The sequence below is a fragment of the Zeus faber genome (genome assembly GCF_960531495.2).
Source record: "Zeus faber genome assembly, chromosome: 22".
NCBI lineage: Eukaryota > Metazoa > Chordata > Actinopteri > Zeiformes > Zeidae > Zeus > Zeus faber.
Window position 1 is genome coordinate 3,765,944 of NC_137209.1, and position 144,179 is coordinate 3,910,122.

Genomic DNA, 144,179 nt, shown 5'->3' on the forward strand with positions numbered 1-144,179 from the left:
TTTGTGCATTAAAGCTTCGGTACAGAACACAGCGGAACTTCCTGGGTCCAAGAAAGCATATGTGGTGACAATTTTACTGCCCTTCTTGGATTTCACATGTACTGGTACAATAGGGAATTTACAATCGTCACCAGCCCCAGTAAGGCCACTTGATACTAGCGTACTGTCCACTGATATCCCTGGTTCTCTCACAGATTGGTCAGAGTCTTTGTCCTTCTCTCTCGGAGTGATGTGAAGTACGGTAGGATGTCTTAGACCACATGTTCCACAGGCAATGTCAGTTTACGGCAATGTTTGCTTAAATGACCAATACATAAACAGCCGAAACATACCCCCTTTTCTCTCAAGAAGCCAATCTTCTCTTTATGAGGTCTTTTACCCAACTGGGGGCACGAATCCAATACATGTCGTTCTCCACAGCAAAGACATTCTTTCCTTACTGAAACATGTTCCTTCTCTTTAGTTTCAAACTGAGTTGTGGACTTCACAGGGCTCACAGTAGTGACAAAGCTAGTTCCTTTCATTCCCGTTTGTGGTGGTGGTGTATATTTGCTCCCACTTTTAGTTATGATTGGTGGTGGAGCATCCTGTATGTTTCCAAAGATTGGGTCGGTCAAGATCTTCACTTGTTTCCCAATAAAACTTGTGATATCCATAAATGTAGCTCTGCACTTTTGTTTTTCCTGTAACTCGCATGCTGCGTTCCTCCACTTGTCGCCGTATTTGTATGGCAGTTTCCTTATGATGGTCAGCATGTTTTCAGCCATGTTCAGCTCATGCAAATACTCCACCTCTTCCATGGCGTTAGAGCAGCCCTTAAGGAAAAGGCTGTACTCTTGAAGAGCTTTCACATCTTCATTCTTAATAGGCGGCCATGACAGGGCCTTGTCCATGTATGCTGATGCAATTTTTTGCTCATTTCCAAATTGCTCTCTCACTAGAGCTTTTGCTTTTGCATACCCTCTTGCAGGGTCCAGTTGCTGGCAGCTCCTTACCAGTTCCATAGGAAGACCTTTTGTGTGCTGCTCCAGGTAATATAAACGATCACTGAAATTCTTGGTATTGTTTTCCACTCCGTTTTCGAAAGCCTTCATAAAAGCATGGTATTTTAATGGATCTCCATCAAAGATGGGTACCTCCCTTTAAGGCAATGATGACATGCATTGTTGCTGTATCAATAGGGTTGTGATTTCATTTTGTTGCCGCATAATGCCCAGCATGTCATTTTGGTAGTCATTTGCATATTCAGAATCAACATTTGCATGGTAAGTATTGGCAGTTGACACACATTGCATTGGTGCATATTCATGAGAGCTTTGCTGAAGTGCGCGTGACTTAGGATCCGAGCGCATAGCTGTCAGAGGCTGTGATTTTGAATGAATGAGCCGAGAGTCTTTAGGCTTTGTTCCTGTGTTTGCATGATTTTGTGACATTTTTGGTGTGAATGGATTTGCATTGGCACTGAGGGTTTGTGGTTTTCCTTGTGCCTTTTCCACATAAGAAGTCATTCCATCCCCATGATTTGCTTTAGAAGATTTTCCACTAATGACACTTTGCGTTTTCAACACATTTAATTTGGCCATTTGTACTGCAATCCCCTCATCCAGTTGCTGTTGCTCTTTCCTTTTTCGCAACATTTCCTCCTCGGCTTCCAGCGCATGTTTGTCCTTCAACAGTTTCTGTTTGATCTGTAATGCTGCCAAGTCAGCTTGAGCCTTTAAACATGCAGATGAAACTTTTGAGACAGATGAAACTTTAGAGGCAGTAGATTTTCTCCCGACATTTGACACTGTCATTTGGGTGCACATCATCATCATCATGCATTATGATTACTGATGCCGCTGATGCGGGCCTGGCCTGTTCATTCACACTTTCAGGTTCCAACTGTGCACTCGTTTTTCCTTTCCAATTTAGGCTATTTGTGCCATTAAACAACACATCCACATTCCACAGAGAAAGGACACTTATTCAGAAATCATCATCATTTTCGGTGTTCACACATCAGCGCAGCAGCGCAGTTAAAGAGACCAGCGGAGTTAAAGAGACCAGCGGAGTTAAAGAGACCAGCGGAGTTAAAGAGACCAGCGGAGATTCCTTTGTTATAGCTGCAGCAGAGTATCTTAGCCAACTTTAACTCTCTGAGCGTCAACTCAACCCTTGATCAGGTATTCACTTCGTCCCCAATGGACTATATATGCAGTGTTCCTTCCATTAAACAGCTTACAATTGTACCTGACTTTCAAGGATGACTTTGACCGTGGGCTCAGGAAAGTTTGTGGTCAGCTGTTCCTCTGTCTGTATCGCCGCCCGGCTTTCGTTCATTCCTGTCCGCTTGATCCGTGTTTGATTTCTTCTGCTGATGTTGCCTTGATGCCGTCGATAATACTGTACATTTTCGTTGACAATTGTATGCGACTCCAAAACGAACTGAATAAGCCGCTGAGAGGCGATGATAAGGGGCCTATTGTCCGACGCGCTTCTAAACAAACAAATGTCGATGCGCTGAATCCAACGAATGCGTTTAAGGGTGTTTATTAAATCAACATAAGGAAACTTAAATAAACGGTGCCTTTAACTCGTAATACAGCGATCAAAACAAATAAACGAAATCAAACTAAAGCGGTCAAGGAAAGTGTGGGTTCCCCAAACACCCCCTCTCACTCTGATTCTCAGCAGGAGATCAGCTGGTGCCTTTTAAAGTGACGCCCATATGCCTGTCAATCATTCATCCCACACCCGTGATAGTAAACTCATTCATTGACCAAATAAAACCCAAAACATAATCATAATAACTCATAATAAATTCATATACAATAAACCTGATAATAATAAATCAATTAATAGCAAACCAATTCATGGCTCCTACACATTCTCTTTTATTATGTTTCATTATGTTTTTATACAATATTTGTTATTTACAAATATATTTTTCTTATTTAAAAACACGGGGTTTGGGGCTGGAACGGATTAATGGACTTTCAATTAATTTCCATGGGGAAAATTGATTTGCTGTACGAGCAGATTGAATTACGAGCTCTGTCACGGAACGAATTAAACTCGTAAGTCAAGGTACCACCGTGTAGCTTTTTGCTGTCATACGTTTCACCGCCACAACAACCCCGTCGCGTAGTGAAGAGCGTGGGCCCGTGTTCTCCCCTTCGGCCCCGCTGGTGTCTTCGCAGAACACCAACGCGTTCCGGGGAGTGAGACGCCTGATCCCGGGTAGCTCGGCCGAGTTTGTCCCCGTCGGTTTCGCCGATCTCCAGCAAAACGTGAGTCGTATCCCGACGCACTTTGACCAATTCAGCCGCAGCGTCAGAAGAACCGGGCGGGAAGTATTGACACGTATCACGGAAGGTTTTAAATTATTTATCTATTTATTTATTTAGAGAGCTATTCTTAAAGATGTGCAAACACAGGTCATTCCAAAATGTCGTTGTTACTAAACAATTATATGAAAGAAAGTGATGAATCAATGTTTCGACACTATTGATACAAAAAAAACCCTTCAAGAACTATTGGAAAATTTGGATGGAATTGAATTTACAGGGTAAACATTTTGAAGTGGACTTGTGCTTTATGTGAAATGCAACACTTATAATGTAGCAATCATGCCTTTCTCCAGGATAAGTCCTCAATATGTGTTCTCCAGGTAAATGTACCTTTTGGGGTTATTTTATTAATATTTTAAAAAAATTGGTGTACATGTTTATTATTACATTTTCTGTCAGATATTTCACATCCATCTAGCTGTAATTAGGGTGAGGTTGGAATTTGGCCAAGATGAGAGGGAGTTTATTTGGTAAGTTATTACATTTCAAAAGAAAATGAAGGCCACTGGCGAAAACAAATTTTATTTATCTCCTTTGCGGTTTGCTCGGGCAAACAGGTTTTGTTTAAACAAAGAGCTAAATGTGTAAACAAAACCTGTTTGCCCGGTTTTGTTTACATGTTTCACTCTTAATAATTACCTCATTACCTCATTACAAAACATGTAAACAATACCGGGTAAACAAAACGAGAGGCCTTTCTGCCGGAGAAGAAGTGTACTGGTACCCATCTTCAAGAATAAGGGAGATGTACAGAGCTGTAGTAACTACAGGGGAATAAAGTTGACCAGCCACAGCATGAAGCTATGGGAAAGGGTAGTGGAGGCTAGGTTAAGAGGAGAGGTGGGGATCAGCGAGCAGTATGGTTTCATGCCAGGAAAGAGTACTACAGTTGCAATGTTTGCTATAAGAATACTGATGGAAAAATAGAGGGAAGGCCAGAGGGAGTTGCACTGCGTCTTTGTAGATTTATAGAACGCATATGATTGGGTGCTGAGAGAGGAAGTGTGGTATTGCATGAGGAAGTCAGGGTGGCAGAGAAGTACGTTAGAGTGGTACAGGATATGTATGAGGGCAGTCAGACAGTAGTAAGGTGCGCAGTAGGCGTGATGAAGGCATTCAAAGTGGAGGTGGGATTGCATCAAGGATCAGCTCTGAACCCTTTTCTGTTTGCAATGGTGATGGACAGGTTAACAGATGAAATCAGGCAGGAGTCTCTGTGGACTATGATGTTCGCGGATGACATTATGATCTGTAGTGAAAGTAGGGAGCAGGTTGAGGAGAGCTTGCAGAAGTGGAGGCATGCATTAGAGAGAAGAGGAATGAATGAGAGTACATGTAGGGTGGAGTGGGTGGAGAAGAGTGTCCAGAGTGATCTGTGACAGAAGGTTCCAGCAAGAGTGAAAGGGAAGGTCTAAATGACGGTAGTGAGACCAGCTATGTTGTACGGTTTAGAGGCGGTGGGACTGACAGTAAGACAGGTGGCTGGACTGGAGGTGGCAGACTTGAGGATGTTGAGATTTTCATTGGGAGTGACAAGGATGGACAGGATTAAGAATGAGTACATTAGAGGGACAGCACAGGTTGTACAGTTTGGTGGAAAAGTGAGAGAGGCCAGATTGAGATGGTTTGGACACATACAGTATGTAGGGCAGATGAGAGTTACATTGAGAGAAGGATGCTGAGGATGGAGCTGACAGGTAAGAGGAAAAGAGGAAGGGCAAAGAGAAGGTTTATGGATGTGGTGAGGAAGGACATGCAGGCGGTTGGTGTAAGGGAGGAAGATGCACAGAACAGAAGGTATTGGAGGCAGATGATCCGCTGTGGCGTCCCCTAATGGGAGCAGCCGAAAGAGAAAGAAGATCCATGTATCATTCGACAATTTCATATCCGATTTAGAATCCAAAATCAGACGTTATTGATTTTTTTCCGCATGGAAGACCATGAAATGTTTGTGAGACGAGTGTAGAGATGCTCCGTGGAGAGCACAGTGGTGAACCTCCATGCTCCCCACCCGGCCTTGAGCCGCTCCCCACTGCTGAAGGACCAGTGCGCGCACCGGGTGGTGTACAGTTGCACATGCTGCCGGTGCTCCATGCTGGTTCTCCCGTAGTTTTGGGTCGTTAATGAACGATCTGTTTCTTTTGAACGGCTCAAAACACTTTTGTTTCAAGTTTTACAGTTTAATGTCACTGTTTGTTTCTACTGTGTTGTTCCCAATCACACTGGCATCATGACACGCCCCTTTTCCAACGGTTAGGTATGTCTCTCAAAACTGTGTGTAATATATAAATCCACATATGCCAGTTCGTTCACAACTTCAAATTGGATTCTTAAATACCAATTTGAAAGCTGTAAATATTAGGAAGATATTCACAAATGTTTTTCACTTATTTATAAATTAATTGAATGTGTTCGTGGACCTTTTATTTTTATTTGGAGAATTTGTTTGTGTATTTACAGATCCGTTTTATAGTGTAATGTGAGTTTTTTTGTGTAATGTGTGGTGGTCTACCATATGGCAAGAATGCTGGTTTATTAATTGTACTTTAATTAAGATGATACAAAGAGCTGTTTTTTTTGTCTTGCAGAATAAGTGCCTTGGAATCCAATAAGCCATCATGAGCATTCCTAGCCACACCCCAGTGAACCCAGATGAAACTAAAAAGAAAGACGACCTTGTGCCTGACCTTCCCAGCGGGCCCCTCGACACTTACAGACAAAAAGCATCTTTTAATTGGAAGGATATGGTCTTATTCCTCGAGGGAGAGGACCAGCTGCTGTTCAAGGTAGCCATAATACTAACTTTCAAATAACCTGTTTACCCGCGCTTATTTTAGTGTGTGTGTGAGATCTAATAATAGAATACAGAATACAAATAATTAATAATAAAAGAATGGCGTTAAGTGTAGTGAAGTAGGTACGGTAGTGGACAAACTTGCGTGTCTTGGTGTTCCCACATGGCTGCAGCAACGTGTATTCACAGCCCTGGAGAATGATCCACTTTTTGCCCGTCAACCTGGAGAAGACCTACTCCTGGAGCAAACCAGAGAACTCACTTTCCTGAGGTAACTGCAGAAGCAAACAGCCCTCAAGTGTTTATATTTAACAAATCTTATTCACAAATATTATTTTAACAACTTGTGATCTTTTCATTTGCATAAAATATTTTTTTATAATTTTTAACTTTTATATGAATTATTCACAGGGTCAAACAGCTATTCCGTTACAACTTTGTAAGTCGCGATGAAGCCATGATGAACCCGTGGAAGACTGTTGCCCTCATGAATTGTCTGGGAATGTATGACTGGTCTTTGACCAACAAGTCCTTCCTCAGCCTTGGGGTAAGAGTTTCTGGAACAGGATGCACAGGATGTGTCTGTGTCTTGGTTTGAGAATCACTCAGAGGAACAGCGCTGAAAGTTTGACTAGGACTTAAAATATTCCTACCTCAGCATAGGAATATTCACAGGTCTGAGCTGCAAAATTGAAATATTGATGGCATCTTGTATTTTTTATTTGTTTATTTTGCTTTTATTTTTTTAGAACATATGCATGCTGCGCCGATGGGGCAGTGATCTTAAAAACGTGACACCTACAGTTCAACGCAGCAATGCAAAAATATGTGTTATGTAATAATATGCTTGTTGTAATGGGCATGAACCATCACTGATGCAAAATTACATCTTCCATGTCTACCCCAAAATGTAAAGTTACAAGAACTTTTGTTTCTGCAGAATTGGAACTTGATCTTGGTAGGTGGGGTAATCACTTCCCATGCAAGATGGTCACAAAAATCATTCCATCGCTATTCTAATGTGACTTTTAATAAGTTGATAATTGTCAAGCTTTCCCAACACATCTCTGCTGACTCGGAATGTATGTGCTCGTCTGTGACCTAACGCCATCTGTGGGAAACTTCTCACCGCTGAGGATAATTCTGTGCTCTTTTTTTGTCACATGCCAATTTTGATCAAAATATATTTTCCAAGTCACTTCCTAGTCTGTGAACAAGTTTGCATTTCATGCCTTTTGTTTTTTGTTTAGATGTTTAGTCAAATGGTCGCCGTGTCAGGGTCAGAGAGACAGAGCAAGTTGTTGCAGGACGTTGAGGATATGAAGGTAAGTCTTCATCACAACATCCCACTGCTACCTGGTGTGTCTGACTAATCCCTCAGTGTGAGGTAGAGTGGGACTCATTTATTTTTACTTTGCTTGCTTAATTACATTACATTTAGCAGACGCTTTTATCCAAAGCGACTCACAATTATTCAAACACCGACAGACGCAGCCATCAGGAGCTAAGTGTCTTGCTCAAGGACACTACAGCATGCTAGCAGGAGGAGCCTGGGATCGAACCAGCAACCTTTAGATTACTAGACAACCAGCTCTACCTTCCTTAATGTATTAATATTTTGATTTTATTGGATACTCTGTTTTTTTTTTCGTAGACAGCACGTCCATCATTGTACTTGAAACCTCGAGCACAGTTACCATGACAACCTATGTCCTATTTCGACATTTTGCCAAAATCAACCAAGTGAACAAACTTCCCTTACAATTGCCCCACAAGTTTTTGTTTTTTTCTTAAGATATTCGGAAGCTTTGCATTGACGGAGCTGAGCCATGGCAGCAACACCAGGGCCATGAGGACAACTGCCACCTATGACCCCAGCACCCAGGTGAGTTGAACGAATAGGACCCACATGGGGGCTGGTGCGCACTGTCCCATACAAGTAAAAACACAATTCCTAGCATGTGTGTGAAAATGTTCTGCCTTTGCGTGCAGAAAAGGTAGTTATGAAAAGCCTGTGCTGAAGTAAAGACGCGTGTGTACCAGCCAGATTTGTTCTTTCCCATGTGTGTAAGTTGATAAATCCCAATAAATCTAAATGTGACAGCCGTGTGTCTTCAGTTAATTACTATCAAAGTAAGAACAAATTCAAATGACAATATGTAGATGAATCCTGATTTTCTTTTCTCAAACGTGCGTGACACTGGGGCACTTGTTCGTGAATGAGGCCCATTCTAATTGCATCTTTGAGCTCAAATGTTTCATTGTCAGTATAACATACCTCAGCCCTGGAGAATAAGCCTGAAAATGTTGGTTCCCATCATTTATAACTATTGTTCTTAAAGCCGCAGTGTTAGGAATTTAGAGGCATCTAGCGGTGAGGTTGCAAATCTCAACCAACTGAATACCCCTCCCCATGGAGGTGCAACAGAGATCGTGGCTGAAAAAATTCTCGAAAAACGCGACAGGCCCTCTCTAGAGCCAGTGTTTGGTTTGTCCGTTTTGGGTTACCGTAGAAGAAACATGACGGCCTCCATGAAGCTTACTTACGCCCTGTGCAGTCATTCTAAGGTCAGGTAGTAGAGGGGGCCGTGTAGTAATCGGAAGATTGACGGTTGGATCCCCGGCTCCTGATGTGTCCTTGAGCCAAACACTTAACCCCTTAACTGCTCTCCGGGCGCCATATTCAATTCGTTGAATCGAATCTAATTATACACTAATTAAAACATTGTTATGAATATAATATTATTTTCTGCCAATTCTGTTCTGTAAATTCTGCAGACTGCACTTTTTTTTTTTCTCGGTAGTAGAAGAAGGATCTTTATTCGTCATATGACACACCGCACATATAACACATGATAACACATGCATTTACACACACTTTTTTTTTGGGTGGTGGCCAGTGAAATGTGGCCTGTGCATTTCTCCCATCCTGGCTTGTCCTTCCTCCGGGGGGGTTCCTTCAGTTCACAGTTGAAAGCATGAAACAAATGCAACATTTTGTTCAATAAAAAAACCCTAACCGTAAAAACAGACTGGGAATACAAGTTGTCTTCCATCAGCGAGCAGATGATGTCATTGAAACACCACAGTTTGATAAAAACATCTGGACTCTTCATCAGTTTGTGAAAAGTTAAATCAATTGAGACTGTCGCTCTGACTAATGCAACAAACACTTTTTTAAAAATACCTTATTTTCCTCTCAGTTTGTTTCTTCTTGTGATGTAAATTGCCTTTGCTTCTCTTAGTAAAAAGTTTAACAGTCGCCATTTCTCTGCGTTGGTTTTGTAATATTTTACCCCAAGAATAAAAGCATTTTTTGACCACTCGTCTTTAAAGAGATTAGAAGTGAGATTAACAGTGAAAAATTGACTCTGGCAGCTTACAAAAGGGACATTCATTTTTGACCATGTGATTAAAAACAGAAACAAAACTATTTACTGCTATTCACTGCGACAAACGCTCACATACGCCGCTTGCTCACGCCACGCGAGAGAGCGAGAGAGCGAGAGAGAGAGAGAGCGAAGGAGAGAGAGAGAGAGAGAGAGAGAGGGGGGGGGGAGAGAGGGAGAGAGAGATTTTTAAAGCATCTTTATTTTAACATTTTCTCTAGTTCACAGTTACAGACAATACAACAAACACACTTGGTTCACTAACAGAGCCCTACACGTTAAAAACAGACTGGAAGCACAGGTCGTCCTCCACCAGGGAACAGATGGCGTCATTAAAACACCACAGCTTGATGAAGACGTCCAGACTCTTCATCAGGCTGTGAAAGTTAAAATCAATCAAGACTCTTGCCCTGACCAACGCTACAAACACTCTTCCTAAACCACTTTCCTTTCCCCCCAGTTTGTTCCTCCTCGTGAGGTAGATGGCCATCTTCGCTTCCCCTACTAGAAAATGAAGCAGTCGCCATTTCTCTGCGTTGGCCCTGTAGTATCTCACCCCAAAAATAAAAACGTTTCTGGACCACTCCTCCTTAAAGAGCTTAAAACTTTCCTTTAAAAGACTAAAAAGCTCTAAAAGTCTGTCTCACTCTGCAAAACAGTGAAACACGGACTCTGGCAGTTTGCAGAATGGACATTCATTTGCTACCGTGAGATTAAAAACAGAAACAAAGCTATTGACCGCTATGGCTCCATGTAGGACTCTCCATTGGAGGTCCCCCGTCCTTTTCTTGGAGGGAGCTTTGTAAAAACTCCTCCAACATGGCTCCTCCTGTCCCCCCATCTGGAGCTGTCCTCTCCAGACAGTGTCCTGCCGCCCCTCCAGTCCCTTCCTATTTAAAACAACCACACACTCTTTGTAAAAAGCCTTCCCGCTGGCTGCGTGCAGGTCCAGTCCTGTACAAAGTGCCTTGTGCAGCGGCTTCCTCCGGGTTCGGCTCCTCCGCGCCTTCGCCGTGCTCCTTCAGCAGGGCCAGCTCCTCCTCCGTGAGCCTCTCCCTCCACCTCTTGAGCACCAGGTGTACGATCCTGGTGGACCTCACCCCCAGCCGCTCCGCCATGGCCTCGCCGTCCTGCAGGTCGCTCCCCGCCGCCGCCACCACCTGCCTCAGGGTCAGGACCCCCGCCTCCCTCAGGATACTCCTCAGTCCTGGAGTGGCCCCGTCCTGCACATCCAGCCTGGCTCCTCTGATCACCGGCTCCTCCAGGAGCCAGTGGAGGGAATCTGCGGCCTCCCTTTTCCTGTTCTTAAAAAACCCCCAAGCTTTAAAAAGCTCCTGATAAAACCGGGGTAAGCTCGACGTGTTTAGAAGACTCGTGTCCATTAAAAACAACGAGCGGTCAAGTCCCATCCTCCCAGTCCTCTTTAAGACCAAGCCCGCCACGTCCTTCCAAACGTTAAAGTACCCCGTTAAAAACTTCTGCACAAACTGTAACCTAAAAGTTGCCACCCTGCTTCTGATGTCCACCACACTGTGCCCCCCTTTCTCTTTAGGCAGAAAGACCTTTTCCTTCCTGACCCAGTGGAAATTCCGCCCCCAAAAGAAATCCATCAGCTCGGCCTGTATCTTCCTTAATAGCAGGTCTGGTGGTTGGACGCAGGCCACTCTGTGCCACAGCTGTGAGGCCACCAGGTTGTAAATGATGAGCGTCCTGCCCCTGTAGGACAGCTGTGGCAGTGCCCACCTCCATTTTCTTAGCTTGCCCTGTATCTTTCCTAAAAGTCCTTCCCAATTCTTCCCCACCATACTTTCACTCCCTAAAAACACTCCCAAATACTTAAAACCATCCCTTCGCCACCGTAAGCCTCCTGGCAGTTTTAAAAGTCCCCCCCTCCATCCGCCCACAGCCAGCGCTTCGCTTTTGCCCCAGTTGACTTTCGCTGCTGATAGCAGCCCAAAGTCCCTGACGATCCCCTCCAGTTTGCTGATTTCATCCTGTTTCTTTATTAAAACAATGACGTTGTCCGCGTAGGCTGATAAAATGTGACTTCTCTCAAGACCGTTTAAAAACACACCCTCGATGTTCGTCCTTAATTGACACAGCAATGGTTCTATGGCCAGAGAGCACAACATCCCTGAGCGGGAGCAGCCCTGTGTCACCCCTCTACGCACTTTAAAAGGGCCACTCAGCCCTCCATTAATCTTCAGTACACTCTCGATGTCCTGGTACAAAACCTGGATCATGGCTATCAGACCAGGGCTGAGGCCGAAATCCTCCAGAGTTTTCCAGAGGTAAGGGTGCTCAACCCGGTCAAACGCCTTTTCCTGGTCTAGCGAAATGAGTCCAGTTTCAATGCCCAAAGAACTAGAGACGTCCAAAATATCCCGAATTAAGGACACATTGTCCAGAATAGACCTACCAGGCACACAGTACGTTTGGTCCTGATGGACTACCAGGTCCATCACCTCCCTCAGCCTGTTGGCCAGCGCCCTCGACAGGATTTTGTAGTCCGTGCACAGAAGGGACACAGGACGCCAGTTCTTTATCTCCTGCAGGTCTCCTTTCTTGGGTAGGAGAGTGATGAATGCCCTCCTGCAGCTGACTGGCAATAACTTATTTTTAAAAACTTCATTAAAAACCATTAAAAGGTCCTCCCGCAACTCCTCCCAGAACTCCTTGTAAAACTCCGCAGGAATCCCGTCGATGCCGGGGGCCTTACCCCCCTTCATGCTCTGCAGGGCCGTGGAAAGATCCTGCAGGGTCAGAGGTTCCCCCAGCACCGCACTGACGTCTTCTGGGACCCTGGGCAGATTCCCACAAAAGGAGTAAAACAGTTCTTTTTGCTCCTCGTACTCACTTCTGTACAGTTCTGTGTAAAAGTCCACGGCTCTCGTCCGGATCTCCTCCGGCCTCCTGAGCTCCTGTCCTGTGTCTGATCTCAGGGCGTGGATGAACCTGCTCTGCCCGTTCCTCTTCTCCAGGCTAAAAAAGAAGCTAGATGGTGCGTCCATCAGTGCTGCGCTCTGGAAGCGAGAGCGGACCAGCGCCCCCTGCGCCTTGGTGCCTAGTAGGTCTGCGAGAGCAGCTCTTTTAGACTTGAGATCCTTAATATGATCTCGATTTCCAGTGGGTTCCACTACACCCTGTAACTCCACAATGTCAGTCTCCAGATCCCTCATAGATCTGGTGATGTCCCGTGTGACATTGAGAGTGTACTGTCGACAGAGCTGCTCTATCTCCCTCTTCCCATAGTCCCACCACAGTCTTAAGGAAATAAAGTCCTGCTTTCTGTTTCTAAAACCTTCCCAAAAAAACCTAAAAGCATCCTTGAAGTTGGAGTCACATAGTAGGGTGGTGTTAAAATGCCAATATGCGCTTTTCGGCTTTACATTAGCGATAAAAACACGGCAAACAACCGGGGAGTGATCGGTAAAACCAACAGGCACCATTCTACATTCCTTAAAAATGTTAAAATGGTGCTTAAAACAGTAAAACCGGTCTTGTCTGGCCAACGATAAAAAGGTGCCTCTGCAGTGCACCCAGGTGTACTCTCTTTCATCCCCGTTGGTTCTCCTCCACACGTCCGTTAGCTCGTTCTGATTTGAGAGCAGCCTCATCGCGTTCTGCGATGCTCTGTGAGGCTCACAGTGGTTCCTGTCTAAAAGGTCGTTCTCGGTGCAGTTAAAGTCTCCTCCTAAAAACAAAAACTCCCCTGAACGAACTTTGCCTAAAACCCCATTTAAAACTTGCAAAAAAGTGACTCTGTGTGGTCCTGTGGTGGGAGCGTACACATTTACAAAGACAAGCTTATAATGCTCAAATGCTGCCCTCACCACCATCAGTCTGCCCTCCACCACCTCCTCCACCTCAAAGGATGCTGGGGCAAAGCTCTTAGAAAAGAGAAGAGCCACCCCCCCGCTGGTGGTGCTCTTGTGGCTTAGCACCACCAACCCCCCCCACTCCCTCTTCCAGTCAGCCTCATTGCCAGAGTCACTGTGGGTCTCCTGCACCAACAGCACATTCAGCCTCTTCTGCTCCATCAGCTCATACAGCAGAGACCTCTTAGCTGCGTCTCTAGCCCCGTTCGCATTCAGCGTGCTGATGTTAAAATCACTCATTGTAACGGAAAAGGGATTCAGCCCGAACAGCGGCACCCGCCTCCACCTCCTCTCCATCCTCTCTGTTGTTCAGCTCCTTCCTGATCTTTTGCACTATTTTCTTGAGCCTGTACACCTCCTGGTCCGTGAACCCTCCTCTCCCCTTACCCCTCATCTGTTGCTGGGCTGCGTTTGCCAGCAACTCCTTATCTGAGAAGAAGTCCTCCACTTTTATCCCTTTCACGTTCTTCGTTCTGTGCAAAAACGCTTTTATTTTGCCCACACTGTAGCTCTTTTTGCCCTTTTTCTTCTTGACGCCTAGAAAAACTTGCCCCTCACTGTCTGCAGCAGAGTCCTCCTCCATCCAGGACTCTGATTCCGAGCCTCCCTGCTCCACCCCCTGACTTGCCTTCCCCTGGCTTGCTGTCCCTCTTTTCGCCTGAGAGTCTCCCCCCATTTTGTTTGACTTCCTTTTGAGGCGAGGGACTCTCAACCGATCGTCCTCATCCCCCATCTCAAAGTCACTTCCTTCCAGTGCCTCCTCCTCCCTAGCTACGTCACCTGCACTCCTTTGACTTTGTTCTGTAGCTTCCTTTCCTTCACCAGTCCCCTCCTGTCCCCCCCGCACCCACCTGCCTGTCTTCGGACCCTCCTCCTTCCCCTCCTGTCCTCCCACCCTTACCTGCCTGCTTTCCAGACCCTCGCCTGCCTCCCCTGGTGTTTCCACGCTCACCTGGCTGCACTGTCTACCTCCACCCGTTCCCTCCTGCGGCTCCACATTCCCTTGTCCCCCCCCCCCCCTTTTTTCCCCTGACCCTCACCTGCCCCCTCCTGTGCCCCCACCTCCACCTGTCTTTCCCCTGCCTCCTTCTGGCCCTCACCTGCCTCTCCCTGTGCCCCCACCTTCACCTGCTTTTCCCCTCTTTCCTTCTGGCCCTCCCCCGCCTCCTCCTGTGCCCCCTTCTTCGCCTGTTTTCCCCCCTCTTGACCCCCCCCTGCCCCCTCCTGTGCCCCCACCTTCGCCTGCTTTTCCCCTTCCTGACCCTCACCTGCCCCCTCCTGTGCTCCCTCCTTGTCCTGTCCACCCTTCTGCACCTCACTTGTCTCGCCGTCTGCCTTCTTCCCTGGGCATGCCCTGACCTGGTGTCCCTCCCCACTGCACCCAAAGCACTTGGTGGTGTCAGTATTGACAAACACCACGGAGTCAAACTCGTCTGCCCTGATTTTAAAAGCTACGTTCAGCTCCGCAGCCCTGTTGTTTAACACCATCAGGACGTGCCTCCTGTGCGACACCACATGCTTAAGCAGCGGCGACTTGCACCCCGACGGGACTTTTTTAACTGGCAACGCCACCTTCCCGTGCCTCGCCAGTTCCCTAGTGAGGGTCTCGTTCTTAATAAACGGCGGAACATTCGCCAGGTTCACCCTCCTCGCCGGTGTGGAGAGAGGCAGGACGGGAACAAACATTTGGTTCACCGTGACGCCGCTCGCCACCACCGCGTTCACCTTGTCCACACTATCCAGGAAGATGACCACCGCGCTGTTCATCCGCGCTGCGGACACAACGCTGCTGTAGCCGACAGCCTTCCCCATTGCCAGGCTGCAGTCCTCCACCGAGACCGAGGAAGACACGGGCAACTTAATGCCGTGCTTCCTCGTTAGCTTGGTGAGGTCCGACATGGTTGCGGACCTGCACCACCACCACCACCACTCCCCACCCGCTGTGCGCACACCCTACAACCAATAGAAAACAAAAAACTAACACCGTCACCAACAAATAATTATAAACATACAATTGATAGAAAAGTTAGAGAGAAATCACTCTCTACCAAACGCTCGCACGCTCCGCTCGCTCACGCCTCCAATCACTCAGAGAGAGAGAGAGAGAGAGAGAGAGAGAGAGAGAATTGGGGGGTCTGACCCTGCTAATGAAGACTTGGAAGCGGTAAAGATTGGGAGGTTGAAAATATTTATCCTGTCATTACATGTAATCGTAAATATTACAATATATTTCCATATTTATGCCTGAAAGAATCTTGTAGTACGATTTCAGACACCCATATAGTGTACCATACCATTACGCTGAGCATGCGTATTGACTGAATGATTGCACAGGTGAGATGGAGAAAGGACGCAGCGCGCACGCCGCACTATTGTACACAGTGTACAATACCGACTGGTCAGAGAGCTGGTCGTAAGTCCGAACAGTCGTTAAACAGGTAGGTCGTTAAGTGAAGAGTACCTGTGCTCACTTAAAAATGCGCAAGAATACATAAGTAACACCATAGTTTTGTGATAGAACTTTCACCTCAGTGATTTTGTTTCGCCAATAGTCCTTAATTTGAAATATTGGATCCGGCACCTCAGCACAAGCCGCAAGCTCCGCCCTGCCCGGCCTTAAATGCACCCCCCCCCACCATGTGAATTATGGGAATACCTGTTTCTCCAAACAAAACAAATAGTGTGTTTTTATTTGAAATTATTATTTTTTATTTCCTAATTAAAAGAAACAAAAAAAAAGCTGTGTGTCCCCTGCCATCTTCTAATTACCTTACTCCTCACCTGCAGATGGTACCAGAACCACACCCACTACCATTAACTGCCTTTAGGGAAGTTCCATTACTCATTTTTAATTCAAATTGCATAAGTGAACTCATTTGGTTGTGAGAGCCACCGTTTAACACACAAGAAGAAGAAGAGAACTCTGAATATGGTTTCTCCCAAGAATCCTTAAAGGCAGGTTCTTCAAGAACCCTCAATGGCTATTCTTCCGAGAACCCTTAAAGGCAGGTTCTTCAAGAACCCTCAGAAGGGATTTCCTCAAGAACCCTTAAAGACAGGATCTTTGTAGAGCTCGTAAAGGAACTTGACCTGGAAACTGTTTCCTCTATCGCCCTTGATGCAGTTTTCTTCCATGACCTCCAGTGTATGAGGGTTTCCCCCTTGAACCTGCTTTGGTTTAAGGGGTAAAGCTATTTTCAGAGCCCTAGAGCCAGGGGTTTTCTTGGAAGCCTTTTGGTTTTTCAAAGGTTGCTCCAACAACATTTATGAACTCTTCTGTGGTTGAACAATTCTTCCGCAAGCCCTCAGAAGGGTTCCATCTGGAAATATTCTACATTAAAGGGATTTGTCCTCAAAGCCACAATAAGGGTCACTTGTGAAGATGCACGTTGAGATTCTTGCCGCTGCGACGCCGCGCACCCAGCGCGCACGCCGCATTATTGTACGCAGCGCACAATACAGACTGGTCGGAGAGCTGGTCGTAAGTCGGTTTAACGGTTGTTAAACAGGTAGGTCGGTACAGGGTACAAGGTACAGGATTACCTGTAATATAATAGGCAGATTAAAGATTCATCTAGTTGTGGTTTTCTTTCAAGCCACTGGCACACCACATTGCATATCCACATTTTGTAACCCAACCCTCTCTCTATAAGGGTCAAGACAAGACAGGAACAGGAACTCTTTTTCAAAAACACAGAAATTAATGAAGGTTACTGGTCAAAAATCCCACCATTTATCAAAGAAATTGATAAAGACCTCTTAGTGCAAGTTACGCTAAGTGTTTTCAGTTGTTTGTAAGATCCATGGTTGAAGGCAGCAACTATGCTCAATTGGCTTCCAAAAAATAACAAAAGAACCTTATATCTTATATTATCTCATATCCCAAAAACAGTTTGTGGGTGCAAAGGGTTCTAGATGAAACCTTTTTCCTTTTTATGTAAAACAACTCTTGAAGGATTTTTTTCGTGGGGGGGGGGCACAGTTCAGGCAACGGACGCCAGCAAACACCAAAGAGAACAAATAGATTCAGTGTTTTGCAGTCTTGGACCAAATATCAAATGGTTGTTGGCATGGTGTAAAATCACATTTTGTATAATTTTCTATTGAATATAGTGACAATGGTGTCTGCAGACACATCGCAGTATTTCTGGCCTAGAATTATCAGGTCATACATAACGTACTTTGGTGCATACCAGATACCCTACATGTAAGAGTGTCTTTGCACAAAAAGTTAGGATCCACCGCAAGCATCACATTAACGTTGACTTGCCCACTGTCATAAAAGGTGATTTAAAAACTCCCCTGATGGATTCTCCTGACAATGACTTACCTGTAACTTTTAACCGAGCTCCCTTTCAAACTCTGGAACGAATGACGGGAGAACTATACCACCTGAGAAACTTAAATTAGTAAACAAGTAAGCTGTACTCTGAAAAATTTAAAACTTAACCTAGAAATGCCGGCAAAACACAACCTGAGACAATGACTGTTTCTACCTAGCAAATGGTCAAAGCCGTCTCCCAAAAAAGCGGGAGCTTTTTTCTTCTTCTTTTTTAAAGGGGATATTTTATGAAAAACTCACCTTTATTAGTGCTTGTGCACATACATTTGGACCTCTAATGGGTCTACTAAAACACAAACTGTGAAATAAGACAACCCAATCAGTTTTTTGTAGGCTCCCTATTTCAGAAAACGTGCCGTTCAGATTTGCCTCACCTTCCTACGTCAAGTGGTGGCTTATTAGAATTAGAACTGCCCCCCATTTGAGTAACTCCAATCTCGGCTTGAGAAATACCTAGTGCCAGACCGCTAGAATTATGCTGAAGCTAAGAGCTAAGAATGGGAACAGCTGTTGTTGGTTGCACAGACCAGCACAAATCTTCTAAAATAAATCAATAGGAACTGTCTGTGACAAAACTGCAGATGAGGGAAATTGTAAGTATTTTAAAGATAATTCTGCTGTGTGTCTTTTGCTGTTTTTGAGGAATACCTGTCAACCCTCCTGTTTTTCCTGGAATTCGCCCATATTTTACCCCTCTCTCCCACTGTCCTCCCGTTTAAACATTTTCTTGTAAATCTCCCGTATTTTAAACCTTTCTGGAAATAAAAAGAATAATAAAAAAAAAAAAAAGGTTTGCCGGTAACGTTGACAGTAGGCAGCACTACGTGATCCGCTGCGTGTTTCTCCAAACAAAACCAATAAGAGCAGTATGTTTATTGTATATGTATTTTTTATTTTCCTCCGTATCCTAATTGAATAAAACAAAAACAAAAAAAAGCCCTGTGCGTAATGGGGTGATATAGAGAGCGCCCCCCTAGTTCTGGAGTGGGGCATGGGCAGCAGCAGCTCATTTGCAATTAAAGTGATACACAGGAAACAGCAGGAACAGAGGGGGTATAGAGGCATGTTATAATGTCTAGAATACATTATCTGAGTGGTATTTTCAGCAAAAAACTTCAGAGACATGTTTTGGGGACCTCAGAGACCTATATGTGTCAGTTTCTCCTACCACACGCCACCCGAGTGGCATTTTCAGGGCCCTCTGGCACAGAGACACAAAACACGATGGGTTGAAGACACCAGTTTATTGTAGAGAGGAGGCTCGGTGGAATTAGCCGGGAGCAGATCGAACATGTCATGACAGGGCTCCCATCCTGAGTGTGTGTGAGGATGGCAGTGTTACGTGTTACTCGTTATTTGGTCTAACAAGCAACAGGTATGCAGCCATCTGAGCCAATCACCTACATCCAGGTCAGGTGTGGCTGCTCAGCCAGACCACCCCCAACACCACACTATATTAACTGGTTGAAAAGGAGTATAATACGGGACCTCAGTGTTTCCCCTAGCGCTGCGCAGCAGATGGACTGCAATAATGTTTGCATTAAAACTTTTGTTCCCTTGGTATATTCAAGACTTAGAACAAAGTGATAACAAGGAGAGGATGGCTGAATAAGCCACATTTATTGCATTAAAATAAGCTGTGTAACCAATGACCTTTGCAAACATTAGCACATCATGAACACAGTGTGCATTCATTGCTGCATCTTCATCTTCCTTGGCTTGGAGAAAATGCCACCATGGCATCAGGATGTGGAAATTTTGCCATAGGAGGCCCATTTATTGAAGTCGTTGTTCACACTGCTCACAGGAACGGTGAGTGCAGTAATTTAAAGGTGCAGTGCGTAGAATTTAGTGGCATCTAGCTGTGAGGTTGCAGATCAAGACCAACTATGGTGGCACATACACACACTCACACACAGGTGGACTCATCACAGGCGCAAACACACAACCAGCACCTGCTTTGAACACACCCCCAGAACACCCTCCTGATTACATACCTTTCCTCTTCCTCATTTACTGCCATAGACACCACAGGAAGAGGCCACATGCTGAATTGCTGTTCCTATTTTCCTGGACTGAATTAACTCTTTGTCGATACAATGTTTTGTCGTCTGATGTTTCTATGTTTACAGTTTTCCATGTAGTTGTTTGGTTTTATGTTTATTTGTCCCACCCGTGGCGATTCTCCCCTCTTGGAGTAGTAGCGATTAGTTGTTTATAGATGGTGGTAAGATGGTTCTTCAAAGAAGGGGATTGGTGTCAAAAAAGCTGTACTCCTGTCATCCCATAGGTCGTCCACAGGACAGAGCATTTGCAGCAGTTGTTGATGATTTAAGAATTAATAAAGAGTTGCATTGCAGGTTGAGAAGTTGAACTCTACTTTCAGACTAACTCTGGTTTAGATGCAATGGCATACAAATACTCTGTGCATGCCCAGCATGCTGACAGCACAGGTTAAAAAAAACAACAATCCACTTTGTCAAATTGCAATATCGTCCACCCAATAGGAGTTTGTGATCAACTCCCCCGACTTTGAGGCCGCCAAGTTCTGGGTGGGCAACATGGGAAAGACCGCCACACACACCATCGCGTTCGCCCAGCTGTACACTCCGGACGGGGTGTGCCACGGCCTCCACTCGTTCATTGTCCAGGTGCTTGTATTTTCTGTTAACTAACTGTTGACGGCAGCAATGCAATTCCTTCTACTGATTGTCTTGCCCAAAAAACTGCTGCTCTTTAAAGTGAACGACTTGGACAGTGGCAAAACAACAAATGACTAATTATCCAACTGTTGGCTGAACAGTAAAGCAAGATGTATGTTTTCTACAATTTACATTCAGCTCAGAGATCCCAAAACCTTGCTCTCCCTGCCTGGCGTCATGGTGGGTGATATGGGCAAGAAGCTGGGACAGAACGGGCTGGATAATGGGTAAGTGCTTAAGGAATTTTTTGATAAGGAACAATTTGTGTGTTGTTTTTTTTTGGCGAGAGACAGAGAAATTATGAGAAAAATGATGGTTGTAAAAATGCTATTGGAATTCTTTCTTCATTTCACTGCAGTGTGTGCTAGACATTTACTTACAAAGAACAAATCTAAATCAAACAAACTATCTGAACTCGCCTGTCTTATTTCATTATAGATTATTATCAATATTGTTTACCATAGATACATAGACAGGAAGGCTCTGAAGATAGAACAGAGCCAGGACAGTCCCCGGGGGGGTGTCAGTGCTGCGCACCACCAAGTCTGATAAGACACCCCTGACAAATTTGATGTGTGGTGTGTGTGTATTGGTCAGATAGTCTGTAATCCAGGAAACAATGAGGGAGCCCACCTACATCTTATAGCTTCCTTGTTAAATGTCTTCAGCTCCTTCTGCATCCGCGTTAGTTTGACCTGGTTGGTTCTGAGTGCTGTTTGTGCTCTCTCGTTGACAGGTTTGCAATGTTTACCAATGTAAGGATCCCTAGGGAAAACTTGCTAAATCAAACAGGTGATGTCACGCCGGAGGGAGTCTACGTAACGCCTATCAAGGTTTGTCGACACGTTCGATGCTGTTTCAACTCTAGCAGATTTGTAAACTCAATTTGGGCATGTCTCCATCTTAACGGAGCTTTTTTCTTTTCTTTTTTTTATTTTTATTTTTTCCAGATTACCGTATTTTCCGGACTATAGAGCGCACCTGTATATAAGCCGCATCCGCTCTATTTAAAAAAAAAGAGATATATAAGCCGCAGATATCTATGTTGAAAAATTAGATATTTACTGCATGTACAGAAAGATTTTGAACTGTAAATGTACATGTATGTACCTGAACAGATTCTTTCCGAACAGTGCCTTTTAACACGGCAGCAACTTTGCTGATTATTTATTTACCTTAATTTCTCCTGTGTTTGAAACCACAAGTCACTTTAATCATCTTCGCTGAAACCCATGAAGTCGTCTTCTTCAGTGTCGGAGTTGAACAGCCTCAGAAGCGCTTCGTCACATCTGTCTCCATCAGTCTCGCTAGCAGTCCAGCCTTTTGGAACCCGTTGGTGATGGTGGATTTTTTCACAGCACTCCACGCTGTTAGGGTCCACTGACAGACATCAGAAAAAGATACTTTTCGCATGCGGCCAGTTTTTGTGAATGACTTCTCACCACTTGTCATCCAAGCCTCCCACTCAACCCGGAATGCAGCTTTAAATGCCCGATTCACACTGATGTCGATGGCCTTCAACTTAAAACTTGCATCATACGAACTTCTTCGTGTGGGTTCCATGATGAAGGGGCGAGGATTTGAAAATAATTACCAGTTGGTAATTTATCGTCCGCGTTCTATCTGCTAAAGAAAAAGTAGCGTATCTTATTTTTGATTCTAATTCCGGTTAGAGCGCCCCTAGCGGTGGAAGAAAAATCCACAGAATAGCCGCACCTTTGTATAAGCCGCATGGTTCAAGACCTAGGAAAAAAGTAGCGGCTTATAGTCCGGAAAATACGGTAGGTAACTAGGTGTTATGTTAGCTGTCGGGTCAGTCCATTTACAGTGCAAAACAAAAAGATGTCCTGTCCATTTAGAATGGTTCAGATTTATCAACATACACAGGTGTTTAGGAACAAATGTAGCCGGTGCTCACGCATCATAAATGCAGTGCTGACTTTGCATATCCAGCTCTTTTGCGCACAAAGTCAGAACATTTCTATGCACAAATTCATGAATGAGGCCTAATGTAGTCCGTAAGTCTTTATATGTTATGCATTTGATCATGTTCCTCAGGGTTTTATTGAGTCTTTTGTAGGGCTGGGTATAAGTACTCAATACCTTTACGGTATCGACCGAAATAACCCAATACCAACTAGTATCGAAACTTCTCCAGTCAAACAATACCTGCATTGTCCTTACCTTTTGTCCCCAGATCTAGAAAAAAATGGCTATTTGTATAGTTTTGCTCGCAGCCAATCACGGCAAGCTTTTTTCGATTTTATGTAACGTGTCTGACGGGCTCACGGCAGCAGCAGCTACAACAGTCTTTTAAAGGATAACAGGGCTGCCCCCTGAAAGTCAACGATTTGAATCATCATTCAGAAACCCGTTAGTCGACTGTGATTCTTCAAGTTGATCAGTCGTTTTTTTGTTTTGATCCGGTCATTCAGTGTGCATTACAGTAACAGGATAAAACAGAAGCTTAAAAAATGCATAGGGATAACATTTCAATGAGGAATTTAAAAAAGGGGAGTCATAAATATATTTTTAACTATGTGAACATGGCTCTCCATGGCCCTCATCACTGTGCCCTGTTCCTCCACATAAATCAACTAAAACCTTAATGATACTGGCATTGATACTTGTATCATCATTTTTAAACAATACCCATCTTTAATATTTGTACATCTGCGAATCAGCTGACATCCATTAAAAAAAAACCATTAAAAAACAAAAGACAACTGAAATTTGTACCAGTTGTTGGGCAGCACATGTACTCTCAGTGGTGGTAAGATGAAGAAAATCCATGTAATTTTTTCTTTAAGTTATAAAGTTGAAGGTTTATTAGATTTCCCACATGGAACTTATAAAGTTGGTGGTCTAGTAATCTAAAGGTTGCTGGTTCGATCCCAGGCTCCTGCTAGCATGCTGTAGTGTCCTTGAGCAAGACACTTAACCCCTAATTGCTCCTGATGGCTGCATCGTTGGTGTTTGAATAATTGCAAGTCACTTTGGATAAAAGCATCTGCTAAATGTAAATAACATATTGATGGTTTTTTATGTGGGGTGACTAGATTTAATCATAACAGGTTACTAATTAAACCACAACACACGTGTAGTGTCATTTTTAAGAAGAAAAATAATAACATTTAAGAATATAAAGACCTGCTTCCGTAGAGACTGGAAGTGTTTCAGTTAAAAAATGGTGAGTTGGATCAGACTCGCCATATTTCCGAATGTTTTTTTTTTTTTGTTTGTTTGTTTTTTGGCTTCCGAAAACAAATAACATTTGTTCGACCAGAAATGATACTAGCTCAAGAGTGGGGAAAAATGTCCAACATGATGCCAATATGGAACAATGCCGGGAGATTTATGGCTTTCGGTGCAAGTGGGAAAGGGGCTTATGGTGAAGATTACAGGGTATGAAAAATCTGACTAAATTACCTAAAATAAAAATGGATTGAGGTAATAGGGGGGCATGGGTGGATACTAAAAATCTTAAAGATGGTCTAGAAAAATGCATCTTAATGTGGCTTAATGTAGTTTCATTCATATATCAATTAAAAAATGTCTCTTATACCCGTCTACTTTGGTTCATATCTAAATCATATGACCTGAAGTTTCTGGTACAACTTTGAAATGTTGTTTTTTTTTCTTCTGTCCAATAGTAGCTCATTAAGCGACATTAAGCTGCCTATTTTGACATATGCAGCCTAATAAAATCAAAATTTGATAATAAAATAATTTATTGTCATTTTCTTGACAATAAGTGGTAATAAGATCATTTTGATCAGTTTTAAAGGTGTTTTTTTTCTACCTCATTAAGCTTTTTTAGAATGTCCCCAAATCGCCAAAATGATTGCTTGAACTTTAATTTTCGTGAAAGTTGGGGGTTGTTGGTTGGCTTGTTGAAATTACCAACACAATGTGTTTACACCTTCAAGCCACATGAGGGAGCAAACATTTTGTTTGTCTTGGAAATGGTCGGTTCACCTATTCAAGCTACAACATCAGTGCTAAATGCAGAAATGGCTATGAAAAATGTGGGTTGTGTGGCCTGGTGCTGCTGTGAGAGTTATTACTTTAATGTTACAATATCAGTTTTGACAGTTTATTTGCCCCGTTTTCCAGGAGGCTGAAGAGAGAGAGGCTTGTCAGCAAATGACTCTTTGCCACAGTCAGAGATGGAAAATTCCACATTTCTCCCAGAGATGTAAATAACCAAGAAAGCAGTGTTCTTGGCGAGGGGGGGATTCCAGTAACATCGTAGTATCTATGTACCACTTAAGAACAAAATGATTCACCATTTTTACAAAGGAAAGCAAAACACATTTATCAAAGTTTGTGTTTCTTTCTTTCTTTCTTTCTTTCTTTCTTTCTTTCTTTCTTTCTTTCTTTCTTTTAATCTATCAATTGTTCCTCTCCATCCTCTTTTCTTTAGGATCCCAGAAAGCGGTTCGGGGAGTCCCTTGGCGCCCTATCTGGAGGCAGGCTAAGCATCTCCAGGATGTCCTGCATCAACCTGCAGCTGGCCCTTACTCTGGCTTTGCGGTTCTCTGCTGTGAGGCGTCAGTTCGGACCCAAGAACGGAGAGGAGGTCCCTCTCCTGGAGTACCAGCTGCAGGTACCACATGAAGATCGGAAGTTTTCTTGCGGGCAGGGCAGGCTAGACTGGGCTGGTACAGTGGTGGTGTATCATTTTCCAACCTTTTTTAGAATTTAATATATGGGCTTGAAGAAACGTCGGCCCATTGCTCCTTGCAAAGTTGCTTCATCTCAGTGACGTTAGTGATGAGCTCCTCAGTTCCTCAGTTCCCAGTTCTGTTGGATAAGGGTTTGGACTTTGGCTGGCTATTTCTGAAACACTGAATTTCTTCTCCTTTAACCGTTCTTTGGTAGACCGACTTGTGTGTTTAAGGTCGCGTTGCTGCTTGAACCACATCTGTCCAGAGAAAATTCTTCCAATAACCTTCTGGTTCAGCCAAGTGATCTTTAGCAAACTTAAGACAGGCAGCAATGTTCTTTTGGAGAGCAGTGGCTACCTCCTTGCCCTTGTTCCATGTTTGCTTGATGGTGGACCCATGAACAGTGACATTAGCCCATGCAAGAAAGGCCTGCAGATCTCAAGACTTTAGCCTGGGGTTCTTTGTGACCTGGAATCTTCTACGCCTTGCTTTTTGTGATTTTTTGTTTGACCACCACTCCAAGGGAGGGCAACAATTGTGTTGTATTTTCTCAACTTCTACACTATCTGCCTGACAGCGGACTGGTGGAGCCCAAACTCTTTAGAAATTATTCTATAACCTTTTCCAGCCTGTTGAGCAACGATGACTCTTTTTCTAAGGTCCTCAGGTCCTCCTTTGAGGCATGGTGTGCTCTGGTATACATTTAATATTTCTATTAATAATAAATGACCACACTTTTGTAGGAAAGACTCATCTTTACTTTTTTTAAGTAAGGTAGTGCCAGCCAAGCTTACACCTTATTGTCATCCCATTGTTTGCAACACATGACTCTAATTATCACTTACGTGAATGAGTAATACAACAGGTTCACATACTTTGTACGACATTTAATGTCAGTTCATAATTAGGGATTCAAGCTCCTGGGGCTTCTTGTAAAATTCCCAGAAATGTTTGTTTCCCAGAAATGTTTGGTTCTTCAGAAATACTTGCGCAATTACCTGTGAGATGGTAAATGATAGTGACATGAAATTTGGCACATGGACAGATATTCTCTTCCAAATGGTTCACAAACTAAAATGATCCAGATCGGTCAAATGGTGGCGCTTTAATTAAAAGTCAAGTCAAGTCAAGTCACACTTTATTTATAAAGTAAATTTCATACCAGGGCAACACAATGTGCTTTATAGAGAAATACCATCAAAGAAAATATAAAGTATAAAATGTCTGTGCAATCATAAGAACAGTCAGTGCAGAATAAACAAATCTTACAGCGTACAGAGCACACACACACACACACACACACGCACAGAATTCTGTCATAGACTATAGTGCACAGCAAAGTTTTTAACCTGGTTTTAAAAGTGGTCAGTGTGGGGGCCTCTTTCAGGTCCTCAGGTAGGATGTTCTTTCTACTGGGGGCATAGATACAGAAGGCAGCCTCCCCTGCTCTAGAGTTAGTACGAGGGATGGTAAAAAGACCACTGCCTGTGGACCTGAGAGTTCTTGCTGGTTTGTGTGTAATGAGCATTTATTTTATATACTGAGATGCAAGGCCATTTATCGCTCTATATCCAAGTAGCAGAATCTTAAAATCAATCCTAGTTTTAACAGGGAGCCAATGTAGAGATCTAAGAAAAGGTGTGATGTGTTCAAACTTTTTTGTCCCAGTGAGAATGCGTGCAGTCGCATTTTGGATTAACTGTAGCCGAGGCACAGCTGATTTTGGGAGGCGGGTGAATAGGCCATTACAGTAGTCTAATCTACTTGTTATGAATGCGTAGATTAATTGGAGTCTGCTTTTGACAGGAAGCCTCTAAATTTTGAAATGTTTTTTAGATGGTAGAAGGCTGATTTTGTCATCTGATTGATATGACTCTTAAACCCAGATTTGGCTTAATTCTTGCTCACCAGAGACAGAGATCTGAGATGAGCTGCAACTTTCTGCCTCTGAGCTTTTGCACCAAAGATGAGTATTTCTGTTTTATCTTTGTCCAGTTGTAAAAAGTTCTGTGACATCCATACATTAATATCATAAATACACTGAGTGAGGTAGTGTATGGGGAGAATGTCATCAGGGGATATGTACAGTTGTGAATCATCTGCATAATTATAGTAATTTAGTTTGTGTTTCTTTATAATACGTGCAAGTGGGAGCATTTAGAGATTAAACAAGAATCGAACCATGGGATACTCCACATAATAATATCCACTTTATTCGAGACAAAATCTTTAATGGACACAAATAACTGCATGTCCTGTAGGTAGGTTCTGAACCAGTTTTGAACCGGACCAGATAGGCCAACCCATTTTTTAATCTCTCCAATAAAATATGATGGTCAACAGTGTCAAAGGCAGCTCTGAGATCCGGGAGCAGAACAACAGATAGTTTTTTAGAATCAGTGTTTATATGCAGATCATTCACAACTTTAATTAGTGCTGTTTCTGTGTTCTATGGTGAGGTCGAAAACCAGATTGATAGGTATTTAAAAGGCTGTTTGAGGTTAGATAGCTGTTAAGATGAAGGTAAACTGTTTTTTCAAGTATTTTGCTGAGTAATGGCAGGTTGGAAATGGGCCTTTAGTTGGCAATAACTGTTGCATCGAGATTGCTGTTCTTCAGGAGTGGTTAATGACAGCTGTTTTAAGTGCTGCAGGAAATATACCTGATTTAGAAGAGCCGTTTCAAATTTCTAATGCCTCATGTGCTAGGCAGTTAAAAAGAGTTTTAAAAAATGTTGTAGGGAGAGGGTCCAGGCAGCAGGTGGAGGACCTGAGCTGACCAACAATATCGTCAAGTCCTTTTATGTCTAAAGGGGCAAAGTGAGACATGGCAGCAGTCATATTACTGGAGAACTGGAGGGTAGGTTCATTTCTGGATGTTGAGGCACTAATATTCTGTCTGATAGCTATAATTTTTTACTGAAGAATGTAGCGAATTCCTCACATTTTTCAGTGCAGAGAATCTCTGACCGGGTTGTAGATGGTGGATTAATAAGTTGATCAACAGTGGAAAAGAGCACTTTACCATTGTTGATATTTTCATGAATGTTTTTTGAGAAGAAGGACTGTCTGGCCTGTTTGATTTCTATGTCGTATTGATTGAGTCTATCCTTGTAAATTTCATGGTGAACCTGAAGTTTTGTCTTTCTCCATTTTCGTTCTGCTTGGCGACGCTCTCTCTTAAGCTGCCTAACAACTGCTCCATTTCTCCAGGGAGCTTTTTGTGTTTCTGTGTTTTTAGTTTTAACAGGTGCAATGTTATCAATGATATTTTGTATTTTTGAGTTTAAGTTGTTCGCAGGATCCTCAGTTGATGATGCCATGAACAGCGATAACTCATTTACAATTCTCTTAAAGGTTTCAATGGTTTTATCGTTAATGATGTGTTTTTCTAATTGTCCCCCTCTGTTGTACAGGAAAGCAGACACGTCAAAAAATATGCAATAGTGATCTGAAATAGCAACATCCATGACACAGCGTACAGTGATATCAAGTCCTTTTGATATTTTGATAAGTCCAGAGGATGCCCCTTATTGTGGGTGGGTCCAGAAACATACTGAGTGAGGTCAAATGCCTCCAACAGGCCAATGAAGTTTTGAGCATCTGGGCCTGTTTGATTGTCAACATGAATATTAAAATCACCTGAGATTATTATACATCCATAATCAGTGACAGGGATGGACAGGATTAAGAATGAGTACATTAGAGGGACAGCTCAGGTTGGACAGGTGGAAAAGTGAGAGAGGCCAGATTGAGATGGTTTGGACACATGTGTAGGAGAGATGAGAGTTACATTGGGAGAAGGATGCTGAGGATGGAGCTGACAAGTAAGAGGAAAAGAGGAAGGCCAAAGAGAAGGTTTATGGATGTGGTGAGGGAGGACATGCAGGCGGTTGGTGTAAGGGAGGAAGATGCGCAGAATAGAAGATATGGGAGGCAGATGATCCGCTGTGGCGACCCCCAACGGGAGCAGCCGAAGGTAAAAGAAGAAGATAATTATTGGAGACCTTGGACACTATTTCAGAGAATTCATCAAGAAAGCCACATTTAGATTTTGCTGGCCGATAGACAGTGATGAATAATAAATAACGGAGCACTGCAGTTTATGGATAAAGCCAGGTGTTCAAAAGACGTGAATTCCCCAAGGGGGATTTCCTTGCACCAAAACTATCAGAGAAGACAGCAGCTATTCCACCACCTCTCTTATCAGTTCTAGTGGTTTGGATGAATTTGAAATTAGGAGGTGTTGTCTCAATGAGTGAGACTTTGCCATTTCTGTCCAGCCAGCTCTCAGTCAGTAGAGTGAAATCCAGGTTATGGGTACTTCTCAGAACATTAACTAAAAATGATGTATTTGTTACGATCTGACGTTTAATAAAGCCATTTTTATTGTTCTAGGTGCATGGCTTTGTGGGGGACTGATAGTTGAAGTCCAAACTGGTAATAAATTGTTTAGATTCCTCTATGTTACAGGGAAGTTACGTGATTTGGGTCTATGGTTTATAATAACAGGAATTGTAAAGCAGGTTGACAGTCATGAATGTTCGTAGAGTGGATCGGACCCACAAAACATCAGTAGTGGAGAGGATTTCAACATAAATTCCATGTTCATGGCGAGGAGAAATCAAAATTTAAATCTTTAACAAGGCCAAGACTAGGGCTGTGACAGTATGAAAAAAACATAATATGGTGCTCTTTTTTTTAAGTGGAATTTACCGTCAATTTATGCTATTTAAAAACATGTACAAACAAACATCAACTGTATGGGCATTTACACATAAGATAAGTGTGTTCGCTATAAGCACAAAATTTAACTCCCAACTGTTTACTTCATGCTTCTTTCTTTAAGTCTGTGTATTGTGTGTGTGTATGTATTAAATTGAACGTTTTCTTAAGATATCTCAAGTACTGAAGCCTAGAAATAATTAGGGCTGCCCCAAGTCAAAATCAGTCAACTCTGATTTTTCAAGTCAAATCGTTTTTTTTGTTTTGTTTTGTTTGGTCTGTCAGTGTGCGTTACAATAACAGGATAAAACAGAAAGAAGCTTACAAAAATTTACAGGGATAACATTTCAACGAGAAATTGGAAATTAGGAATTGTAAAATTAGAAATTAGTGTCATAAATATATTTAGATATGTGTGAATCCTCCCTAATATGTTTTATATGGGGGATATGTGTGGTGCACAAAGCTGAAGTTACAAGCAGAGCGACTCAAAAGTTTTGTTGCTCCAGAAGGCCTTGAACATAGGATGGAAGACAGTTAATGAGGATAACTCAACAATGATGATTGTGTTTATTTTTCATATCACACACCATATGCACTCCTGTAACTTTCACCAGCAAAAAAATGAAATTCAAAAAAATATATTATTTTATTTTATTATTTGCGGTGATGACGGTAGTAAGCTCAATCCCATGGTGACATCACGTGATGGCGGTATTTGTAGTAATGCGGTAAACGTCACAGCCCTAGCCATAACTCCTACTCTGCAAGTCCCATTTTCACAAAAACGTGGTCTTTATATCCAGGCAAACGTGCTGTACAAAAAAGTCAATGGGAGCACTTACGTTTTGTTTTTTTTCAACAATTATTTTGTGAAGGCTTTATCAGCTTTTCAATGATTGACACCAAATTTGATACAGGACATAAAGGTACCTAGCTTCACAAAAGTACTATGAAAGATTTACAATCGGATAAGCAATATGACCGCTATTATCCATTAAACTTGACAATGGGTGTGGTGTAACACAAAATCGGCCATAATTCATTAACTGTTTGTCCAATCCTCACAAAACTTAATGGGTAGATTAGGTAGAAGTATTGGAACCTATGTGTCAAAGTACAGGTACTCCTCACTTAACGATGGAATTACGTACCTACAACCAGGTAGTTTAGCGCATTGGTCAATAAGCGACGACCCATGTTATATCATGGTAAGGGGGCGTGGCCATTGCAAATACGCTAGTGTAGTGAATACTGACAGACTGCGGGAATGAGAACAGTGATGACGATGAAATGCATACAGTGTATATAGTGTTTATAGTATATATAGTATTTATAGTGTATATGGTGTATAAAGGGTGATGCGTGATGAGATGCTTGACGCTGATACGCTGCGCACACAGCGGTATTGTACACAGGGTATAATACAGACTGGTCAGAGAGCTGGTTGTAAGTGTGAACGGTCGTTAAACAGGTAGGTTGTTAAGTGAGGAGTACCTGTACTTAGCAATTGAACTTTATGGGGCGCTACAATGCCAGAAACGACTATCTCCTTATGTGATTAGTGGAATTTCACGAAACTTGGTGTATATGCTTTATAGACTATTTTTAGTCGAAATATGCAGTTTGGTTGTTATCGGTAAATACCTGGGCATATTTACATGTGGCCAATCACATGATGGCTTATAACTCAAGTTGGGTTAAGGCAATAATCATGACACTAGGGTAACATGTTTAGACTACTAATTGGAACATTCGCGCCAAGTTTGGGGTGAATCCATCCAATGGTTTCCAAATGGCAAGATTTTCTGTTAGTGTAAAGATAACATGTCTGTGGACACCTTTAATATTTATCCAGTATGTGGCAGTATTGTGGTGATCACTCTGATCTTTTCACCAGTCATCTCAATTCTTGGAACTCCCTCACAGCTTGCACCATGAGATCTTAATTCAAGATTCAAGATTCAAGAGGTATATTCGTCACATACACACATACTTTCATACATATATGTAGTGAAATGTTAGTGCAACGCACCCGGTGATTACACACAATATTTCGAGACTGAACACAGTAACTACCTAAGAAAATTTCTTTCTATTAGACCAACTAACTGATTCCTAAACCGTAATACAGTAAGTTGAATACTTATAGAATAAAATAAAAATATATAGAATAAAATAAAATACAATTGAATAGATAAAGGGAATAGGCTTACGTATATGGGATGGACTTGTGTATATGGGATAGGCAGTTATGTAAATGACCGATATGTGCGTTAAAGTGGCATGTGAATAAAGTGAGGTAGTGTTTGTGGGATAATACAGCACAGTATACAACAGTACAACGCAGCAATACGGTAACACCGAACAACCCATAACAGTGACACAGTATGCGGTACAGTATGCTACATACAGTACAGAAGGTAGTGGAGCCTATGTGTGTGGCTCAGTGAGGACCCCTGGTGAGGTCAGCATTGACAGTTCTTATGGCTTGCAGGAAAAAACTCTGTCTCAGTCTCTCTGTTCTCGCTGTGTGACTGCGGAGGCGCTGACCACAGCAGTTGGAACAGTCGTTGTTGGGGTGATGAGGATCCTTCATGATCCTGCGGTCTCTGCTAATACACCTCCTGGTGTATAATTCCTGCAGGGAGGGGAGGGTAGTTCCAGTGGTACGTTCAGCTGAACCCACCACCCTCTGCAGGTTCCGCCTGTCCTGAGCATTACAGATCCCAAAACAGGCATCAATGTTGCCTGCCAGGATGCTCTCCACTGCTCCAGAATAGAAGGACTTGAAGATCCTCACAGAGACCTGGAATTTCCTCAGCTGTCTGAGGTGGTAAAGACGCTGCCTCGCCTTTCTCACCAGAGTGTCTGTTTGTAAAGTCCATGTTAAATCCTCTGTGATGTGGACTCCCAGGTACTTGAAGCTGCTCACCTTGTCAACAGAAGTCCCATTAATCACCAAGGGCGCGTGCGTCCTCGATTGTAATCCTCGCCTAAAGTCCACAATCAGCTCCTTACCTTTGCTGACGTTCAGGTGGAGGCTGTTGTTCTGGCACCAGAGTGACAGGTCAGCCACCTCCTCACGGTAGGCCTTCTCATCGCTATCGGTGATCAGTCCCACGACAACGGTGTCGGATCTGTTCTGCTGGTAACACAATGGGCTTGAATCCTGTTAATTGTCACTTGGAGCTATATTTTATAATGTTTTTTTGTGTTTTAGCAGTTTATGAAAATCTGATCCCAGGTTATGTCAAATGTATGAAGCAATTCAGATAATTCTAGAGGGTTCACAATCTTTCCAGCACCACTGTAGATGAGTAGTTGCCTTTTGAAACCTGGATTTTGTTTAAAGCAATTTGGAAAGTTTCAAATAATATTTAGATGTGTGTGTGTGTGTGTGTGTGTGTGTGTGTGTGTGTGTGTGTGTGTGTGTGTGTGTGTGTGTGTGTGTGTGTGTGTGTGTGTGTGTGTGTGTGTGTGTGTGTGTGTGTGTGTGTGTGTGTGTGTGTCCTTCACCTCAATACATATTAACTTCAGATCACAATAATTGACTGCAAAGTGTTCAAAGTTTAAAGTGCAATTCTGTCTTTCCGGTGAGCAAGGAAGGGGTATAAGGAGAGGACAACAGAAGCATTCACCTAGGGATGTCTGTAAACAGCAGTGTATCTCAAAAGTTCAAGATACCTTATTTCCTCAAGTCGTGACTCGGGCCTTTATTTACCTCTTCTGCAGAGGGTACAAGGCCTTTATTTAAAGCAGGCTTATATTAAAGGCAGGCTTTTAAAAAAAAAATCGAATTCCCTCTGTTTAACAAGTCTATTGATTCATATTTTTGTATGAATTTCGAATAAATTTTCTGTCTGGGTGGCATGCCATGCAAACACACGTATGTTGAAAAAAGAGAGAGCTTATAGCTACCTTAATGTGGCACTAGCTGACTGGGGAAATTGTTTTCCAGGTTCGCATTGAACACACCACTTCCTGCTTGGAACAGTGGAGAGCGAGCGCACTCTGAGCGGGGCATTTGCCCCATGAAGCGATCTGCGATCTGCTATGCATCAGTAGGGAATGGTGTAAATGAAATACATCTACAATAAAAACACACTGTTTTTATTTGCTTTGTTTGGGAGTAGAGCACCGCACTGGAACAGCACTGCAGCTCCAATCAGTTTTTGTCCCGGTTTTTATTTGAGGCAGGCTTTTATTTGATCATGTAGACCATGCCCCTCGCGGTTATTAGAGGCCCGGTTTTTATTTGACTAATGGATTATATTTGAGGAACTACAGTAAGTAATATGAGTCCATATTCTGCCACTGACTTTGAACAGTAGCCTCTGGACACTGTGGTGAGAAAAAATATTTCTCATTTGCCGTTGACTTCCGTTGCTTTTGCAAATTCATTCTCATATAGTATTCATTCTGCTAGACTTCAGCTGCTTTTGACACTGTCAATCACAGCATACTCCTGTCCATACTCTCAAGTATGGGCATAACGGGCAGTGCACTTTCCTAGTTCGAATCTTACCTTACTGGGTGCTCGTTCAGTGTGACATGGCAAGGCCAGCTGTCTGTGCCTCACAACCTCACCACAGGGGTGCCCCAAGGCTCGGTGCTAGGACCCCTCCTCTTTGCCATATACACCACCTCACTGAGCCCGATCATCCGCTCACATGGCTTTTCATATCACTGCTATGCGGATGATACTCAACTCTATCTGTCCTTCCCGCCCGACGACCCCACTGTCTCGACGCGGATCTCGGATTGTCTCGCTGACATATCCACATGGATGAAGGATTACCATCTTCAACTAAATCTGGCGAAAATGGAACTGCTGGTCTTCCCGGCCAAACAAGGTATTTATCACAACATTGATATTAGAATCGACTCTGTATCTCTTGTTCCTACCAAGGCTGCAAGGAATCTTGGTGTCATTATTGATGACCAACTGACATTCTCGGACCATGTTGCCGCCGTCTCCCGGTCCTGCCGCTTCACACTATTCAACATCCGAAAAGTCAGGCCGTACCTGACCCAATATGCCACTCAACTGCTGGTACAAACCTTGGTGACGTCCCGTCTCGACTACCTCAACGCCCTCTTAACAGGCTTGCCGGCCTGTGCGGTGAAGCCACTACAGATGATACAGAATGCGGCGACGCGACTGGTGTTCAACCAGCCAAAGAGGGCACATGTCAAGTTCAAGTCTCTTATGCTGGCTTACAGAGTGATTGCTGGGAATGCTCCCGCCTACTTACCTCTTGTAAGAGCACATGTTGCCCCCCGGATGCTGAGCTCGTCAAATGAGCGTCGCCTGGCTCTGCCGGCCATACAGCCACGGCAATCCAGGTTATTCTCATTTGTAGTTCCACGTTGGTGGAACGAGCTGCCAAAAATTACCAGAGCAGGGACCTCCCTCTCTGTCTTTAAGAAGCACTTGAAGACCCAGCTCTTCAGTGAGTACCTCTTCTCCTAACCTACAATTACTTAGCACTACTTAGCAGTATTTATTGTTACACTAATGTCTCTGTCGCAATGTAGCTTGAATGTTATTCTCCCTTGTAAGTCACTTTGGATAAAAGTGTCTGCTAAATGACAAAATGTAAATGTAAATATTAAACACACTTCTAAAATATGGAGTAGGTTAAAACATTGCATGCAAGTATCTAAAAAGAGGGGCTTAGTACACTGTAGGCTATGACTGAGGTAAAGTCAGTATCTATCGCTTACCTCCACAATGAACCAGCTTTTACCTAGCTAGCCTAGAACAATACTCTGGTTATCGATAATTTATAGCCTAAACTAGTCATTCTATTGAGTACTTTTTATTTCAAGCAAATTTGTATCTGAGGTATTGCGGCCAGGAACATAAACATTCTATGTTGGGTGAAACATTTCCCTATCCCTTTAAAAAGGAAAGCATAGTTTAATGTTGATCGACGCAGCCTGATAGTCATTCCTTTAGCTATAGACATGGATTAATTCTGTGTGTGTGTGTGTGTGTGTGTGTGTGTGTGTGTGTGTGTGTGTGTGTGTGTGTGTGTGTGTGTGTGTGTGTGTGTGTGTGTGTGTGTGTGTGTGTGTGTGTGTGTGTGTGTGTTACAGCAATGGCGGCTACTCCCCTATCTTGCGGCAGTGTATGCCATAAATAGCTACTTCAAATTCTCCTTCACAAAATTTGGGGAATTCTCGATTGGACAGATGATGAAGAACAAGGACCAGAGCCACGTGAGTAAGCCAAAGGTTGAGAAGACAAAACCAAGATGGCTGTGGGGGCTTCATAGTCCCACTTACACTGTGAACCGTAGAACAACTTGTACTTTTCATAAAAAAAAAATGCCTGTTTCCTCGCCAGCATGATGGTTGAGGTCGTCAAAAGGGAGCAGACTCCATTCGTCCATGGAAATGAATTGGGTTGAAAGTGTTTCCTGTGTCCAGGCGGAGCTGGGGCGTGAGATCCACGCAGTGTCCTGCGCTATAAAGCCTCTGGGATCCTGGACCGCTCAGAAGGGGATTCAAGAGTGCAGAGAGGCATGCGGTGGACACGGATACCTTTCCAGTAAGCCTCACTTTCTCTCTCTCTTACACACACGCACGGACACGCATATATATACAGTATATATATACTTTCATGCACACTTTTCTACAATAACTTTTGAAAGCGCTCCACTCTAGCAAAAAAAAGCAGCCAGACTGCAGCTGCCTTTTAAGACTTACGCTGTGTCCAGAATGGTAAACTACATATAAGATTCTACATACATTCTCTTACATAATACATACTATTGTGTGTGAGTAAAAAAACTCCTTAGACACGCTGCACCGTAACTTTCAGCCATTTGCGGGTTGATGGCGATACTCTATAGAGTTACTGAAGCTATGTAACTCCAGTTCTATGAAGGAGGCATAGCCCTTGAGGGGTATGGTGGTGGTATATATCCAATCCTGCATAGTGGAACTACTGAAATTCATCATGTGCACTTGCATCAGCCAATCAGGATGGAGCAGCATAGCCTATATAAACCACCTTTGTCATCTAAAACCAATTCAGCAAGACTGCCAGCAGCCCAAACAGTTTCATGATGGTCAGTGCTGTCTTTGGCCCAACCGGACAAGTCCGAGGACGGAAATAAAGTCCACGCTCCGTTGTTTGGACAACCGGGCCCTCATCTGCATGGTGTCTAACTGTAGACCCAGATAGACCACCTGCTGACTGGGTGTGGGAGTGCTCTTCTCCCAGTTTATCGGGAACCCCAAGTCTGTGAGGTGTTCGATCACAAGCTTGACCGCGAGCGACTGCTAGTGCCACAGAGGGAGCCAGGATCAGGATGTCGTCCAGATATATCAGAATTCGGACCCCTTGACGACACAGTGGCAAAAGTGCTGCCGCGACACAGCAGGAAAACGCAGGGAGCGAGCTTGTAGCTGAACGGTACCCTGGTGTACTTGTAGGGTATTATATAGAAATGGAGAAACCTTTTGTGTTTCGGCGCCGTCGAGATGTGGAAGAAGGGGTCGTTCACGTCGATGCTTGAAGAGTAATTACCCCCTTGGATCGCCTGCAGCAGCACTTTCACGGTGAGCATGCAAAATGGATGAGTTGTTATGTGGCAATTCAGTGTGCGTAGGAAGTGGAAGTAGTTTGAATAGAACCGCCTGTTCCGAAGCTCCGTGGGCACCACTCTCACGGCTCCCTTGCTGAGTGGAACTGCTATCTCTGCGCTCAGAGCTGCAGCCTTCTCCGGTGACATCATCATTGTCCACACAACGTCGGGGTTGGACGAAATTGCAGCACGTAACCCCCTCGCAGTGTCCTCTGCAGAACACAGAGGAGACGCCATCTGGCATATAGCTTGCTTCAGGGGCAGGTGGCTGGCTGGCCAGCCGGGGCATATTGGCTAAGCACTCCTCCGCTGGTCGAAGCCTGACTGCAGGGAAACAAACCCAAGGTGGCCCCGTCATAAAAGGGATTATTGTGTGCTCCCAGGAACGTGTGCATCTCCGTGGAGTGCGACGCAGTCATAGACATGGCACGCGTAGCCATGCACCCGGACCTTGGTCTCGTCGGTGGACCGGGGGTTCAGGTGCTTGTTGTGTTCTGCCAACTGAGGGGCAGTGTGTCCCGTGAGGGGCGCTGCCCTCATGCAGCTGTGGGAGTCCCACGAGGGCACGTCACACCCACCCGGTGAGGTACTGTGTGCAAGCAGCCTTCAGTTACATTCACCTCCTTGTGCAAGCGAAGTGAAGGATGATAGACAGTGTTTCCCATAGAGGTTTTTTTCAGGCCTGGAGGTACGCACCGAAAAAACCCTAAACAGACGAGGCATGCAGGATGGCATATTGACGCGGTCAGCTTCAGTCAGATGGCGCAGCAGGCGGTCTGCCAAGGGATCACAAGGAGATAATGACTTAATAAGTTTCATTTATTGCACAAAAATAAGGAGGTGGCCCATTTATTGAAATCTTCATGCAGGCCCCCAAGTACTCTTCACGCAGCCTATTCCTGAATTCTGTTTTCACCCACCAAAAGTGAAGATTTGTCTTTATTTAGAAAATTCTTAAATTTAAAGATAATCGTAATTTCAAGTCACTGATAGCAGTGGCACTCGCATGACGTCAAAAGTTGTGGGTATGTGTGTCAACTTGCTGTCAAGCTCAGCTGGTACCGGTTAATAAATCGATATTTGGCGTCATTTTTGCTGTTAATTTTATTTCATTTTTTTCTCGTTGGCCTAGAGGCCCAATATTTATTTATTTCATGAAGGAAAGGCTCCATGCTTCCTCCATGGAGGCGGGTGGGGGTGTGAAGCTACTTGCATGCTTTTAAGGGCATGGATCAGAGGACTCAGAGCTCACCGTGTGTGTGGGAGAGAGTCTAGAGTCACTCGCTTTGTTGTGTGCCCCAGGCGCTGTTGACGAGAGGTGTCAGTTACTCAGTTACTCCCCGGCGTCACGGGCGGACAACACTAGGGCTACCGCACACAATCTGTGCCAGAGCCCCTCGTGTCAGCGCGCTGAGGAAAAGCAGAGAGGGAAGAGACCTGACCATCATTTGAAGAATACTCCTAAACAACTGGATTGGAAACAAATAACTGTTTTTTTAACACACACTCCCTCTCAGTCTGAGAGGAGGAAACAGCCAGAATGGCTTGCATCTGGGTGAGCACCTGGGTGCACCTCCATCACGTGCCGGTGCGACAGAGGCCTGGTCCTCGTTGAACTGCTTGCAGCCAATGCCCGAAGAGAAGTGGGGACGTCCTTCCTCTCGGTGGCGTGGGGTGGTGACGGTGACGCCATCATTTCTACAGTGGCCTAGCACGTCGGCACGAGATCCATGAAGAATTCACTCCGACAGACCAGCTCGACAGCCAAGACGGAACGGAAGACGTCATGCCGGAGGCAGCATGCTCGGCTCCCAGACAGATGAGGCATTTGTCGTGGGCATCGCCCACTACTGTCAGCCCCATGCATAAGCAGGTGGTTCTACTCGGTAGAAGAGAAACCTTCAAGCCGCTGACTAAAAATCTACTCGGTGACGTTATCTTGAACTTGAACTGTAATTAGAAGGAGAGTACTCATGTATCAGTCGCTGCTGAATTGGAAAAGAGGACAAAGGGGGGCACTTCTAGGGTTGATATAGGCTGTGCTGCTCATGGGCTGAAGTGAGTGACCGTGATGAATTTCAATAGTTTGCTATGCGAGGTTGAATGTAAACCAATCGGAGCATAGCCCCAAAGGGGCAGAACTTCCTGACATAGAACCTTTGCCGCTGTGTCCATTTTGGATGTATTTTGTACATTTAGACTCATGAAACCGGTTGCAGTCTTGTTTTTGCCACACACTACTTCAACAATCCAGATGGCGTGGAGACTAACTCGCTGTCATTGCTTACGTGGGTTGATTTTCTGGTTTTATCTCCTTTTTCAGTGAACCGCTTGGGCGACCTCCGAGATGATAATGACCCCAACTGTACGTATGAGGGGGACAACAATGTGCTACTGCAGCAGACCAGCAAATACCTACTGTCTCTTTTTCAGGCCAAGGAGCACGGTGGGTCCCAAATCCCTTTTGTTTTTTTCTGAACTATTTAATGCTTTTCTAGGCTGTCTGGTGCAATATAGCTATTGCAGGAAATTAACCATCTCTGGATGTGTGTGCTGCTGACATGAACCCTAATAGAAGAATAATGATCACTACCTGCAGAGGGCGGCAGTGTTCAACCGTTACCACTATAGCGTTTTGACGAGGGGTTGATAGTGTGGCTCTCATGGAGTGAGAGACAGCACAAGAATATCTTCTAGATAGAACAATATTATCATACCTCTCCTTCGAAGTCCATTCAGTGCCGTATCCACCCACTTCGAAAAGGTGCATGGGGCTAGGGAATAACTGAATGGTATCAGCTGGTACTCGTAGGTTATTCCCATAATGGCAAAGCAAAGAAACCACTTGTGTGCTGGTAGGATGGGTATTTGAAAATATGCATCCTTGAGATCGACTGAAGTAAACCAATCCCCTGGCATGATGTTACGCAGCAGACACTGTTGTCGGCATGCGGAACAGTCTCTTCACAATCAGTTTGTTGAGAGCTCGTAAATCCAGGTCTTTTTGGGAACCTAGAAGTATTGGAAATAAATGCCGGTCTGACTGTTTACTGGCGGACAACTGATATTGCCCCCTTTCTTACTGGTGCTGCAATCTCCACTGATAAGGCAGATGCTGCCATGGTATTTGACAACACCATCTGTCTGATCCATTGAAAAGGATGGAGGGCATTGTGAACAGCAGCGCGTAACCCCGTCTGAGTGTTCTGTCTAGCCATAGCGGTTTGAGCACCTGAGACACCACTCGGGTAGTATAGGGAGAGGGTGGATGCCGCCAGCGTTTCCCATAAAGTCCTCGTAACTCTCCTTAGCCCTCACGGCCGCAGACAGGTAATGTGCTTGTCCTGCCTAAAAGCGTGGGAGAACAGCGTTGATAGTCCATCACACGGTTCCTTATCTCACTCAGACGGAAGGGTGGGAGGGCGTGCTTATCAGCAGAGATTCTGTTTGCGAGACCTGCATAGTTTTCCAACTTCCTGAGTTTCTCATCTGTCTATACCGTCAGGATCTCAAGCGCTAGAAGCCCTCCCCGTGGGAATCAGCATAGAAATGCGCGCGGGGGGCTGTTGATGTCGCAGGAGTGGGTAGCCCCGTTTGGGTCTAGCGGGGCAGCCAACTTGGAGAACTGGCCCAAGTACCTCTATTTATCACATCGCCACTTCCTTTTTCTGTAAAGGAAGAGGCGGTAATGTCACAGGGCAAGCAGTAAGCCGCACAGCAGAATCAGTGACTGCTGTGAAGACCCCCGGTGGCTTGAAGGGGATGCTCTTCCTCACTGCTGATGAGCGAATGAGCCTGTGGAGTTGTCGCGGAGCAGTTAAAGCGGGGCCACACTGACCTCCAACGCCAGGGAGATTACAGAGGCTCTGGGTGAACCCACCTTCTCATACTCATCCATGGTGTACTCCATCTGGGTTATGATGGATGAGCCGGTGGGGGTTTCACCTCGTGGAGGATGAACAGAAGGGCGGAGCAGATCCTGCTCCGGCTCCTCATCCCCTGCTCAGTACAAGGCAAGAGCCTCCTCCTGTGGAACGCTGTCATTGAAGTACAAGTGAGTGAGACGGTGGTCTCGTTGACCCTGCGGCAAGGCTGCGCACGATGTGTAGACCGCCGGATCTCCGGCTCCCTGTTTGGCGTGGAGGGAGCCCAGGCACTCGCAGCAGCGGATGTGCTGGTCTTCTGGTGACATGTATGCTGGACAACTATCCCTCCACCCAAAGGAGCCTGGCCATGAAAAGGGCCGCTCATGGTTGAAAGCTAATCTTCGGGTACTTCTTAGCTTCGTTATTTAGCGAATGGTCACTGAGGAAAATGGGGAGGATAACTGCTGGCACAGGGCCCTTTATATACCTGCTGCTATATTTATAGCAGCAGGTCACAACTGGTAGGCTGTGACCTGCTGGGGGAAAAAAATAAAAATAAAATGGCAGGGCGAGCACATGTGCTGCAGAAGCAAAGAAGGACAAAGCTAGAGGGCAGAGCCTATCTGAAATAGAACAATGCGTTGAGTTTCACAGGTGGCGCACAGCTGATAGTCACTGCGCCCAGTGGTGTTTAACAGACAACACGCAAATACATTCAATGTATTTGGGAAAGAAAACATTTTATGCTTTCATTATTCTTGTAATTAACACTGATCCAGATGTTTTTTGGATGTATCTATGGATGTAATGCATCCACCTCAGTGGGGTCTCCATAAGAAATTGTGCATCTCCGGTTGTAGATGGAGTTCCCATCAGGTCTCCGATGCAATCTGTGAATTTCTTGGACGATTACGACAGGATCATGAAGAACAGACTCACGGCGGTCACCATCGATGAGTTTCAGGACTCGGCTGGTAAGGCGCACTGCAAATATTCCACATACACAACGATGTAGTGGTTTTTTTTTTGTTTTGGCTTATCTGCCTAATAACAACTCAGTGTATACAACCTTTTTGAACCCTCCCCCAGAACTGATTCCCTGATTGTATGTGTATATACTGTATATGTATGTATGTATGTGTGTGTGTGTGTGTGTGTGTGTGTGTGTGTGTGTGTGTGTGTGTGTGTGTGTGTGTGTGTGTGTGTGTGTGTGTGTGTGTGTGTGTGTGTGTGTGTGTGTGTGGTGTGTGTGTGTGTGTACAGTATATATAACTCCATTAACAGTATGTTGCGATGTCACAAGAAGGTCCATAGAGGGATGGCACATTCTCCTCCTGCTAGTTGTGCAACTACAAAACAACATTTATTCGCTATACTGGACTCCAAGAGCAGGGAAAGGGAGAACTGTTTTGAGTTTTTGTTGGAGAAAGAGACACCCACCCTTTAGTTTTATTATTACTAATCTCTACTAAAGGTGAAGTCCTTCAATTTTGAGTTTGCTTCATTTTGATAGTTGGAATACCTGTAAGAGAAATAAACTGACTTTTTTTCCCTCTGAACCTTCATTTTGCCTCCTCTTTGCTGTACCCACTTCAGAAGACATTACTAGCAGTTTTCCATAGAGGGGCAACAGCCAGCCATGTGCCTGTTAGCATCTTTCTATTCTGTCCCAACCAAATTTTCATCTACGTCTTTTTCTCTGTTAGTGCCATTGGCGGCCTTTAAGTGGCTGGTGTGCTTCCTCCTGGATAAGAGCCGGAAGACATTGGCCAAGATGAAGGCTTCTGGAAAGGACGACTTTGAAGTACACAATGAAAGCCAGGTAAATCAAATACAAACGCAGACTCAGAAATGACACAGACTCGTAGATGGGGATGTTTAGATGACTTTTTGACTATTGATCACACTGGAAAAAACATTGTTATCGAAACCATAACAATTTCAGAAGCTAACATGTCTCTCTATGGTTATCAACCTTGTGTATGAAAATGTTATGAATGTGAATGAACATGAATATGTTGTGTGTGCCCTTTTGAAAACTTCTCTCGCATTCTAACTGTTGTTAGTGTAACTGGCTGACGTGTGAGGCCAAATGGCAGTGGCTTAACACCAACAATATGGTTGTATGTGCAGTCTTAAGACAACCGTTGTGCCTCAGCATCTGTAAGCCTAAGTCTGGGTAAAAAAAAAGAATTCTAAGCAGCCAATCTTAGCTAAGTTTTGATCTGCCCCCAAAGTTAAAAACACTGTTCAGCTCACCCTGAAGCAATTCACAGTTACCTGCTTTTGCATTTCAGTTTTGTGGGGATAGGGCATTGTTTTCAGAGATACAGTTCATCCAATGGCATCAAAAGAAGATCCACCTTCACCTTACATCAAGCACCCGATCTAAACCTTCCCTACCCCTCATCTCAGATCCTTCTGGAAGGAAGCCCTTGCAAGTTTGCAGTGGAAAGGTTTCCCGCCCTGTGGGGCTATAGTACCGAAAAGAAACTCCTTTGCGAGTGACAAGCTGGAGCTTACAGAGGAGAATTGTATTTCTCATCTGCATTGTATTTCTGCAGTGGCTAATCAACACGGTGTTCACCTTTTACAGAAACTTTTGTCAAAGAAAATTGGTGTCTGGACAGGGTGTTTTAACTTGTCTTCCCAATGGCTACAGGAAAAGGTTGATTTATCAGTGTTGACTGAGTTTGTGTTCGGTATTAGACAAGGAGTAAATCTTGGATCCCAGCGGCCCTATTCTAAAAGTGTTTTAAGTCCCTGGCAATTGACGGAAAGTCGTGTCACATTTCGATGAGCATGTTATTGTTATGGTTTCGCTGGTTAGGTTGTTTCCAGTAGGAACACATTCCACGTAAAGCATGCTAACAGAGCCCCGCCCCCAGCACCATGATTGGTCGAAACATATAGGAAACGAAAGAAAGTGAAATGCCCCATTTACACGAATTGATTTGTGAGACTACCCTAACCCGAACCCTTAATAATCGTAAAATCTTAAATTGGGACGTATGACTCACTTACCAGGACATTCCTACTGACAGCAAAGTGCACTCACTTTTCTGAGAACTTGATACTATCGCATAGTGCAGTAAAAAGTATTTCCCCACTTCCTGCTTACCTCAAATATACCTTTATTACAAAGGGAACTTGAGTAAACAGATTCCAATTATTATTTCATTTGTTTAATGAGATAGTTACGAAAGTTATCCTAGTTATTAGTTTGAACACAAAAGCTAGTCCACATCTGAATGGCTGAAAAAAAACAAAATCAAAGGAGTTGCCAAGTGTCCTGGCTTCAATCCAATTGAGATTTTGTGACAGTACCTGAAACAAGCAATCTCTCTCTCTCTCTCTCTCTCTCTCTCTCTCAGGTGTATAACTGCCGTTCCTTGTCCATTGCCTACATCGAGCACACTGTCCTCCAACACTTCCATGACTTCACCCACAGTCCAGGGGTACCAGTTGGACTCAGAGCAGTCCTGAAGAAGCTCTGCGCCCTCTATGGACTCTGGACCCTCAGCAACCACATGACAACACTCTATCAGGGTAAGTTCTATCACCTGACATGACATGAGATCACATCACACTACATCAACCTTGCCGAAACCATGCCAACTATCTGCTTCAGTTTCAGTGTTTAAATTTAGTCCAGTGGGGCAAACAACAATAGGTTGGCATGAGGAAGTGCCACAATTTACAGAAACCAAAAAATTGTGTCTTCTATGCCCCCTGTTAGCCCCAGGCCCCTGGCCCTGGGGTGGGAAGGGAGGTGAGGGTTCTGCGGAAGAGTAACCAAGCAGAGATCATGTGGCGAAATGGCTAACAGACAACCAACAACTAAAGGCTGCTTTATAGTTCTGCGTTGAATAGCTGCTGATGGTATGGCGTTGGTGTCTATGCCGGTGCTTGGTTTATGGTTCTGCGTTGGTGATTACGCACGTAGCCCACTGAAATGCGAGAGGGCAGTGTCGAGCCTATTTTAGCACAGACGTAATAAAAACGGAACATGCTGTCACATCCGATGTGTGCAGATATTTCACACCACAAATTATAACTAAATATAATTAGAAATATAGCCGCAAGCAGCAATTCACAGGTTCAAACCTGTTTGCGCCCAACAGAAGGAAGCAGCTCAATCGGCCAAAATTAAAGCGGTGAGCAGCAACTGGCGGGTTTGGAGTTGGGACTAGTGCAGGTTAGACTATGGAGCTAGTTGAAAATAAATGAAGCACACATAACGGTGTTTAACGGTTGTATTGCATATTCAGGGACAGAACAAAAAACAATTCAAATAAATCAAGGGGAAAAAAAACTAACAAAGAAAATATAAGGAATAAGGCTTCTCAAAACAGGAAGGTTGTGGTATTACAAGCTAAGGTATATTGTATGTTCAGCTTCTATCAGTTATAACAATTCTCTTGAAGGTACACTTGTAAAATATCACAGCACCCAATACTCAATCAGTCCATCAATTGATATATTCAAATTCCTCTCAATCAGTGATTTCGGTTAGATACATCCATCAATACCGACATTACCATAATTGCACAATCCCATTCAATTCTTCAGTTCAATACACTTAGTGTTTTACGTGACTATAGTGTAAGTCACTTAAAAGTGATCACAGCGCAGACATTTGTTTCCAGAGTGGCAGTCCCATTAAAGTTGAATTCATTATTTTAAAGTGCAAAAGTTGGTTTTAGTAATTGTCAGTAATGTCAGTAATTGCACAGTCCCATACAAGTACTCACTGTAAAGTGAATATGTGACCCACCGCATACTTTAGGGTCATTTGGCACCTTTTGACTTTTTTGCATCATTTGAAAGAGGAGAGCTTCCAAACAAGGTGTCACTTGTGCAGATCAAGCAAATATTTTTAAAGCTATGACTTGTTAATGACAAGGCAGTGGCAAACCGTGTTTCTGAGATAATCACCTTAAAAGTTTCGCCGAGAGTTGGCTTCATTCACCTAGCTCACAGAATGCAAATGGGGGAGCCAAAGCCACATGGCTACTTAACATATGGGCCAATCACTGCTTTGTTCTTGTGTTTTGAGGGAACGTTGAACGTATTTTTGTTTTGAAAAAAGCTTTTATTTAACAGTAAGAATATTCATGTTTTATAAAAGTGGAATTTAGTGGTTCTTGAAAATATTCAGTTTCATAGTCACATTCAGGTTGAAATCCGCTGTTTAAAATGTTCTCCATGTCCAGAGTAATATCAGATTCCGTCTTGTTGACGGAAGTGACGGTGACGTCAGTGACACGCCCCCTCCACAACGTTGTCTCCGTGTGTGTATAAAACACGTAATATTTAAAGGCTCAACTCTATCAAAACAGTTTCACATTGTGACTTCACATCACATGGAATATGGATGATCTTCACCTTGACGGTCGCTTTAAACGATCGATCTGCGTCGTTCAGCGCTGTTCACTCGGTAAGTGAACTGCGTTTCCCTCTGTAGTCTAACGGGAATATTTAACTCCACGGTTTAACATTTTTCTACTATTTATAAATCAAACTCGGTTTTGAAAATACGTTGAGAATTAAAAAAAAATTATAATGAAACATGAATCTGGAAAAATCACATTTTCCTTCAAGAATGTTTTTTTCAACTTATTTGGGTGCTTCTGGCGATTTTTGAAATGCGCAAGATGGGAAATGCTGTGGTGGGTCACATATTGTGCAGAAGGAAATGAGCCTGGAGGAGCCAGGCTTGAGGCCTGCCTACAGTTAATTGGGTGAGTCTTTTCATCAACAAGGGTTCCTTCCTTTACCTCGCCATCCATTTATTTGCTCCAGCATAAAACCTGACCTGTTTTGGTCAAACAGCCATAGATGTCTTGAGCATTAAAGTTTTCATAAACTTCTCATGTCCTAGTTCCATATGCACACTCAAACTTCCATATGGAAGTTGATATGGAGTGATTTTTAATAGGTGGATAACTATAAACTATAGCAGAGTGACCCATTATTTAACCTGGGTTACACGCACTCAAAGTTCTGACGTTTTTTTGCTAATTTACATAAACTGAAAAAGATATTTGGATTTTGACTATATCAACACCAAATTTGGTATACAGCTATACAGGTATAATGTGAGATACACATTTCTATTAGAAATGAGAAAGCTCGGTCCAAAAACCTGGCCACCCTCCACCAAAAAAGATGTGTACGCCCACATGCACTAATCAATATGGCAGCTCAGATTTTGGTTAATCCTTGACCTCAGAGCGTGTGCACCAAATTTGGTGGTGGGCATTTGTCGTGCCCCCTATGGGTCAGGCTCAAAATGTTTTGCTAAACCTATTCCCAATCACGGACTGAAGATATCTACCAAGATTTCTGATGATTGGGGAAATGGTTAATGAGTTATGGCCAATTGTCTGCTAAGCCCCACCTTTCGCAACGTTTTTTTGGTTGATGATCTTGCACATTTCTAATAGAAATGTGCATCTCAGAGCTGCAATGCTGTATACCAAATTTGGTGTTGATACAGTCAAAATGTAGATGTGACGTTACTGTTTTTCACATGATGTAAATTGGCAAAAAATCCATCATTACGGACTTTAATGGTCCAAGAGGCTTTTTTGGAGAGCACATTGAGCTGTACCCTTGTGTTTCAAATCAATCATAGTCACAGTGTGAGGGGCGTGGCCTTTCCAAAATTGTGCTTTTGATCCTTAATTACCGTGTCACCATCTGGCCAGTTGGTATATTGAGAAAAGAACATGTGAGAAATGTTTCTTGGGAAGTATTTGCACGTCATTTCCAGTTATTTGGCCAAGTTTCATGGTTCTAGCTAATTCCAGATCACAGCAATTTGAGACGCGGCATAAGTGAACAAAGGATAATAAACCGGCAGAAAAACAAGACACCCACAGTGTACTTATGGTGGCTATTTCAGGCAGAACTATAAAGCAGCCCCCAGCCTGTGGTTTGTTTAATGGAGAGTGAAGACAAGTTAATATCAATTAGATATTCAGCTGAACCAAAGTAATCCAAGGAAAGTGGTGTACAACAAATCCTGTTGTCGTTTCAATATTGGAGGGAATGTTGAAAAGTGCAGAGTCGTGAAAGCATCAAAACATTTAGAGAGTGGTGTAGGTAACACGGATTGATATACTAAGAAACACCAGGAAATGGCCTGAGCTTGTGTGGTGGCCTCAGTGGAAGGAAGGGGGCCAAAATAATTTTATAGAATTTTTAGAATTACATTTTAGAATACAACATTTGCTACGATTCTATGACTTGAATGCGGTTTCATTGCCGTGCACAAACGCCAAAGGGCACTCGTGTCGAGTTTTGACAAAATTGTATTATTTATTTGAGAAACACTGTCCCTTTCCAAAAGCACATACTGTACGTTTGTTCTAGGAGGAACAAACTTGTAAGGTTTCCCAAAACTGAATGCTGGGATAACTAAGCACTCAAGTCTATTCATGAATGGCTCCCTCGTATTTTGGGCAGAGCAGCAACAAATCGGGGCGTTCGAGGCATAAATTGGATTTGGGCAAATTTCAGTTCGAAACAGTACTTAGGCCGCGAAAAATCTTGTCAACCATATCCACAAGAAAGCACAGACATGTGATGATATTGATGGTCAGTCACACTGACACTGTTTTAATTGGATAATAGATACATACTTAATGGGACAATCTTTAAACCAGTGACCAATAAAATAATGATATTCATTTTAGTGATAATAATAATTTTGCTTGTTTGAAAAATCACACTTTATCTGTAAATGTACTATTCTCCTTAACTTAACATCTCGCAAGCAAGTCATTTCTATTCTTGACTATTGTGGCGGACAGGTGGATACTTCTATGGAAGAGAGCATGCGGAGTTGGTCCAGACAGCCATTCTCACTCTTTGCTCTCAGGTACGTGTGTGTGTGTGTGTGTGTGCGTGTGAATCAGAACAGCAAATTCATCCTGATTTTCTTTTCTAAATTCATCTGACAGTCTTCTCCTACAACAGTGTATTTTTCAATCCTCTGTCTCTGCAGTTGAAGAATGATGCTGTTGCACTGGTGGATGTTTTTGCACCCCCCGATTTCATCCTTAACTCCTCTATTGGCAAGGCCGATGGTCAGGTAAGGCCCTAAGGAGTGTTTGCGGAAACCAGGAGGACTGGTTTGCGCTCTGGGGTGTGAGTGGGTGTTGCTCTTTGTGCTCTTTGCTTCACTGTGGGTTAGGGGTTCTTCTGCAGCTGTAATGCTTTGTCTTGGGGTGTTCTTGGAGCCTTGGGATGTCTCCGGGGCAGGAGAAAGGCTTTTTTTTTTTCTGTCAGCAGGCTGGACATATAGCACAGGGTATATCTATGACATTGCATCCAAGACAGTCTCAACCCGGAAAGCCAATCTTTATTCATCAAGAGCTGCATACAATAACTCATTTGGATGACCTGTGGGATGACAAGAGCACAGCTGTTCTGTTTCTGTTGTACATTTATGACCGGCACCAATCCCCCTCTTTGGAGAAGAGTCCACCCTTGGGTGCACAGGATTGGTCCCAATTAGTTCTGGTGTATGAGATTCGAATTATAGAATTATATACTTATTTATACTGGTGTCCCAATCCTCTCTACATATATCTGTCTGTACTTCAGACTTCTATCTCCATTCCTTCTTCCACCCCTTGTTTACGGTAGGGATCAGTCTCTAAGTTGGAAGATGACTTGCTCTGTCTGTTCCAGGAAAGCAACACGCTTACACTACTTAACACAACATACACCACAGACACTACAGACACACTCTCACACTCAAACTCTACACCCCCCCCCCAACACATTCATGTGGAATCTAAACAAAGCAAAAGGCTCTGAACAATTGATGTATGGTGTGTACGATGCCAATTGATTTTAATCAGAGCTGTGAACTCATATCACCTGTAGAATGTGGTTTTAATGATCCTGATCCGTACATGGCATTCAGTACCTCGCTCTTGGCTCGAGCAAACACTCTTAACTGATTTAGGCCTATGTTCCCTATTGACACTGTCATACCTGTACTGCTCCACACTGATGCCTTGCCTTTATCTCTCATTCCATCTATTATTACTGTGCAGAAAAAATGTAGGCCTGGGCCTAATGCTGGTTGCAATTTCAGTAAATTATCTAACATCTAAGTAATACCCTTGATCCATACAAAGTTAGACATGAATATCAATATGGCACTTTTAAATGTAATATCACTCACAAATAAGAGTTTTTTTAAATACAGATTTTTCTCTGATTTTATCTCTTAAAAAAAATCACAACTATAATAAACGAAAAGTTCTTTCAATCAGTAAGACGGGACAAAGGGGGGGTGGTAGCTGCTATCTTCTCCAATCAGTTCTGTTTTACTGAGATTGATTTTGGAAAATCTTCATCTTTTTAATATCTTGCCATTGTGCTCAAAGCTGAATCAGATGTGCTTATTTTAACTCTATACAGACCACTTAAGTAATCCTCAGTATTTCTTCCTGAATTTTCTGAGCTTATGTCTATTACTCTTATTAGTTACCAAATAACCCTCACTGGCGATATGAATTTTGATATCAGTAATAATACTGACTCGAAGACTATGGGATTTCTGAATCTCTTAGATAGCCTAGGATTACCACAACACGTTACTGAAGCTACCTATCGACTGGTTAATGTACTTAACCTCGTAGTATCACAAGGGATAAGAATCAGTAATATTTCTGACATTACTTATCATAACTCTGTGTTCTTTGATGCTCTGTTTAATACATCTAGTTACAAAAGAGAATTTACAATTCAAAAACGGTTCTTAGGATGCCACAGCAAAACGATTTTCTGAACCTCCGATTTTCTGAACCTACAAACTCCTTTAATCCCTATAATGTACACTGTTCGATAAATAAAATTGTTGATGGCTTAAACAGTAACTTAAGTAACGCATTGGACAGCATTCCACTATTGCAATATCACCATGGATAAATAGCACTATTCGTGAGTTTAAGAAATTGTGTAGCTGAACAGGCATGGAGAATAACTAAACTAGAGATCCACTGTAACATTTTGAAGGAGCACATTTCTACTTATGGCAATGCTGTCTGTACCGAGAGAAGAACCCACTTTTCAATGATCATTGCAGACAATTGCAGCAATCCTCGGAAACTGTTCTCAACTACTGACCGATTATTAAATCCCACTCCAGCCTTTATTATTCTTAGCCTGGCTTCTGCCTTCAAATGTGAAGAATTTGCACAATTCTTTAATCAACTACACTCAACGTTTTACATGAAAACAGTATGCTAGAGAAGTTAGTCCGGTTTTAAATCTAATCTAAACTATCAAAGTACAGAGACTGCTCTAACTAAAATAGTCAGTTATCTTAGATTCAGTGCTGCTGCAAACAAGGTCTCAGTTCTTATTTACTTTGATTTGAGTACTGCATTTGACACAATTGGCCCCAGCATTCTCATCAATCGTCTAGAACAGGCCTGGCCAACCCGCGGCTCGCGAGCCTCATGCGGCTCTTTGGCTGGTTTCATGCAGCTCTTAAGGGGCTTTCACATGACAAGCGTCAAAAACGCAGAAAAAAAAAAGCGCAGCCATTCATTCGCTATTATGATTATAAAATCGCTACGATGTATCACTCGTTTTCCACCGCGGATCACTTCCTCATTTACTCAAAGCGGACAGCAGCAGGAGTCATGTCCCATTAACGCCTGTTTTATTAGTCCTAATGCCGCGTTTACACCAAAAGCGCCGGGGCGGCGCGCCTCCATACAAAGTCAACGTAAAGACGCATTCCAGGCGACTGGAACGCGTCTAACGAGGCATTAGGACTAATAAAACACCAAATAAGATTCTAAAAGCTTTGGAAGTTTATTTTCAACACTATTGACATGGTTAGTAGTCAACATATAAGATGGATCGGCCAGTGAATTGCGTTGCGTATCCGACATCCCCGATGGAGAACTGTGAAGGCTGGAGGGGTGTGTGTGTGTGTGTGTGTGTGTGTGTGTGTGTGTGTGTGTGTGTCGCGACTCGCGAGCGACACGCGAGCTGCAGCCAGTGTTGCCAGATTGGGCCAATATGACAACACTGATTTCTACGGTCGCAAGCGGACCACGAGATCATTTCAGTAGTAAACAATGTGTCAAGTTCGCTCTCATAATGGCAGGGAGAAAAAGCACAGCAAAACGAAAATATGAAGATGAACACAGGACGTTTTTGACAGAGTGGGAGAGTTTATATTTTTTTGTTGAACGTAATGGCAAGCCATTCTGCCTTATATGTCAGGCGTCATTAGCGCATTTCAAAACTTCAAATCTTCAGCGCCACTTCAGCTCACTCCATGCTAACATCGACCAGGAATTTCCAAAAGGGACTGAACTTCGCAAACACAAGTTGGTCACTTTGAAAAGTCAGGCAGAAAAGCAGATACAGTTTTTCCAAAAATTTACAAAGCACTCAGAGACCGTAACGCTTGCATCATATCAACTGGCTTGGAACATTGCAAAGGCTAAAAAGCCATACAATGAAGGGGACTTCGTTAAAAAATGCCTCAGTGACGCTGTTGAAATCATGTCTCCTGAAGACCACAAACTAAACCGAAGTGTATCAGACATCCAACTGTCCCGCCACACTGTTGAACGCAGAATATCGGACATTCACACGGCGATTGAATCACAGTTGATCTGACCTTCAAGCATGTGAGTATTTTAGTGTCGCATTGGATGAGAGTTTTGACATACAAGACAAGCCTCAGTTGGCAATATTTGTACGGTTTGTGTCAAACGATTGTGTGATCAAAGAAGAACTCCTTGATATAGTGCCATTAAAAGACAGAACCCGTGGCATAGATGTGAAAGAAACAATGATGGCTGCATTTACGAAAGCAAATCTGCCCATACAGAAACTAACTGCAATAGCCACGGGTGGAGCGCCAGCCATGATCGGATCTGTGAATGGGCTTGTGCGGCTGTGCAAAGCTGACCAAACATTTCCAGAGTTTTGGAATTTCCACTGCATCATCCGCAGGGAGCAACTCGTGTCTAAATCATTGAATTTAGACAACGTCATGAAGCCTGTGATGGAAATCGTCAACTACATCCGCACACATGCGCTTAACCACAGGCAATTCAGGAATCTTATCGCTGAGCTGGACCAAGGGCTTCCAGGTGACCTGCCGCTGCACTGCACTGTGAGGTGGCTGTCAAAAGGCAAGGTACTCTCTCGCTTCTTTGAGCTTTTGGATGCCGTGAAACTGTTCATGGAAGAGAAGGACAAGGACTATCCTGAGCTCTCGGAGTGGATTATGGATCTGGCCTTTTTGGTGGACTTGCTGTGTCACTTGGACAGACTGAACCTGACCCTGCAGGGTAAGTTAACCCTGACCTGATGCAAAGTGTGTTTGCGTTTGTCAACAAACTGAAGCTGTTCAAGACGCATATTCAAAAGGGAGATTTAACGCATTTTCCCACTCTGCTAAAAGCCAGCGGGCAAGTCACCAGCGCCGCCCTGAAAAAAAAAAGAGACAGATATGCAACACTGGTTGAAAACCTGCACGAAAGCTTTGTGACCCGGTTCCGTGATCTACAACTGAAAAGGCCACGGATTACGTTCCTCGTCGACCCATTTAATGCGGATACGGACTGTTTGAAAGCCTCGCTCGTCACAGATGAGGCTACGGCTGAGCTGGAGATGATCGATTTTTGTGAGGAGGACCGACTGAAAGCTGCTTTAAGGGAAGGGACCATTGAGTTCTGGAAAAGTGTGCCAATGGAAAAATACCCCAATGTCAAACCGGCTGCGCTTAAGATAGTCAATGTTTGGGTCAACATACGTCTGCGAGTCTGTGTTTTCTACCCTAAAACATGTGAAATCAAAGCATCGATCTGTTCTGACTGACACCCATGTGAAAGAATTGCTTCGAGTGGCAACAACAGAATACAAGATTTGAAGAGGATTGTTCAAGACAAGGAATGCCAGAAGTCCCACTAAGCAACATGCATAGTCAGAGAAAAACGCTGTTGTTAATTATTATATTTTTGTTTGTGGACTTGGTTGAACTGAGAGGTATACCGCGGAAAAGCAGTACTTTCATTTAGGAGTCCTGGCTCAATGGTAGCGGCTTTGAACTCGAGATCCGATAGCGGGTTCGATCCTCCTAACCACACATTTTCAAAAATGTGGCTAGGGCTCCGGAACACCTAGTCCCAGGTATATGTGGATGGCCAAAGCATCGGATCGTGTATGGTAGGCAAGAGCCAAAACTGATTCTTAAAGGTTAGGGTTTAAGGGACACTATTGAATAAATTGACCCAACATGAAAAAAATACATCCTTATCATTAAACTCGAAGTCCATTTCCCCCCTCTATGAATAAATAAACAGCAGTACTTTTTGAACTGAGAGTTTGTGTGTGTGAGACAGTAACTAACTGGCCTGTGGTCTTAGTAATCCATCCATCCATCCATCTTCAACCGATTATCCTTAGTCGGGTCGCTGGGGCTAGGAGTCAATTTCTGTCATTATCATGTTGGTGTGTGACATTTACAATAAATCTGGCTGAGCAGAGGTCTGTGTGTGTGTGTGTGTGTGTGTGTGTGTGTGTGTGTGTGTGTGTGTGTGTGTGTGTGTGTGTGTGTGTGTGTGTGTGTGTGTGTGTGTGTGTGTGTGTGTGTGTGTGTGTGTGTGTGTGTGTGTGTGTTCATGTGTGCCCATGTGTATGATGTGGCTCTTTGCAGTAACACAGTAAAAAAAAGTGGCTCTTAGTCTCTGACTGGTTGGCCACCCCTGGTCTAGAAAACTGGGTTGGTCTCTGAGAATGTGCTCTTTGTATCAAAGAAATATGACATTTATTTTGGTGTTGCACAAGGAAGATGTCTTGGTCCCCTTCTTTTCTCACTATATTGTTATATATATATATATACTGCAAGGTAATATCATCAGAGAACACAATGTTAATTTTCATAGCTATGCTGATGATACACAATTATACATTTCTGTCAAGCCAAATTACATAAATGCCTTATGCTCTGTGATTATCTGTCTGGCCGCAATGAGTGAATGAATGATCAATACGTTTTTTTTTAATAAAATGAAGATCAGACTGAAGATTCAAGATTCAAGATTTTTATTCAAGATTCAAGATTTTTATTTGTCACATACATATAAATACTTTCATACATATATGCAGTGAAATGTAACGCACCCGGTAATAGCACACAATATGTCCTAGGAAAAAAAAAAAAAAAAAAAAATGTATTTCTATGGGCCGACTAACTGACTCCTAAAACGTAATACAGTAAGTTGAATACTTATAGAATAAAATAAAAATATATAGAATAAAATACAATAAAAATAAAAATAAATAAAATTGAATAGATAGAGGGAATAAGCCTATGTATATACAGATATGTGCATTTAAAGTGGCATGTGAATTAAAGTGGCATGTGAATGTGAATAGTGTGAGGTAGTGTTTGGGATAATACAGCACAGTATACAACAGTACGGCGCAGCAATACGGCATCACGAACAACCCTGAACAGTGACACAGTATGCGGTACAGTATGCTACATACAGTACAGTAGGTAGTGGAGCCTAGTGCATGGCTCAGTTAGGACCCCTGGTGAGGTCAGCATTGACAGTTCTAATGGCTTGAGGGAAAAAACTCCGTCTCAGTCTCTCTGTTCTAGCTGTGTGACTGCGGAGGCGCTTGCCTGACCGCAGCAGCTGGAACAGTCGTTGTTGGGGTGATGAGGATCCTTCATGATCCTGCGGTCTCTGCTAATACACCTACTGGTATATAAGTCCTGCAGGGAGGGGAGGGTAGTTCCAGTGGTACGGTGGGCTGAATGCATCCCCCTCTGCCTGTCCTGAGCAGTACAGTTCCCAAACCAGGCAGTGATGTTGCCTGTCAGGATGTTCTCCACTGCTCCAGAGTAGAAGGACTTGAGGATCCTCACCGAGACCCGGAATTTCCTCAGCTGTCTGAGGTGGTAAAGACGCTGCCTCGCCTTTCTCACCAGAGTGTCTGTATGAACAGTCCATGTTAAGTCCTCTGTGATGTGGACTCCCAGATATCTGAAGCTGCTCAGCCTGTCGACAGAAGTCCCATTAATCCACAAGGGCGCGTGCGTCCTGAAATACTCTTAGTTGGTCCCAAAGCCAAAAGAGATGCACTTTCTAATGGTTAAGGAAGTTTTGGTCATCAGAATAAAATGGAAGTAACAAATCTAGGTGTCGTTTCAGACTGATTCAAGTTTGAAATCCTACATACAGTAAACAAGGTGACCAAAACAGCATTTTTCCACCTTTTCCAGAAATATTGCCAATTCAACTGGATGCTGAGAAGCTCATTCATGCATTTATTTCAAGTAGACTGGACTACTGTAATGCTCTTTTTATCACAGCAAATTATTTTTATTGAGTTATCTACAGACATGGTGAAGTCAGTACATCAAATCCAAGACAAGGTAAGGTGTCTGCAACAGAAAAAGCAAAGAAAAAGAACCACCCCAATAAATAAACATATGTAGTAAATGCGATTAACTGTAGCGAATAACAAATTGATAAATGAAAAGTGAATAGTAATAGTTATAATAATAATAATAATAGTTTGAATTAAAGTAGGTGAAATGGAAAATGCATATTGTAGAACAGGCAATAGATAAAGAGGATCCCTCTCTCCCACTCTGGCGAGCTCCAACTCTGAAACACCATCAGCATCAGAAGAGATAGTGAGGTCCCTGATAAAGAATAGTAGGGGACTCAAGGTCTTGTGGAAGGATTTCAGAGATCCTTTCAGTGAGAATTTTAACTTTTCCAGTTGTATGCATTGTAAGACATCCTGTATCCACCTGTCTTGTGTTTGGGGTGGGTGGACATGTTTCCATTTAGGAGGGATGGAACGTCTGGCTAACAAAGTGGTGAAGGCCATGACATGCTGTAATGTAGTGGGCATATTCTGAGTTTGGGGGAGGTCGAACAAAGCAGTCAGGGGGTTAGGGTGTTATTTGTGTTGAAGGCCTGTTCAATAGTTTTAAAATGGAACAAAAGTCAGTCAGCCCCGGGCATGTCCAAAACATATGTATAGTCAGCTGGAGATTGCTGACATCTATTAGAGGCATTCTTTCTATCTGCATATATTTTTGCCAATTTAGCGTTGGTAAAGTGGGCTCTGTGGGGCACCTTGCACTGCAGTAGGCCATGCCTGGCCCACTTAGATGACGAGTGAACAAGACCGAGAATGTCACTCCACTGGCCGTCTGACATATTGATACCTAAGTTACCTACCTAAGTAAGTTGCTCCCCCAGGAGTCCTTGAGAGGTGCAGTAGTGGGGTGGGATTCATGGAGTCGATTTTGCCATAGATAATAGATATCAGCAGCTCAAAATAAAGGGTGAGAAACTAGTAAATGTTCGATTCAGTTGGCGGTTGGGGAAATGGGGGAACTGCTTTTGAACAAATGCCTTATTGGAAAAAATGGAAGAGAGGCTATTGGGCAAGTTAAATTTAACTGACAGGGATGCAAAGGATGAAAAGACCCCATCCTCATATACTGTAGGTCATTAAGGCGGGGTAAGAGCAGGACAGGGAGAATAGGTGATTATTTAAAATTGGCCCATGAATAGAAGCTCTATGTAGACTGTTTCCTGAATTAGAGCCAAGTCTTAATAGTACGATTGAAAACTGGGTTGTTTGATATTTTGTAGGCCACTATGGGAAGCTGAGAGCAAATGATGGAGTATAAAAAAAAATAAGATGATATCTCAGTATGAACCCAGGGCGGGCAGGGGTCAGAAAGTTTGCAGTTGGCCCAATAAAGGAGTTTAATGTTACAGGCCCAAAAGTGGTGTCAGAGATTCGGAAGCGCAAGGCCCTCTTCAGACTTGCGGAGCTGGAGAATTTATCTCTTAAAATGGACAGGCTTGTTATTCCATTCAGCTGCCGATCAAAACTAGTGAAAAAGGATTTTGTGGGAGTCTCTGCCCACAGGTACGGGTTTAGGGAGGGATACTCTTTCAGGCAGTGGGGCACCAACATGGAGAGTGTTTTATTCACAACCATAAACAAAAAAAGCCTTAAATAATTGTATAATAAAATAATCAGAGTCTGGGCTTCCTTGGTCTGGTCTGCAGGCGTGGCAGCGTCCTGCCCCACGCCATCTCTACTGTAAGACAAGACAACACATAAGAAAGCTATCCCAGCTGGGTCCAACCAATCATGGCAGGAAAACACCAGCGCCGTCTGTGGCTTAACCACCACCACCCCCCACAGCCACTACCATCTGCGCCATACCATCTCCGACATATGGAACAAAAAGGGAGAGAAAAGTTAGGTGTACACAGCACTGGCTTCCCACAAAGAGCTGTTTTTACTTTATCAAATGTCTGCTGGTATTTCTCCGTCCACTGGCCGGGATCTGACACACAACAGGATGGTCAGCTTCAAATAGTCGGCTACAAACCTCCTGTAGTGACTGGGCAGCCCCAAGAACTGCGAGCTGCGATAACCAACTCCGACCACCCCAACTGCGAGCTGCGATGAAAAAGGAGGTAAACTCCTTTTCATCTTAGGTCTCAGACTGTTCGCGACTGTGGCAGTTGAATCTGTCCGGGGTCGGACCAGTACTCCACCCATGTGGTACCCCAGATACTGTACCTACTCCGCCCAACCACACACTTCTTAGGGTTGGCAGTGAGCCCTGCCAGCCTCAGGGACTCAAAGCACTGCACCCACATGCTGCATGTGCCGCCCCCAGGTGTCACTGTGAATAATTACGTCACCTAAGTAGACAGCGTGTATGCTGCATGCGGACGCAGGACCTGGTCCATGAGTCTCTGTATGTGGCTGGGGCCCGGAACAACCTGAACCGAAGGGTTACAAATTGGTCCAATCCCCGCAGAGTGGAGAAAGCCTATCTTTACTTGAACTATGGCGAAATGTGAATATGCCATCCGCCCTTTGTTAAATCCAATGTCATAAAAAATGGAGCCATGCCTAGCCTGTCAAGGAGTTTGTCGAGCCAGGGCATTGGATACGCATCAAATTAGAACACCGCATTGACTTTTCGGTAGTCTACACAGAAGTGGACCGACCCATCAGGCTTACCTACCAGCACAATGGGACTACACCAGTCGCTCGTAGACTCCTCTACCACCTATGTCCAGTGTGGCCTTCAATTCTACCTGCACGACTTTGCGTTCATGTTCAGGCAGGCGGTACAGCCGAGGGCCTACTTTCACTTTCACCATGTTGGCGTTGGACTTGAGCGAAGCAATCTTCTGAACATGGTCCTACACTATAACTTGAATGAGTTCTAGCTTTGCTTGGAGTGTCGAGATGGTTGCCCAAAAGTCAGGGGAGAAGGCTTTTTGGTGTTCTTCTAGGAGGCTAGCTATGGTCGCCATGTTGAGTTTGTTGCTTGCTTTCCCGGAGAGATTGGATTTTACGGTTTGTTATTCTTCGCTTTGTTTGGTTGATTGGGCTGCCATATTTCGGTGATATGTTGCTCAAAATAACAACATCATCCACTTGGTGGCAAGTTAAAGTGAAATTACGGGGTTTTGCAAGGTTAGACAAATAAAAGTTCCAGGATCGATACTCAGCGTGTCTACTCCATCCGGAAGTCAAGGCTCTTTTAACTGGTCTTCCAAAACAGTAAGTTGAGAAACTACAGCTAATTCAGAACACTGTCACTTGACTTTAAACGAAAACAAGGAAGAGAGCAAATTACTCCTGTTTTAGCTACATTGCACTGGCTCCCTTTATCTTTTAGAATTGATTCCTTCTTCCTTCTTCTACTTCCTTGAGACCTTCTTCTCTTATGCAGAGCTCTTCATGGTTCAGCTCCCTCTTACGTGTCTTCATGTCTTTTAAACATTCCAAAAACCCCCCAAAATAAAATTGGGGAATCTGCCTTCTTCCACGATGCAGCTAAATTGTGGAACACGGTACCGAAAAAGTATTAGAGAGGTGGGCTCAGTGGACATTTTTAAACAGCAACTGAAAATATACATTTTTAATTTATCTTATAATCATCAACAAGCTTTTTATTATTTTAAATTATTTATATCTTTAAATGTTATTATTTTACTTATATGATCTTCCCTGTTTTATGCCCCTTGGATTGTATTTTTTAGTCTTTTTTATTATTGTGTATTATTGTATTTATATTTTTGGTGTTTGCTGAAACAAAAAACACTTTGTGAGCTGCATTCTCTGCATGAAAACTGCTATACAAATGTTTATTTTTACGATTAAACGCTAGGCCACAACTGTGTGTCATGGATCTCCTTCACTTTTTCAACCTCTCCAGCATGACTAGAGCAGGGGTGGGCAAACTTTTTGACTCAGGGGCCACAATGGGTTTTAAAATTTGACAGACGGGCCGGGCCAGTAGCAGATAGATGGAGAGTGTTTGTGTGAACTAATATAAATTCCATGTCAAATTCATTACATAAAAAGTTTCGCCCTTTAAAGGGTAGCCAAAGCACGCAAGTGTAGAACCAGGGGTGCCAAACATGAATAGTAAGATGTTTTTACGCAAGGTTTTTCAAATTTGTTATTTATTAAATGCTTTTGGGGTTTTTTCCCCGTTGTGACATTGGCAAGTTGACACCAAGGTAGCTTCAGCCTCTCGATGACACCAGACACGCTGTCATACAAATCCTCTCCTCGTGTTTTCCCCTTTAGGGACTCCATGGTCAAAAATTCCACTGTTATCTCAGAATTGTCATTAATCCCTCTGATAAAAATTAAGAGCGGAGCAGTGTCTTTTAGGTCGTTACTTTCATCCAGTGCTAACAAATATAACTTAAATGACTCAGCTTTTTTGTTTAACTCGCTGGCTATGTCTTCCTCAATTAGTTCTACACGGCAAGTCACTGTCCTGCGTGATAAACACATTTTTCCAAAATTGTTTTTGCTCTCTGGACACAAGAGACCTGTTGTCTCTACCATGCATTCTTTCAAAAACTCCCCTTCGGAGAAAGGCTTGCTGCCCTTTGCTAATTTGAATGCCAGCAAATAACTTGCCTTGGTACTTGACTCTTGAATAGTAGTTTGTCGCTGAAAAATCTTTTACTGAGTCTGTAAATTGGCTGCCAACCTCTGAGCAGTAGCCGCCCGTTCTTGCGTTGACTGCTTGCTAGCGTAGTTAGCATGCTTGGTGGAAAAGTGGCGGCTGATATTGTATTTTTTGAAAACCGCAACGGTTTCTTGGCAATAAGACATACAGCCGTTGTTCGGACTTCAGTGAAAAAATATTTAGTTTTCCACTCCTGATTAAACACACTGTCAACTTTTCTTTTGTCCACTCATTTTTACAGAAGGGCTCAAAGCCTTTGCCCTTTGACTTCACCTTTGCCGCAAAGGTGAAGTAGAGCAGACAGACCAGACTCCAACAAAGGACAATTGTGTCTGGAGTGCACCATCTAGTGGGATCAACTGAAACACTGGGCATTGCAGGAAAAAGGCTAAATGAATGTGGTCTTTACTATAATATGATACTAATAATATTAGTACCAAATTATGGTAAAGACCGCATTCATTTTGCCTGTTTGGGGCCTCTTTTCATTTTCTTTTGGCCCCTGGCTGCATTTGCAGGTAAACTTGAGAATCTTGTGCATTACTACTTGTTCATAATCTGCATCACCACCCTCAACGGACTTCATCACGTCATCAACTTCTTCCGTTGTCACAACAACAGGCGTATCGTCGGTCTCCTCTGGTGGTTCTTGAAAATATTCAGTTTCATCATCACAATGAGGTTGAAATCCACTGTTTGTAATGTTGTCCAAGTCCGGGATAACGCCGGTATCACTGTCATTCACTGTCAATTGAAAATTAAGTCCAGTCCTGCTTACACTGACTTAGATCTATTGCACTAGTCAGATAAAGGTCCGCGATATGATTTAGAACCTCCTCCACCCGCTTCTCGTAAACCATAACAACACGGAGACTAAAGTTTTCACAGACAAGTAAAACCGTATCCTCGGCTTGTCCACGGGAGTGACGTCAGCCTGACTTCTTCAGTGGTATGCGTTGGTACAGGTCCCCTACACAACAATGTCTCACTGTGTGTGTAAAAGTAGTACAATTTAAAAGTTTAAACTCTCTCAAAATGGTCACATCACATGGCATTTGGAGGAATGATCTTCACCTGGACGTTAGCTTTAAAGGAAACGATCGATCAGCGTTGTTCAGCGCTATTCAGCGTCTCAGTAAGTGAACCGTGTTTCCCCAGTATATATCAACTTTCTATGAATTTCCCTCTGAGTCAAGGGTGATGCAGATCCATGAATTGAATGGCTTCCCTGTATAAATGCCCAGCAGCTGGTGGGGTAAAGTCTGACAGAGAGACCTTGTATTTTCTCCTCTCACTGAAAGCATATCCCAGCAGTCAGTTTTTCCACCATTACCTGTGGAAAAAAGTGGTACAATGATCATGCTTGGGGTGTGGCCTGACATGCAACCTTGCTGATTATTTTAATCTATAGAGACCAGGTTGCGTTTATCCCGTTGTGGTAGCTGCAGTGTATTCTGTGCAGCATTTTTCAAGGATAGGTTGGCTATTTTTCAACCCAGGCCTGATAAGGAGGTTGGTCCCGATCTATTCAAAGCACAACCTCCCAACTGGCATTATAGTTACTTAAGTGACTTATGTCATTTTTAAGATGTTTAGAATAACCTTATATCACAATTAATTTAAAACTGCTTGCACCGCAAGTGGTGCAAGGTTTTAGCTATAACATAAAAAGACATAAAGTGACTGTCTGACTTATATTAAAAAAGGAGATTTAACCAGTTTTTTTTAAAAGGCTTAAGGATTGCCCTGTTGCACTGTGTTTAAGCACAGCAAAAAGCTGCAGCGGAGTATAAGTATAAGTGAGTTGCCTGGGTTGAAAAACAGCCTATCCTTTAAGGTTTTAATTCTAACGCCTAAACTTATAACAATTAATAGTTTGTAATTTTTTTAATTTTTTTTCTATAAAGTCACCACATGTAGCTCTAAATAAAAGCAAATTCATTCTAACATTTTATTAATCTGTATTTTAAACACTGTTTTTTAATAATTACTTGAACACAAGCCAGACACTTGAAGAATGTCGACATCATGTATGACTAACAACACCCTAGGTGGGTGTGGGCATGTGGGCGCAATATGAGTGTGTTATGAACGGAGCTTTGGGGTAATGAGAAGGACAGCCTGCACCTGGTATATGATGTACAGTATATGTATATAAATATAATTTAAATATATAAAGATATAACTGTTTTAAATGTATTATTGAATGATTGCCCATCCCTAATTTGTGATATGGACCTTAAGTACAGCTCATGTTCTTTGTATATGTACCATGGGGATGGTAGCTCAGGCGGTAGAGCTAGTGATCTAAAGGTTGCTGGTTCCATCCCAGGCTCCTCCTGCTAGCATGCTGTAGTGTCCTTGAGCAAGACACTTAACCCCTAATTGCTCCTGATGGCTGCGCCCGTCGGTGTTTGAACAATTGTAAGTCGCTTTGGATAAAAGCGTCTGCTAAATGACTAAATGTAAATGTGATGTATTTGTTTTTGTTCAGTCAGGAAAAATAAATTCATCCTCCCAGTAAACTCTAATCCAATGAGGCCATTAAAAGTAACTGTTTAAAATATACTGTGGAGAGTCACCCATACTCATATTCTCAGAACCCCCTTCGTCAGCAGCATGATTCTAAACTCACCAGAATCTTCCTAGACCCGAAGGAATTAAGCTGTTACCACATAAACAAGCATGCTGGCGCGTGGGACCTGAGGCTACAGTCTGAGTCACACAGGCAATTATTCTGACTGTTCACTGTCTTTAATTTCAAGTTCTGCTTCTTAAACGTTGTTCATGTTCTGGCATAGCTAAATGCTGCCGCTAGTGACTCCCCTAATGCTGTCGCCGAAGAATGACAATAACAATCAAAGAGACTGGTATCTAATCTTCATCTAGCGTGATCTTTGTGACAGAAACACAAAAAGTGGGCAATGTCAAGAAACCGAGAGTAAACTAAGGTCATGTGTTTGCAATGCAAATCAACTATTTGAATTGCAAACACATGAACTCTATTTAGCTTCACTTTCATACTTTTTGGAAAATTCCGATAAACAGCCGTTTTTGCGTCTTTCCATTTGTTTGATATCAGTACACTGTTTTGATGGTGTAAGTTTTTGTACCCTATGTATTTTTTCTATCTTAAGTCCTGGAGGGTGACACCGTCAATGACAAGCCCCCGATGAAATGATCAGACTGCCAAATCTACACGATCTGACGACTAGCAGCTGATTCTGCCCTGACAAAACATAGGCAGATGATTGCTTACTGTCAAAGCATTCAGTCTATTTAAATGCTTTACTAATCCATGAATACGTATAGCGTAATCCCCGCATCTAATGTCATTGTCGCAGTCGCTTCTGTTCCGTTCAGTTATTTACCCCTAGGTTTAATGAGGAGGTGTACTGGACCCAAGTGCAGAAGAAGATAATCTGAGGCAGAAGTTACACATAAACCTGGTTAAATTAAACAGAAAAAAGAAAAACACAACAAAAACACTGCTGCCAGCGGTCAGCACCTTAACTAAGCTGTCACTGCTTCCAGAACTGAACCATATTAACACCTATAAGTGTTTTGTTTGCTCTCCAGGTAATAAACTTTGATGAAAGCAGTCCGAGCCGAACGAATGTGATAGTTTATACAGAAGAAAATTGTGAGGGCAATCTTCCCTAAACTCAACCCGACTAATCATGTCTTCTCCTCCTTTCCGCCCTGTGTAGCTGTATAGTAACATCTGGGCAACAATTCTCCAAGGCAACAAGGTGTTGGAACGCCCGTCCTGGTGGAAGGAGTTCTGTTGGGACAAACCCGAGGTTGGATCCCTCCAAGCCAAACTCTAAGAATTCTAAAAGCACCTCTCCATGTTGGTCTACGAACACATCATACAGCAGGGAACCAAACTAGAATGTCCCTCTCTGTCAAGGCAACACAATGTTATAATGTTATCAACATAATTATTCAATTCCCCGCTGTTGCTTGTGCAGGGATTACCTGTCACGTGCCAAATGCTGTGACAGTCTTTTCATCTACAAATTTTGTTAACACAAAGTCTGATGCAAATCCACGGTTGTATGTTGAGTTGAATGTATATGAAAATTGTTTCAAAATCAATTCAAGAGGTATATTTAAAGTCAAATCATGTGAATATACTTGGTTATTTAATCACAGTGGGCCTCATTCAAGAATGTGCATAGAAATGTTCTTAGTTTGTGCGCAGACTCATGTGACACATTTGTTCTTACCCAAATGCATATGTTAATGGTTCTCAACCATTCTAAATAGACAGGCGCAGCTTCTACACAACATAAGCCACGGCTCCAAATACAGAACTTGGGGCTGCTCCTCAGAGGTAAAGAAAGAGGAGGAGCCGAGTAGTGCACCATTTAGAGCTGACTGGTGCACGAGGTTTGCGCCGTAATGGAGGCAGTAATGGAGGCAACCGATGCCATCTCCCATTAGATTGCTCTTTGGTAGAAATTTAAAATCAATTTATAAAAAATCAATTGATATAAAAGCCGTTTTTCCTCTCTTTCCCCCTCCTTTTCTTTATAAATTGGAGGCTGTTTGTAGCCATGAAGCTGATGGTGCGATGACTTGGACTGGCTGGCTGTGGTTGACCCGTTGATTGAGTCCAGATTATTACATATTTAATGATTAAATGAAAATATCAATAATTCATAATATGAGAAGGTGCTTTCTCTTGCCAGTGGAAACCGGGTGATGAGCTGCCTAATGTAGCTGGGGGAAAATCTGGGGAAATAAACTGGTGTGGTTTATCAGTAACTTCGTATGAGTGAGGTTCAGATCAACAAGGATCAATCAGGAATATTTTAGACACACAAGCTAACTGGTGCTAGCATTTCCTTTTGGATGCTATAACAACATACCAAATTCCTAACATTCTTAAATTTGACTTCCTGTACAAATCTTCTGTAAGTGTGTGGGTTAACATTTGATCGCTAGCAAAGGGATATATGTATTACATTTTAACTTGATATTATTGATATTGAAATTTCACAATATTTGTCCTGTTTTAAATGTGTCTGCAATTACATGTGATCATGCAATAAATTTTGCATTCTTCTAGTCTTTTTGTGATCCTTATTTCCCCTCATTTTTGTGTTTTAACCCATTCTAGTATCTTAGACATCTAGTTTGTCCTTCTATGGAATTCGGCATGTCATACCGTTTGGCTGATCAACTTTGATGTTGGGGTTGAGTTAGTGTTGCTTTTGCGTGCTGAAAAAGAGGGGCATTTTTACAAATGATTCCGCAAAACACTGTGATCGCAAAATGAAGAAAGATGCCTTGAAATTTCTCATTTCATATTCTGTTGTTCAATATTTCAATTGAAGAAATCCCATGAATAAGTTACTTCTTTCTTTGAGATAGATGAAAACAGGTTTTTCCTAAAAGTCAGCTAACTAATCTTACACACCAGCCAAGTTGATCTCAAAAACATTAGATTGGCTGTTTTAGCTCCTCCAAGATATATAATGACATATGCTGTACATTGGATGTGACACAAATATATTCCACTAGACTTAATATGAAGCACTCCATCTTCATACAGCCTTTACACACACACACAAACAACAGCCTTTGTACATACAGACGATATGAATCAGTCTATTTCATGGGCCAAAAAGGTATTGTTCAATGTACATCTCAAGTTTGAGTAGTTACCATCAATGTCATCCCCTGACAGCACATCTGAGATAGTAAGATAAACCTTGCTAATGAAACTTCAACCTTTCCCCAAATTGGGATCTAGCTAGGTATTTTTTTTACCCAGCAAATCTTGCTTCCTTCAGATCAGCCCCCCGGAACACACATCCTCTCTTTACTAAGACTTTACTATGAGAAACTTACCACTCTGGTCTTATTAAAACAAAACCACTGGAGGTCACAAGGACATGAGTGAGATTTGAGACACAAACTCTCAACAAACCCTTTGGCCTCAACCAGATCTGATAGCTGTGTCTGCAAAACATCCTATCTATATACAGCAGTTATGGTACAACAAAGACAAATGAACAGCCCAGAAAATGTAAGTAATGTCTTGGACTTTGGTCTTGCTTAACACACACATGCACGCACGCACACACACACACATGCACACATGCAAACACATGCCCTCTCGCCATGAAATAAAACCATTTCCACTAGTTCTGCGTCTTTGTGACAACAGCTTTGTGACATTTTGTTGATGAAAACCTGTTTCACCAGTCTCTAAGTTCACTTTTACTAGTTACAGTAGCAGTGTTGGAGAATCTGCTTTGTTTATAACTTGTTGCCATGGTGACACCAAGGGGAAAGGAAAACAGCAGTTAAAGTGGCTGGAGGTGGCCTTTATATCATTTAGATAAAGCCAAAGCCCAAAAATGTTTATATATATTCTCTACAAAAGGATTATATTACCAGGACTCACTTGAATCGTCGTGTTGAAATCAATTTGTGTTGTGCTTGGCTAAGATGGTCGTAACTCCCTTTGAGGGGAACGGGATATCAGCGTATCACCGTGTGAAATGGCTGCATAAACACAACAAACACACACCTACATAGACACGTGTTCGACTGACCTCACTTCTCGGCGACGTTGAGGCTGTGGCAACACCCTAATTAAAATGATGTCTGTGATATATGAGAAATTTCACAAAATACAAATGTTGATGGATGAATGACTTAGCCCCCCACTCCCCACCCCCCATTTAAAATAAAAAATCTCTGTCCACAGGAGAACCGAAAAATTATTTACATCGCCAATGTGTTTCCAAAAGTTGGAGAGACTTTTAATGGCGACACCTGATGGTCATCGGCCATCGCTTGTAGGTTGTAAGAACAGAGAGACTGAGACGGAGTTTCTTCCCTCAAGCCATTAGAACTGTCAACGCTGACCTCACCAGGGGTCCTAACTGAGCCATGCACTAGGCTCCACTACCTACTGTACTGTATGTAGCATACTGTACCGCATATTGTGTCACTGTTCAGGGTTGTTCGTGATGCCGTATTGCTGCGCCGTACTGTTGTATACTGTGCTGTATTATCCCTAACACTACTCCCTTTATTCACATTCACATGCCACTTTAATTCACATGCCACTTTAAATGCACATATCTGTATATACATAGGCTTATTCCTTCTATCTATTCCATTTTATTTCAATTCATTTTTATTGTATTTTATTCTATATATTTTTATCTTATTCTATAAGTATTCCACTTACTGTATTACGTTTTAGGAGTCAGTTAGTCGGTCTATTAGAAAGGAATCTTCTACTTTTTATTTTATTTTCTATTTTTTCCTAGGACATATTGTGTGCTATCACCGGGTGCATTGCATTACATTTCACTGCATATATGTATGGAAGTATGTATATGTATGTGACAAATAAAAAATCTTGAATCTTGAATCTTGAGGTTCCTGACGCAAGCCAAATGTAAAAGTTGAGGTCATGACGTCAGGGTTTTCGAGAAGCTCCGTTTTAACTGTCCACACGAGTACACACACGTTTTGTGTTAGTCCTAGTGGATAATGCAACCTGGTACCCCAAAGCAGTGCAGTATTATGGCCAAAAGTGTGGCGTAGGCTCTGTTTCAGATCATCTCCCGAGTTGGGATTCTGAAGGACATCCTGACCAACCAGGGCACTACCTTTATGTCACGTACTCGGAAACTATGTGTTACTGGGCGTGCGCTCAATTCGGACCAGCGTTTACCATCCCCTGACCGACGGTCTGTTGGAACGCTTTAATAAAACGCTGAAAACATGATTCCAAAGTTTGTTCATGACAATAGCCATAATTGGGACAAGTGGTTGGACCCCCTGTTTGCGGTGCGGGAGGTTACCCAGACCTCCTCTGGATTTCTCCCTTTGAACTTCTCTTTGGCAGGAGACCCCGGGGGGTGCTAGACCTAATTAAAGAAAACTTGGAGGAAGGTCCTAGCACCAGTAGGAAGGAAATACAATATGTTATGGAACTGAGAGCAAAATTACACGTGCTGCTTCGGCGGTTACCACGGGAGGATGTGCTCCAGGCTCAGGAACATCAGTGCCTCTTATACGACCCCCATTGCTACCCGCGCCCTGTGCAAGGGCAAGGCCCGCCCCACCACAGCCGACACCCCACCTGGCCGTGAGATCCGAATGCAGTGCCCATCCACGTAGCAGCGGGGACCTGCGGCAGAGAAGCTGCACGGTGGGAGCAATGGCCGACAGCTGCCCCAAACACCACAACCCACACCAGCAAGCAGCCCCCCCATGGGCCCCGGCACTCTCCGCAGCACTGCCAGGTCGCAGCACACCTTAAGCCACCAGGCCCAAGGCACCAGGACTCCCGCCCAGCCTGCGGAGGTCCCACCCGGCCACCCTCCGGCCAACCACGCCCCCACACCCACCCAACGGCGACCCGCCACCCAGGAAAACCCCAGTGCTCAATGTGTGCTGATGACAATTGCAGTTTAAATTGCGGGATGTGGGGGTGCGAGTCCTTCAGGGAAGTCAAACCCGAATAACTCGCACCCCTCCTGCCCCGCAGACCCTGGTCTAGTGGAGTGTTGTTCGGAGTAGGATTGGTGTGCAAGTGTATGTGTTCTAAGCTAATATGAGTGGGATTAAAATTTCAGAATGTATGAGAAGCAGCTGGGGCAGGAGCGTGGCAGGCAAGATAGCAGCTGCCTGCCGCATCCCCACCCACATAGCTCGCATCCCAACCACCTCATCCTTGTTAATTTTCTGCACTTCTTGATCCACTATCCCCACATCATCCACTCTTCTCTCCCTCTCATTTTCTTCATTCATCAACTCCTCAAAGTACTCCTTCCACCTTCTCAACACACCCTCCTTACTAGTCAGCACATTCCCATCATTATCCTTCATCACCCTAACCTGCTGTACATTGTTGGAGAAAAATATAGTACTCGAGGATCACCAAGTTGTTCAGTTGTTGGAGAAAACCTTTCTTACCTGTTTTAATCAATTACTGAACTTCTGTTGATCAATTAAAGTATTATAATAATTACAACCTGTTTTAATCAATTACTGAACTTCTGTTGATCAATTCAAGTATAACAATTACCTTCGAGGTTCTCCACGTGTTCGTTGATGGGTAGGAGCGTGAATCAGAGGACGTAACACGACTTTACATTTACATTACATTACATTTAGTCATTTAGCAGACGCTTTTATCCAAAGCGACTTACAATTGTTCAAACACCGACGGACGCAGCCATCAGAAGCAATTAGGGGTTAAGTGTCTTGCTCAAGGACACTACAGCATGCTAGCAGGAGGAGCCTGGGATCGAACCAGCAACCTTTAGATCACTAGACCACCAGCTCTACCGCCTGAGCTACCACCCCCCACTTTAGGAGTTGGTCATATTTATTGTCAGGCAGAATCAACAAGTGCAGGCTCAGTTCCAGTTCGTAAAGTCTGAGCATCGTGGGGGCGACACACACACGTAAGTCTCAGCCGCCCCCCGAAGTCTGAGCCCCGATCCTTCTTCCCTGGATCCGAACACCATGAACAACATGTACGCAAGCGGAAAAGTACAGGAACAACATGTGCGCGACTGGTCACAAAAGGACATTTTCAACCAGAGGCGCCATATTATTTCAGTCCCCTAACAGTCTTTTGACCTCATCACACATGAGGTCAATCTAAAACAGTCCACAAAATATGTATGAATAAAGGGGAAGAAGATAAATAAAACATAAAAGTGTCCAACACAGACTGGTCGACCCATCGGATCCTACAGCTGGACCTTTCCCTACTGTTGTTTAGTTTCTAGATGGGTGTGATGTGTTGAAGAATGAAGGAGTGACCGCTGACACTGACTCGAATAAAATAATGATTTTATTACACAAATCAGCATCAAACCAGACTTGCCATGGATGTCCTGGGAGAGACCCGAGCCAGAAGGAATCTCTCCCAAGTGACGCTCTGCACTCGCTTTTAAAGCTGTACAAAGATAACATACCACATCTGGTTCCAATCCATAGGTGCCCGCTCAGCCTGTCCTAAATGTAAACCTTTCCTCCTCTGGTCGAGCTGGAAGAATCAACAAAATTCCTCTCCCATAGGACCTCTCAATAGACCCATTGTTGTTTTCGTTCTTCGTATGACATCGAGGCAATAAATCTAATACTAACATAGTTAATATTATGACCGCACTATATCTCAGCTTTGGGAGCTCAGTAACCTATTCACCTCAAACCTTCCAGACACCTCATATTCCCCCCTTCGAGACTACACAAAGTCTCGACAGAGAGAAGAGTAATTGAACATACGATGTTAATTGGCTTAACAGAAATCACTTAATAACAAACACAATTGGTTATAATATACCCCTCTGACCATGCTTAGTCATAGCAATACAGCAAATTTGTGGAGTGTGAGAGCGAAAAACCCATCTGGCAGCTTCATTTCTTAGAACATCCATCAATCAATCAAGACAGGAAAATTCTCTCACGGTCCCTCTGCCCCAGGCAACCACCTAAGGTGCTCCAAATCAATTAACAGAAAATGACGAAGGGTTTAGACTACTGTATAGGATGTTACATATAATTGCATACATTAAGAGCCTCAGAAATAAATCAAAAATTTGTCCAAAGTCAGGCTGGTCGACCCATCGGACCTTCCAGTGGACCTTTCCCTGCCTAGCACCAATGTCCCTCAAAAACAGCAAAAAAAAGAAAATACCTGAGGTCTCAATGTATTCACTTCATCCTACTACAGACAACTCAAAGAAAACAATAGCAAATCAAAGTAATATGTCTTGCTAAAAATATCTAGCGTAGAGTACAGGATATTTATCAATAATACAGGTTACATTGTAGTAAACAAACTCCAATATTATAAAAACATTCAGGACAAATATGTATGTACTGAACTGTTGCTTTTAAACACCATCAACTTTTAATGATATTTCACTCGACACTCCTGATCATGATGTCTTCATTCAGGGTCCGCCGTCCATTTTCGAGTGTCCATGTTTGAATGTTCAAGTCCATTAGGCTGTTAGGATCTCTGGACACAGCCATCCTCTGACTGGTTCTGAAAGAAAGAATCACCAGCCAGTATCTTGCACAAACATCAAATACAGTATAATAATTTCACTTTTGCATTATACTTTAACATTATTCCAACATATGATTAACTTTTTCCTTTCCCCCCTTTGTCCATGTATTTCCCTTGTTAACAATAGTGTTGAGTAAATGATGGAATCAGATATTCAAAATGGGTATTTCTCTGCTAGTGTTAGCTCCTCCTTTATCACTATTTCCTCCTCATCTTCCCCGACGTCCTTACCACCCAAGAGTGGCATCTGAACACTTTCTCCCGGCATTACAACTCCTACCCATCTCAATATCATGGCCTTAGCAAAGGTCAACACCACCGTACAAAAACAAAACATCACACAGTGATAAAAGAGCAGCTCCCATAACCTGAGCTACTATAGCTCCTAATGGTCCTAATTTGTCTTGCAGCCAAGCATTAGCTGACCACCCAGCTCCTTTTGATGGCCCAAACGCATCCCGTATATGTTTTAACGCATCTATGATGTTAGTCATATTGTCAGAGCCATCAGGAATCAACGTATAACAGTCATCTCCGGTTAGATTTCAAGCCACGCAAAGGCCACCTTGTTTGGCCAAAATATAATCAAGAGCCATGTCGTGTTTCATCAACGTCAATCGATGACTCCTCTGTGCGTTTGACAAATAATCAAAACCTCTTATGGTCTCATTTGCAAACCCTTGTAGAGTATACGTGATATTATCAATATGATCAGCTAAGAATGTAACCCCGTACCATGGAAACAATCCTATAGCCCATTTTTCTCCTAAAGATATCCTCCAATGATAAGACTCCAAATTGTGAAATTGTGCCAACTCTCTTTTCTTCCTACTTTTGGCAGTCTTTGCAGAATCACCCTCATCTGTCTTTTGTCCCTTCTGAAGGACAAAAACATCATAAGGAAGTTTCAACTGTGCCATATAGCAACATCCAGTCCATCCATACGGCAGAAATAAGTATGCTTTATCTCCACATACCCACCAAATATCTTTGAATGTTCCTATAGTCACATTACCCGGTAAAGTTTGATTCTTTATGCTCAATGTTTTACTGTGACGACTATTTGGCGCATGAAAGGTCACTATAAATTTCACCAGTTGTTCTTTCTATACCTTTTCCAAATTCCATCATGTAGATTTCACATTCTGATATCCCCATAAACATACCATCTCCTTCATGAGTGTCATTAGAACAAAAGCAGTCCATACCTTTTGCAGGTGTCACTTCCATCGCTTCAGGTGTTGCTGTTCTAATATCTTCATACTTATCAAGAAGATTTAAATATGGCAATTCTCTCAACCAGGAACACTTACGTTCAGGTCTAAATAGCTTAACCGACAGAGCCATCCATACATCATTGGCTGCTTTTTGTCTGAATAGCAGCCACGATAATGCATTACTTTGACATTCAGACGTCAAAGGTTCCGGTACTGTCTCTAGAATTGATGGCCATGTGCCCGGAGCTGGAACTTTCACTACACACGGACAATTGGAATTAGTAGTTATTCTAACGGAGTGAGTTATCTGTTGGAACCACAGATTTCTCTTAGCCCATGGGTCTGTTATTTGCATCGCCGAGGAATCAAACCCATATGCTTTCCACTGGGTTTCTCGCTTCTTTAAAGCATGAAGATGATCAGTCATGTCTTCTGATGTCCACTCTGGTTCAAGAAAATCATTGACCACTTTTGTCATCGTCATCTGAGCTTTTTCTCCTGAATTACTATCAATCTCCTCAGCAATTGGCTCTCTAATTACAGAGCTCTCCTTGCTATTATTTAACTTAATTTCCAACTTCGCCATAGTCTTCTGGGTTATATTTATCCACTTCTCAGATGATGGGGATGTAGCGATAGTTGTCAGTGTCTTATCTACAGACATTTTAGATACCAAAGAGGTCATCAGTGTTTTATAGGTGGTGGATCTCATCCTCACAACCTCTCTTGTATGATTACCGAGAGTTACAGAAGTAGAAGTTGTCATCATCGTAGTAGTAACATCATTTTCTGCCAATGTTGGGGCTAGAGTGGTAACTGACAATGATACGTTAATACTACTAGTTATTCCCCGAGCTAAGGAAGTAGATGTCCTCGGTCCAACAGTCACCCTTGGTGTGACTAGTTGTTTTTGGGTTTCATTAGCAATCATGCTTACTTCTTTAGTAACCAGACCTTTTACTACCAGCAATATCTTACGAGTTCTGTATCCCGCTTCCCAATAATTTTGTCTTGGGACGTATTTAAACTCTGGATCCAAATATGTGCATGTATATTCTCCTTGATCTTCCCATAGTACATTATGTACTACTAGTGAACAGTCATTTTTAACTTTAACCCCTCTCCTGTCATTCATCAACACAAACTTTCGTTGATTGCGAGGCACACTGCTAACCTCAGGTACTGCTAGCACTATGTCTTCACCGCGTGCATTTTTCCATTTGGGGGAGATATTTCCACCAGTATTCCATTTACTACATTTACATGGAAGGTTAGCTGTATTTCCTAATTTAGTTCTAATCACTGTATTCACTGAAATTGAAGTTGTTGGAATCATCTGAGGCACAGCAGTAGTTAACTGCAATTCCTCTGTAACATTGGTGAATTTCAAACCTAACAAGGCAGACGTCTGCTTTGTCTCTTCAGTTGGTGGGGGAGTTGATACTTCAGTTATTAATTTTCCTATTTCTTCAAAAACTGTGGGCTCTACAATTTTACTTTCATTCAAAACCACAAGAGTCACAATTTTATATCTGTAGTCAGGCTTTCTTTGCACTCCATCTTCTCTCACAATCACAAATTTAGGATCAAAATAAGAACACTTGTAGTCTCCTTGATCTTCAATCTGGGGTCTACGTAGATAAAGACTACAGTCATCCTTCATCTTCAGCCTTCTTCGATCATTTAGCAACACATACTTCTGTAGCGGTGACGTTCCCGACAAGTCAATTACCTTCCCACGGTTATCTTCCCACTGGACTTGAACTTCCCCTTTTTCATAATTTTCTTTGGTACACTGACATGGCAGCTGAACTGACTTTCCCAAAATCACTTCAACTCTAGTCCTCGTATCGTTTTGGTTTAACCCTTTTTCGAGATTGTCTTGGACTCCTGGGTCCAACTGGGTTGGTACACTTTCCTGGAGAGGTGTCACAGCCCTCTGGAGTCTTTGACAATTCATTTTTCTCTGGGATTAGACTCTGTTGTGTCTGGGACATGTTGTAAATCAATGTCACCGAAGTGTCTTTCTTGCTCAGGGACTGACAATTCATACCTGGGATCATCAAAAGTGTGCTCATCAACATTAAGCACACCCACATCATCGCCAATCCCTTCTTCTGGGTCTTGACCTCTGAGGTCCTCATGAACCTCTGTTTTTTCAGCAGCTTCTGTTGGCTCTCTTGAGCTTTCAACATTTCTGCTCAGGGATCGTGGCGCCTCTTCGTTTGGCGCTCTAACACAATGCGATAAATGGTACCATGTAGGAGAACCTTCAACCTGAACCGCAGTTCCTGTACTGCGAACAACTTTGAATGGTCCTTCGCGGCGTTCGTTAAACCATTTCCTCCTAAACACTTTCACGAATACCTTGTCTCCAGGTTGCACCGCGTTCCTCTTTTGCTCATCAAGTCTCTCTAGCACCTCCTCTTGTTTTTGCCTGTCAGAGACATATGTGTGTATTTTCTTATGCAGTGTAGCCATGTAGTTAACATACACTCGCATTTCATCTTCTAAAAGGGCTAAGCTTGGACCCTTTCCACTTGTGCGCAAACATGGTGTTGGCATCCGTCTACCCGTGGCTAACTCATGGGGTGTCATGCGCAAATCACGGAGCCCACTTGAACGGCACACCATTAATGCCAACGGAAGCGCCTCTACCCAATTCAGACCTGTGTGCTGACAGATTTTAACAATGCGATTTTTCAGCACACCATTCATTTTTTCACAAACTCCTTGGCTTTGTGGATGATAAACAGCTCCTAAACGTTGTTTAATTCCCAATTTTTGCAGAATTAATTTTACTGTTCTATCCACAAACTCTTTCCCATTATCTGAGGATATCCGATCTGGAAGTCCCCACCTGCTTATGACCTCACGACACAAGAACTTGGCAACCGACTGAGCATCTTTACGCTTGGTTGGACATGCCTCAGGCCACCGTGAAAATCTATCCACGACGACTAGCATGTATCTTTTACCTCCTATTGGTCTTATCATGTCAACAAAATCCACAACCAACTCACGCATAGGACCTGTCGGAGTTGGAATGTGACCGAGTGGACTCAACACACCCCTCCGAACGTTATTTTTAAGACAGATTGTGCATCTGCCTATGACATAATCAATTTGCTCAAGCAAGTACGGTGCCCAAAAACCATACTCTTTCGTGATCTTTCTCCTTACCTCCCCCCTTGCAACATGGGCTAACCCATGTGCTTCCTGAATCATCAGACCTAGTAGGTCAGGGGGTGCTACCATCAGTCCTTCATGATTTCTCCACAGACCAGTAGAATCTTGTGTGGCCCCTCGGGCCAACCATAATTGTTTATCGATGGCTGACGCCGCCTCTTGCATCGCGATCACATCTCTGAGCGTGATTTTATCTTCCAAGTCCACTTCATGAGTGACCAGAAGAACCTTGCCTGCTTTGTTTGCTCCTGTAACTGCTTTAGCAGTCTCATCAGCCGCTTTGTTACCTTGTGTGACCCTTGACGTGTCCATTTTGTGTGCTGCACACTTAGCTACAGCTATTTCCTTTGGTTTCATCATTGCATGCAACAATTTCATTATTTGGGCATGATGCTGTATCGAAGAACCATCGGTTTTCTTAAATCCTCGATTTTTCCACACTGATCCAAATAAATGACACACATTATGTGCATATGCCGAATCTGTATATATTGTCACTCGCTTGCCTTCGGCCAATAGACAAGCTTCAGTCAGGCCCACAAGCTCAGCAAGCTGTGCAGAAGCAGGTTGTGGTATTACTTCTGCTTTCTCAACAACAAATTCAGTTCCCTGGGCTTTGACTACTGCATAACCAGCACTCAATGTGTCTCCTATTCGATAGCAGGACCCGTCAGTCCAATACTCCACATCTGACACATGAAGTGGGAAAGCTTGCAAGTCTGATCTGAGCTTTGCATATCTCTCTACTTCCTGAATACAATCATGTGGCTCTCCATCCCCTGGTGTTGGTAAATTATCAGCTGGATTTACCGTGACGCATCTTACTAAGGTGACATCTTCCTGCTCGAAGAGCCTATGATAGTCTCTTAGCCTAGACATAGTCAATGTACATTTACCGAAGTTCAAAAGATTTCTGAGACTATGATGGGTAAGAATTGTCACTGGGTAACCCATAGTTACTGATGATGCTTTCTCATACATTAGATAAACTCCCACCATTGCTCTGTAGCACAGTGGTAGCCCCAATTCTACTTCTGAATAGGCAGTAGAATAATACGACACAGGTTGAGGACTTGTCCCTGTACCTCTTGGCTGACAAAGAACTGCACATGCATATTTGCCTCCAGTGGACGTAGCCACATACAGCAAAAAGTTCCTAGAGTAGTCTGGCAGCGCTAGTGCTGGAGCTTCTTGTAGCCTCTGTTTGATCGTTTCAAATGCCATAAGACCTTCCTGGGTCCAGGTGAGGTTACAATGGAGTTGAGCATTCCCAGTTTCTTTTATCATGGCTCTCAAAGGCCCTGTTAGGCAGGCATAATATTCTACCCAGGCTGAAGAATATCCCGCAATGCCAAGAAATGTCATCATCTCTCTGACTGTTCTAGGCTTTGGTGCCGTTCGAATGGCTTCCAAATGACTCTCAGAGATGCTTCTGTGTCCATGGGTTATTGTTTGACCCAAATAAACAACTTTTTCTTGACAATACTGTAGCTTCTTCTGAGAGGCCTTGTGACCTTTGTCTGCCAATTGCTGTAACAGTTTGATTGAATCCTCATGGCATGTTTCCTTATCCGGTGAACAGATGACGATGTCGTCCACATACTGAATGACAGTACTTTTCAAGATCTGATCAATTCCAGCCAAGTCATCCTGCAATACTTTATTGAAAATGTGAGGGCTGTGTTTGAATCCTTGAGGGAGCCTCTTGTACTTGAAGGTTTGTCCTTTGTACGTGAACCCAAACAATCCTTGACTTTCTTCGCTCAATGGAACACTGAAAAATGCTCCACACAAATCCAACACTGTGAAGTGTGTAGCCTCTGGAGGAATTTGGGCTAACAAGGTATGTGGATCTGGTACATCTGCTGGAAAATCCTGCACCACTTCATTTATCGCTCTTAAATCATGTACCAAGCGATAGGACTCATCTGGTTTCTTTAAAGGCAATATAGGCGTATTGCTCTGAGGATCTAAACATATTTCCACTACACCTGCTTTTAACAGTCCTTCAATTTGTGGTTCAATCCCTTTGATTGCCTCCTCCTTTAGTGGATATTGGTTCTTCCAAGGAGGTTTGGTTCCTGGTCTCAGTTCAACTCTCACCGGTTGGGCTGACTTCACAAGTCCGATGTCCGTACTATGTCGTGACCACAAACATTCTGGAATTTGTTGCAGCATCTCCTCTCTCATGCTGTCTGAGTCCAATTTAGCGCTGAACATTGACTCATGTGTCATCTGTATCACTTGTGGTTGTCCTTGTCCTTGAGCTGAAATCATGATTTTCATGAACTTCTGTTCTTCACTTATCCAGATAGCAAGATTCGCCTTTATTGGTGAAAAAATGGCTTCCTCAGCTTCTGCCATCATTTCTCCTATTTGCTTCTGCTCAAATCCTTCAGCCACCATTAAAATCACATGTGGCACACTTTTCACAATGTCAAACTCTTTCTCAAGATATTCATTGGTGTTTATCTTCATAGCTGCTCCTTGCGGTCCCACAATTATGCAGCATGAGGTCAGCTGAACATGCTTCGGTTGACTACTCAACCATTCTTCTGGATCCAATTGGTCAGCTTTCTTGAAATATTTCAACGTGCAATGATGTGGATACTCAGGGGGCTTAGCATCAGGCATATTTGCCACAATGAACTTCTCCCACAGCTTGGCTGGCTCTAATAGCTCTGGACTAAGATTTCCAATCCAATATACTGAAGAAGTCTCGGTCTCTGGTGCGCTAAATAATTGGTGGTAGACATCAGGTGGCACATCCACCAGACAGCCGTCCGGTGTACACCGTATTGTGCAATTTAGTTTGCACATAGCATCTCTTCCCAAGAGTGCAATGGGCGTATGTTCTGACACCAAAATAGGTAGTGTGATTTTCCGATTTCTACAGCAGAGCTCAATTGGTTTTGTGAGAGGAATCAGCTGTTTCACACCCTCAAACCCGATTGTCCGTACCAATTGGTCAGACATGGGGAGATGTATAGCATCTTCAGGCCGAACACAGGTGAAAGCTGCTCCGCAATCTGCCATTACTTCCAATGACTTATCATTTATTTTCACCTCTATTTTTGGATCTTGCTCCGGCCCTGATACTACCAGCTGACACCTCCCTTTCGAGTCTTCTGGGCACCCCTAGAAACCAGGTTCTGGACCCCTGTAAGGGTTCGCTGGTCCTCTGGGTGGCTGTGGTTGTCCTCTGAAGCCTCCTCTGAAGCCTCCTCTGAAGCCTCCTCTGAACCTGTAGCAGTCACGTACAAAATGACCTTGTTGTCCACAATTATGACACGCTCCTTGAGACTGTTGGAAATTTCCTCCTCTTCCTCTTCCTAAATTTCCTTGGCCTCTTCCTCTCCATGTTTGTGGTTGGTCAAAAACTGGCTGTGGAAAGGAGACAGTGGGGACCACAGGTGGTAGAACCTGAATCTGTTCTTGCTGTGGTTGTGGTGGTACTTGATTTGATTGTGACTGGCTCTGCATAACCACAGCTTGTTTCTTTTCCTTCTTCTTGTTATCCACCAACTGTATTTGGTTGAGTTTTCTGAGAGTCTCCTGGTCCTGTTTCTTCTGGTCATGCTCCTTTTTCCGATATAGCTCTACTTGATGTGCTATGTGGTCCGTATAAACACTTTTGGTCATGCTTCCAAGACCAACCACTTCGGCCAATTTGCTCCTCACTTGTAGAGGCAGCCCCTTCTGTATTTTAGCTCGGAGAATCGATTTCTCCATTTGATTCAGTTCTGGATCATTTCCTGTGACATTTCTCCACACTTGATGAGTTCTTGACACATAAGCTCTTGGATTTTCCTGTGGGCCCAATGCCTCGATAAAGATGTTGTCCGGGTGTACGTTTGTTGGAAAAGCATCTTTCAATGCTCTCCACATCCGACCTCTGCTTGCAGCAAACAATTCTGGGTCATATACAGCAGTTGCCACGTATCTGTTAAGGCCTGCCGTCTGCAGGATCTCTTCCATAGCTGGGACTCCAATGAGGCTAGCCAGAAGTCTCTTAATATCTCCCATGGCAGGCTGTGTTCCCACCAAAACCTCTTCCAGCTTTGAGATCCATGGATGTGCTCCATCTTGAAGCGTGGGTAACTTTTCAAGTATGTTAGACATATCTGTATTCTGCCAAGGCTTGTATTCTAAATTTTGTCCTCGAATTATCACTGGACACATTTTGTTGGGTCTCTTTCCTTTTCTTGGACGTAACCCATACCTCAACGTGTCTGGCTTTTGAGGCTTTTTCTTCTGGAGTTTCTTCTCTGTTATTTGCAATTCGTGTAATTGCCTTTCCAATACTTGTTGAACTTCTGGACAGGTGGAGTCACTTATGTCCTCCAGGCATCTGTCTATACTCCTCTCAATCTCTCTTAAAATCATGCGTCTGTCATCTCCTACCACAGTGCTGGCTGCTAATGGTTGAAAACAGGAAGGACCTTCTTTCTCCGATTCTTCATCGCTTTCACCCTGTTCACTTTCATCAGTGTCGTCCATTCCTGGTGACATTTTCCTCACTGGTCGATCTCCCTTTTTCTCTGCTTTAGCCAACATCCGTCTGACTGCTGGGTCGTATCCTCCAATAGCTTCGTCAGAGTCACTCCCAATCTTTTCTCCTATTTCCAGACTTCTGACTCGTTGTTGGCTTCCCAGACGGTTCCTTCTCTTGGTATTGTTGGAGCTTGGATACATCTTTATGGTTGTTGTAGCCTTGCCCATTTCTATTATTTGCTCATCTTCATCTTTGCAGAGATAGTTGCCTTTCTGTGTAATCACTGGGAGCTGGGGATAAACATCAGTAAACTTCACCTCCTTCTCATAAGGCGGGGGCTTCTGTAAAGATGCTGTATGTGAGAAGGGCGTGGTAATCTTCTCCATCAATTTTTCTGTTTCCTTTTCATTCTTCTTTATTTCTTGTCTACTTTGTTCTCTTTTTTCCTTTGCAGCTTCGAACCATGTCTGTCCCTCCTTTGCAAACAGTTGCAGAACGCCAAGTTCTGTTTGTCTTTTCTCCGTGCGTCTCTTTCCTTTCTTGCCTTTCTTTTGATTTACCTTATATGTGGACACAAGCACCTGCATTGTTTTAATCACATCCGGGTTAAGAGTTCCTTCAACTGGCCATGGTTGTTCAATGTCCGGCCAACGCTTGCTCCATTTTCCTGATATTTTTGCAATATCTTTAATAAGGGGATTGTTCTTTTGCACTACGTCAATAGGAGTGATTACTTTTGTAATTTTAGTATCCATTTTTGACATCCTAATGACTCTCTTATTTTCTTTTATTGTAAATCAAATTGAATTATTTTAAAAATGTCTTTATAAAGCACCGTGTAATCACACTCAACCAACAACAGCTGAATTTGCCAACCCCAAAGGAGACCAATCGCTTCCCACTTGTAAAAGCCAATTCACTTGTTCACCATCTGATGCATCTGATCACCCTCATTTATGTTCAATTATCAAAATTACATCAGTGTTCATTCTCAAAACAGCATAGATAAATCATACCCAGATAATGAAACCAATATTCACCGAACAGTATTTAAATCAAATCAGCTTTTCCATATGTGATCAATCAATTAATCAATAATACTCCATTAATTAGGCAAATGCCTTAATTGGTCAGTCTGTTGCCAAGTCTCTCACTAAATAATTGCAAATGCAATGTATGAAAAATAACTACTACAAACCCATATGTGAAGACAAGCTAAACACATTTATTATAACTAATATTTATAGGTATATAGGTAAATGCAGGTGAGGTCTGTTGAAAGAGTTTGTGGATAAAACCGTACTGGCCTTTAATTGGTTTGGATGGATTCAGGATTCCAGAACGTTGTCATCCGCAAGCCTCAGTGTCTGTAAAGATCTGCCAGATGTCTTGTCATCTGCCCTATGGATGATTCAGTTCAGACTCATTCCATCTTCTCTGTCTTTCCCCCAGCTTTCACTCAGCATAGTAAAAGAGAGGAAGAAAGAAAAAAGAAAAAGAACAACAGAAGAGTTCAATGCCTTAGGCTCACTCTAAATTCTTATACACACTGTAATACAATTCAGTGTGACATACATTATCAGCTTTTTATTTTGCGCACACTTGAAATAAAGCAATGGTTACTTTTAATCATGCAATGCATTTAAAGTCCAAAGAGTATATTAGTCAATCTGATATCACCTTTAATTAGTTATTTTTATTCTATTTATCTATTTATTTTTATTTTATTTAATTATTTTTATTCTATTTATCTATTTAATTGTATTTTATCCTTTTTATTCTTTCTTCTAACTACTGAGAGAAAAGAGTAGAGAGGGGGCTCACCAGCCCCTCTTGTCAGGAGGAGTTAACTAAATTCCACTCTTGTGTGAAGCACCACCCCTTGCTCCACCTCTTATGTTTAGCAAAGACTTCCAGTATGGACTGGTCGTCAGCGAGTGAACATCCTGTTTTGGCTCCCGTAGGGACAGCCCAGCTCAATGCAGTTACACGCACTCGTAAATCAAAGCTGTTTTCTCTCAGCAGTCGAAACACAAAACCTCTTTTCTTGCATCAAGAACCAGAGTCTCCCTTCACCCCAACAAGACCATCTGCTCTTTTAACCAGACAGGACTCACAGAAATCACCGCCACACACACCCCAAGCACAAAAAGAAAAAGAAAAAACCCACACGCCAATCAAACAAATCACAAATCCTCCGTCCAATTCAGAGCAGGAGATTTTCTTTTCTTTTCTGGATGTGTTCATGTATGTGTAGGCAGACTGTGGCTCTAGTCCTTCAGAAGGCTCATTTTGTTATCAACTATATAAAGTCCTGTAAAGGTTCATATCCTTTATCAAATGCACAAACGTCCTTGGAAAAAAGGCTCATATATATTTATCAAACGTCCTCAGAGAAAAAGGCTCATATATATTTATAAAAAGTCCTTAAAGAAAGGCTCATATATTTTTATCAAAAGTCCTTAAAGAAAGGCTCATATATTTTTATCAAAAGTCCTTCAAGAAAGGCTCATATATTTTTATCAACTTTACAAAGTCCGTATACAGGCTCATATATGTTTATCACTAAAGGGGCAAGAAATGTTTCTCTTTATGTATTATTCAACTGCTGACCACATATGTATACCTATTTAATAACACATATATTCTATATCACATACACATACACAAAACATTACACAAAGCTCTTCTACCTCTGCAGCCGCGGCACTTTCACACTCACACACACAAAAAGAAAAAAAGAAAAAGGTATGTCTGACCAGCAGAACATCTAATCCCCAGAGACTTCAACAGCGCTTAGCTTTATGTTTTAGGTCGACTCATTTATACTTTTCTAATTTCATCAAAATTTTCACTTTGGCCAGACTTTTAAAATTTTACTTTGGCCACACTTTTAACAAATTCTTTTTAATCAGATTCTCTCATCATGCATGTTCACTAGTTCTCCAGAGCAGGTTCTGCCCTGTTTTTCCTCACTTTTCTTTACAAACTTTATTTTTTCATCTTTTGAGCCTTTAACTTGTAACTGTTTTTATTTCACTTTATCCTTTTCATCTTACTTTAGCTCAAACTTTATTTTTCATCTTAAGCCTTTAACTTGTAACTCTTTTTATTTGACTTTATCTTTTTCATCTCACTTTAGGCTTTTAACTTTTATCTCTTTTTCACTTTACTTTCTTCTTTTTCATCTTTATTCATATAATTTTATTTTGAGTCAATTCCCCTGGCCAGGGTTATTTCCTCTTGTTTTTTCCTACCTAGATTTGACTATATTATATCTTCATTCGGCCAACTTTCACACAGCATTTAATGTACACATGTCTTACTGTTTAACGAGATACGGGCCCTGTCTTCGTTTATCTTGCATGGTTATTTAAATAACTTTTGGCTACTAGTTCTGCCATTCTACAATTACTTTTTATTTCTACTTTCTCAACATCTTTTAAGCCTTTAACTTTTCTCATCTCTATTCTCTATTTCAACTCTTAACTTTTATTTCTCTCGTCTCTATTCTCTATTTCAACTTTTAACTTTTAACTTTTATTTCTCTCGTCTCTATTCTCTATTTCAACTTTTAACTTTTAACTTTTATTTCTCTCGTCTCTATTCTCTATTTCAACTTAATTCTCTTTTTCTTCACCTATTATTCTCTTATTCCCCTTATTTACTTTTACATCTTAATTAACCCCAATTTAGACGGAAACTCACTTCACACATCAACACATCATCTCCATCCCCGCATAATCTCAGTGTAGTCTCCCTGCCAAAAACATACTGCTCCAGCCCACATAACAGCTCAATTTTGTGAGAGGTCACTCACCCTGAGAGCGGCAGTTCGCTGGAGCATGCAGCATCGGCAGATGAGGCCCAACAGATCCTGTTCGTGACGCCACTTTGTAGTTTAGTTTCTAGATGGGTGTGATGTGTTGAAGAATGAAGGAGTGACCGCTGACACTGACTCGAATAAAATAATGATTTTATTACACAAATCAGCATCAAACCAGACTTGCCATGGATGTCCTGGGAGAGACCCGAGCCAGAAGGAATCTCTCCCAAGTGACGCTCTGCACTCGCTTTTAAAGCTGTACAAAGATAACATACCACATCTGGTTCCAATCCATAGGTGCCCGCTCAGCCTATATCCTGTCCTAAATGTAAACCTTTCCTCCTCTGGTCGAGCTGGAAGAATCAACAAAATTCCTCTCCCATAGGACCTCTCAATAGACCCATTGTTGTTTTCGTTCTTCGTATGACATCGAGGCAATAAATCTAATACTAACATAGTTAATATTATGACCGCACTATATCTCAGCTTTGGGAGCTCAGTAACCTATTCACCTCAAACCTTCCAGACACCTCACTACCTAATAGAATCTAACACGAGAAATAAAATATAAAACATTGAACTTCTTCCCAGATAACATTTAAAACAAACAAGAAACAATTCTGACAGTGCATTGCTCCAGGAGCGATTGACAGGGAAAACCCCATTTGTCTTAGAGGGAAAAAACCTGCCAACATCCGTATTATTGAACGGGCATTCACTCACCACCTGGACCATTTACAAAAAAAGAGCAAACAAAAAGTACAGAGTAATTTCTTAGGAGCAATGTTTCCCTGGGTGTGATACTGGATCTCGCAGCTTTTTAGCTCTTAACCTCATGCGAGGTGTGCTGACTCCACTGTGTAGATCTTTCTTTCTCGAACCCTGGTCAACTAGATGCAGTCATCGTTTTCACCGCTTTCAGCCAGACCCAGTGGGAGACTCTTACAGCCTTACCCGACGGTGGGTTGATTCGCTCTCCAGCGTGGCCCTGTATCTTTGAGGAGAGAGAGAGACTACCAGAACAGTTAGGATACCATAGTACAATGCGTGAACCACGCGGGTAAGGTCCAGGGGCAGTAAAGGGAGAGTTAAGTGTGAGGTCCAGGGGCGTTCCCCTTTTACCAAAACCTCCACACACACACACACACACACACACACACACACAGTTTTAGAGCCATGGAAATCAGACCTTCAGAGAAGAACTAGAAGAGGATCCATATGATCCGCCACGATTATTTTTATTATGCCAATTATTATTATTATTATTATTATTATTATATTAATTATTTGTATTATTATACCAATTCCAATTATTTTTCAGAAACATCCAAATAAAAAGGGAGTGCGTAGTCTGGGATGGCAAGGACGAGCGAGACGTGTGGTCGCGAGTAATCAAATAGGGCATACCACTGCAGTTGGTCAGGCGTCAAGTCCAATTGGTGTTTTCTAAGTTTGCAATGAAAATGTCATGGTAAACGAGATCTGGGGTCGTTTAGGGTGACGTGGTATGGGTCTTTCGGTGGGACGAAAGGTCGGATGGACTGCAACCAGGGTTTCCATTTGGTGTACAGGGAAAGTATTCCCCTTTTTTCAAGTGTCTCTGGGCATACTCTGCCCCAGTATACATCTTCTTGTTTTCTTTTGTTCTCCGAGGCCTGGTTGGCCTTCCCAAACTTCTTCACTAATTTATCTGCAAGTCCAACAATCGTTCCCCCACTAACTGTTGTACCACCTTTTCCAATTTAAGGTGACTGCTAGCTTTTGCTCCAGTTGTGCTTTCAGCGATGATCCCTGCTGCGCTGCAGGGGGATGCTTTGGCATATGACGATGTGGCCTCACGGTGTTTGTGTCGTTTATGGGCATCGTTACACGCAAGTTGTAAACCGTGACCTCCTGTCATGATCTCCGCCTTCTTCTACCTTCCCCTCCCTCTCCTTACCGGTCCCATTAGCCCAACTCTATTCACCTGCGCACACAGCTGTTCCAGATCTGCAATCTAACCCCTATATATGCCTCTCTCACCAGTCACCCATTGCCAGATTGTCTTCAATGCTTGCACCAGACTCTCCAGCGTTCTCCAGACTGATTCCCTGCTACCGACTCTGCCTCGCTCCGACCAGGTATCCTGCCTGCCACTCCGCCCGTCTTCTGTCTGCACTCCTCGTTGTCGAACCCGCCTGTCCCCAGCGATGTATCCTGCCTGCTCCCTGCCTGTCTTCCGTCTGCTCTACAATTAAAAGACATTACCAAATATCCCTGCCTGTCTTTGTGCTCTAATTGGGTCCTAACCACACCTGTTACACCTCCATCTTCTCCACTTGCACTGTTTTTTGTGTTTATGGGCATCGTTACACGCGAGTTGTAAATCGTGACAGATTGCCATCCTTTTTGCCGCATTTTCACAGGCTGTTTTAGTCTTTCTTTTTACGTGTTTATTATATTTATGATCTTTTTTCACTCAGGCCAAATCATCAACTGCTTGTTTACATACAGTGCAAAATGCCTCGCACAATGCTTTTATTTCGGTCTCTTTATCGTCCGGGGGTAATATGTTTTTGTCCCGTAACTCATTTTTTAGTGATGTCAATTGGAATTCTCTTTTAGGTCTTTCCTTCTGAGTCCTCCCAAATATAATCCCTTTATTGCTTCCCATTTTTCTCCGAATGTTTCCATGGTCATATTTTACGAACTTACTGATCAAATGCACAAACGTCCTTTATAAAAGGCTTATATATGTTTTATCAAATTTTTAAACGTCCTGTAGAAGAAACAGAAGAAGAAACAGTCTTTATTTATCACGCAACACACCACACTACAACACATGCTTGCACACACACACACATGCACATGCTTTTTGATGGTGGCCGGTGAAATGGATTCTCTGCTTTTGACCCATCCTGGCTTGTCCTTCCTCCGGGGGCACAGCCAGGAGCAGTGGGCAGCGTACGTGGACGCGCCGGGGACCAGGTGATAAATGTCCATCGCTGGTCAGACGATGATGTGTGCATGTTTTTGGTGGGGGTCCTTACTGACGTGAGGTGGAGGAAACCCCATGTGAGCACGGGGAGAACATGCAAACTCCACACAGAAAGGCTCCTATTCGGGAGATAACCCGCCGGAGCACGGTGCCAACAGCGCCCCAGGCGGGAATCAAACCCAGGACCTTCTTGCTGTGAGGCAGCAGTGCAATACACTGCGCCACCGTGCCACGTAAAAGGCTCATATATTTTTATCAAACGTCCTTAAAGAAGGCTCATAATCTTTTACAAAGTCCGTAAACAGGCTCATATCAGTGACGTGCAGTCAGGGGAGGCAGGTGAGGCTGTGCCTCCCCTGTCATCATGAGAGGAAAAAGAAACGAAATAATAAAATAACAAGTATTAATATTTGTCCTCTGGACTATGATTTTGGTGTGGTTCTTAATGTATTTTGACCATTTTTATAGTAAAAATCGCAGAAAATTCTGTATTTCCTGCTTAAATAAACTGAGTCTCCTTCGGAGACGAGAGGTGAGGCATGGACAGCCGAGCCTCCCTCCAGATTGAGCAATCACTCACAAACTGGATTGAGCGCGTGCAAATGGCGCGTGCTTGTTCCCATTTCTGTGTATGTTTCCAATATGATGGTTGAGGACACTTTTATGTAATAAAAGTATACGTCTTCTTTTCCATGGTGTTCAGTAATGTATTTCACGTATGTGTGTAATATTTACATCTTCTTCTTCATAAATCCACAGGGAAAATGCTTGCCTTGAGGCAGGCAGTACCTCTGCCTCAAGGAAGGCGGCGATAGTGAGCAGCCTGATAGCCTGCCACCAGCCAGGTCACGGTCAACTCTAACCCGTGTGCAAAAAGTAAACACAACAAGTGTGCTGTGCGACGCTGTAGAGCTTAGCGACAAGCTGTAATTTCTCGCCCTGAAAATGGAGGATTTGATTTCTAAACTAAGACATTTTTCAAAGCTGGACTTTCAGTCAAAGCAAGAAGTCAGCTTGTGCTCACTATACCTGCAACAACGGCGTCTGTGGAAAGGTCATTTTCTGCATTGAAAAGGATCAAAACATACAGTCGAAATCGGACTGACCAAGGACGGCTTTCTTCACTGGCAGTTATCTCAATTGAGGCAGAGAGACTTTTAAAACTCAAAGGAGCCAGAGGACAACAAGAGGACTTTTACAACAAAATCACGGAGATCTTCGTCCAGAAGGAAAGGCGAATGACGTGCAGTGAGGGTTGGGGTTGGGGAGGCACTGACTCACAAGTCAGATTTACAAACATACAGTAGGAAAATCATAGTCCAGAGGACAAATATTAATACTTGTGTTATTTTATTATTTTGTTTCTTTTTCCTCTAATGATGACAGGGGAGGCACAGCCTCACCTGCCTCCCCTGACTGCACGTCACTGCTCGCAGGAGATAGCGTGACGGAAGGTATCATCTGCGAGAAGGCAAAAATTATCTACACATTCTGTATGCGACCTCAAAACAAACGAAATAAGCCGCTGAGAGGCGATGATAAGGGGCCTATTGTCCGACGCGCTTCTAAACAAACAAATGTCGATGCGCTGAATCCAACGAATGCGTTTAAGGGTGTTTATTAAATCAACATAAGGAAACTTAAATAAACTTTAACTCATAATACAGCGATCAAAACAAATAAACGAAATCAAACTAAAGCGTTCAAACTAAAGCGGTCAACGAAAGTGTGGGTTCCCCAAACACCCCCTCTCACTCTGATTATCAGCAGGAGATCAGCTGGTGCCTTTTAAAGTGACGCCCATATGCCTGTCAATCATTCATCCCACACCCGTGATAGTAAACTCATTCATTGACCAAATATAACCCAAAACATAATCATAATAACTCATAATAAATTCTAATACAATAAACCTGATAATAAATCAATTAATAGCAAACCAATTCATGGCTCCTACACGCCAGCCCCTAATTATTAGGTTATTACATAATAATTACATCATAGGAGCACATGAAATAATGTAAAAAAGTTCCCCTTTTTTTTTTCCACATTTACATAAACATGCAAATCTTCTTTCTTGAGTCGCGAAAAAACGGAGGTTTCGTAAAGAATGTTCATAACGAGTGTTCGTAATCCAGAGGTTCCCGCGCAGTCATTTGCAGAGTAAACGCTCTCGTCGCCAAGTCATGAAAAGTCAAAAAAAAAAAAAAAAAAAAAAGTCAAACGTCAAAAGTCAAACCCCAAGCAATTGTAATCCAAAGAATTGTAATTGTAATCCATCTTCAGCCTGTATCCAACAAGCCGTGGCAATTGTCCAAACTTTAATCTTCTTCTGCCTCCTGGATCAAGCAGATCTTTGTTATTGGCCGATCCAGACAGCTGTTGTTCTTTGTTTTAATGCGCACTTGACGCACAAAGCCCTTCTTGTCCGGAAAGGTTTGTAGGACTCGTCCCATGATCCATGAGTTCCTAGGTGCTGTGTTGTCCACAATAAGCACTATATCTCCGGGGACAATGTTGCGTTTCACTCCTGACCATCTCTGGCGCTCCTGCAATTGAGGTAGGTACTCCTTAAGCCATCTCTTCCAGAACAAGTCTGACATATATTGGGTTTGTCTCCATCGCCTGCGAGAATAATTGTCTGTCTCTTGGAAGACTCCAGGTGGCAAAGATGGTAAGGTTTTTGACAGCAACAGGTGGTTTGGCGTCAGTGCCTCGAGATCATTCGGATCCGTGGATGCCTTTGTTATTGGGCGGCCATTGATGATTGCCTCCACTTCACAGAGCACAGTGTGAAGACCTTCTTCGTCCAGGTTTTGTACATTCAATGTGGAATTGAGGACTTTCCTTATTGATCTTATTAGCCTCTCCCAAGATCCTCCATGATGCGATCCACCTGGGGGGTTGAATTTCCACTTTATTCCCTTCTGAAGAAGAACATCGTTGATCTGTGACTGGTTCCATTGTTCAATGGCTGTTCTCAATTCCCGCTCTGCTCCCTTGAAATTTGTCCCATTATCAGAGCACAATTCCTGGACTTGACCCCGTCTTGCTATGAAGCGTCTGAGAGCATTTATGAAGGCATCAGTGTCTAGTGAAGCTGCCACTTCAATATGGATAGCTCGTATGGCCATGCAAGTAAAAATGACCCCATATCTCTTCACTACACTTCTTCTGCTCTTCACCTCGAAAGGGCCAAAGTAGTCTACTCCAACACGACTAAACGGGGGTTTATCAGGAGTCACTCTTTCAGGGGGTAAGTCAGCCATCTGCTGAGATACTGGCTGAGCATTCAGCTTTCGACAGGTGACACACTTCGATAGTACTTTCCTTATGGCTGTACTGGCTCCAGTGATCCAATATCTCTCACGCAACTTAGACAACATGTGGTTCCGTCCACTATGTCCCACTTCATGATGAACGTGCCTCAGAAGCATGAAGGAGATGTGCATGTCCTTGGTCAGTATTACAGGATGCTTAGCTTCCGCCGGCATAGATGACTTACTGAGCCGACTCTCATGACACCAGCTTCCATCAGTGGGTAAAGTGGGTAGATGTGACTTTGCTCCTTCACACTTTTGCCTTTGTGCAGCCTGGAGACTTCTTCTGGAAACCTCTTCAGTTGGCTGAACTTGATGATCTCCATTTCTGCCTTATCAAGCTTCTCCACTGACAGGCCTCTTGAAACAGTTTCCTTCTTAAAGGTTTCCATATTCTTTTCCATTGAATGTCTCTTTTGGTCCATGTTCATGTCAGACTGTTCAAGGTCCATTTTCAATTTTCTCTTCCTCTTACAAAGAGACAAGATCCAGGTCTTAAATCGCAAGATCCAAGCCACAGACTTTCTCAGACAGGTCCAAGAGTCAAAGTAGTAGATCATGCGAGTCACTGCATCAACCTCTTCTCCAGCCTGTACAGCATTGATGGAAATCCCATCCATTCGTGGGATGGTGACGACCTATAATGGAGCTACCCGAGCTCTTCCCATGACAAAGGCACTGTGTACTTGAGAGAGTGCATTTTTAGAGACGAGGTAAGTCACTACTCCATAGCCTTCCTCACTTGCGTCACAGAAATGATGTAGCTGTGCTGTGACTACTTCTCCAAAATCCAAGGGTTTCAGACATCTTGTGATGTTACATTTCTCCAATTGGTGAAGTTCATCAAGCCAACTTGTCCACTTCTGGGCTACTGTCTCAGGGACCACATCATCCCATCCAAGTGCTCTTCTGCACAGATCCCTCATGATCTTCTTTGCAGACAGTACGACAGGACTTAAGATGCCCAGAGGATCGTAAACAGAATGGACTGTCGAGAGAACTCCTCTTCTGGTGAGCGGTCTGTCTTTCATCAGGATTTTGAACTTGAAAGTATCAGACTGAATACACCATTCCACACCAAGAGCTCTCTCCACAGATAGTGAGTCTTGGTCCATGTCCAACCTCTTCATGTTCTTAGCTCTGTGGCTTTCAGGTATTGCAGCCATGACATTGTGCCGGTTGCTTATCCATTTCGTAAGCTTAAATCCACCCTTAGCACAGATGGCGATAAGTTCCTCCGTGCTGCATTCCGGGAAATCTGTCTTAAACTGCTGCCGCCAAAGTTCATCCAGGTTCACGACAGACACCCTGTTCACACATACCTCTGCCTGCTGACAATCAATTGCATCATCACCCAGCATTGTCCTGATTGCATAAGGACCATTATTGACACTGCGAATCACTTGCAATGGCTCTAATGCTGCTGGAACGTTTGTGCCTATCAATAGCCCAATGTCAGCGTCAATCTCCGGCAGGTGAACATGTCTCAAGTGAGGCCATCTCTGAAGATCCTTCTGTCTCGGGATATTTCCCTTGTAAACAGGCATACACGCCTGTGTGTTAGCTTTGGGAAGTTCACAGAAGTGCTCCTCATTCAATCCGGCCACTTCCAGTCCTGGCACACTGTAGCTAGGAACAACTTTCTCTTGGCCCATTGTCCGCAGGAGAATATGTACCTTCCTTCCTGTAAGGTTAAGTTTGTGCATTAAAGCTTCGGTACAGAACACAGCGGAACTTCCTGGGTCCAAGAAAGCATATGTGGTGACAATTTTACTGCCCTTCTTGGATTTCACATGTACTGGTACAATAGGGAATTTACAATCGTCACCAGCCCCAGTAAGGCCACTTGATACTAGCGTACTGTCCACTGATATCCCTGGTTCTCTCACAGATTGGTCAGAGTCTTTGTCCTTCTCTCTCGGAGTGATGTGAAGTACGGTAGGATGTCTTAGACCACATGTTCCACAGGCAATGTCAGTTTACGGCAATGTTTGCTTAAATGACCAATACATAAACAGCCGAAACATACCCCCTTTTCTCTCAAGAAGCCAATCTTCTCTTTATGAGGTCTTTTACCCAACTGGGGGCACAAATCCAATACATGTCGTTCTCCACAGCAAAGACATTCTTTCCTTACTGAAACATGTTTCTTCTCTTTAGTTTCAAACTGAGTTGTGGACTTCACAGGGCTCACAGTAGTGACAAAGCTAGTTCCTTTCATTCCCGTTTGTGGTGGTGGTGTATATTTGCTCCCACTTTTAGTTATGATTGGTGGTGGAGCATCCTGTATGTTTCCAAAGATTGGGTCGGTCAAGATCTTCACTTGTTTCCCAATAAAACTTGTGATATCCATAAATGTAGCTCTGCGCTTTTGTTTTTCCTGTAACTCGCATGCTACGTTCCTCCACTTGTCGCCGTATTTGTATGGCAGTTTCCTTATGATGGTCAGCATGTTTGCAGCCATGTCCAGCTCATGCAAATACTCCACCTCTTCCATGGAGTTAGAGCAGCCCTTAAGGAAAAGGCTGTACTCTTGAAGAGCTTTCACATCTTCATTCTTAATAAGCGGCCATGACAGGGCCTTGTCCATGTATGCTGATGCAATTTTTTGCTCATTTCCAAATTGCTCTCTCACTAGAGCTTTTGCATACCCTCTTGCAGGGTCCAGTTGCTGGCAGCTCCTTACCAGTTCCATAGGAAGACCTTTTGTGTGCTGCTCCAGGTAATATAAACGATCACTGAAATTCTTGGTATTGTTTTCCACTCCGTTTTCGAAAGCCTTCATAAAAGCATGGTATTTTAATGGATCTCCATCAAAGATGGGTACCTCCCTTTTAGGCAATGATGACATGCATTGTTGCTGTATCAATAGGGTTGTGATTTCATTTTGTTGCCGCATAATGCCCAGCATGTCATTTTGGTAGTCATTTGCATATTCAGAATCAACATTTGCATGGTAAGTATTGGCAGTTGACACACATTGCATTGGTGCATATTCATGAGAGCTTTGCTGAAGTGCGCGTGACTTAGGATCCGAGCGCATAGCTGTCAGAGGCTGTGATTTTGAATGAATGAGCTGAGAGTCTTTAGGCTTTGTTCCTGTGTTTGCATGATTTTGTGACATTTTTGGTGTGAATGGATTTGCATTGGCACTGAGGGTTTGTGGTTTTCCTTGTGCCTTTTCCACATAAGAAGTCATTCCATCCCCATGATTTGCTTTAGAAGATTTTCCACTAATGACACTTTGCGTTTTCAACACATTTAATTTGGCCATTTGTACTGCAATCCCCTCATCCAGTTGCTGTTGCTCTTTCCTTTTTCGCAACATTTCCTCCTCGGCTTCCAGCGCATGTTTGTCCTTTAACAGTTTCTGTTTGATCTGTAATGCTGCCAAGTCAGCTTGAGCCTTTAAACATGCAGATGAAACTTTAGAGGCAGTAGATTTTCTCCCGACATTTGACACTGTCATTTGGGTGCACATCATCATCATCATCATGCATTATGATTACTGATGCCGCTGATGCGGGCCTGGCCTGTTCATTCACACTTTCAGGTTCCAACTGTGCACTCGTTTTTCCTTTCCAATTTAGGCTATTTGTGCCATTAAACAACACATCCACATTCCACAGAGAAAGGACTCTTATTCAGAAATCATCATCATTTTCGGTGTTCACACATCAGCGCAGCAGCGCAGTTAAAGAGACCAGCGGAGTTAAAGAGACCAGCGGAGTTAAAGAGACCAGCGGAGTTAAAGAGACCAGCGGAGTTAAAGAGACCAGCGGAGATTCCTTTGTTATAGCTGCAGCAGAGTATCTTAGCCAACTTTAACTCTCTGAGCGTCAACTCAACCCTTGATCAGGTATTCACTTCGTCCCCAATGGACTATATATGCAGTGTTCCTTCCATTAAACAGCTTACAATTGTACCTGACTTTCAAGGATGACTTTGACCGTGGGCTCAGGAAAGCTTTCGTTCATTCCATTCCGCTTGATCCGTGTTTGATTTCTTCTGCGGATGTTGCCTTGATGCCGTCGATAATACCGTACGTTTTCGTTGACAATTGTATGCGACTCCAAAACGAACTAAATAAGCCGCTGAGAGGCGATGATAAGGGGCCTATTGTCCGACGCGCTTCTAAACAAACAAATGTCGATGCGCTGAATCCAATGAATGCGTTTAAGGGTGTTTATTAAATCAACATAAGGAAACTTAAATAAACGGTGCCTTTAACTCGTAATACAGCGATCAAAACAAATAAACGAAATCAAACTAAAGCGGTCAAGGAAAGTGTGGGTTCCCCAAACACCCCCTCTCACTCTGATTCTCAGCAGGAGATCAGCTGGTGCCTTTTAAAGTGACGCCCATATGCCTGTCAATCATTCATCCCACACCCGTGATAGTAAACTCATTCATTGACCAAATACAACCCAAAACATAATCATAATAACTCATAATAAATTAATATACAATAAACCTGATAATAATAAATCAATTAATAGCAAACCAATTCATGGCTCCTACACATTCTCTTTTATTATGTTTCATTATGTTTTTATACAATATTTGTTATTTACAAATATATTTTTCTTATTTAAAAACACGGGGTTTGGGGCTGGAACGGATTAATGGACTTTCAATTAATTTCCATGGGGAAAATGGATTTGCTGTACGAGCAGATTGAATTACGAGCTCTGTCACGGAACGAATTCAACTCGTAAGTCAAGGTACCACCGTGTAGCTTTTTGCTGTCATACGTTTCACCGCCACAACAACCCCGTCGCGTAGTGAAGAGCGTGGGCCCGTGTTCTCCCCTTCGGCCCCGCTGGTGTCTTCGCAGAACACCAACGCGTTCCGGGGAGTGAGACGCCTGATCCCGGGTAGCTCGGCCGAGTTTGTCCCCGTCGGTGTCGCCGATCTCCAGCGAAACGTGAGTCGTATCCCGACGCACTTTGACCAATTCAGCCGCAGCGTCAGAAGAACCGGGCGGGAAGTATTGACACGTATCACGGAAGGTTTTAAATTATTTATCTATTTATTTATTTAGAGAGCTATTCTTAAAGATGTGCAAACACAGGTCATTCCAAAATGTCGTTGTTACTAAACAATTATATGAAAGAAAGTGATGAATCAATGTTTCGACACTATTCATACAAAAAAAACCCTTCAAGAACTATTGGAAAATTTGGATGGAATTGAATTTACAGGGTAAACATTTTGAAGTGGACTTGTGCTTTATGTGAAATGCAACACTTATAATGTAGCAATCACGCCTTTCTCCAGGATAAGTCCTCAATATGTGTTCTCCAGGTAAATGTACCTTTTGGGGTTATTTTATTAATATTTAAAAAAAATTGGTGTACATGTTTATTATTACATTTTCTGTCAGATATTTCACATCCATCTAGCTGTAATTAGGGTGAGGTTGGAATTTGGCCAAGATGAGAGGGAGTTTATTTGGTAAGTTATTACATTTCAAAAGAAAATGAAGGCCACTGGCGAAAACAAATTGTATTTATCTCCTTTGCGGTTTGCTCGGGCAAACAGGTTTTGTTTAAACAAAGAGCGAAATGCGTAAACAAAACCTGTTTGCCCGGTTTTGTTTACATGTTTCACTCTTAATAATTACCTCATTACCTCATTACAAAACATGTAAACAATACCGGGTAAACAAAACGAGAGGCCTTTCTGCCGGAGAAGAAGTGTACTGGTACCCATCTTCAAGAATAAGGGAGATGTACAGAGCTGTAGTAACTACAGGGGAATAAAGTTGACCAGCCACAGCATGAAGCTATGGGAAAGGGTAGTGGAGGCTAGGTTAAGAGGAGAGGTGGGGATCAGCGAGCAGCAGTATGGTTTCATGCCAGGAAAGAGTACTACGGATGCAATGTTTGCTTTAAGAATGCTGATGGAAAAGTACAGGGAAGGCCAGAGGGAGTTGCACTGCGTCTTTGTAGATTTATAGAACGCATATGATTGGGTGCTGAGAGAGGAAGTGTGGTATTGCATGAGGAAGTCAGGGTGGCAGAGAAGTACGTTAGAGTGGTACAGGATATGTATGAGGACAGACAGTAGTAAGGTGCGCAGTAGGCGTGATGAAGGCATTCAAAGTGGAGGTGGGATTGCATCAAGGATCAGCTCTGAGCCCTTTCCTGTTTGCAATGGTGATGGACAGGTTAACGGATTAAATCAGGCAGGAGTCTCTGTGGACTATGATGTTCGCGGATGACATTATGATCTGTAGTGAAAGTAGGGAGCAGGTTGAGGAGAGCTTGCAGAAGTGGAGGCATGCATTAGAGAGAAGAGGAATGAATGAGAGTACATGTAGGGTGGAGCGGGTGGAGAAGAGTGTCCAGAGTGATCTGTGACAGAAGGTTCCAGCAAGAGTGAAAGGGAAGGTCTAAATGACGGTAGTGAGACCAGCTATGTTGTACGGTTTAGAGGCGGTGGGACTGACAATAAGACAGGTGGCTGGACTGGAGGTGGCAGACTTGAGGATGTTGAGATTTTCATTGGGAGAGACAAGGATGGACAGGATTAAGAATGAGTACATTAGAGGGACAGCACAGGTTGGACAGTTTGGTGGAAAAGTGAGAGAGGCCAGATTGAGATGGTTTGGACACATACAGTATGTAGGAGAGATGAGAGTTACATTGAGAGAAGGATGCTGAGGATGGAGCTGACAGGCAAGAGGAAAAGAGGAAGGGCAAAGAGAAGGTTTATGGATGTGGTGAGGAAGGACATGCAGGCGGTTGGTATAAGGGAGGAAGATGCACAGAACAGAAGGTATTGGAGGCAGATGATCCGCTGTGGCGACCCCTAATGGGAGCAGCCGAAAGAGAAAGAAGATCCATGTATCATTCGACAATTTCATATCCGATTTAGAATCCAAAATCAGACGTTATTGATTTTTTTCCGCATGGAAGACCATGAAATGTTTGTGAGACGAGTGTAGAGATGCTCCGTGGAGAGCACAGTGGCGAACCTCCATGCTCCCCACCCGGCTCTGAGCCGCTCCCCACTGCTGAAGGACCAGTGCGCGCACCGGGTGGTGCACAGTTGCACATGCTGCCGGTGCTCCATGCTGGTTCTCCTGTAGTTTTGGGTCGTTAATGAACGATCTGTTTCTTTTGAACGGCTCAAAACACTTTTGTTTCAAGTTTTACAGTTTAATGTCACTGTTTGTTTCTACTGTGTTGTTCCCAATCACACTGGCATCATGACACGCCCCTTCAATAGCCCAATGTCAGCGTCAATCTCCGGCAGGTGAACATGTCTCAAGTGAGGCCATCTCTGAAGATCCTTCTGTCTCGGGATATTTCCATTGTAAACAGGCATACACGCCTGTGTGTAAGCCTTGGGAAGTTCACAGAAGTGCTCCTCATTCAATCCGGCCACTTCCAGTCCTGGCACACTGTAGCTAGGAACAACTTTCTCTTGGCCCATTGTCCGCAGGAGAATATGTACCTTCCTTCCTGTAAGGTTAAGTTTGTGCATTAAAGCTTCGGTACAGAACACAGCGGAACTTCCTGGGTCCAAGAAAGCATATGTGGTGACAATTTTACTGCCCTTCTTGGATTTCACATGTACTGGTACAATAGGGAATTTACAATCGTCACCAGCCCCAGTAAGGCCACTTGATACTAGCGTACTGTCCACTGATATCCCTGGTTCTCTCACAGATTGGTCAGAGTCTTTGTCCTTCTCTCTCGGAGTGATGTGAAGTACGGTAGGATGTCTTAGACCACATGTTCCACAGGCAATGTCAGTTTACGGCAATGTTTGCTTAAATGACCAATACATAAACAGCCGAAACATACCCCCTTTTCTCTCAAGAAGCCAATCTTCTCTTTATGAAGTCTTTTACCCAACTGGGGGCACGAATCCAATACATGTCGTTCTCCACAGCAAAGACATTCTTTCCTTACTGAAACATGTTCCTTCTCTTTAGTTTCAAACTGAGTTGTGGACTTCACAGGGCTCACAGTAGTGACAAAGCTAGTTCCTTTCATTCCCGTTTGTGGTGGTGGTGTATATTTGCTCCCACTTTTAGTTATGATTGGTGGTGGAGCATCCTGTATGTTTCCAAAGATTGGGTCGGTCAAGATCTTCACTTGTTTCCCAATAAAACTTGTGATATCCATAAATGTAGCTCTGCACTTTTGTTTTTCCTGTAACTCGCATGCTGCGTTCCTCCACTTGTCGCCGTATTTGTATGGCAGTTTCCTTATGATGGTCAGCATGTTTTCAGCCATGTTCAGCTCATGCAAATACTCCACCTCTTCCATGGCGTTAGAGCAGCCCTTAAGGAAAAGGCTGTACTCTTGAAGAGCTTTCACATCTTCATTCTTAATAGGCGGCCATGACAGGGCCTTGTCCATGTATGCTGATGCAATTTTTTGCTCATTTCCAAATTGCTCTCTCACTAGAGCTTTTGCTTTTGCATACCCTCTTGCAGGGTCCAGTTGCTGGCAGCTCCTTACCAGTTCCATAGGAAGACCTTTTGTGTGCTGCTCCAGGTAATATAAACGATCACTGAAATTCTTGGTATTGTTTTCCACTCCGTTTTCGAAAGCCTTCATAAAAGCATGGTATTTTAATGGATCTCCATCAAAGATGGGTACCTCCCTTTTAGGCAATGATGACATGCATTGTTGCTGTATCAATAGGGTTGTGATTTCATTTTGTTGCCGCATAATGCCCAGCATGTCATTTTGGTAGTCATTTGCATATTCAGAATCAACATTTGCATGGTAAGTATTGGCAGTTGACACACATTGCATTGGTGCATATTCATGAGAGCTTTGCTGAAGTGCGTGTGACTTAGGATCCGAGCGCATAGCTGTCAGAGGCTGTGATTTTGAATGAATGAGCCGAGAGTCTTTAGGCTTTGTTCCTGTGTTTGCATGATTTTGTGACATTTTTGGTGTGAATGGATTTGCATTGGCACTGAGGGTTTGTGGTTTTCCTTGTGCCTTTTCCACATAAGAAGTCATTCCATCCCCATGATTTGCTTTAGAAGATTTTCCACTAATGACACTTTGCGTTTTCAACACATTTAATTTGGCCATTTGTACTGCAATCCCCTCATCCAGTTGCTGTTGCTCTTTCCTTTTTCGCAACATTTCCTCCTCGGCTTCCAGCGCATGTTTGTCCTTCAACAGTTTCTGTTTGATCTGTAATGCTGCCAAGTCAGCTTGAGCCTTTAAACATGCAGATGAAACTTTTGAGACAGATGAAACTTTAGAGGCAGTAGATTTTCTCCCGACATTTGACACTGTCATTTGGGTGCACATCATCATCATCATGCATTATGATTACTGATGCCGCTGATGCGGGCCTGGCCTGTTCATTCACACTTTCAGGTTCCAACTGTGCACTCGTTTTTCCTTTCCAATTTAGGCTATTTGTGCCATTAAACAACACATCCACATTCCACAGAGAAAGGACACTTATTCAGAAATCATCATCATTTTCGGTGTTCACACATCAGCGCAGCAGCGCAGTTAAAGAGACCAGCGGAGTTAAAGAGACCAGCGGAGTTAAAGAGACCAGCGGAGTTAAAGAGACCAGCGGAGTTAAAGAGACCAGCGGAGATTCCTTTGTTATAGCTGCAGCAGAGTATCTTAGCCAACTTTAACTCTCTGAGCGTCAACTCAACCCTTGATCAGGTATTCACTTCGTCCCCAATGGACTATATATGCAGTGTTCCTTCCATTAAACAGCTTACAATTGTACCTGACTTTCAAGGATGACTTTGACCGTGGGCTCAGGAAAGTTTGTGGTCAGCTGTTCCTCTGTCTGTATCGCCGCCCGGCTTTCGTTCATTCCTGTCCGCTTGATCCGTGTTTGATTTCTTCTGCTGATGTTGCCTTGATGCCGTCGATAATACTGGACATTTTCGTTGACAATTGTATGCGACTCCAAAACGAACTGAATAAGCCGCTGAGAGGCGATGATAAGGGGCCTATTGTCCGACGCGCTTCTAAACAAACAAATGTCGATGCGCTGAATCCAACGAATGCGTTTAAGGGTGTTTATTAAATCAACATAAGGAAACTTAAATAAACGGTGCCTTTAACTCGTAATACAGCGATCAAAACAAATAAACGAAATCAAACTAAAGCGGTCAAGGAAAGTGTGGGTTCCCCAAACACCCCCTCTCACTCTGATTCTCAGCAGGAGATCAGCTGGTGCCTTTTAAAGTGACGCCCATATGCCTGTCAATCATTCATCCCACACCCGTGATAGTAAACTCATTCATTGACCAAATAAAACCCAAAACATAATCATAATAACTCATAATAAATTCATATACAATAAACCTGATAATAATAAATCAATTAATAGCAAACCAATTCATGGCTCCTACACATTCTCTTTTATTATGTTTCATTATGTTTTTATACAATATTTGTTATTTACAAATATATTTTTCTTATTTAAAAACACGGGGTTTGGGGCTGGAACGGATTAATGGACTTTCAATTAATTTCCATGGGGAAAATTGATTTGCTGTACGAGCAGATTGAATTACGAGCTCTGTCACGGAACGAATTAAACTCGTAAGTCAAGGTACCACCGTGTAGCTTTTTGCTGTCATACGTTTCACCGCCACAACAACCCCGTCGCGTAGTGAAGAGCGTGGGCCCGTGTTCTCCCCTTCGGCCCCGCTGGTGTCTTCGCAGAACACCAACGCGTTCCGGGGAGTGAGACGCCTGATCCCGGGTAGCTCGGCCGAGTTTGTCCCCGTCGGTTTCGCCGATCTCCAGCAAAACGTGAGTCGTATCCCGACGCACTTTGACCAATTCAGCCGCAGCGTCAGAAGAACCGGGCGGGAAGTATTGACACGTATCACGGAAGGTTTTAAATTATTTATCTATTTATTTATTTAGAGAGCTATTCTTAAAGATGTGCAAACACAGGTCATTCCAAAATGTCGTTGTTACTAAACAATTATATGAAAGAAAGTGATGAATCAATGTTTCGACACTATTGATACAAAAAAAACCCTTCAAGAACTATTGGAAAATTTGGATGGAATTGAATTTACAGGGTAAACATTTTGAAGTGGACTTGTGCTTTATGTGAAATGCAACACTTATAATGTAGCAATCATGCCTTTCTCCAGGATAAGTCCTCAATATGTGTTCTCCAGGTAAATGTACCTTTTGGGGTTATTTTATTAATATTTTAAAAAAATTGGTGTACATGTTTATTATTACATTTTCTGTCAGATATTTCACATCCATCTAGCTGTAATTAGGGTGAGGTTGGAATTTGGCCAAGATGAGAGGGAGTTTATTTGGTAAGTTATTACATTTCAAAAGAAAATGAAGGCCACTGGCGAAAACAAATTGTATTTATCTCCTTTGCGGTTTGCTCGGGCAAACAGGTTTTGTTTAAACAAAGAGCTAAATGTGTAAACAAAACCTGTTTGCCCGGTTTTGTTTACATGTTTCACTCTTAATAATTACCTCATTACCTCATTACAAAACATGTAAACAATACCGGGTAAACAAAACGAGAGGCCTTTCTGCCGGAGAAGAAGTGTACTGGTACCCATCTTCAAGAATAAGGGAGATGTACAGAGCTGTAGTAACTACAGGGGAATAAAGTTGACCAGCCACAGCATGAAGCTATGGGAAAGGGTAGTGGAGGCTAGGTTAAGAGGAGAGGTGGGGATCAGCGAGCAGCAGTATGGTTTCATGCCAGGAAAGAGTACTACAGTTGCAATGTTTGCTATAAGAATACTGATGGAAAAATAGAGGGAAGGCCAGAGGGAGTTGCACTGCGTCTTTGTAGATTTATAGAACGCATATGATTGGGTGCTGAGAGAGGAAGTGTGGTATTGCATGAGGAAGTCAGGGTGGCAGAGAAGTACGTTAGAGTGGTACAGGATATGTATGAGGGCAGTCAGACAGTAGTAAGGTGCGCAGTAGGCGTGATGAAGGCATTCAAAGTGGAGGTGGGATTGCATCAAGGATCAGCTCTGAACCCTTTTCTGTTTGCAATGGTGATGGACAGGTTAACAGATGAAATCAGGCAGGAGTCTCTGTGGACTATGATGTTCGCGGATGACATTATGATCTGTAGTGAAAGTAGGGAGCAGGTTGAGGAGAGCTTGCAGAAGTGGAGGCATGCATTAGAGAGAAGAGGAATGAATGAGAGTACATGTAGGGTGGAGTGGGTGGAGAAGAGTGTCCAGAGTGATCTGTGACAGAAGGTTCCAGCAAGAGTGAAAGGGAAGGTCTAAATGACGGTAGTGAGACCAGCTATGTTGTACGGTTTAGAGGCGGTGGGACTGACAGTAAGACAGGTGGCTGGACTGGAGGTGGCAGACTTGAGGATGTTGAGATTTTCATTGGGAGTGACAAGGATGGACAGGATTAAGAATGAGTACATTAGAGGGACAGCACAGGTTGTACAGTTTGGTGGAAAAGTGAGAGAGGCCAGATTGAGATGGTTTGGACACATACAGTATGTAGGAGAGATGAGAGTTACATTGAGAGAAGGATGCTGAGGATGGAGCTGACAGGTAAGAGGAAAAGAGGAAGGGCAAAGAGAAGGTTTATGGATGTGGTGAGGAAGGACATGCAGGCGGTTGGTGTAAGGGAGGAAGATGCACAGAACAGAAGGTATTGGAGGCAGATGATCCGCTGTGGCGACCCCTAATGGGAGCAGCCGAAAGAGAAAGAAGATCCATGTATCATTCGACAATTTCATATCCGATTTAGAATCCAAAATCAGACGTTATTGATTTTCTTCCGCATGGAAGACCATGAAATGTTTGTGAGACGAGTGTAGAGATGCTCCGTGGAGAGCACAGTGGCGAACCTCCATGCTCCCCACCCGGCTCTGAGCCGCTCCCCACTGCTGAAGGACCAGTGCGCGCACCGGGTGGTGCACAGTTGCACATGCTGCCGGTGCTCCATGCTGGTTCTCCTGTAGTTTTGGGTCGTTAGTGAACGATCTGTTTCTTTTGAACGGCTCAAAACACTTTTGTTTCAAGTTTTACAGTTTAATGTCACTGTTTGTTTCTACTGTGTTGTTCCCAATCACACTGGCATCATGACACGCCCCTTCAATAGCCCAATGTCAGCGTCAATCTCCGGCAGGTGAACATGTCTCAAGTGAGGCCATCTCTGAAGATCCTTCTGTCTCGGGATATTTCCATTGTAAACAGGCATACACGCCTGTGTGTAAGCCTTGGGAAGTTCACAGAAGTGCTCCTCATTCAATCCGGCCACTTCCAGTCCTGGCACACTGTAGCTAGGAACAACTTTCTCTTGGCCCATTGTCCGCAGGAGAATATGTACCTTCCTTCCTGTAAGGTTAAGTTTGTGCATTAAAGCTTCGGTACAGAACACAGCGGAACTTCCTGGGTCCAAGAAAGCATATGTGGTGACAATTTTACTTCTCATAAGGCAGGGGCTTCTGTAAAGATGCTGTATGTGAGAAGGGCGTGGTAATCTTCTCCATCAATTTTTCTGTTTCCTTTTCATTCTTCTTTATTTCTTGTCTACTTTGTTCTCTTTTTTCCTTTGCAGCTTCGAACCATGTCTGTCCCTCCTTTGCAAACAGTTGCAGAACGCCAAGTTCTGTTTGTCTTTTCTCCGTGCGTCTCTTTCCTTTCTTGCCTTTCTTTTGATTTACCTTATATGTGGACACAAGCACCTGCATTGTTTTAATCACATCCGGGTTAAGAGTTCCTTCAACTGGCCATGGTTGTTCAATGTCCGGCCAACGCTTGCTCCATTTTCCTGATATTTTTGCAATATCTTTAATAAGGGGATTGTTCTTTTGCACTACGTCAATAGGAGTGATTACTTTTGTAATTTTAGTATCCATTTTTGACATCCTAATGACTCTCTTATTTTCTTTTATTGTAAATGCAATTGAATTATTTTAAAAATGTCTTTATAAAGCACCGTGTAATCACACTAAACCAACAACAGCTGAATTTGCCAACCCCAAAGGAGACCAATCGCTTCCCACTTGTGAAAGCCAATTCACTTGTTCACCATCTGATGCATCTGATCACCCTCATTTATGTTCAATTATCAAAATTACATCAGTGTTCATTCTCAAAACAGCATAGATAAATCATACCCAGATAATGAAACCAATATTCACCGAACAGTATTTAAATCAAATCAGCTTTTCCATATGTGATCAATCAATTAATCAATAATACTCCATTAATTAGGCAAATGCCTTAATTGGTCAGTCTGTTGCCAAGTCTCTCACTAAATAATTGCAAATGCAATGTATGAAAAAGAACTACTACAAACCCATATGTGAAGACAAGCTAAACACATTTATTGTAACTAAATTTATAGGCATATAGGTAAATGCAGGTGAGGTCTGTTGAAAGAGTTTGTTGATAAAACCGTACTGGCCTTTAATTGATTTGGATGGATTCAGGATTCCAGAACGTTGTCATCCGCAAGCCTCAGTGTCTGTGAAGATCTGCCAGATGTCTTGTCATCTGCCCTATGGATGATTCAGTTCAGACTCATTCCATCTTTTCTGTCTTTCCCCAGCTTTCACTCAGCATAGTAAAAGAGAGAAAGAAAGAAAGAAAAAGAACGACAGAAGAGTTCAATGCCTTAGGCTCACTCTAAATTCTTATACACACTGTGAAACAATTCATTGTGACATACATTATCAGCTTTTTTATTTTGCGCACACTTGAAATAAAGCAATGGTTACTTTTAATCATGCAATGCATTTAAAGTCCAAAGAGTATATTAGTCAATCTGATATCACCTTTAATTAGTTATTTTTATTCTATTTATCTATTTATTTTTATTTTATTTAATTATTTTTATTCTATTTATCTATTTATTTGTATTTTATCCTTTTTATTCTTTCTTCTAACTACTGAGAGAAAAGAGTAGAGAGGGGGCTCACCAGCCCCTCTTGTCAGGAGGAGTTAACTAAATTCCACTCTTGTGTGAAGCACCACCCCTTGCTCCACCTCTTATGTTTAGCAAAGACTTCCAGTATGGACTGGTCGTCAGCGAGTGAACATCCTGTTTTGGCTCCCGTAGGGACAGCCCAGCTCAATGCAGTTACGCACAGTCGTAAATCAAAGCTGTTTTCTCTCAGCAGTCGAAACACAAAACCTCTTTTCTTGCATCAAGAACCAGAGTCTCCCTTCACCCCAACAAGACCATCTGCTCTTTTAACCAGACAGGACTCACAAAAATCACCACCACACACACCCCAAGCACAAAAAGAAAAAGAAAAAACCCACACGCCAATCAAACAAATCACAAATCCCACTTCCAATCCAGAGCAGGAGATTTTCTTTTCTTTTCTGGATGTGTTCATGTATGTGTAGGCAGACTGTGGCTCTAGTCCTTCAGAAGGCTCATTTTGTTATCAACTATATAAAGTCCTGTAAAGGTTCATATCCTTTATCAAATGCACAAACGTCCTTGGAAAAAAGGCTCATACATATTTATCAAACGTCCTTAGAGAAAAAGGCTCATATATATTTATAAAAAGTCCTTAGAGAAAAAGGCTCATATATTTTTATCAAAAGTCCTTAAAGAAAGGCTCATATATTTTTATCAACTTTACAAAGTCCGTATACAGGCTCATATATATTTATCACTAAAGGGGCAAGAAATGTTTTTCTTTATGTATTATTCAACTGCTCACCACATATGTATACCTATTAATAACACATATATTCTATATCACTTATACATACACAAAACATTACACAAAACTCTTCACACATGTGGCAACTTCACACTCACACACACAAAAAGAAAAAAAGAAAAAGATATGTCTGACCAGCAGAACATCTAATCCCCCAGAGACTTTAACAGCGCTTAGCTTTATGTTTTACGTCGACTCATTTATACTTTTCTAATTTCATCAAAATTTTCACTTTGGCCAGACTTTTAAAATTTTACTTTGGCCACACTTTTAACAAATTCTTTTTAATCAGATTCTCTCATCATGCATGTTCACTAGTTCTCCAGAGCAGGTTCTGCCCTGTTTTTCCTCACTTTTCTTTACAAACTTTATTATTATTTTTTTTTTCATCTTTTGAGCCTTTAACTTGTAACTGTTTTTATTTCACTTTATCCTTTTCATCTTTCTTTAGCTCAAACTTTATTTTTCATCTTTAGCCTTTAACTTGTAACTCTTTTTATTTGACTTTATCTTTTTCATCTCACTTTAGGCTTTTAACTTTTATCTCTTTTTCACTTTACTTTCTTCTTTTTCATCTTTATTCATATCATTTTATTTTGAGTCAATTCCCCTGGCCAGGGTTATTTCCCCTGGTTTTTTCCTACCTAGATTTGACTATATTATATCTTCATTCGGCCAACTTTCACACAGCATTTAATGTACACATGTCTTACTGTTTAACGAGATACGGGCCCTGTCTTCGTTTATCTTGCATGGTTATTTAAATAACTTTTGGCTACTAGTTCTGCCATTCTACAATTACTTTTTATTTCTACTTTCTCCACATCTTTTAAGCCTTTAACTTTTACTTTTAACTTCATTTTTCATTTCTCTCATCCCTATTCTCTATTTCAACTTTTAACTTTTAGCTTTTATTTCTCTCGTCTCTATTCTCTATTTCAACTTCTAACTTTTATTTCTCTTGTCTCTATTCTCTATTTCAACTTAATTCTCTTTTTCTTCACTTATTATTCTCTTATTCCCCTTATTTACGTCTTTTACATCTTAATTAACCCCAATTTAGACGGAAACTCACTTCAAACATCAACACATCATCTCCATCTCCGCATAATCTCAGTGTAGTCTCCCTGCCAAAAACATACTGCTCCAGCCCACATAACAGCTCAATTTTGTGAGAGGTCACTCACCCTGAGAGCGGCAGTTCGCTGGAGCAGGCAGCATCGGCAGATGAGGCCCAACAGATCCTGTTCGTGACGCCACTTTGTAGTTTAGTTTCTAGATGGGTGTGATGTGTTGAAGAATGAAGGAGTGACTGCTGACACTGACTCGAATAAAATAATGATTTTATTACACAAATCAGCATCAAACCAGACTTGCCATGGATGTCCTGGGAGAGACCCGAGCCGGATGGAATCTCTCCCAAGTGACGCTCTGCACTCGCTTTTAAAGCTGTACAAAGATAACATACCACATCTGGTTCCAATCCATAGGTGCCCGCTCAGCCTATATCCTGTCCTAAATGTAAACCTTTCCTCCTCTGGTCGAGCTGGAAGAATCAACAAAATTCCTCTCCCATAGGACCTCTCAATAGACCCATTGTTGTTTTCGTTCTTCGTATGACATCGAGGCAATAAATCTAATACTAACATAGTTAATATTATGACCGCACTATATCTCAGCTTTGGGAGCTCAGTAACCTATTCACCTCAAACCTTCCAGACACCTCACTACCTAATAGAATCTAACACGAGAAATAAAATATAAAACATTGAACTTCTTCCCAGCCATGACATTGTGCCATGACATTGTGCCGGTTGCTTATCCATTTCGTAAGCTTAAATCCACCCTTAGCACAGATGGCGATAAGTTCCTCCGTGCTGCATTCCGGGAAATCTGTCTTAAACTGCTGCTGCCAAAGTTCATCCAGGTTCACGACAGACACCCTGTTCACACATACCTCTGCCTGCTGACAATCAATTGCATCATCACCCAGCATTGTCCTGATTGCATAAGGACCATTATTGACACTGCGAATCACTTGCAATGGCTCTAATGCTGCTGGAACGTTTGTGCCTATCAATAGCCCAATGTCAGCGTCAATCTCCGGCAGGTGAACATGTCTCAAGTGAGGCCATCTCTGAAGATCCTTCTGTCTCGGGATATTTCCCTTGTAAACAGGCATACACGCCTGTGTGTAAGCCTTGGGAAGTTCACAGAAGTGCTCCTCATTCAATCCGGCCACTTCCAGTCCTGGCACACTGTAGCTAGGAACAACTTTCTCTTGGCCCATTGTCCGCAGGAGAATATGTACCTTCCTTCCTGTAAGGTTAAGTTTGTGCATTAAAGCTTCGGTACAGAACACAGCGGAACTTCCTGGGTCCAAGAAAGCATATGTGGTGACAATTTTACTGCCCTTCTTGGATTTCACATGTACTGGTACAATAGGGAATTTACAATCGTCACCAGCCCCAGTAAGGCCACTTGATACTAGCGTACTGTCCACTGATATCCCTGGTTCTCTCACAGATTGGTCAGAGTCTTTGTCCTTCTCTCTCGGAGTGATGTGAAGTACGGTAGGATGTCTTAGACCACATGTTCCACAGGCAATGTCAGTTTACGGCAATGTTTGCTTAAATGACCAATACATAAACAGCCGAAACATACCCCCTTTTCTCTCAAGAAGCCAATCTTCTCTTTATGAGGTCTTTTACCCAACTGGGGGCACGAATCCAACACATGTCGTTCTCCACAGCAAAGACATTCTTTCCTTACTGAAACATGTTCCTTCTCTTTAGTTTCAAACTGAGTTGTGGACTTCACAGGGCTCACAGTAGTGACAAAGCTAGTTCCTTTCATTCCCGTTTGTGGTGGTGGTGTATATTTGCTCCCACTTTTAGTTATGATTGGTGGTGGAGCATCCTGTATGTTTCCAAAGATTGGGTCGGTCAAGATCTTCACTTGTTTCCCAATAAAACTTGTGATATCCATAAATGTAGCTCTGCACTTTTGTTTTTCCTGTAACTCGCATGCTGCGTTCCTCCACTTGTCGCGGTATTTGTATGGCAGTTTCCTTATGATGGTCAGCATGTTTTCAGCCATGTTCAGCTCATGCAAATACTCCACCTCTTCCATGGCGTTAGAGCAGCCCTTAAGGAAAAGGCTGTACTCTTGAAGAGCTTTCACATCTTCATTCTTAATAGGCGGCCATGACAGGGCCTTGTCCATGTATGCTGATGCAATTTTTTGCTCATTTCCAAATTGCTCTCTCACTAGAGCTTTTGCTTTTGCATACCCTCTTGCAGGGTCCAGTTGCTGGCAGCTCCTTACCAGTTCCATAGGAAGACCTTTTGTGTGCTGCTCCAGGTAATATAAACGATCACTGAAATTCTTGGTATTGTTTTCCACTCCGTTTTCGAAAGCCTTCATAAAAGCATGGTATTTTAATGGATCTCCATCAAAGATGGGTACCTCCCTTTTAGGCAATGATGACATGCATTGTTGCTGTATCAATAGGGTTGTGATTTCATTTTGTTGCCGCATAATGCCCAGCATGTCATTTTGGTAGTCATTTGCATATTCAGAGTCAACATTTGCATGGTAAGTATTGGCAGTTGACACACATTGCATTGGTGCATATTCATGAGAGCTTTGCTGAAGTGCGCGTGACTTAGGATCCGAGCGCATAGCTGTCAGAGGCTGTGATTTTGAATGAATGAGCTGAGAGTCTTTAGGCTTTGTTCCTGTGTTTGCATGATTTTGTGACATTTTTGGTGTGAATGGATTTGCATTGGCACTGAGGGTTTGTGGTTTTCCTTGTGCCTTTTCCACATAAGAAGTCATTCCATCCCCATGATTTGCTTTAGAAGATTTTCCACTAATGAAACTTTGCGTTTTCAACACATTTAATTTGGCCATTTGTACTGCAATCCCCTCATCCAGTTGCTGTTGCTCTTTCCTTTTTCCTCCTCGGCTTCCAGCGCATGTTTGTCCTTTAACAGTTTCTGTTTGATCTGTAATGCTGCCAAGTCAGCTTGAGCCTTTAAACATGCAGATGAAACTTTTGAGACAGATGAAACTTTAGAGGCAGTAGATTTTCTCCCGACATTTGACACTGTCATTTGGGTGCACATCATCATCATCATGCATTATGATTACTGATGCCGCTGATGCGGGCCTGGCCTGTTCATTCACACTTTCAGGTTCCAACTGTGCACTCGTTTTTCCTTTCCAATTTAGGCTATTTGTGCCATTAAACAACACATCCACATTCCACAGAGAAAGGACACTTATTCAGAAATCATCATCATTTTCGGTGTTCACACATCAGCGCAGCAGCGCAGTTAAAGAGACCAGCGGAGTTAAAGAGACCAGCGGAGTTAAAGAGACCAGCGGAGTTAAAGAGACCAGCGGAGTTAAAGAGACCAGCGGAGTTAAAGAGACCAGCGGAGATTCCTTTGTTATAGCTGCAGCAGAGTATCTTAGCCAACTTTAACTCTCTGAGCGTCAACTCAACCCTTGATCAGGTATTCACTTCGTCCCCAATGGACTATATATGCAGTGTTCCTTCCATTAAACAGCTTACAATTGTACCTGACTTTCAAGGATGACTTAGACCGTGGGCTCAGGAAAGTTTGTGGTCAGCTGTTCCTCTGTCTGTATCGCCGCCCGGCTTTCGTTCATTCCTGTCCGCTTGATCCGTGTTTGATTTCTTCTGCTGATGTTGCCTTGATGCCGTCGATAATACTGTACATTTTCGTTGACAATTGTATGCGACTCCAAAACGAACTAAATAAGCCGCTGAGAGGCGATGATAAGGGGCCTATTGTCCGACGCGCTTCTAAACAAACAAATGTCGATGCGCTGAATCCAACGAATGCGTTTAAGGGTGTTTATTAAATCAACATAAGGAAACTTAAATAAACGGTGCCTTTAACTCGTAATACAGCGATCAAAACAAATAAACGAAATCAAACTAAAGCGGTCAAGGAAAGTGTGGGTTCCCCAAACACCCCCTCTCACTCTGATTCTCAGCAGGAGATCAGCTGGTGCCTTTTAAAGTGACGCCCATATGCCTGTCAATCATTCATCCCACACACGTGATAGTAAACTCATTCATTGACCAAATAAAACCCAAAACATAATCATAATAACTCATAATAAATTCATATACAATAAACCTGATAATAATAAATCAATTAATAGCAAACCAATGCATGGCTCCTACACATTCTCTTTTATTATGTTTCATTATGTTTTTATACAATATTTGTTATTTACAAATATATTTTTCTTATTTAAAAACACGGGGTTTGGGGCTGGAACGGATTAATGGACTTTCAATTAATTTCCATGGGGAAAATGGATTTGCTGTACGAGCAGATTGAATTACGAGCTCTGTCACGGAACGAATTCAACTCGTAAGTCAAGGTACCACCGTGTAGCTTTTTGCTGTCATACGTTTCACCGCCACAACAACCCCGTCGCGTAGTGAAGAGCGTGGGCCCGTGTTCTCCCCTTCGGCCCCCGCTGGTGTCTTCGCAGAACACCAACGCGTTCCGGGGAGTGAGACGCCTGATCCCGGGTAGCTCGGCCGAGTTTGTCCCCGTCGGTTTCGCCGATCTCCAGCGAAACGTGAGTCGTATCCCGACGCACTTTGACCAATTCAGCCGCAGCGTCAGAAGAACCGGGCGGGAAGTATTGACACGTATCACGGAAGGTTTTAATTTATTTATCTATTTATTTATTTAGAGAGCTATTCTTAAAGATGTGCAAACACAGGTCATTCCAAAATGTCGTTGTTACTAAACAATTATATGAAAGAAAGTGATGAATCAATGTTTCGACACTATTCATACAAAAAAAACCCTTCAAGAACTATTGGAAAATTTGGATGGAATTGAATTTACAGGGTAAACATTTTGAAGTGGACTTGTGCTTTATGTGAAATGCAACACTTATAATGTAGCAATCACGCCTTTCTCCAGGATAAGTCCTCAATATGTGTTCTCCAGGTAAATGTACCTTTTGGGGTTATTTTATTAATATTTAAAAAAAATTGGTGTACATGTTTATTATTACATTTTCTGTCAGATATTTCACATCCATCTAGCTGTAATTAGGGTGAGGTTGGAATTTGGCCAAGATGAGAGGGAGTTTATTTGGTAAGTTATTACATTTCAAAACAAAATGAAGGCCACTGGCGAAAACAAATTGTATTTATCTCCTTTGCGGTTTGCTCGGGCAAACAGGTTTTGTTTAAACAAAGAGCGAAATGCGTAAACAAAACCTGTTTGCCCGGTTTTGTTTACATGTTTCACTCTTAATAATTACCTCATTACCTCATTACAAAACATGTAAACAATACCGGGTAAACAAAACGAGAGGCCTTTCTGCCGGAGAAGAAGTGTACTGGTACCCATCTTCAAGAATAAGGGAGATGTACAGAGCTGTAGTAACTACAGGGGAATAAAGTTGACCAGCCACAGCATGAAGCTATGGGAAAGGGTAGTGGAGGCTAGGTTAAGAGGAGAGGTGGGGATCAGCGAGCAGCAGTATGGTTTCATGCCAGGAAAGAGTACTACGGATGCAATGTTTGCTTTAAGAATGCTGATGGAAAAGTACAGGGAAGGCCAGAGGGAGTTGCACTGCGTCTTTGTAGATTTATAGAACGCATATGATTGGGTGCTGAGAGAGGAAGTGTGGTATTGCATGAGGAAGTCAGGGTGGCAGAGAAGTACGTTAGAGTGGTACAGGATATGTATGAGGACAGACAGTAGTAAGGTGCGCAGTAGGCGTGATGAAGGCATTCAAAGTGGAGGTGGGATTGCATCAAGGATCAGCTCTGAGCCCTTTCCTGTTTGCAATGGTGATGGACAGGTTAACGGATTAAATCAGGCAGGAGTCTCTGTGGACTATGATGTTCGCGGATGACATTATGATCTGTAGTGAAAGTAGGGAGCAGGTTGAGGAGAGCTTGCAGAAGTGGAGGCATGCATTAGAGAGAAGAGGAATGAATGAGAGTACATGTAGGGTGGAGCGGGTGGAGAAGAGTGTCCAGAGTGATCTGTGACAGAAGGTTCCAGCAAGAGTGAAAGGGAAGGTCTAAATGACGGTAGTGAGACCAGCTATGTTGTACGGTTTAGAGGCGGTGGGACTGACAATAAGACAGGTGGCTGGACTGGAGGTGGCAGACTTGAGGATGTTGAGATTTTCATTGGGAGAGACAAGGATGGACAGGATTAAGAATGAGTACATTAGAGGGACAGCACAGGTTGGACAGTTTGGTGGAAAAGTGAGAGAGGCCAGATTGAGATGGTTTGGACACATACAGTATGTAGGAGAGATGAGAGTTACATTGAGAGAAGGATGCTGAGGATGGAGCTGACAGGCAAGAGGAAAAGAGGAAGGGCGAAGAGAAGGTTTATGGATGTGGTGAGGAAGGACATGCAGGCGGTTGGTATAAGGGAGGAAGATGCACAGAACAGAAGGTATTGGAGGCAGATGATCCGCTGTGGCGACCCCTAATGGGAGCAGCCGAAAGAGAAAGAAGATCCATGTATCATTCGACAATTTCATATCCGATTTAGAATCCAAAATCAGACGTTATTGATTTTTTTCCGCATGGAAGACCATGAAATGTTTGTGAGACGAGTGTAGAGATGCTCCGTGGAGAGCACAGTGGCGAACCTCCATGCTCCCCACCCGGCTCTGAGCCGCTCCCCACTGCTGAAGGACCAGTGCGCGCACCGGGTGGTGCACAGTTGCACATGCTGCCGGTGCTCCATGCTGGTTCTCCTGTAGTTTTGGGTCGTTAATGAACGATCTGTTTCTTTTGAACGGCTCAAAACACTTTTGTTTCAAGTTTTACAGTTTAATGTCACTGTTTGTTTCTACTGTGTTGTTCCCAATCACACTGGCATCATGACACGCCCCTTCAATAGCCCAATGTCAGCGTCAATCTCCGGCAGGTGAACATGTCTCAAGTGAGGCCATCTCTGAAGATCCTTCTGTCTCGGGATATTTCCATTGTAAACAGGCATACACGCCTGTGTGTAAGCCTTGGGAAGTTCACAGAAGTGCTCCTCATTCAATCCGGCCACTTCCAGTCCTGGCACACTGTAGCTAGGAACAACTTTCTCTTGGCCCATTGTCCGCAGGAGAATATGTACCTTCCTTCCTGTAAGGTTAAGTTTGTGCATTAAAGCTTCGGTACAGAACACAGCGGAACTTCCTGGGTCCAAGAAAGCATATGTGGTGACAATTTTACTGCCCTTCTTGGATTTCACATGTACTGGTACAATAGGGAATTTACAATCGTCACCAGCCCCAGTAAGGCCACTTGATACTAGCGTACTGTCCACTGATATCCCTGGTTCTCTCACAGATTGGTCAGAGTCTTTGTCCTTCTCTCTCGGAGTGATGTGAAGTACGGTAGGATGTCTTAGACCACATGTTCCACAGGCAATGTCAGTTTACGGCAATGTTTGCTTAAATGACCAATACATAAACAGCCGAAACATACCCCCTTTTCTCTCAAGAAGCCAATCTTCTCTTTATGAAGTCTTTTACCCAACTGGGGGCACGAATCCAATACATGTCGTTCTCCACAGCAAAGACATTCTTTCCTTACTGAAACATGTTCCTTCTCTTTAGTTTCAAACTGAGTTGTGGACTTCACAGGGCTCACAGTAGTGACAAAGCTAGTTCCTTTCATTCCCGTTTGTGGTGGTGGTGTATATTTGCTCCCACTTTTAGTTATGATTGGTGGTGGAGCATCCTGTATGTTTCCAAAGATTGGGTCGGTCAAGATCTTCACTTGTTTCCCAATAAAACTTGTGATATCCATAAATGTAGCTCTGCACTTTTGTTTTTCCTGTAACTCGCATGCTGCGTTCCTCCACTTGTCGCCGTATTTGTATGGCAGTTTCCTTATGATGGTCAGCATGTTTTCAGCCATGTTCAGCTCATGCAAATACTCCACCTCTTCCATGGCGTTAGAGCAGCCCTTAAGGAAAAGGCTGTACTCTTGAAGAGCTTTCACATCTTCATTCTTAATAGGCGGCCATGACAGGGCCTTGTCCATGTATGCTGATGCAATTTTTTGCTCATTTCCAAATTGCTCTCTCACTAGAGCTTTTGCTTTTGCATACCCTCTTGCAGGGTCCAGTTGCTGGCAGCTCCTTACCAGTTCCATAGGAAGACCTTTTGTGTGCTGCTCCAGGTAATATAAACGATCACTGAAATTCTTGGTATTGTTTTCCACTCCGTTTTCGAAAGCCTTCATAAAAGCATGGTATTTTAATGGATCTCCATTAAAGATGGGTACCTCCCTTTTAGGCAATGATGACATGCATTGTTGCTGTATCAATAGGGTTGTGATTTCATTTTGTTGCCGCATAATGCCCAGCATGTCATTTTGGTAGTCATTTGCATATTCAGAATCAACATTTGCATGGTAAGTATTGGCAGTTGACACACATTGCATTGGTGCATATTCATGAGAGCTTTGCTGAAGTGCGCGTGACTTAGGATCCGAGCGCATAGCTGTCAGAGGCTGTGATTTTGAATGAATGAGCTGAGAGTCTTTAGGCTTTGTTCCTGTGTTTGCATGATTTTGTGACATTTTTGGTGTGAATGGATTTGCATTGGCACTGAGGGTTTGTGGTTTTCCTTGTGCCTTTTCCACATAAGAAGTCATTCCATCCCCATGATTTGCTTTAGAAGATTTTCCACTAATGACACTTTGCGTTTTCAACACATTTGATTTGGCCATTTGTACTGCAATCCCCTCATCCAGTTGCTGTTGCTCTTTCCTTTTTCGCAACATTTCCTCCTCGGCTTCCAGCGCATGTTTGTCCTTTAACAGTTTCTGTTTGATCTGTAATGCTGCCAAATCAGCTTGAGCCTTTAAACATGCAGATGAAACTTTTGAGACGGATGAAACTTTAGAGGCAGTAGATTTTCTCCCGACATTTGACACTGTCATTTGGGTGCACATCATCATCATGCATTATGATTACTGATGCCGCTGATGCGGGCCTGGCCTGTCCATTCACACTTTCAGGTTCCAACTGTGCACTCGTTTTTCCTTTCCAATTTAGGCTATTTGTGCCATTAAACAACACATCCACATTCCACAGTGAAAGGACACTTATTCAGAAATCATCATCATTTTCGGTATTCACACATCAGCGCAGCAGCGCAGTTAAAGAGACCAGCGGAGTTAAAGAGACCAGCGGAGTTAAAGAGACCAGCGGAGTTAAAGAGACCAGCGGAGATTCCTTTGTTATAGCTGCAGCAGAGTATCTTAGCCAACTTTAACTCTCTGAGCGTCAACTCAACCCTTGATCAGGTATTCACTTCGTCCCCAATGGACTATATATGCAGTGTTCCTTCCATTAAACAGCTTACAATTGTACCTGACTTTCAAGGATGACTTTGACCGTGGGCTCAGGAAAGTTTGTTGTCAGCTGTTCCTCTGTCTGTATCGCCGCCCGGCTTTCGTTCATTCCTGTCCGCTTGATCCGTGTTTGATTTCTTCTGCTGATGTTGCCTTGATGCCGTCGATAATACCGTACATTTTCGTTGACAATTGTATGCGACTCCAAAACGAACTAAATAAGCCGCTGAGAGGCGATGATAAGGGGCCTATTGTCCGACGCGCTTCTAAACAAACAAATGTCGATGCGCTGAATCCAACGAATGCGTTTAAGGGTGTTTATTAAATCAACATAAGGAAACTTAAATAAACGGTGCCTTTAACTCGTAATACAGCGATCAAAACAAATAAACGAAATCAAACTAAAGCGGTCAAGGAAAGTGTGGGTTCCCCAAACACCCCCTCTCACTCTGATTCTCAGCAGGAGATCAGCTGGTGCCTTTTAAAGTGACGCCCATATGCCTGTCAATCATTCATCCCACACCCGTGATAGTAAACTCATTCATTGACCAAATACAACCCAAAACATAATCATAATAACTCATAATAAATTCATATACAATAAACCTGATAATAATAAATCAATTAATAGCAAACCAATTCATGGCTCCTACACATTCTCTTTTATTATGTTTCATTATGTTTTTATACAATATTTGTTATTTACAAATATATTTTTCTTATTTAAAAACACGGGGTTTGGGGCTGGAACGGATTAATGGACTTTCAATTAATTTCCATGGGGAAAATGGATTTGCTGTACGAGCAGATTGAATTACGAGCTCTGTCACGGAACGAATTCAACTCGTAAGTCAAGGTACCACCGTGTAGCTTTTTGCTGTCATACGTTTCACCGCCACAACAACCCCGTCGCGTAGTGAAGAGCGTGGGCCCGTGTCCTCCCCTTCGGCCCCCGCTGGTGTCTTCGCAGAACACCAACGCGTTCCGGGGAGTGAGACGCCTGATCCCGGGTAGCTCGGCCGAGTTTGTCCCCGTCGGTTTCGCCGATCTCCAGCGAAACGTGAGTCGTATCCCGACGCACTTTGACCAATTCAGCCGCAGCGTCAGAAGAACCGGGCGGGAAGTATTGACACGTATCACGGAAGGTTTTAATTTATTTATCTATTTATTTATTTAGAGAGCTATTCTTAAAGATGTGCAAACACAGGTCATTCCAAAATGTCGTTGTTACTAAACAATTATATGAAAGAAAGTGATGAATCAATGTTTCGACACTATTCATACAAAAAAAACCCTTCAAGAACTATTGGAAAATTTGGATGGAATTGAATTTACAGGGTAAACATTTTGAAGTGGACTTGTGCTTTATGTGAAATGCAACACTTATAATGTAGCAATCACGCCTTTCTCCAGGATAAGTCCTCAATATGTGTTCTCCAGGTAAATGTACCTTTTGGGGTTATTTTATTAATATTTAAAAAAAATTGGTGTACATGTTTATTATTACATTTTCTGTCAGATATTTCACATCCATCTAGCTGTAATTAGGGTGAGGTTGGAATTTGGCCAAGATGAGAGGGAGTTTATTTGGTAAGTTATTACATTTCAAAACAAAATGAAGGCCACTGGCGAAAACAAATTGTATTTATCTCCTTTGCGGTTTGCTCGGGCAAACAGGTTTTGTTTAAACAAAGAGCGAAATGCGTAAACAAAACCTGTTTGCCCGGTTTTGTTTACATGTTTCACTCTTAATAATTACCTCATTACCTCATTACAAAACATGTAAACAATACCGGGTAAACAAAACGAGAGGCCTTTCTGCCGGAGAAGAAGTGTACTGGTACCCATCTTCAAGAATAAGGGAGATGTACAGAGCTGTAGTAACTACAGGGGAATAAAGTTGACCAGCCACAGCATGAAGCTATGGGAAAGGGTAGTGGAGGCTAGGTTAAGAGGAGAGGTGGGGATCAGCGAGCAGCAGTATGGTTTCATGCCAGGAAAGAGTACTACGGATGCAATGTTTGCTTTAAGAATGCTGATGGAAAAGTACAGGGAAGGCCAGAGGGAGTTGCACTGCGTCTTTGTAGATTTATAGAACGCATATGATTGGGTGCTGAGAGAGGAAGTGTGGTATTGCATGAGGAAGTCAGGGTGGCAGAGAAGTACGTTAGAGTGGTACAGGATATGTATGAGGACAGACAGTAGTAAGGTGCGCAGTAGGCGTGATGAAGGCATTCAAAGTGGAGGTGGGATTGCATCAAGGATCAGCTCTGAGCCCTTTCCTGTTTGCAATGGTGATGGACAGGTTAACGGATTAAATCAGGCAGGAGTCTCTGTGGACTATGATGTTCGCGGATGACATTATGATCTGTAGTGAAAGTAGGGAGCAGGTTGAGGAGAGCTTGCAGAAGTGGAGGCATGCATTAGAGAGAAGAGGAATGAATGAGAGTACATGTAGGGTGGAGCGGGTGGAGAAGAGTGTCCAGAGTGATCTGTGACAGAAGGTTCCAGCAAGAGTGAAAGGGAAGGTCTAAATGACGGTAGTGAGACCAGCTATGTTGTACGGTTTAGAGGCGGTGGGACTGACAATAAGACAGGTGGCTGGACTGGAGGTGGCAGACTTGAGGATGTTGAGATTTTCATTGGGAGAGACAAGGATGGACAGGATTAAGAATGAGTACATTAGAGGGACAGCACAGGTTGGACAGTTTGGTGGAAAAGTGAGAGAGGCCAGATTGAGATGGTTTGGACACATACAGTATGTAGGAGAGATGAGAGTTACATTGAGAGAAGGATGCTGAGGATGGAGCTGACAGGCAAGAGGAAAAGAGGAAGGGCGAAGAGAAGGTTTATGGATGTGGTGAGGAAGGACATGCAGGCGGTTGGTATAAGGGAGGAAGATGCACAGAACAGAAGGTATTGGAGGCAGATGATCCGCTGTGGCGACCCCTAATGGGAGCAGCCGAAAGAGAAAGAAGATCCATGTATCATTCGACAATTTCATATCCGATTTAGAATCCAAAATCAGACGTTATTGATTTTTTTCCGCATGGAAGACCATGAAATGTTTGTGAGACGAGTGTAGAGATGCTCCGTGGAGAGCACAGTGGCGAACCTCCATGCTCCCCACCCGGCTCTGAGCCGCTCCCCACTGCTGAAGGACCAGTGCGCGCACCGGGTGGTGCACAGTTGCACATGCTGCCGGTGCTCCATGCTGGTTCTCCTGTAGTTTTGGGTCGTTAATGAACGATCTGTTTCTTTTGAACGGCTCAAAACACTTTTGTTTCAAGTTTTACAGTTTAATGTCACTGTTTGTTTCTACTGTGTTGTTCCCAATCACACTGGCATCATGACACGCCCCTTCAATAGCCCAATGTCAGCGTCAATCTCCGGCAGGTGAACATGTCTCAAGTGAGGCCATCTCTGAAGATCCTTCTGTCTCGGGATATTTCCATTGTAAACAGGCATACACGCCTGTGTGTAAGCCTTGGGAAGTTCACAGAAGTGCTCCTCATTCAATCCGGCCACTTCCAGTCCTGGCACACTGTAGCTAGGAACAACTTTCTCTTGGCCCATTGTCCGCAGGAGAATATGTACCTTCCTTCCTGTAAGGTTAAGTTTGTGCATTAAAGCTTCGGTACAGAACACAGCGGAACTTCCTGGGTCCAAGAAAGCATATGTGGTGACAATTTTACTGCCCTTCTTGGATTTCACATGTACTGGTACAATAGGGAATTTACAATCGTCACCAGCCCCAGTAAGGCCACTTGATACTAGCGTACTGTCCACTGATATCCCTGGTTCTCTCACAGATTGGTCAGAGTCTTTGTCCTTCTCTCTCGGAGTGATGTGAAGTACGGTAGGATGTCTTAGACCACATGTTCCACAGGCAATGTCAGTTTACGGCAATGTTTGCTTAAATGACCAATACATAAACAGCCGAAACATACCCCCTTTTCTCTCAAGAAGCCAATCTTCTCTTTATGAAGTCTTTTACCCAACTGGGGGCACGAATCCAATACATGTCGTTCTCCACAGCAAAGACATTCTTTCCTTACTGAAACATGTTCCTTCTCTTTAGTTTCAAACTGAGTTGTGGACTTCACAGGGCTCACAGTAGTGACAAAGCTAGTTCCTTTCATTCCCGTTTGTGGTGGTGGTGTATATTTGCTCCCACTTTTAGTTATGATTGGTGGTGGAGCATCCTGTATGTTTCCAAAGATTGGGTCGGTCAAGATCTTCACTTGTTTCCCAATAAAACTTGTGATATCCATAAATGTAGCTCTGCACTTTTGTTTTTCCTGTAACTCGCATGCTGCGTTCCTCCACTTGTCGCCGTATTTGTATGGCAGTTTCCTTATGATGGTCAGCATGTTTTCAGCCATGTTCAGCTCATGCAAATACTCCACCTCTTCCATGGCGTTAGAGCAGCCCTTAAGGAAAAGGCTGTACTCTTGAAGAGCTTTCACATCTTCATTCTTAATAGGCGGCCATGACAGGGCCTTGTCCATGTATGCTGATGCAATTTTTTGCTCATTTCCAAATTGCTCTCTCACTAGAGCTTTTGCTTTTGCATACCCTCTTGCAGGGTCCAGTTGCTGGCAGCTCCTTACCAGTTCCATAGGAAGACCTTTTGTGTGCTGCTCCAGGTAATATAAACGATCACTGAAATTCTTGGTATTGTTTTCCACTCCGTTTTCGAAAGCCTTCATAAAAGCATGGTATTTTAATGGATCTCCATTAAAGATGGGTACCTCCCTTTTAGGCAATGATGACATGCATTGTTGCTGTATCAATAGGGTTGTGATTTCATTTTGTTGCCGCATAATGCCCAGCATGTCATTTTGGTAGTCATTTGCATATTCAGAATCAACATTTGCATGGTAAGTATTGGCAGTTGACACACATTGCATTGGTGCATATTCATGAGAGCTTTGCTGAAGTGCGCGTGACTTAGGATCCGAGCGCATAGCTGTCAGAGGCTGTGATTTTGAATGAATGAGCTGAGAGTCTTTAGGCTTTGTTCCTGTGTTTGCATGATTTTGTGACATTTTTGGTGTGAATGGATTTGCATTGGCACTGAGGGTTTGTGGTTTCCCTTGTGCCTTTTCCACATAAGAAGTCATTCCATCCCCATGATTTGCTTTAGAAGATTTTCCACTAATGACACTTTGCGTTTTCAACACATTTGATTTGGCCATTTGTACTGCAATCCCCTCATCCAGTTGCTGTTGCTCTTTCCTTTTTCGCAACATTTCCTCCTCGGCTTCCAGCGCATGTTTGTCCTTTAACAGTTTCTGTTTGATCTGTAATGCTGCCAAATCAGCTTGAGCCTTTAAACATGCAGATGAAACTTTTGAGACAGATGAAACTTTAGAGGCAGTAGATTTTCTCCCGACATTTGACACTGTCATTTGGGTGCACATCATCATCATGCATTATGATTACTGATGCCGCTGATGCGGGCCTGGCCTGTCCATTCACACTTTCAGGTTCCAACTGTGCACTCGTTTTTCCTTTCCAATTTAGGCTATTTGTGCCATTAAACAACACATCCACATTCCACAGTGAAAGGACACTTATTCAGAAATCATCATCATTTTCGGTATTCACACATCAGCGCAGCAGCGCAGTTAAAGAGACCAGCGGAGTTAAAGAGACCAGCGGAGTTAAAGAGACCAGCGGAGTTAAAGAGACCAGCGGAGATTCCTTTGTTATAGCTGCAGCAGAGTATCTTAGCCAACTTTAACTCTCTGAGCGTCAACTCAACCCTTGATCAGGTATTCACTTCGTCCCCAATGGACTATATATGCAGTGTTCCTTCCATTAAACAGCTTACAATTGTACCTGACTTTCAAGGATGACTTTGACCGTGGGCTCAGGAAAGTTTGTTGTCAGCTGTTCCTCTGTCTGTATCGCCGCCCGGCTTTCGTTCATTCCTGTCCGCTTGATCCGTGTTTGATTTCTTCTGCTGATGTTGCCTTGATGCCGTCGATAATACCGTACATTTTCGTTGACAATTGTATGCGACTCCAAAACGAACTAAATAAGCCGCTGAGAGGCGATGATAAGGGGCCTATTGTCCGACGCGCTTCTAAACAAACAAATGTCGATGCGCTGAATCCAACGAATGCGTTTAAGGGTGTTTATTAAATCAACATAAGGAAACTTAAATAAACGGTGCCTTTAACTCGTAATACAGCGATCAAAACAAATAAACGAAATCAAACTAAAGCGGTCAAGGAAAGTGTGGGTTCCCCAAACACCCCCTCTCACTCTGATTCTCAGCAGGAGATCAGCTGGTGCCTTTTAAAGTGACGCCCATATGCCTGTCAATCATTCATCCCACACCCGTGATAGTAAACTCATTCATTGACCAAATACAACCCAAAACATAATCATAATAACTCATAATAAATTCATATACAATAAACCTGATAATAATAAATCAATTAATAGCAAACCAATTCATGGCTCCTACACATTCTCTTTTATTATGTTTCATTATGTTTTTATACAATATTTGTTATTTACAAATATATTTTTCTTATTTAAAAACACGGGGTTTGGGGCTGGAACGGATTAATGGACTTTCAATTAATTTCCATGGGGAAAATGGATTTGCTGTACGAGCAGATTGAATTACGAGCTCTGTCACGGAACGAATTCAACTCGTAAGTCAAGGTACCACCGTGTAGCTTTTTGCTGTCATACGTTTCACCGCCACAACAACCCCGTCGCGTAGTGAAGAGCGTGGGCCCGTGTCCTCCCCTTCGGCCCCCGCTGGTGTCTTCGCAGAACACCAACGCGTTCCGGGGAGTGAGACGCCTGATCCCGGGTAGCTCGGCCGAGTTTGTCCCCGTCGGTTTCGCCGATCTCCAGCGAAACGTGAGTCGTATCCCGACGCACTTTGACCAATTCAGCCGCAGCGTCAGAAGAACCGGGCGGGAAGTATTGACACGTATCACGGAAGGTTTTAATTTATTTATCTATTTATTTATTTAGAGAGCTATTCTTAAAGATGTGCAAACACAGGTCATTCCAAAATGTCGTTGTTACTAAACAATTATATGAAAGAAAGTGATGAATCAATGTTTCGACACTATTCATACAAAAAAACTTCAAGAACTATTGGAAAATGTGGATGGAATTGAATTTACAGGGTAAACATTTTGAAGTGGACTTGTGCTTTATGTGAAATGCAACACTTATAATGTAGCAATCACGCCTTTCTCCAGGATAAGTCCTCAATATGTGTTCTCCAGGTAAATGTACCTTTTGGGGTTATTTTATTAATATTTAAAAAAAATTGGTGTACATGTTTATTATTACATTTTCTGTCAGATATTTCACATCCATCTAGCTGTAATTAGGGTGAGGTTGGAATTTGGCCAAGATGAGAGGGAGTTTATTTGGTAAGTTATTACATTTCAAAAGAAAATGAAGGCCACTGGCGAAAACAAATTGTATTTATCTCCTTTGCGGTTTGCTCGGGCGAACAGGTTTTGTTTACACAAAGAGCTAAATGCGTAAACAAAACCTGTTTGCCTGGTTTTGTTTACATGTTTCACTCTTAATAATTACCTCATTACCTCATTACAAAACATGTAAACAATACCGGGTAAACAAAACGAGAGGCCTTTCTGCCGGAGAAGAAGTGTACTGGTATGCATCTTCAAGAATAAGGGAGATGTACAGAGCTGTAGTAACTACAGGGGAATAAAGTTGACCAGCCACAGCATGAAGCTATGGGAAAGGGTAGTGGAGGCTAGGTTAAGAGGAGAGGTGGGGATCAGCGAGCAGCAGTATGGTTTCATGCCAGGAAAGAGTACTACAGTTGCAATGTTTGCTATAAGAATACTGATGGAAAAATAGAGGGAAGGCCAGAGGGAGTTGCACTGCGTCTTTGTAGATTTATAGAACGCATATGATTGGGTGCTGAGAGAGGAAGTGTGGTATTGCATGAGGAAGTCAGGGTGGCAGAGAAGTACGTTAGAGTGGTACAGGATATGTATGAGGGCAGTCAGACAGTAGTAAGGTGCGCAATAGGCGTGATGAAGGCATTCAAAGTGGAGGTGGGATTGCATCAAGGATCAGCTCTGAACCCTTTTCTGTTTGCAATGGTGATGGACAGGTTAACAGATGAAATCAGGCAGGAGTCTCTGTGGACTATGATGTTCGCGGATGACATTATGATCTGTAGTGAAAGTAGGGAGCAGGTTGAGGAGAGCTTGCAGAAGTGGAGGCATGCATTAGAGAGAAGAGGAATGAATGAGAGTACATGTAGGGTGGAGTGGGTGGAGAAGAGTGTCCAGAGTGATCTGTGACAGAAGGTTCCAGCAAGAGTGAAAGGGAAGGTCTAAATGACGGTAGTGAGACCAGCTATGTTGTACGGTTTAGAGGCGGTGGGACTGACAGTAAGACAGGTGGCTGGACTGGAGGTGGCAGACTTGAGGATGTTGAGATTTTCATTGGGAGTGACAAGGATGGACAGGATTAAGAATGAGTACATTAGAGGGACAGCACAGGTTGTACAGTTTGGTGGAAAAGTGAGAGAGGCCAGATTGAGATGGTTTGGACACATACAGTATGTAGGAGAGATGAGAGTTACATTGAGAGAAGGATGCTGAGGATGGAGCTGAGAGGTAAGAGGAAAAGAGGAAGGGCAAAGAGAAGGTTTATGGATGTGGTGAGGAAGGACATGCAGGCGGTTGGTGTAAGGGAGGAAGATGCACAGAACAGAAGGTATTGGAGGCAGATGATCCGCTGTGGCGACCCCTAATGGGAGCAGCCGAAAGAGAAAGAAGATCCATGTATCATTCGACAATTTCATATCCGATTTAGAATCCAAAATCAGACGTTATTGATTTTCTTCCGCATGGAAGACCATGAAATGTTTGTGAGACGAGTGTAGAGATGCTCCGTGGAGAGCACAGTGGCGAACCTCCATGCTCCCCACCCGGCTCTGAGCCGCTCCCCACTGCTGAAGGACCAGTGCGCGCACCGGGTGGTGCACAGTTGCACATGCTGCCGGTGCTCCATGCTGGTTCTCCTGTAGTTTTGGGTCGTTAATGAACGATCTGTTTCTTTTGAACGGCTCAAAACACTTTTGTTTCAAGTTTTACAGTTTAATGTCACTGTTTGTTTCTACTGTGTTGTTCCCAATCACACTGGCATCATGACACGCCCCTTCAATAGCCCAATGTCAGCGTCAATCTCCGGCAGGTGAACATGTCTCAAGTGAGGCCATCTCTGAAGATCCTTCTGTCTCGGGATATTTCCCTTGTAAACAGGCATACACGCCTGTGTGTAAGCCTTGGGAAGTTCACAGAAGTGCTCCTCATTCAATCCGGCCACTTCCAGTCCTGGCACACTGTAGCTAGGAACAACTTTCTCTTGGCCCATTGTCCGCAGGAGAATATGTACCTTCCTTCCTGTAAGGTTAAGTTTGTGCATTAAAGCTTCGGTACAGAACACAGCGGAACTTCCTGGGTCCAAGAAAGCATATGTGGTGACAATTTTACTGCCCTTCTTGGATTTCACATGTACTGGTACAATAGGGAATTTACAATCGTCACCAGCCCCAGTAAGGCCACTTGATACTAGCGTACTGTCCACTGATATCCCTGGTTCTCTCACAGATTGGTCAGAGTCTTTGTCCTTCTCTCTCGGAGTGATGTGAAGTACGGTAGGATGTCTTAGACCACATGTTCCACAGGCAATGTCAGTTTACGGCAATGTTTGCTTAAATGACCAATACATAAACAGCCGAAACATACCCCCTTTTCTCTCAAGAAGCCAATCTTCTCTTTATGAGGTCTTTTACCCAACTGGGGGCACGAATCCAATACATGTCGTTCTCCACAGCAAAGACATTCTTTCCTTACTGAAACATGTTCCTTCTCTTTAGTTTCAAACTGAGTTGTGGACTTCACAGGGCTCACAGTAGTGACAAAGCTAGTTCCTTTCATTCCCGTTTGTGGTGGTGGTGTATATTTGCTCCCACTTTTAGTTATGATTGGTGGTGGAGCATCCTGTATGTTTCCAAAGATTGGGTCGGTCAAGATCTTCACTTGTTTCCCAATAAAACTTGTGATATCCATAAATGTAGCTCTGCACTTTTGTTTTTCCTGTAACTCGCATGCTGCGTTCCTCCACTTGTCGCCGTATTTGTATGGCAGTTTCCTTATGATGGTCAGCATGTTTTCAGCCATGTTCAGCTCATGCAAATACTCCACCTCTTCCATGGCGTTAGAGCAGCCCTTAAGGAAAAGGCTGTACTCTTGAAGAGCTTTCACATCTTCATTCTTAATAGGCGGCCATGACAGGGCCTTGTCCATGTATGCTGATGCAATTTTTTGCTCATTTCCAAATTGCTCTCTCACTAGAGCTTTTGCTTTTGCATACCCTCTTGCAGGGTCCAGTTGCTGGCAGCTCCTTACCAGTTCCATAGGAAGACCTTTTGTGTGCTGCTCCAGGTAATATAAACGATCACTGAAATTCTTGGTATTGTTTTCCACTCCGTTTTCGAAAGCCTTCATAAAAGCATGGTATTTTAATGGATCTCCATCAAAGATGGGTACCTCCCTTTTAGGCAATGATGACATGCATTGTTGCTGTATCAATAGGGTTGTGATTTCATTTTGTTGCCGCATAATGCCCAGCATGTCATTTTGGTAGTCATTTGCATATTCAGAATCAACATTTGCATGGTAAGTATTGGCAGTTGACACACATTGCATTGGTGCATATTCATGAGAGCTTTGCTGAAGTGCGCGTGACTTAGGATCCGAGCGCATAGCTGTCAGAGGCTGTGATTTTGAATGAATGAGCTGAGAGTCTTTAGGCTTTGTTCCTGTGTTTGCATGATTTTGTGACATTTTTGGTGTGAATGGATTTGCATTGGCACTGAGGGTTTGTGGTTTTCCTTGTGCCTTTTCCACATAAGAAGTCATTCCATCCCCATGATTTGCTTTAGAAGATTTTCCACTAATGACACTTTGCGTTTTCAACACATTTGATTTGGCCATTTGTACTGCAATCCCCTCATCCAGTTGCTGTTGCTCTTTCCTTTTTCGCAACATTTCCTCCTCGGCTTCCAGCGCATGTTTGTCCTTTAACAGTTTCTGTTTGATCTGTAATGCTGCCAAATCAGCTTGAGCCTTTAAACATGCAGATGAAACTTTTGAGACAGATGAAACTTTAGAGGCAGTAGATTTTCTCCCGACATTTGACACTGTCATTTGGGTGCACATCATCATCATGCATTATGATTACTGATGCCGCTGATGCGGGCCTGGCCTGTCCATTCACACTTTCAGGTTCCAACTGTGCACTCGTTTTTCCTTTCCAATTTAGGCTATTTGTGCCATTAAACAACACATCCACATTCCACAGTGAAAGGACACTTATTCAGAAATCATCATCATTTTCGGTATTCACACATCAGCGCAGCAGCGCAGTTAAAGAGACCAGCGGAGTTAAAGAGACCAGCGGAGTTAAAGAGACCAGCGGAGTTAAAGAGACCAGCGGAGATTCCTTTGTTATAGCTGCAGCAGAGTATCTTAGCCAACTTTAACTCTCTGAGCGTCAACTCAACCCTTGATCAGGTATTCACTTCGTCCCCAATGGACTATATATATGCAGTGTTCCTTCCATTAAACAGCTTACAATTGTACCTGACTTTCAAGGATGACTTTGACCGTGGGCTCAGGAAAGTTTGTTGTCAGCTGTTCCTCTGTCTGTATCGCCGCCCGGCTTTCGTTCATTCCTGTCCGCTTGATCCGTGTTTGATTTCTTCTGCTGATGTTGCCTTGATGCCGTCGATAATACCGTACATTTTCGTTGACAATTGTATGCGACTCCAAAACGAACTAAATAAGCCGCTGAGAGGCGATGATAAGGGGCCTATTGTCCGACGCGCTTCTAAACAAACAAATGTCGATGCGCTGAATCCAACGAATGCGTTTAAGGGTGTTTATTAAATCAACATAAGGAAACTTAAATAAACGGTGCCTTTAACTCGTAATACAGCGATCAAAACAAATAAACGAAATCAAACTAAAGCGGTCAAGGAAAGTGTGGGTTCCCCAAACACCCCCTCTCACTCTGATTCTCAGCAGGAGATCAGCTGGTGCCTTTTAAAGTGACGCCCATATGCCTGTCAATCATTCATCCCACACCCGTGATAGTAAACTCATTCATTGACCAAATAAAACCCAAAACATAATCATAATAACTCATAATAAATTCATATACAATAAACCTGATAATAATAAATCAATTAATAGCAAACCAATTCATGGCTCCTACACATTCTCTTTTATTATGTTTCATTATGTTTTTATACAATATTTGTTATTTACAAATATATTTTTCTTATTTAAAAACACGGGGTTTGGGGCTGGAACGGATTAATGGACTTTCAATTAATTTCCATGGGGAAAATTGATTTGCTGTACGAGCAGATTGAATTACGAGCTCTGTCACGGAACGAATTAAACTCGTAAGTCAAGGTACCACCGTGTAGCTTTTTGCTGTCATACGTTTCACCGCCACAACAACCCCGTCGCGTAGTGAAGAGCGTGGGCCCGTGTTCTCCCCTTCGGCCCCGCTGGTGTCTTCGCAGAACACCAACGCGTTCCGGGGAGTGAGACGCCTGATCCCGGGTAGCTCGGCCGAGTTTGTCCCCGTCGGTTTCGCCGATCTCCAGCAAAACGTGAGTCGTATCCCGACGCACTTTGACCAATTCAGCCGCAGCGTCAGAAGAACCGGGCGGGAAGTATTGACACGTATCACGGAAGGTTTTAAATTATTTATCTATTTATTTATTTAGAGAGCTATTCTTAAAGATGTGCAAACACAGGTCATTCCAAAATGTCGTTGTTACTAAACAATTATATGAAAGAAAGTGATGAATCAATGTTTCGACACTATTGATACAAAAAAAACCCTTCAAGAACTATTGGAAAATTTGGATGGAATTGAATTTACAGGGTAAACATTTTGAAGTGGACTTGTGCTTTATGTGAAATGCAACACTTATAATGTAGCAATCATGCCTTTCTCCAGGATAAGTCCTCAATATGTGTTCTCCAGGTAAATGTACCTTTTGGGGTTATTTTATTAATATTTTAAAAAAATTGGTGTACATGTTTATTATTACATTTTCTGTCAGATATTTCACATCCATCTAGCTGTAATTAGGGTGAGGTTGGAATTTGGCCAAGATGAGAGGGAGTTTATTTGGTAAGTTATTACATTTCAAAAGAAAATGAAGGCCACTGGCGAAAACAAATTGTATTTATCTCCTTTGCGGTTTGCTCGGGCAAACAGGTTTTGTTTAAACAAAGAGCTAAATGTGTAAACAAAACCTGTTTGCCCGGTTTTGTTTACATGTTTCACTCTTAATAATTACCTCATTACCTCATTACAAAACATGTAAACAATACCGGGTAAACAAAACGAGAGGCCTTTCTGCCGGAGAAGAAGTGTACTGGTATGCATCTTCAAGAATAAGGGAGATGTACAGAGCTGTAGTAACTACAGGGGAATAAAGTTGACCAGCCACAGCATGAAGCTATGGGAAAGGGTAGTGGAGGCTAGGTTAAGAGGAGAGGTGGGGATCAGCGAGCAGCAGTATGGTTTCATGCCAGGAAAGAGTACTACAGTTGCAATGTTTGCTATAAGAATACTGATGGAAAAATAGAGGGAAGGCCAGAGGGAGTTGCACTGCGTCTTTGTAGATTTATAGAACGCATATGATTGGGTGCTGAGAGAGGAAGTGTGGTATTGCATGAGGAAGTCAGGGTGGCAGAGAAGTACGTTAGAGTGGTACAGGATATGTATGAGGGCAGTCAGACAGTAGTAAGGTGCGCAGTAGGCGTGATGAAGGCATTCAAAGTGGAGGTGGGATTGCATCAAGGATCAGCTCTGAACCCTTTTCTGTTTGCAATGGTGATGGACAGGTTAACAGATGAAATCAGGCAGGAGTCTCTGTGGACTATGATGTTCGCGGATGACATTATGATCTGTAGTGAAAGTAGGGAGCAGGTTGAGGAGAGCTTGCAGAAGTGGAGGCATGCATTAGAGAGAAGAGGAATGAATGAGAGTACATGTAGGGTGGAGTGGGTGGAGAAGAGTGTCCAGAGTGATCTGTGACAGAAGGTTCCAGCAAGAGTGAAAGGGAAGGTCTAAATGACGGTAGTGAGACCAGCTATGTTGTACGGTTTAGAGGCGGTGGGACTGACAGTAAGACAGGTGGCTGGACTGGAGGTGGCAGACTTGAGGATGTTGAGATTTTCATTGGGAGTGACAAGGATGGACAGGATTAAGAATGAGTACATTAGAGGGACAGCACAGGTTGTACAGTTTGGTGGAAAAGTGAGAGAGGCCAGATTGAGATGGTTTGGACACATACAGTATGTAGGAGAGATGAGAGTTACATTGAGAGAAGGATGCTGAGGATGGAGCTGACAGGTAAGAGGAAAAGAGGAAGGGCAAAGAGAAGGTTTATGGATGTGGTGAGGAAGGACATGCAGGCGGTTGGTGTAAGGGAGGAAGATGCACAGAACAGAAGGTATTGGAGGCAGATGATCCGCTGTGGCGACCCCTAATGGGAGCAGCCGAAAGAGAAAGAAGATCCATGTATCATTCGACAATTTCATATCCGATTTAGAATCCAAAATCAGACGTTATTGATTTTCTTCCGCATGGAAGACCATGAAATGTTTGTGAGACGAGTGTAGAGATGCTCCGTGGAGAGCACAGTGGCGAACCTCCATGCTCCCCACCCGGCTCTGAGCCGCTCCCCACTGCTGAAGGACCAGTGCGCGCACCGGGTGGTGCACAGTTGCACATGCTGCCGGTGCTCCATGCTGGTTCTCCTGTAGTTTTGGGTCGTTAATGAACGATCTGTTTCTTTTGAACGGCTCAAAACACTTTTGTTTCAAGTTTTACAGTTTAATGTCACTGTTTGTTTCTACTGTGTTGTTCCCAATCACACTGGCATCATGACACGCCCCTTCAATAGCCCAATGTCAGCGTCAATCTCCGGCAGGTGAACATGTCTCAAGTGAGGCCATCTCTGAAGATCCTTCTGTCTCGGGATATTTCCATTGTAAACAGGCATACACGCCTGTGTGTAAGCCTTGGGAAGTTCACAGAAGTGCTCCTCATTCAATCCGGCCACTTCCAGTCCTGGCACACTGTAGCTAGGAACAACTTTCTCTTGGCCCATTGTCCGCAGGAGAATATGTACCTTCCTTCCTGTAAGGTTAAGTTTGTGCATTAAAGCTTCGGTACAGAACACAGCGGAACTTCCTGGGTCCAAGAAAGCATATGTGGTGACAATTTTACTGCCCTTCTTGGATTTCACATGTACTGGTACAATAGGGAATTTACAATCGTCACCAGCCCCAGTAAGGCCACTTGATACTAGCGTACTGTCCACTGATATCCCTGGTTCTCTCACAGATTGGTCAGAGTCTTTGTCCTTCTCTCTCGGAGTGATGTGAAGTACGGTAGGATGTCTTAGACCACATGTTCCACAGGCAATGTCAGTTTACGGCAATGTTTGCTTAAATGACCAATACATAAACAGCCGAAACATACCCCCTTTTCTCTCAAGAAGCCAATCTTCTCTTTATGAGGTCTTTTACCCAACTGGGGGCACGAATCCAATACATGTCGTTCTCCACAGCAAAGACATTCTTTCCTTACTGAAACATGTTCCTTCTCTTTAGTTTCAAACTGAGTTGTGGACTTCACAGGGCTCACAGTAGTGACAAAGCTAGTTCCTTTCATTCCCGTTTGTGGTGGTGGTGTATATTTGCTCCCACTTTTAGTTATGATTGGTGGTGGAGCATCCTGTATGTTTCCAAAGATTGGGTCGGTCAAGATCTTCACTTGTTTCCCAATAAAACTTGTGATATCCATAAATGTAGCTCTGCACTTTTGTTTTTCCTGTAACTCGCATGCTGCGTTCCTCCACTTGTCGCCGTATTTGTATGGCAGTTTCCTTATGATGGTCAGCATGTTTTCAGCCATGTTCAGCTCATGCAAATACTCCACCTCTTCCATGGCGTTAGAGCAGCCCTTAAGGAAAAGGCTGTACTCTTGAAGAGCTTTCACATCTTCATTCTTAATAGGCGGCCATGACAGGGCCTTGTCCATGTATGCTGATGCAATTTTTTGCTCATTTCCAAATTGCTCTCTCACTAGAGCTTTTGCTTTTGCATACCCTCTTGCAGGGTCCAGTTGCTGGCAGCTCCTTACCAGTTCCATAGGAAGACCTTTTGTGTGCTGCTCCAGGTAATATAAACGATCACTGAAATTCTTGGTATTGTTTTCCACTCCGTTTTCGAAAGCCTTCATAAAAGCATGGTATTTTAATGGATCTCCATCAAAGATGGGTACCTCCCTTTTAGGCAATGATGACATGCATTGTTGCTGTATCAATAGGGTTGTGATTTCATTTTGTTGCCGCATAATGCCCAGCATGTCATTTTGGTAGTCATTTGCATATTCAGAATCAACATTTGCATGGTAAGTATTGGCAGTTGACACACATTGCATTGGTGCATATTCATGAGAGCTTTGCTGAAGTGCGCGTGACTTAGGATCCGAGCGCATAGCTGTCAGAGGCTGTGATTTTGAATGAATGAGCTGAGAGTCTTTAGGCTTTGTTCCTGTGTTTGCATGATTTTGTGACATTTTTGGTGTGAATGGATTTGCATTGGCACTGAGGGTTTGTGGTTTTCCTTGTGCCTTTTCCACATAAGAAGTCATTCCATCCCCATGATTTGCTTTAGAAGATTTTCCACTAATGACACTTTGCGTTTTCAACACATTTGATTTGGCCATTTGTACTGCAATCCCCTCATCCAGTTGCTGTTGCTCTTTCCTTTTTCGCAACATTTCCTCCTCGGCTTCCAGCGCATGTTTGTCCTTTAACAGTTTCTGTTTGATCTGTAATGCTGCCAAATCAGCTTGAGCCTTTAAACATGCAGATGAAACTTTTGAGACAGATGAAACTTTAGAGGCAGTAGATTTTCTCCCGACATTTGACACTGTCATTTGGGTGCACATCATCATCATCATGCATTATGATTACTGATGCGGGCCTGGCCTGTTCATTCACACTTTCAGGTTCCAACTGTGCACTCGTTTTTCCTTTCCAATTTAGGCTATTTGTGCCATTAAACAACACATCCACATTCCACAGTGAAAGGACACTTATTCAGAAATCATCATCATTTTCGGTATTCACACATCAGCGCAGCAGCGCAGTTAAAGAGACCAGCGGAGTTAAAGAGACCAGCGGAGATTCCTTTGTTATAGCTGCAGCAGAGTATCTTAGCCAACTTTAACTCTCTGAGCGTCAACTCAACCCTTGATCAGGTATTCACTTCGTCCCCAATGGACTATATATATGCAGTGTTCCTTCCATTAAACAGCTTACAATTGTACCTGACTTTCAAGGATGACTTTGACCGTGGGCTCAGGAAAGTTTGTTGTCAGCTGTTCCTCTGTCTGTATCGCCGCCCGGCTTTCGTTCATTCCTGTCCGCTTGATCCGTGTTTGATTTCTTCTGCTGATGTTGCCTTGATGCCGTCGATAATACCGTACATTTTCGTTGACAATTGTATGCGACTCCAAAACGAACTAAATAAGCCGCTGAGAGGCGATGATAAGGGGCCTATTGTCCGACGCGCTTCTAAACAAACAAATGTCGATGCGCTGAATCCAACGAATGCGTTTAAGGGTGTTTATTAAATCAACATAAGGAAACTTAAATAAACGGTGCCTTTAACTCGTAATACAGCGATCAAAACAAATAAACGAAATCAAACTAAAGCGGTCAAGGAAAGTGTGGGTTCCCCAAACACCCCCTCTCACTCTGATTCTCAGCAGGAGATCAGCTGGTGCCTTTTAAAGTGACGCCCATATGCCTGTCAATCATTCATCCCACACCCGTGATAGTAAACTCATTCATTGACCAAATACAACCCAAAACATAATCATAATAACTCATAATAAATTCATATACAATAAACCTGATAATAATAAATCAATTAATAGCAAACCAATTCATGGCTCCTACACATTCTCTTTTATTATGTTTCATTATGTTTTTATACAATATTTGTTATTTACAAATATATTTTTCTTATTTAAAAACACGGGGTTTGGGGCTGGAACGGATTAATGGACTTTCAATTAATTTCCATGGGGAAAATTGATTTGCTGTACGAGCAGATTGAATTACGAGCTCTGTCACGGAACGAATTCAACTCGTAAGTCAAGGTACCACCGTGTAGCTTTTTGCTGTCATACGTTTCACCGCCACAACAACCCCGTCGCGTAGTGAAGAGCGTGGGCCCGTGTTCTCCCCTTCGGCCCCGCTGGTGTCTTCGCAGAACACCAACGCGTTCCGGGGAGTGAGACGCCTGATCCCGGGTAGCTCGGCCGAGTTTGTCCCCGTCGGTGTCGCCGATCTCCAGCGAAACGTGAGTCGTATCCCGACGCACTTTGACCAATTCAGCCGCAGCGTCAGAAGAACCGGGCGGGAAGTATTGACACGTATCACGGAAGGTTTTAAATTATTTATCTATTTATTTATTTAGAGAGCTATTCTTAAAGATGTGCAAACACAGGTCATTCCAAAATGTCGTTGTTACTAAACAATTATATGAAAGAAAGTGATGAATCAATGTTTCGACACTATTCATACAAAAAAAACCCTTCAAGAACTATTGGAAAATTTGGATGGAATTGAATTTACAGGGTAAACATTTTGAAGTGGACTTGTGCTTTATGTGAAATGCAACACTTATAATGTAGCAATCACGCCTTTCTCCAGGATAAGTCCTCAATATGTGTTCTCCAGGTAAATGTACCTTTTGGGGTTATTTTATTAATATTTAAAAAAAATTGGTGTACATGTTTATTATTACATTTTCTGTCAGATATTTCACATCCATCTAGCTGTAATTAGGGTGAGGTTGGAATTTGGCCAAGATGAGAGGGAGTTTATTTGGTAAGTTATTACATTTCAAAAGAAAATGAAGGCCACTGGCGAAAACAAATTGTATTTATCTCCTTTGCGGTTTGCTCGGGCAAACAGGTTTTGTTTAAACAAAGAGCGAAATGCGTAAACAAAACCTGTTTGCCCGGTTTTGTTTACATGTTTCACTCTTAATAATTACCTCATTACCTCATTACAAAACATGTAAACAATACCGGGTAAACAAAACGAGAGGCCTTTCTGCCGGAGAAGAAGTGTACTGGTATGCATCTTCAAGAATAAGGGAGATGTACAGAGCTGTAGTAACTACAGGGGAATAAAGTTGACCAGCCACAGCATGAAGCTATGGGAAAGGGTAGTGGAGGCTAGGTTAAGAGGAGAGGTGGGGATCAGCGAGCAGCAGTATGGTTTCATGCCAGGAAAGAGTACTACAGTTGCAATGTTTGCTATAAGAATACTGATGGAAAAATAGAGGGAAGGCCAGAGGGAGTTGCACTGCGTCTTTGTAGATTTATAGAACGCATATGATTGGGTGCTGAGAGAGGAAGTGTGGTATTGCATGAGGAAGTCGGGGTGGCAGAGAAGTACGTTAGAGTGGTACAGGATATGTATGAGGGCAGTCAGACAGTAGTAAGGTGCGCAGTAGGCGTGATGAAGGCATTCAAAGTGGAGGTGGGATTGCATCAAGGATCAGCTCTGAGCCCTTTTCTGTTTGCAATGGTGATGGACAGGTTAACGGATTAAATCAGGCAGGAGTCTCTGTGGACTATGATGTTCGCGGATGACATTATGATCTGTAGTGAAAGTAGGGAGCAGGTTGAGGAGAGCTTGCAGAAGTGGAGGCATGCATTAGAGAGAAGAGGAATGAATGAGAGTACATGTAGGGTGGAGTGGGTGGAGAAGAGTGTCCAGAGTGATCTGTGACAGAAGGTTCCAGCAAGAGTGAAAGGGAAGGTCTAAATGACGGTAGTGAGACCAGCTATGTTGTACAGTTTAGAGGCGGTGGGACTGACAATAAGACAGGTGGCTGGACTGGAGGTGGCAGACTTGAGGATGTTGAGATTTTCATTGGGAGAGACAAGGATGGACAGGATTAAGAATGAGTACATTAGAGGGACAGCACAGGTTGGACAGTTTGGTGGAAAAGTGAGAGAGGCCAGATTGAGATGGTTTGGACATGTGTGTAGGAGAGATGAGAGTTACATTGAGAGAAGGATGCTGAGGATGGAGCTGACAGGTAAGAGGAAAAGAGGAAGGCCAAAGAGAAGGTTTATGGATGTGGTGAGGAAGGACATGCAGGCGGTTGGTATAAGGGAGGAAGATGCACAGAACAGAAGGTATTGGAGGCAGATGATCCGCTGTGGCGACCCCTAATGGGAGCAGCCGAAAGAGAAAGAAGATCCATGTATCATTCGACAATTTCATATCCGATTTAGAATCCAAAATCAGACGTTATTGATTTTTTTCCGCATGGAAGACCATGAAATGTTTGTGAGACGAGTGTAGAGATGCTCCGTGGAGAGCACAGTGGTGAACCTCCATGCTCCCCACCCGGCTCTGAGCCGCTCCCCACTGCTGAAGGACCAGTGCGCGCACCGGGTGGTGCACAGTTGCACATGCTGCCGGTGCTCCATGCTGGTTCTCCTGTAGTTTTGGGTCGTTAATGAACGATCTGTTTCTTTTGAACGGCTCAAAACACTTTTGTTTCAAGTTTTACAGTTTAATGTCGCTGTTTGTTTCTACTGTGTTGTTCCCAATCACACTGGCATCATGACACGCCCCTTTTCCAACGGTTAGGTATGTCTCTCAAAACTGTGTGTAATATATTAATCCACATATGCCAGTTCGTTCACAACTTCAAATTGGATTCTTAAATACCAATTTGAAAGCTGTAAATATTAGGAAGATATTCACAAATGTTTTTCACTTATTTATAAATTAATTGAATGTGTTCATGGAACTTTTTTTTTTATTTGGAGAATTTGTTTGTGTATTTACAGATCCGTTTTATAGTGTAATGTGAGTTTTTTTGTGTAATGTGTGGTGGTCTACCATATGGCAAGAATGCTGGTTTATTAATTGTACTTTAATTAAGATGATACAAAGAGCTGTTTTTTTTGTCTTGCAGAATAAGTGCCTTGGAATCCAATAAGCCATCATGAGCATTCCTAGCCACACCCCAGTGAACCCAGATGAAACTAAAAAGAAAGACGACCTTGTGCCTGACCTTCCCAGCGGGCCCCTCGACACTTACAGACAAAAAGCATCTTTTAATTGGAAGGATATGGTCTTATTCCTCGAGGGAGAGGACCAGCTGCTGTTCAAGGTAGCCATAATACTAACTTTCAAATAACCTGTTTACCCGCGCTTATTTTAGTGTGTGTGTGTGTGTGTGTGTGTGTGTGTGTGTGTTCTAATAATAGAATACAGAATACAAATAATTAATAATAAAAGAATGGCGTTAAGTGTAGTGAAGTAGGTACGGTAGTGGACAAACTTGCGTGTCTTGGTGTTCCCACATGGCTGCAGCAACGTGTATTCACAGCCCTGGAGAATGATCCACTTTTTGCCCGTCAACCTGGAGAAGACCTACTCCTGGAGCAAACCAGAGAACTCACTTTCCTGAGGTAACTGCAGAAGCAAACAGCCCTCAAGTGTTTATATTTAACAAATCTTATTCACAAATATTATTTTAACAACTTGTGATCTTTTCATTTGCATAAAATATTTTTTTATAATTTTTAACTTTTATATGAATTATTCACAGGGTCAAACAGCTATTCCGTTACAACTTTGTAAGTCGCGATGAAGCCATGATGAACCCGTGGAAGACTGTTGCCCTCATGAATTGTCTGGGAATGTATGACTGGTCTTTGACCAACAAGTCCTTCCTCAACCTTGGGGTAAGAGTTTCTGGAACAGGATGCACAGGATGTGTCTGTGTCTTGGTTTGAGAATCACTCAGAGGAACAGCGCTGAAAGTTTGACTAGGACTTAAAATATTCCTACCTCAGCATAGGAATATTCACAGGTCTGAGCTGCAAAATTGAAATATTGATGGCATCTTGTATTTTTTATTTGTTTATTTTGCTTTTATTTTTTTAGAACATATGCATGCTGCGCCGATGGGGCAGTGATCTTAAAAACGTGACACCTACAGTTCAACGCAGCAATGCAAAAATATGTGTTATGTAATAATATGCTTGTTGTAATGGGCATGAACCATCACTGATGCAAAATTACATCTTCCATGTCTACCCCAAAATGTAAAGTTACAAGAACTTTTGTTTCTGCAGAATTGGAACTTGATCTTGGTAGGTGGGGTAATCACTTCCCATGCAAGATGGTCACAAAAATCATTCCATCGCTATTCTAATGTGACTTTTAATAAGTTGATAATTGTCAAGCTTTCCCAACACATCTCTGCTGACTCGGAATGTATGTGCTCGTCTGTGACCTAACGCCATCTGTGGGAAACTTCTCACCGCTGAGGATAATTCTGTGCTTTTTTTTTGTCACATGCCAATTTTGATCAAAATATATTTTCCAAGTCACTTCCTAGTCTGTGAACAAGTTTGCATTTCATGCCTTTTGTTTTTTGTTTAGATGTTTAGTCAAATGGTCGCCGTGTCAGGGTCAGAGAGACAGAGCAAGTTGTTGCAGGACGTTGAGGATATGAAGGTAAGTCTTCATCACAACATCCCACTGCTACCTGGTGTGTCTGACTAATCCCTCAGTGTGAGGTAGAGTGGGACTCATTTATTTTTACTTTGCTTGCTTAATTACATTACATTTAGCAGACGCTTTTATCCAAAGCGACTCACAATTATTCAAACACCGACAGACGCAGCCATCAGGAGCTAAGTGTCTTGCTCAAGGACACTACAGCATGCTAGCAGGAGGAGCCTGGGATCGAACCAGCAACCTTTAGATTACTAGACAACCAGCTCTCCCTTCCTTAATGTATTAATATTTTGATTTTATTGGATACTCTGTTTTTTTTTTCGTAGACAGCACGTCCATCATTGTACTTGAAACCTCGAGCACAGTTACCATGACAACCTATGTCCTATTTCGACATTACTCCTCACATTTTGCCAAAATCAACCAAGTAAACAAACTTCCCTTACAATTGCCCCACAAGTTTTTGTTTTTTTCTTAAGATATTCGGAAGCTTTGCATTGACGGAGCTGAGCCATGGCAGCAACACCAGGGCCATGAGGACAACTGCCACCTATGACCCCAGCACCCAGGTGAGTTGAACGAATAGGACCCACATGGGGGCTGGCGCGCACTGTCCCATACAAGTAAAAACACAATTCCTAGCATGTGTGTGAAAATGTTCTGCCTTTGCGTGCAGAAAAGGTAGTTATGAAAAGCCTGTGCTGAAGTAAAGACGCGTGTGTACCAGCCAGATTTGTTCTTTCCCATGTGTGTAAGTTGATAAATCCCAATAAATCTAAATGTGACAGCCGTGTGTCTTCAGTTAATTACTATCAAATTAAGAACAAATTCAAATGACAATATGTAGATGAATCCTGATTTTATTTTCTCAAATGTGCGTGACACTGGGGCACTTGTTCTTGAATGAGGCCCATTCTAATTGCATCTTTGAGCTCAAATGTTTCATTGTCAGTATAACATACCTGAGCCCTGGAGAATAAGCCTGAAAATGTTGGTTCCCATCATTTATAACTATTGTTCTTAAAGCCGCAGTGTTAGGAATTTAGAGGCATCTAGCGGTGAGGTTGCAAATCTCAACCAACTGAATACCCCTCCCCATGGAGGTGCAACAGAGATCGTGGCTGAAAAAATTCTCGAAAAACGCGACAGGCCCTCTCTAGAGCCAGTGTTTGGTTTGTCCGTTTTGGGTTACCGTAGAAGAAACATGACGGCCTCCATGAAGCTTACTTACGCCCTGTGCAGTCATTCTAAGGTCAGGTAGTAGAGGGGGCCGTGTAGTAATCGGAAGATTGACGGTTGGATCCCCGGCTCCTGATGTGTCCTTGAGCCAAACACTTAACCCCTTAACTGCTCTCCGGGCGCCATATTCAATTCGTTGAATCGAATCTAATTATACACTAATTAAAACATTGTTATGAATATAATATTATTTTCTGCCAATTCTGTTCTGTAAATTCTGCAGACTGCACTTTTTTTTTTTCTCGGTAGTAGAAGAAGGATCTTTATTCGTCATATGACACACCGCACATATAACAGATGATAACACATGCATATACACACACTTTTTTTTTGGGTGGTGGCCAGTGAAATGTGGCCTGTGCATTTCTCCCATCCTGGCTTGTCCTTCCTCCGGGGGGGTTCCTTCAGTTCACAGTTGAAAGCATGAAACAAATGCAACATTTTGTTCAATAAAAAAACCCTAAGCGTTAAAAACAGACTGGGAATACAAGTTGTCTTCCATCAGCGAGCAGATGATGTCATTGAAACACCACAGTTTGATAAAAACATCCAGACTCTTCATCAGTTTGTGAAAAGTTAAATCAATTGAGACTGTCGCTCTGACTAATGCAACAAACACTTTTTTAAAAATACCTTATTTTCCTCTCAGTTTGTTTCTTCTTGTGATGTAAATTGCCTTTGCTTCTCTTAGTAAAAAGTTTAACAGTCGCCATTTCTCTGCGTTGGTTTTGTAATATTTTACCCCAAGAATAAAAGCATTTTTTGACCACTCGTCTTTAAAGAGATTAGAAGTGAGATTAACAGTGAAAAATTGACTCTGGCAGCTTACAAAAGGGACATTCATTTTTGACCATGTGATTAAAAACAGAAACAAAACTATTTACTGCTATTCACTGCGACAAACGCTCACATACGCCGCTCGCTCACGCCACGCGAGAGAGCGAGAGAGAGAGAGAGAGAGAGAGAGAGAGAGAGAGAGAGCGAGAGAGAGAGAGAGCGAAGGAGAGAGAGAGAGAGAGAGAGAGAGATTTTTAAAGCATCTTTATTTTAACATTTTCTCTAGTTCACAGTTACAGACAATACAACAAACACACTTGGTTCACTAACAGAGCCCTACACATTAAAAACAGACTGGAAGCACAGGTCGTCCTCCACCAGGGAACAGATGGCGTCATTAAAACACCACAGCTTGATGAAGACGTCCAGACTCTTCATCAGGCTGTGAAAGTTAAAATCAATCAAGACTCTTGCCCTGACCAACGCTACAAACACTCTTCCTAAACCACTTTCCTTTCCCCTCAGTTTGTTCCTCCTCGTGAGGTAGATGGCCATCTTCGCTTCCCCTACTAGAAAATGAAGCAGTCGCCATTTCTCTGCGTTGGCCCTGTAGTATCTCACCCCAAAAATAAAAACGTTTCTGGACCACTCCTCCTTAAAGAGCTTAAAACTTTCCTTTAAAAGACTAAAAAGCTCTAAAAGTCTGTCGCACTCTGCAAAACAGTGAAACACGGACTCTGGCAGTTTGCAGAATGGACATTCATTTGCGACCGTGAGATTAAAAACAGAAACAAAGCTGTTGACAGCTATGGCTCCATGTAGGACTCTCCATTGGAGGTCCCCCGTCCTTTTCTTGGAGGGAGCTTTGTAAAAACTCCTCCAACATGGCTCCTCCTGTCACCCCATCTGGAGCTGTCCTCTCCAGACAGTGTCCTGCCGCCCCTCCAGTCCCTTCCTATTTAAAACAACCACACACTCTTTGTAAAAAGCCTTCCTGCTGGCTGCGTGCAGGTCCAGTCCTGTACAAAGTGCCTTGTGCAGCGGCTTCCTCCGGGTTCGGCTCCTCCGCGCCTTCGCCGTGCTCCTTCAGCAGGGCCAGCTCCTCCTCCGTGAGCCTCTCCCTCCACCTCTTGAGCACCAGGTGTACGATCCTGGTGGACCTCACCCCCAGCCGCTCCGCCATGGCCTCGCCGTCCTGCAGGTCACTCCCCGCCGCCGCCACCACCTGCCTCAGGGTCAGGACCCTGACGATCCCCTCCAGTTTGCTGATTTCATCCTGTTTCTTTATTAAAACAATGACGTTGTCCGCGTAGGCTGATAAAATGTGACTTCTCTCAAGACCGTTTAAAAACACACCCTCGATGTTCGTCCTTAATTGACACAGCAATGGTTCTATGGCCAGAGAGCACAACATCCCTGAGCGGGAGCAGCCCTGTCTCACCCCTCTACGCACTTTAAAAGGGCCGCTCAGCCCTCCATTAATCTTCAGTACACTCTCGATGTCCTGGTACAAAACCTGGATCATGGCTATCAGACCAGGGCTGAGGCCGAAATCCTCCAGAGTTTTCCAGAGGTAAGGGTGCTCAACCCGGTCAAACGCCTTTTCCTGGTCTAGCGAAATGAGTCCAGTTTCAATGCCCAAAGAACTAGAGACGTCCAAAATATCCCGAATTAAGGACACATTGTCCAGAATAGACCTACCAGGCACACAGTACGTTTGGTCCTGATGGACTACCAGGTCCATCACCTCCCTCAGCCTGTTGGCCAGCGCCCTCGACAGGATTTTGTAGTCCGTGCACAGAAGGGACACAGGACGCCAGTTCTTTATCTCCTGCAGGTCTCCTTTCTTGGGTAGGAGAGTGATGAATGCCCTCCTGCAGCTGACTGGCAATAACTTATTTTTAAAAACTTCATTAAAAACCATTAAAA

At 43.0% G+C, this 144,179-nt stretch overlaps 2 protein-coding genes across 2 annotated transcripts in view; both read left to right on the forward strand.

Moving 5' to 3' along the window:
• Window positions 1–3,285: 3,285 nt before the first annotated feature.
• Window positions 3,286–66,298, forward strand: LOC307246838 (peroxisomal acyl-coenzyme A oxidase 3-like). Its single transcript, XM_080022868.1, has 19 exons — window positions 3,286–3,357; window positions 5,921–6,118; window positions 6,300–6,397; window positions 6,538–6,673; window positions 7,377–7,451; window positions 7,922–8,011; window positions 20,243–20,386; window positions 20,576–20,664; window positions 21,174–21,270; window positions 24,864–25,046; window positions 35,937–36,059; window positions 36,270–36,390; window positions 39,756–39,878; window positions 42,159–42,272; window positions 43,005–43,120; window positions 44,673–44,847; window positions 49,119–49,186; window positions 49,313–49,399; window positions 65,071–66,298. Exons 2-19 carry the CDS (start codon window positions 5,951–5,953, stop codon window positions 65,188–65,190), a joined length of 2,127 nt encoding a protein of 708 aa, XP_079878994.1. The 5' UTR covers window positions 3,286–3,357; window positions 5,921–5,950; the 3' UTR covers window positions 65,191–66,298.
• Window positions 66,299–138,580: 72,282 nt separating this feature from the next.
• The window catches only part of LOC307247058 (peroxisomal acyl-coenzyme A oxidase 3-like), a 52,115-nt gene continuing 46,516 nt past the window's right edge, over window positions 138,581–144,179 (forward strand). Inside the window, exons 1-5 of the mRNA XM_080023125.1 lie at window positions 138,581–138,876; window positions 139,080–139,177; window positions 139,318–139,453; window positions 140,157–140,231; window positions 140,714–140,803. Coding sequence (XP_079879251.1) covers window positions 138,709–138,876; window positions 139,080–139,177; window positions 139,318–139,453; window positions 140,157–140,231; window positions 140,714–140,803 — 567 coding nt within the window. The 5' untranslated portion in view covers window positions 138,581–138,708. The remainder of the gene's footprint in view (window positions 138,877–139,079; window positions 139,178–139,317; window positions 139,454–140,156; window positions 140,232–140,713; window positions 140,804–144,179) is intronic.

What these genes read in the sequence shown, in the direction of transcription:
- LOC307246838 (XM_080022868.1), top strand. Translation starts at nt 5,951, where the DNA reads ATGAGCATTCCTAGCCACACCCCAGTGAACCCAGATGAAACTAAAAAG. An exon ending in TTCTCACTCTTTGCTCTCAG is followed by an intron (nt 49,187 to 49,312) that starts GTACGTGTGTGT and finishes CTGTCTCTGCAG; the next exon opens with TTGAAGAATGATGCTGTTGC. An exon ending in TTGGCAAGGCCGATGGTCAG is followed by an intron (nt 49,400 to 65,070) that starts GTAAGGCCCTAA and finishes CGCCCTGTGTAG; the next exon opens with CTGTATAGTAACATCTGGGC.